This window comes from Pipistrellus hanaki, assembly GCF_964339955.1.
Source record: "Pipistrellus hanaki genome assembly, chromosome: 4".
Classification (NCBI taxonomy): domain Eukaryota; kingdom Metazoa; phylum Chordata; class Mammalia; order Chiroptera; family Vespertilionidae; genus Pipistrellus; species Pipistrellus hanaki.
Window position 1 is genome coordinate 78,512,609 of NC_140506.1, and position 144,179 is coordinate 78,656,787.

General features: G+C 48.0%; 1 protein-coding gene across 10 annotated transcripts; it reads left to right on the forward strand.

Annotated features, from left to right (window-relative positions):
* The first annotated feature begins 10,128 nt into the window (after positions 1-10,128).
* On the forward strand, positions 10,129-80,890 carry SYT17 (synaptotagmin 17). Of its 10 annotated transcripts, none has more exons than XM_084880697.1 (8): positions 10,129-10,503; positions 14,220-14,242; positions 14,899-15,047; positions 22,266-22,414; positions 24,135-24,754; positions 50,184-50,304; positions 52,136-52,291; positions 79,522-80,890. In XM_084880697.1, exons 4-8 carry the CDS (start codon positions 22,267-22,269, stop codon positions 79,716-79,718), a joined length of 1,242 nt encoding a protein of 413 aa, XP_084736823.1. In that variant the 5' UTR covers positions 10,129-10,503; positions 14,220-14,242; positions 14,899-15,047; position 22,266; the 3' UTR covers positions 79,719-80,890. The 10 variants fall into 10 exon arrangements, with proteins under 10 accessions (XP_084736823.1, XP_084736824.1, XP_084736822.1 ...); XM_084880698.1 differs by having other exon boundaries at positions 10,262-10,503; positions 14,225-14,242; XM_084880703.1 differs by having other exon boundaries at positions 10,418-10,503; positions 14,225-14,242; positions 14,937-15,047.
* The last annotated feature ends 63,289 nt before the right edge of the window (positions 80,891-144,179 follow it).

Genomic DNA, 144,179 nt, shown 5'->3' on the forward strand with positions numbered 1-144,179 from the left:
TTCTTCTTTCTCACCACAGTGAGGCAAGCTCTTTCTTGGGAGAACTTTTGTGAACCTTGCTTGAGAATAATGGATAGGGTGCTAACACTCATCTGCCGCTCTTGAGAAGCCACAGTTGTTATAGAGAGTGTCAGAAGGTCTTAGTCCCTAAATAAGGGATTTTCCCATATTTCCCTTAGCAAGGCAGGACTAACACCCAAAATGGGCCAATGAGTCCTTTGATTGATCCGTATATGGATATATGGAAAGATCTCTTTTCTCCTTGGGGTTGCTGTGCTGAGAAAAATGTAAATTTGGTGTTCACTAGTGCCACTTGTTCTCTCTGTGGAAGGAGACTGTCAGCAGAATTTATTCAATAATATAATACTTCTAGGTGTGAGGCACTGTCTGTGTATTATAATAATAGCTGTGCAAGAATTGGGCAAAAATACCTAGAGCTTATCTCTGGTTGGGGAGACCAGGAAAAATCTAAGATGTGTTTGTTACATGGTGATATGTATTATGGAGAAAAATGGAGCAGGGGAGGGAAGCAGGGAGTTCCTGGGACATTGTAGAGGCTGCTATTTTGAAGAGGGGAGAGCTGGGGAAGATCAGATTGAGAAGGTGATGTTTCGGCAAACCCTAGGAAGCTACCTAACAAATTACCACAGATTTAGCTGCTTAAAACAACACACATTTATTGTCTCACAGCTTATGAGGGTTAGGAGTCTGGGTGTGGCTTAGCTGGATACTCTGCTTCAGGGTCTCCCACAGTCAGCTTTAATTAAGTCGGCTTGGGTTGGGGTCCTACCCAAAGGCTCAACTGGGATAGGATCTGCTTCCAAGCTATCCTATCTAATAAAGATGGAGTATGCAAATTGATTGTAACCCCACGACAAAGATGGCAGCGCCCACAGCCAATAAGGAGGGAATATGCAAATTGACATGATAAAGCGAGTGGCGGAAAGGTGGCTCCAGCCGGAGCAAAGGAAGTGCCGGCAGCCAGGGGAAGGAAGGCCTATTCTTGCACAAATCTTCGTGCATCGGGCCTCTAGTACGTTATAAGAGTCTCAGTTCCTCAAGGGCTTTTGGCCTGAGGGTCTCAATTCCTACCTAAGCATCCTCATTTCCTTGCTGCATGTGTCTCTCCACAGTAACTTGTATCATCAAAGCCAGCAAGGGAAAGAGTTTGCCACCAATAAAGAAAGTATTGCTTTGTGTAACATAACCACAAAAGTGACATTCCAACAACAGCTGTGATAGGTCTTGCCTAGACTCAGTGGGAGGAGATTTTTCAGGGATGTCAGTACCAGGAAGCAGGATCATTATGGGCCTTCTTAGAAGCCGCCTGTTAGTGAGTCATGGGGGACCTCGGGAGGGGAGGTGTAAGAGGCAGAAGGAACAAGTGCAGAGACCCTGGGATTGCGGGGGGGGGGGGGGGGAGAGCAAGTGTGGCTGGTGTGCACTGAGCAAGGGGTAAGGGAGTGGAGACAGGGACAGAGGGATAGGTAATAGGGCCCAGGTTATGTGGGACCCTTTTGACTTTTACTTTATTGAGATGGTAATCACTGGAGGGTTTTGAGCAGAGGAATGACATGAGCTGACATTATTCTAGACTAGGGGTGTCGAACTCAATCAGAGAAGGGGCCAAAATCTAAAATCCAGCCTAAATCGCGGGCCGAATGGTTTACTGAACAGTCATAAACTGACAATGTCATAAACTGACAGTGGAGTGCAGTGATGACAGCGCGGTGCGGGCCACATTGCAAGGCCTGGCGGGCTGGATTTGGCCCGCGGGCCTTGTGTTTGACACATGTGTTCTAGATCCTTGATACTCAAACTGGTCTGTGGACCCGCAGCATTGCCATCACTTAAAGCTTGTTAGAAATGCAGCATCTCAGGCCCCACCCCAGACCTACAGAATCCAAATCTGCATTTAATAATATTCCCCAGGTAAGTGACTGCACAGGCAGGTCGGAACCTTAGAGTGGCATCGGAATCACCTGGAGGGGTTGTTGAAACACAGCCTTCCCAAGGCTGGTGTAAGGTAAGGCAGATTAGAAAAATGCATGAGAAGCACTAGTGCATCACAGTTCAGAACCCCGGGTTTCTGAGTCAGCAGGTGCATTTCTAGCAAGGTCCCAGATGAGCCTGATGCTGCTGGTCCAGGGACCATACTTTGAGAACCACTGGTCTACAGTGTGCCCGGTGCCGGGGCTGAGGCCTGAGTAAGACAAAACCCTGTCTTCAAGGTCCTCACCATATTGGGCCTTTCTCCCAGCCTCTGAGGAAGAACAACCTGTCAGAGCCAAAGCTCTTCCCTTGTCATAAATCCTAGGAAGGCAGGTTTCGTATGCTGCCCCTGGGGCCCCATCAGTGCCCTCACGCTCAGGCCCACCCTGGTGTTGCTCTCTTTCTGCAGTCAGTCCCAACTCTGTGTTTCCCAGCCGCGCAGAGAGCGGGAACAGGTGGTCACCAGCTCCCTGCTGTTCACTCTTCATATGTGTGCAGCCCGTTATTAAATCGCCCTCAGATTTTCCTTCTCAAAGACTAAATAATTAGCTACCCTTTTCTGAATCATGGGGTGGAGAGGGATTGGCTGACTGTAGCTACCAGCCTCTGACAGGATCATATGTGGTGGAAATTCGTGAACCAGTGTGGGGGCTGGGGGTAAGATGGGGTGGAGGCTTCCAAGGTTAGACCACTAGACTCCTTCATCTAAGCAAGATCCTTAGAAGAGATGCTGGCAGACAGCATGCAAAACCAGGAGATGTCCGGTGGGACGCAGGAATCAGCTGGAGGTCAGCCATCTCGGGTGAGTCAGACATCTTCAGGGACTACGGGCACCATCAGGCTTACCCCCACCTCAGGGTGGTCTCCCACCCTGACCCATTCTAATCGATGGGACAGCTCTCACGGGGCAGCCCGGCTGGTGGTGATCAGCCTCCTAGATAGGAAGTGTCTGAACATCACAAAGATGATGTCCTGGCATGCCCAAGGTCAAGGTCAAACTTTGGACTACCTGAGTCAGCATCTTCTGGGAGGCTTGTTGGGAAGCAGACCTTCAGACCCTACTCCTAAACCTACTGCATCAGAGTCTTCTGGTGAGGAGTCTGACGATAGGGAGTTTAACAAGGCAGGCCCCGCCCCACTTCCCCTACTCCTACTTAGACGCACAATCAAGTTTGAGAAGGACTGTCCTAGTGTGATATGGCTCTTTCTATTCTCAATCTTGGCCACTAACAAAGAAGGAAAACTGTTCAGAGTAAATAAAGTGCCGAGTACAGCTACTAGTAAAATATGGACTTGTCTGTGTGGTGTGTTTATATTTTGAAAATAAAAAATATTGGGTCGGCAGCTAAGTAATTGCGGGTTTCACACATATATGGCTTCAGTTGAATTTTTATGTTTGCAGACGTAGTACAAATGTAAAACACATTTTGTTATTGATAGTTGGCTATTCAGCTGTTAATCAGTAAAAAAAGTTTTTTGATCTGTTTTGTAGTTTTCGTTTGGCGTTCGTTGAAAAATGGAAAATCAAAAGGAACATTTTCGTCATATTTTGCTTTTTTATTTTCGCAAAGGGAAAACGCATCGCAAGCTCATAAAAAGTTATGTGCTGTTTATGGTGACGAAGCCTTAAAAGAACAGCAGTGTCAAAATTGGTTTGCCAAATTTCGTTCTGGTGATTTTTCACTCAAAGATGAAAAACGCTCTGGTAGTCCAGTTGAAGTTGATGACGCCCTAATCAAAGCAATAATCAATTCAGACTGTCACAGTACAACACGTGAGATTGCAGAGAAGCTTCATGTATCACATACATGCATCGAAAATCACTTAAAACAACTTGGCTATGTTCAAAAACTCGATACATGGGTTCCTCACGAACTGAAAGAATCACAGTTAACGCAACGCATTAGCAGCTGCGATTTACTAAAGAAACGTAATGAAAATGATCCATTTTTAAAACGACTGATAACTGGCGATGAAAAATGGGTTGTTTACAACAATATCAAGCGGAAAAGATCGTGGAGCAGGCCAGGTGAACCAACTCAAACAACATCAAAAGCTGATATTCATCAAAAGAAGGTTTTGTTATCAGTTTGGTGGGATTACAAAGGAATTGTCTACTTTGAACTCTTACCACCCAACCGAACGATCAATTCTGATGTCTACATTGAACAACTAACGAAATTAAACAATGCAGTTGAAGAAAAGCGGCCCGAATTGACAAATCGAAAAGGTGTTGTATTCCATCATGACAATGCAAGGCCACACACATCTTTGGTCACTCGGCAAAAATTAATGGAGCTTGGTTGGGATGTTTTGCCACATCCACCATATAGTCCTGACCTTGCACCATCTGATTACTTTTTGTTTCGATCTTTACAAAACTCCTTGAATGGTAAAAATTTCAATAATGATGATGATGTCAAATCGTACCTGATTCAGTTTTTTGCTAATAAAAACCAGAAGTTTTTTGAACGTGGGATTATGATGCTGCCTGAAAGATGGCAAAAGGTCATTGATCAAAATGGGCAATACATTACAGAATAAAGTTATTTAGTTCCATGAAAAAATTGTCTTTGATTTTCTTTAAAAAATCCGCAATTACTTAGTTGCCGACCCAATAGTAATAGTGAGCATTTCTCGAGTGCCTCCTTGGTGGCAGGCACCATACTAAGGGAAGAATGTAGACTGGGCTGTGGAATCCTCACCTCCATGGAATTTGTAGATGTTAATATCCCACTCACTTGAGGAGGGACTGAGTCGCACAGAGGCATGCCCAAAGTCATACAGTTGGTAAGTGGCAGGCAACACGACTTAGACCCACGCCTGGCTGACACTGGCCAAGATTTTAATCTCCACATTATCCCTTCTCCTCCTTCCCACACATTTCCTTTCCAATTATGAGACAGGATAAGAGGCACCGTGGCCACAGATCAAATATATGCTGGGGAAAGAGGGGGACGGCCACTAATTCTGAACTAGGCACTACTGCTTCACATGCATTTTTCTAACTTGCCTTATCTAACGTCAGCCTTGGGAAGGGATATTATACCCATTCTGCAGGTGAGGAAAACTGAGGCTACCAGGGATTAAGTGGCTTGCCTGAGGCCACACAGCTGTTCTGGAGGTGAAGCTGGCATAGAAGCCAGATCTCTTCCTCTAGAATCACACGGCCCCTGGAGAGGATGGAGATGGAAGGGTCAGTCCGGAGGGTTATTCTTAGCAGGTAGCCGCCCTTCCTACTTAAACCAGCGGTTTGGTTAGCCTGGAGACTTCTTACTTCCTGAACGTTCCGACACACTGCCCAGGTTTACAGCTAAAACGGGCTCTAAATGGCATGCTCGGGAAGCTGTATACTTAAAACGGACCTGCATGGCAGAAATAGTCACTTAACCAAACGTGTGCTGCCCAGATGGATGTCACTGACTGCTTTTGCCAGTCTGGCGCTTTTTAACTATAATGGGTATCCTGGGATCTGTGGTTTGCATTGCCACCTTAAGAGGCCTGCAGAGAAAACCATTATTATGTGCCTGCGTCTGCTTATCCAGAGTGGGGCTTGGAGGGGAGAGGGTGAGAGGCGAGGTTCCGCACAGCCGCTTAGCTGCTGTGGACTGATGAGCCCAGGAGTGCCACCAGGATGTAACTGCATCCTTGTCTCCTGGTCATCAGCGCTGTCATTCTGTGTTAGGGGGGGCTGAACTCCAGAGCCCTCTAATCTGCCCATCAGCATGGATGTGTCATTTTTGTCTGCCAGAATATCTCTCTCTCTCTCTCTCTCTCTCTCTCTCTCTCTCTCTCTCTCTCTCTCTCTCTCTCTCTCTTTTTAGAGAACCTGCACCTCCCCCTCTCTATGTGGTCCTTGCGGGATCATGGCTCATGATGCCCACATATCTGTGGTCACCTGGTCCAGGCCGACCCAAGCAGAGTGCCGAGTCCTCAGAGCTTGGTCCCAGGACCAATGAGAGTTGTTCCTTAAGATTTCATAAAAGGTCTCTTTTATTTTTGGAGCATAACGTGTTCAAATATAAGCTGAAGGCCATTGGTGGCCATTTTTCTAATCTTCACAGAGAAGCTGTGAGAAGGTGAGACACGGAGAGAGAGAGAGCATGGGTCCTCATGACGTCAACAGCACCCCTAATTGGCTGTGCCTATAGGATTTGCCCTGGGACTCCCAGGTAATGAGTCCCACACGTTCTTCTTTGCTTGAGCTGGATTGAATTGGGTTTTTGCAGGAACCCTGCATAATATATACCTGAGATTCACAGTATCCAAACACAAAACCCCGACTCCTCTCCCAGCAAACTGCTTTCTTCTAGCTTCCCCTGCCTTCCACAGCCTCGTCACTGCTCATTCAGTTACAGCCACTATTCACTGCCGTGGCCTTAGTTCAGATGCACATCACTTCTTACCTGGGTTGTGGCAATGGCCTCCTGCCTCCAAGTATGTCTACTCCTAGCCCACAAACAAACCCCCTGCCCCAGCCAAGATCTTTCTTTCTGAGCCTGATCCTTCCTGCTGTTGTGTGGGGTCATTCCCGAGGCTGCTGACTTCGGGCCCCTCCCACCTGTAAACCTCACCTGGCACCAGCCTCTCCTGGCTCCAGCAGAACTGCTTGTAGTTCCCGCACTCACTTCTAACATATATGCTACTTTCAGTGGTTCTCAGTCCTTTCTGTGCCAAGGACCCCTTGCCAGTCCGTGGAAGCCTATAGAGCCTCTCAAAATAATGTTTTTAAAATCGTAGACTAGGATACATAAGGTTATAATGAAATTATAATTATATTGGTATCTAGTTATCAAAATATTCATTAATTTATATGGTAATGTAGGTGCTTTGTCATTAATGCATTGAATAGAAAAGCTAGTGGTGGGCCTAATAACTATTTTACTTTTCAAGCAGTAAAGAGTATAAAAGAAATATCAATGTATTTGCAACAACTATAATGTGATATGAATAAATATGACTTCTATTGGTGACACAGTCCCATATTGCTGCCTGCATTCACAATGAAAGGAAATACTGAATTTCAGGTAGAGGTTAGGGACAAATGGAGATGTAACTTCCATGGACTCTCCAGAATTCTATCCATGGACACCACTGCTGGGGTTTTTGTCCCAATATTACAAAGGGTTCAGCAATCTGGAGGAAGGTTGTGCATAAATGATTAAGTAGGAATCCAAAGATGAAAGATAGTTTGAAAGGCATTGGGGGACACAGGAGCTTCAGCTAAAGGAGCTAAAGACTACCCCTTGACTCAGGACCCAGTGCTTTTTATTAACACAATTTGTCCTAAGTCAAGATGGAGACATACAATTCAAAATGTAGGATTTCAAAGGGTAGGGTTTATAGAAGCATTGTCAGATTGGGGAAAAGCCTACAGCTGTCCAGGTGTTTGGCCAACAGGAGGCAATAACATGTAGATGAAGATGCCCTGAGCTGTCTGGCAGCAAATGAATATCCTATTCAGGTTTGCAGGAGATGTTTTTAGCCATTCCAACAGATGATTACATAGGTGGCTCAGCCCTTGTTGAGCATCCAAGCTTCATCAACCTTTTGATGAAATTCTTGTAATTATGACATGCTTGGAATTGGTTCCTGGCACACCACCACCCTCCCTAGTCAAGCAACACTGGGCTCTAGAGGTGGCAAGTAATCGCCCCATTTTTTGTTCTTTGGGACTCAGCTTAATGTCAACCCCTCCAGAAAGCCTTCTCGACCTTAAATACACTAGGTTGGGTTCCCTCCTATGCATTCCTAATCAAGCCCCCTTTATCATACCACAGGCCCCATGCAATTCCACACATTTGTCAGTCTCCTGGTCTGGGGGCTTCTCCGAGGCCTGTGAAAGTGCCAGCTGCCTTGTCCAGACAGGCACAGCCTTGGTCTGAGTCCAGGTTACAACTCAAAGCCAGACTGCAGGTCCCTGAGAGGGGCAGGGAGAGGATCAACGAGCTGGAGGTGCTGAAATCGTCTTGGAATGACAGCTGACACTTTCGATGAATGGCTTAGGGCTGACATCACTTTCATTCTTACATCTGAGGCAGATGGTGCAGCTGTGAAGAGCTGGTCCTTTAGAGCTAACCCTATCTGCACTTTCACCCTGTCCCTGTCTCTTTCCCCTGATTACAATGGGGGCTCGCTTCCTCTCAGAGCTTCCTCGCCTGTAAAATGGGTTAGACAGTAATTCTGCCCGCCTTGTAGGCTATGGTGAGGCTTTAACAAGAATGCACGTGTAGTGCGCAGTCCTAATAATGACTTGAGTTAGAAGCACCCATAAAGGCTACTATTACCATCCATTTGCTCTTTCAGCAAACATTTATTAAACACCTATTGCATGCCAGGTGCTTTACAGACATGAAAGCATTTGATACCCTCAGAAATAGGTTCTCTTATCCCCATTTTAAATAACCTCCCCATGGGTAGAGAGGAGCTTGGTATTCTCAGACACTTATAAGTCATTAGGGAGTAAGATCCCAAACTAACCCTAAAGGTATCATCCCACCCCTTCCCTCCAAGATTCTGCGCTGTGAGGCAGCCAAGTGCAATAGTTAGGGGAAGGTTCCAGCTTGGGTATCTTTGAACCCCAACTCTTGGATGGTGCTTAACTGAGGAGTGGGATAGTATTAATACCCACCTCATGGTTATCAGAGAATGAAAGATGGAATTTTTGTAAAAGGTTTAAAACAGTCTTTCAGACACGCAGTCTCCACAACGTTAGCTCTCTTCATGGGAACACCTGGCAGATTCCTCCACCTCTGGCCAGTCCCCTTGAGGAGCACCCACCCCAGCAGGCACCCCTCCTGTGTGAGGCCCACTTCCCACAATCAAATCCCCCTTCCCATCGGTGCTGAAGAAACACTGTGGATAAATGCCACACGCTGGGGCGGTGTTTGGACCTTGTGGGTTCAAATGCCAGCGGGGCCAGCTGTCACACCCGGGTAGAGTGGCTTTCCCTCTCTGCACCTCAGTTTCTTCATCTGTAAATTGGGGATAATTGCCGCCCCTCCCTCATAACATTGAGAATAATCAAGTCAACAGCAACAACAAAAACATTGAACGAGTACTCTGGTTAGGGACTGTGCCAGCTGAATAGGAGTGAGCAAGTAGGATGAAATGAAATAATGCTTGTGAAGTGTTGAGCACAGTGCCCGCTGAATTATACACGTTCAACACGTGTTCCAGGCCAGGTGTTCCAAATGATGTAGTATATCACACTCAAAATGTGTACGCATGCTAGATTTTAACACAAAATGTATAAACACGTGTATAAACATCTTTCATTACTTCCACATTCATTTTCTTATTCATTCCCACAAAGCAGCCCTGAAAGATAGGCAGGGTAGAGATTTTATGCCATTTTTTACCATGAAAAAACAGAGGCGCCGGGAGGTGAAAAGGCTGATGAACTGGTGGTGACTGGCAACTGGAGAGAGAAGGCTGGCCATTTAGAAAGAGAGCCGGCGGAGGCCATGTTCCACCTCACATCCCTCCGTGGAGAGCCAGGCCCCAGCTCTGCGGCCTTGGGGTGGGAGGATCAGCTTGGAGGAGGATTCCAGGCCCAGGGCGCCCCGACCACGTGGGGGAGCTGCGGGTGGACACGCCCTGGGGCGCAGGACCAGCGGCGCGGAGCTTCCCGCGGGCAGAGGCGCTCACCACTCCGGGCCCGACGCTGGGTGGCGCTGCCGGGCCGCCCCGCGCCAGACCTGTTGCGCGGAGGGCGCTTCTCCGCCAGGTTAGGGTGAAGGGGTGCTCCCCTCTCTCCCCGAGCCACCCCCCGCGTCCTCGGCCGCATCTCCCTTGGGGGGCCAACGCCCCATCTTAATGTGAGACTCTCCTTCATCTGCCTCTGCACCCCTCACTGCAACAGTGCTAGGCGCGGCGGGAGCGGTGGGAATAAAGTTTGTCCAAGCTGGGCTGAGAGAGGGCTGGGCTGGGGAGGACCCTCCCAGCCACAGGCTCCGTGGCTGGACCGTGCCCTCTGCCACCGCGGCGGCTCCGCTCTGGGCAGGTGCCAGCCCCGGCGCCGACCGCTGGCTGACCCTGCGCGCCCTCTCCCACCCGCTCCCCATCCCCATCCCCGTCCGCATCCCCGTCCCCTCCCTCCCCCGCCTCCCGCGCTCCGGCCGGCGTCTCCGCCCTCCCGCGCCGGGGTCGCCGCAGTCCCCGCTGCCCCCGGCTCCCTCCTCGGGCGCCCCGGCCTCACTCCCGCCTCGGAGCGCTTCGGGGGGGACGCGGGGGGCCGAGGCGGGGGCCCCGGGCATCTCAGCGCTCCGGACCCGCAGGCGGCCCCGACTCGGGAGCCGGAGCGCAGGGGAAGGCGAGGACCGACCGGGCGGCCGGCGGAGGGGCGGGCGCCGCTCATCAGCCACGCCAGGCACGTCTGGGCCGCCCGGCCGCCTTTTCCTCCTCTCCCCCTCTGCTTCCCCCCTCTCCCCTCGGCGAGGGCAGAGTGGCCGCGGCGGCGCCATGCCCGGGCCGGAGTGAGTGGCGCGGGCGAAGATGGCGTACATCCAGGTAGGGCTGAGCTGGGGGCCGGGGCCGCGGGGTGGGTGGGTGGGTGGGGAGGCCGGGCCCCCTCCGGCCGGGAGCGCGCGGGAGGGAGGGCCCGCGGCTGCGCTCCCGCAAACTTGCCCGGGGAAAAGGGGTGCCCGAGCGCAGCAACCTGTGCGCCCCGGGAGCAGAGGCTGGGCACCCCCACACCCCCGAACACAGGGCCCCGTGCGGACTCTGCACGCGCGCCTTCGCCTCCTGGGGAAGGAAGGGGGGCGGTGGTGAGGCAGACTTTTCTTCCCGCGCCCCCATCCCCCTCCCTGGGCACCCCACCCCAGGGAGGGGCCGTGGCGGGCGGCCCAGGGCACCCCGCCACCCGGCCCGCCAGCTGTGGTTGCCGTGGTGACGGCCGGCTAATTGGCAGGCGGAGTGCGCCGGAGGCAGCTGTTCTGGCCGGAGGGACAAGGACGTGGTCTCTCCCGGGCGCTGGGTGCCAGGGGTGGGGGACACACCGGGGGCGAGCTGGTGCTGGTGCTGGTGCTGGTGGTGGAGGTGCTGCTGGTGGGGCAGCCGATTCCTTAGGCCATTGTCTTGGGGCTGGGAGTTGTGGACCCCTATCATTTTGGGGAAACTCCCCTAAGAATCCTCGCCGAAATAATTTCCAAGCGGGATTTTTTTGGAGGGGGATGGAAAGTGGGGGTGAACTGCTTGACTAAGAGACCGTTCTCCTTAATACAAGGCTGGAAGCGGCGACAGGTCAGCGCCAAGGTCATGCAGTCAGACCCTTTGCTTGCTTCTGGGACTGGCTCCTGTGAGCCGGGCAGAGAAGCCTACAGGCTCCCGCATCCAGGGTGCATCTGGGCTCCCTTCTCATCTCCTCCGCCACAGCTGGGGGGCTGCTGGTCCCCGAGTTCCCCCTCTGGCTCACACATGCCCTCAGTTTGTCCTTAGACGTGTCATTTGACCTGGAACTCTGCTCTGTCACCTGGCTAGCCTCTTCCTTTCTCTCCTGGTTTAGGTGAGCTCCATTGGCTCCCCTTTCATGAAATCCCTAGGTCATCTTTTCAAGTTCATTGTAGGTCATGCCTACACCCACTGTGTGCTGGATGTTGTTAGGAGGACTATTCAATAGTTGCTCAACAAACGGTTGGGTGACCACCTATTATGTGTGTGCACTGGGGCACAGCTGTGAACGCAGCATGGTCCCTGCCTCTCAGAATGCAAATCTAGGGAGACACGAAGAACATCTGAACAGGCTTCTACGGTTCTTAGTGACCACCTTCAGCACCGAGGCGACACAGCTGCTTCGGGGGTCATGGTGAGGTCTAAACGTGGGGATGGATCAGTGAGGATGGCCTAGTGACTCTGGCTTAACTTCCAGAAGGAGTTGTTAAACTTTTTCTGTAAAGGGCCACATAGTAAATATTTGTTTCTTCGAAGGCTGCAAGGTCTGTGTCTCAACTATTCTGCTCTGACTATGGTGCTGAATGGCAATAGACAATAGTCCGTGAATGGGCGTGGCTGTGTTCCAATAAAACTTTATTTGTGAACACTGACATTTGAATTTCATATATTTTGCATGAGTCAAGGAGTATTAATCTCCTTCTGACTTTTTTTTTTCTCCAAACATTTGAAAGTGTACAAACCGTTCTTAGCTGAAGTGCCACATGGAAATAGGCTGGCTGCAGGCTGGATTTCTCACCCCTGTTATAGAATGTCTGCCTTTCCTTTCATCCTGTTTCTTTCTGGCTTGCATCAGTTCTCCTTCATTGGATCAAACACGTGAACCCAGGAGGCCCAGGGTGAGGAAAGGCTCACAAAGCATGCTGATCGCATCAGAGCACCTTCTCTTTCCTCTTGCTTCATCTTCCTTGGTTTTGCTTTGCTCCCTGACACTTACCTTGCACCTGGGACTTGAGAAGGCTGGACCCTGGGGTGGCCTTATCTCTGCTCATCACGGTTTTATTATAAACGGCTCTCCGACCACCAGGTACGGAGGAAAGGCTTCCCCCAATGAAGATAATGGGCATGGATTGTGAAAAAGCAGCCCTTTGTCCTTGTACTTCGTCGGAAGCTTTTTAAAGCACTTGCTCTTGTAAGCCCAGCAAGGACATCGCTTTTTGCTGCTTTGCTCACCAAGGTAGTTCTTGGTGCCCGGCTGGTTCCAGCTGGTCTTGAGAAGCCACCCTGTTCTCATGAACCACGGAGAGGGGGCAGGTACATTGCAGCTGGGCCACACACAAGCATTTTCACAGCGGCCTAGGTTAGTCTTCCCACAGAGGAGAGAGGTAACTGAGGCTCAGAGTGGCCCCTTCACTTGCCCAAGTCACATGATTGGCAAGTGGGGAGGACAGGACTAGCACTTGCTCCACTCAGCTCTTTGCGTGCCCACGTTCCCCCCGCTCCGCCCCTCATGCACCCCCTCCCTCAACCCTCCCCGCCCCCCCTCCCCCTGCCGCCGCCACCCAGCAGGTCTTGTTCTGGTTTGAGCTTTGCTTTTGGAAGAGTTTGTGATTAGTGCCCAGACTTTGTTTTCCAAGCTGCAGCCATAGCCTTACCACTTCAAGGATTTTGAATTTTTCACGAGCTATGTACCACCTGTACCGTTATTTACTTAATTTTTTTTTTCTATAAATGGATTCACACTTTCTTTAGTTTAAAAACTCGTATGAAAGGGAAACTTTGTGTCAAAATCATAATAGAAAACCAGGATGACTTAATATAAGCAGAAGGCAATTGGACCAAAGAAACACGATTAGAATAATGCCACGTTCTTAGATGCTGGCTGGCAAGGGCTCCCTGCCAGGCTCTGGGGGTGGAGGGGGGCTTCTATTTGTTTAAAAAGGAAGGGGTGGGGAAGATTTGCACGTGTTAGGAGGATGTTATTGAATCTTTCTCCTCCTTGCAAGAGAAATGAAAAAAATAATAACTTTCTCCCTCTTGGTTCAAAGTTCTGAGTTCGAGTCTTGCCTCCGTTCACCTCTGGGACACGTCCCAGGCAGGCTAGGATGTGGGACTCCTCCTAACCTACCTTCTTCACTTGGCCACATAGTAAATATTGGAAACCCATCAAGAGGGAGGGAGCTTGTGTCTTAGGAACCCGTGAGAAGAAGATGGGATGTGGCGGGGGTGCGGGGGGAGGGAAGGGGGGTTGGGGGGGAGGGCGCGGCATAGAAGAGGGGCAGCCGGTCCCTCCTCCAAGGACCAGATTCTGGCTTCCTTTTTGGCTCCCTCTATTTGTGGGTGGTCTTACGAAGCTTCCCACCATCTCCATTGGAGCAGAATGAGAAGGTAGGGCCTCCAGGAGGGCTGGGGAGCCGAGTCACAGCCACTCAGTGCCTGCCTGCATGTGGGCAAATCATGCCTTTTGGGGTTGGCTTCGCGGTTATTTCTGTATAGGAAGCTTTGCTCTTCTGAAGTGTGGCTGCATTGGCTAGCATGACTATCTATCCGCCCGCACTGATTCACAGCAGCATACGGTGCAAATCAGACCGAAATGCTGAAGTTTCCCACTTATTATTCGGTGTTGGCTAGCCAGGAGGCTACCCGCAGCCCTGAAGATAGCAACACCTAGGTAGGAAGTCAGCTCCCTTCCCAGGATGGTAAGTGGAAAGATCCAGGACTTTTTCTTTCTCTTTTCTGAGTTGCTGAAATATTGCTAAACTGGTCTTGTCTCTCTCTCTCTCTTTTTGTCGCCCCCACCCCCTCCACCCCGTGGCTTCGCCTTGGATCTCTAAAAGGGCAGTTGGAACCTTTGAACGAGGTGGGTTAATTCAATGATTCGTTGGGTCTGGCTTCTCATCAAGAAACGCTTGCTTTTCGTTTTGGAGTCTTCTGTGAGGCTGTGGGGAATGTTGAATATTAAACAGTCACCGGATGTCGATAAGGGCACTGTTTCCATGCCTCTCTGTGGCAGGGAGATCCCGGTGAACAGACACGAGAGAGATGACAAGATAGGTCTCCCTTCCCTCCCCCCTACTTATTCCGTTTGATTATCTCTGTTTGCTTTCATGTCACTGAGATTATCTTTTCTAAAAAGACTATTTTTTGCTCTGCTCTCAAAATGACAGACTAATATTCATTGTGTCTCGGAACATATTGTGTAACCCTCACCACGGTGGGTATGCCGCCCACACATCAAGGAAGACATTCCCATAAACTACAAAAGAAACTACCTGCAAATGTCTCGCCGGCTATTAATGGCTCCAGCGAGGTGGTGTTTGCCATCTTTGTGCCTGCGATTGGTAAACAGAAACGGAAAACATTTTGTTCCAAGTGTTGACAGACCTCCTGCATGTCGTTATGTCTCACCAGGGATGGGCTGCTTGTAATTCGGGTGTTTTTCCTCTTCCTCCTTTCCACCCTTTCCCGGGCCTCCTCTCATCCCCCCTCCCCGCCCACCTCCCCCAATGGCCTCAGGGTTTTCTTTCTAGAATCTCTGATCTGCTGCTGTGCAGATGGACCTGCCGGCACTGCTGTCAGAAGTGTTACGAGTCCAGCTGTTGCCAGTCGAGTGAGGATGAAGTTGAAATTCTGGGACCTTTTCCTGCCCAGACTCCTCCCTGGCTGTAAGTAACACTGCTCCCAACTCCCTTGAAAGAAATCTCAAGACCTCTTTTTATCCTGTGTCTCTGAGAGGGGGTGGGGCCTGGGGAAGGAGGATTTGAGGGGTGAAAGCAGGGAAGGAAGGCAGGGTGCCCACTGACCTCTCCGCTACGGATGGAACGTGATCTGTGCCTCTCTCTCTTTTTATTTTATTTATTTATTTTTTTTGGCAAGCTGGTGAGACCAGCTGGTGGTGGGACTTCTGTTCAGCGAGTTTCACATCTTCTGAGATGTGAACTGTGTAATGCTAAACTCGTGGGCACTTTTAATCACGTTGGGTGTCATTCCAAGCGGAAAAAAGGTCTGTGAGCATCGATAGCCTTCAAGGCATGTCGGTCCTAACGTGTCCATCCAAGTCAGTGCCTGGCAATTGGCCGGGCACCTGACCCAGTGCCTGGCACATGGTAGATGCTCATAAATGTCTGCTGCCTGGCGGGGTAGATGGCATGAACAAACAAGTGTATCTTCACTGATCTGACCGAGAGCTTCAGAAATAGGGAAGCCGAAAAGCACCTCCAGGCTTCATCCTGTCCTCCAACGCTGTTTATGTTCTCCCTGGCGTCTTTCATTTTATTTCCAATTCGTTCTCCTCCCGCGCCTGCATGCAACATCTCCATCTGCCAGTCCCTCAGATATTTTGGGAACGCAGTTTCGAAGCTTCTGAGCCACGTGGCTGGTCCATCTCTCTGTGGCTGGGAGAGGGACGTGGCCAGAGAGTCTGGTTTGAGCCTAGAGGGTCTGGGAATCATCGAGTACAACTTCTTATGATACAGACGGGGAGGCCCAGAGAGGAGAGAGACAGTGCAGGTGCCCACAGCTGGAGCCTCTGTGGGGAGCCAGTGCTGTCTCAGCTAAATCCTTGGGCTGAAGTTACAGAAGCTTCTGGTGCCCCAGCTTTCCCTCCATACTGGGGGGAGGGCAGGGGGCAGGGTGTGGGCTGGGTCATGCCTCAGTTCTTCCTCTCATTTTCTGTTTTTAGAGGCAAGTATTGCATATTTCCATAACCAAGTGGTTCTGTGTCAGGCTCTGTGAGTTGATATCTTTTTTTTTTTTTTTCCTACTTTTTCCTAGTTCTGTGACCTTGAGCAAGTTGCTTGATACCTCTCTCTCTCTCTCTCTCTCTCTCTCTCTCTCTCTGCCTTGATTTTCCCATCTGTAAAATGGGGATGATAAAAATAATAGTATTTATATCATAGGGTTGTTGTGGTGATTGCATGAATTAGTGTATGGAAAAGGACTTAAGAACGCTTGACCCCTGGTTGGCAATCCTAGATGAGAGTCTTTTTTACCCTGTTTTTGTCTCAGTTTTCTCATCTGTAAAGTGGGAACAGTAATATGACTTATTTTATACTAGAGGCCCAATGCACGAATTCATGCATAGGTGGGTCCCTTGGCCTGGCTGGTGATAGAGGCCTATTGGGGGGGACGGGGAGAGGGGAGAGAGACGGAGAGCGATCAAGAGAAGTTGGCCGGATGGAAGGAGGGGCAGTGGGAGTGCACTGACCACCAGAGGGCAGCTCCTGCATTGAGTGTCTGTCCCCTGGTGGTCAGTGTGTGCCATAGGGGCTGGTCATTCTGGTGGTTCAGTTGTAATGGTCGCTTATGCATTTACATATATATCGATGGCTGTTATTCAGAGTAATGAGATATGCACATACTATGCTTATCACGTAGTAAGTATTCATTTTTATTGTTATTTTGATAGGGATTCCTTTAAACTGATTTAAAGGCGATGTTAAGGCACTCTTCCATTATTCATAGGTAGTGACCTGAATCCCGCAGATGTGTGTAGAGTTGGAATGTTTGGTGAAATCAACTCATTGATCAGGAGCTCAGTCCCATTTTCCAGTGCCCCGTGTGACAGAGATTGGCTTAGCCCTATGGACGGCAAACTGTGGCTTTCTAGCCACATGTGGCTCTTTGGCCCCTTGAGTGTGGCTCTTCCACAAAATACCACGGCCTGGGCAAGGCTGTGAAGAAGAGGCATTAGAAGAAGTTTAAGTTTAAAAAAATTTGGCTCTCAAATTTCAGTCGTTGTTCTGTTGATATTTGGCTCTTTTGACTGGCTTAGCCCATCTGGTGTCTTTTCTTTAAAGAATGCCAGCTCTGTGAGGGCAGGGTTTCTATCTGTCTAACTCCAAAAGATAGTTGTTGACCAACTGACTAACGTACAGGCAGAAATTGAATCCTGAAAGCATCAGTCATCCAATTGAGCCCAGCCGATGGCTCAGTGGTTGAATGTTGACCCATGAACCAATAGGTCCCTGGTTCTATTCCTGGTCAGGCATATGCCCCCGTGTGCAGGAGGCAGCCCACCGATGTTTCTGTCCCTCTATTTTCCTCTTTAAAAATCTAAGAAAAGTAATAATAATAATCTGAGTTTCTTTGGTAATTATTTCTTGAATATACCCTGCAGACACTCAATAGGTTCCTATTACTGTACTCAGGGGATGTAAAATCTAGTGTAGGGGCCCCAGTTGGGTAGCTTAGTTGGTTGGAGCGTTGTGCTGTTCACTGAAAAGTTGTAGGTTCAATTCTCAGTCAGGACACATGCCTACGTTTTGGGTTCGTTCCCCTGTTGGTGTGAGTACGGGAGTCAACCAATTGATGTTTCTCTCTATCTCCTTTCCTGTCTCTTGAAAATCAATAAAAAAAATAACATATCCTAGGGTGAAGATTAAAACAAAAACAACTAGTATAGGAGATGAGGCAAGTACATAAGTATGCATTCACACCCTGCCCACCCATATGATAGTCCTGCATAGAGTTGTCAATGGAAAAATCCAGGGAGAATGGCTTCATTCAGGCATAGCTGGATCCAGAGGCTTAAAAAAGGGTGTGCATGCGTGTGCTCTCTTTGTCTTTGTTTCGTTTGTATTGGCCTCATTCTTAAGCTTGCCTCTTCTTTGGCCCATTCTTAACAGCAGCAAAGCACCAGGAAGGGCTGTCTTTGCCCTGGTTTGTTGTGAATGTGCCCAATCACTTTTGCTTGGAGGAGATGGTGCTGGGGTCATCCCTGGGTTCCCATCCTGGACCCAGGGGCATTTCCACTTGAAACACTTGAACTAAGCTAGTAGAGCAGGGTTGGCACACTTTTCCTGTAAAGGGCCCGATAGTAAACATTTCAGCCTCATGGGCTTATTCTGTGTTGTAACTAGTCAACTCTGTCATTGCCGTGCGGAAGCAACCAGACTCAGTACATTAATGAATGGCATGGCTGTGTTCCAGCAACACTTGGTTTACAAAATCAGGCTGTGGATTTGGCCCTGTGGTTAGCTGACCTTTGTCATAGACAGTTTGGATGCTGTGTCTGGAGCCAGGGCAGGCAAACACGAGACATGGACACTACGTCTTGGGAGAGTTGTGAGGATCGTAGAAAATGAGCCTGCAAACTCTGATGGTGCAGGGTCATGAATGCCGGATGAAGGAATTTGGATTTTCTTTTGAACCAGTAGAGAACCTGATAGACATTGAAAATCACAATCTGTTAGCCCCCAGATACCTGGATGGAGCGTTACAGATGCCCAGCCACTGAGTTGGATGACAGTTGCGCTCTGACCAGGCTACTGGCCCTCTGAGCATGCAGAGGATTCTCAGGGCCATTTTGTAGCTATAGCCCTGCCCCTCAAAGAACCCTTGAATGACATGGTTATGGGTGTTTTTATTTATTGAGCATAGTAGGTACATAGTAGGGGGTGGGATCCCTGGGAAGACAGTTCTTTTGGTTTTGCCGCCAGCAGAGAAGTGGGCTGGGAACTTCCCAGCAGAGCCAGCACACCACAGCTTCTGGACGCTCCGCTCACTGGTGGTTATTATGAATGGCACCACATAGAGTCCTGCAGCCTGCAGCCTGGACACTGTACGTGACCTCCAAGCTTCCCGGGATGAACCAGGTCTTCCTGGAGTCCTGGCATCACTGAGTACACTTTTGGCGCTCAACACAGGGCAAAACGTTAAGAGAAATGTGGAAAGGGGAAGCGGGTTCAGTCATTCAGAGGGCGAGTTTACAGCTTGTGCTTTCCCCAGCTTTATTTACCAAGTGGGCCGTTGCATGTTATCAAACAGGCAGGGAATAGAAATGTCAAGTGCACAGGCTTTGCGGTGCTGTTCCTGCGGTGATATTTGAGCCCAGAACCACAGGGCTGGCAGAGGAGCTGGCTCTGTGTGTGGGGGACACATCATTCACTGTCACATGTGCTCCTGTCATGTGGGCCCCCCGCTTTCCTCGACTGGGCTGGCCCAGTGAGGGTCAGGAAACTGTGCCGTCCAGCTGGCCCCTTGGGGCAGTGCCAGAAAGACCCTCCTTGAAGAGTGAATTAAAGTCAGGTTATTTGTTGAGTACCTACTGTGTTGAATACCTACTGTGTATGTGTTGAGTACCTACTCCAGAGGCCTTGCAGGGGGTGCCCAGCTCAGAAGTGTGACCCCGAGCCTGGCATTGCATGACTCAGTTGAGCTTCTACCATTTAACAGTGATGCCAATTACTTATCCATCCCTCTCCCTACCCTACCCTGGGGCCTATATTTCCTCACCTGTAAAAGAGGCACGGTTATTAATAACAACTAACTCCCAGGTAAATCAGATGGTTCATACAGAGCATTTAGCCCAGGGCCCAGCACATGGTGGGCACTCAGCACCTGGTACCTTTGAGCATAGTAGGTACATGTCTCCCCACTAAGCAGTGTGTCCTGTTGCAGGAGGGTTGACAAGACATGGACTCGGATCATTGGGACACAAGACAAATGGGATAAGAACCACAGGAAGGGTGTATTCAGTCACTCGCTGAGAAAATAAATGTGGAACACCCCAGATGCGCCAGGTTGTAAGGCATGGTTGGCAGTGGTGACAGGTTAAGACAGATACTATCACTGCCCATATGGAGCTGAAGCTTGGTGTCAGATGCAGAGGAGAAACAAGCAAGCCACAACCAAAGATAAGTGATGTGCAATGTCAAAGAGACAAAAGCAGGTGCAGGGTAAGGGTTGAAGGGGGTGGGAGGAGGAGACGGGGACAGGACGGGGCCTCTCTGAGGAGATGCTGTTGAAGCTGAGACCTGAATGATGATAAGGAACCAAACAGGTGATGGGGCCTGGAAGAGCATTGGGGGCAGAGGGAACAGTTGGCACTGGGTGTGGGAGGAAGGCAGGGAGGCCTGGCGGTTGCAGAGGAGGCAGGAGTGGATCAGCATACACTGCTACTGTGTCAGAGGACTCAGCTGAGGCCCTGAGAGGCTGAGTCCTGGGAGGCTGGACGGGACTTCACAGGTAGAGTGATCGCCACAGAGGTGTGGCCGCGGGGAGACAGGCTGTGCAGGTGGAGGTGCCCCAGTGACTCCTTCCGTGGGAGATGCTACAGCTTTCAAAGGGAGAGCAAGAAGAATGATGGGTACAGTGTGACCCATCTCTGTGACCTCCCCTGCTCTGCACCCCCCACATTTCATCTGCTATCTTCTCCTAGAGACCAGGAGCCGGGGCAGGCGAGGCCAGTGCATGACCCGGTCTTATCACAGCCCCGGCCTTGTCCTCGCCGTGACCCTTATGTCACTTTGGAAGAACATCAGATCCATCTCATTTCATGCACAGGATGCATCCGAAGACCTAGGAGAATTGGAAACTTGCATCTTTCAGGACTAGTTTCCCTGCAGGCTTAAATATCAAGCTGGGGGATGCGGGCTTAAACATATCAATCCGCAGCTGGGAGCTTGGGGCGTGTTATTAGCAGCATCCATCTCGCAGACACTTTGCCAGCTTTTGTCCCCCCCCCCCATTTCCCTTCCCGCAGCATCCTAACCTCGGAGCCTTGTGAATAGTGGGGGGATCTTAAAGACACCAGTAATACTAGCTAAAATGGATTGAGCACCTACCTGCAGCATGCCAAGCACTGTTCTAGACATTTTGTATGTGTGGACGCGCTCAGTGTTCACAGCAGCCAGGCAAGGTGGGCACCGTTATTCTCGTTTTACGGATAGGGAGATGGAGACACAGAGAGAGGAGGGGACTCGCCCGAAGTCACCCAGCCAGGGTTCAAACCGAGAGGTCCTGCTCTTTAATTACTACTCTGTATCGCCCCACCCTCCGACCCAAGGCTCTTCATCGTTCCATTGGGAGCGCATTGAGTCGCGCCTGCTGATAATTCATAGCTGTTTCTTTACATCAAACTGTTGTTCTTCAGTCATTGATTCTCAGGGCCGTTTTGTAGCTATAGCCCTGCCCCTCAAAGAACCCTTGAGTGACATGGTTATGGGTGTTTTTTTATTTTTTTATTTATTTTTATTTATTTATTAAATATATTTTTATTGATTTTTTACAGAGAGGAAGAGAGAGGGATAGAAAGCTAGAAACATCAGCCGAAACCGGTTTGGCTCAATGGATGGAGCGTCGGCTTGGGGACTGAAGGGTCCCGGGTTCGATTCCCGTTAAGGGCATGTACATTGGTTGCGGGTATATCCCCGGTGGGGGGTGTGCAAGAGGCAGCTGATCGATGACTCTGTCTCTCATCGATGTTTCTAACTCTCTAACTCTCTCCCTTCCTCTCTGTACAAAATCAATAAAATATATTTTAAAAAAAGAAAGCTAGAAACATCGATGAGAGAGAGACATCGATCAGCTGCCTCTTGCACACCCCCTACTGGGGACGTGTCCGCAACCAAGGTACATGCCCTAGACCAGAATCGAACCTGGGACCTTTCAGTCCGCAGACCGAAGCTCTACCACTGAGCCAAATCAGCTTCGGCTGGGTGTTTTTAAAGGATGTTAAACTGTAGGCAGAGGGGCTGTTGGAAAAGCAGAGTGTTTCTCACCAAGAGCCACCTGCAAAAGTTGGGGTGCACACGGACGGCCACACGGTTCCTTCCAGACTGAAGATTGACAGGTCTCGTGACCAGTCACAGTGGTGCCCCACCTCCTAGGCCGCATCTCGAGTAAGTTCTCCTATCTCTCCCTTCGGCCCCAGCTTTGACTGATGGCTCTAAATTAGGAAATATGCATTCATATCATTTCACATTTTGTGCAGAAAGCAAGACGTTACTGAGAGTTTAGGGCCACCACGCTATTTCAAATTTGCATTATCCCCAGCTGCATAAATGGCAGGAGAGCTGACTCCTCGTGGTCTGGTCTCCAAGGGCAGAGATGCCTGTCCTGGGGATTCTCTGACGACCATCGAGACCTCTCCCCTCCCACAGGATGGCCAGCAGGAGCAGTGACAAGGACGGGGACTCTGTCCACACAGCCAATGACGTCCCGCTGACCCCACGCACCAACTCCCCAGATCGAAGATGCTCGTCCTCAGACACGTCCAAGTCTACATACAGCCTGACCCGGAGGATTTCAAGTAAGCATCTGCCGCGGCAGAGCGTCCCGCCCGGCCAGTCTTGTGCCGCTCACCTCCCTTCAGAGTCCATGAACGAATCCCACCAGCTGGGTCCCAGGACCGAGGAGGGGGCTGGCTTTCCCACACACTCAGCAGCAGCCCCAGGGAAAGATGTGCAGGACACCGGGGTCCCTGGGGAGAGGAAGAGTGGGGTGATAGGAGACAGGATGAGGTAGCCATAATGACAACGTGACAGAAGTGCATTGTCGTGATCATTTTGACTGATTTTTGTTTTTGCTGATCGCTTTTCATCGAATTGGCTCCGCTGATTGACATTGTCAACATATGTCATTTCAGCCCCCAAAGGCAAGTGTCGCCATGTTACACTGCAGGGCTTGCAAATTCTAGCGACTCCAGGGTCCAGGTGGGTTGTGTCAGCAACTGAGTGAAGAGGGTTGGATGGAGATAAATACTCTAGCAGTGTTTCCCAACCTTCTCTCATGATGAGAATCACCTGGTGGAGTTGTTAAAACACAGATTCCTGAATCCCAACTAAGAAGTGCTAAACTAGAATTTTTGAGAACATATAGGTAAAATTGCATACCTAACTTAGTGCTCTGTATATAACATCTGTGTTAGAGCACTAGTTAAGTATACAATTTTACCTATATGTTCCCAAAAATTCTAGTTTAGCACTTCTTAGTTGGGATTCAGGAATCTGTGTTTTAACAACTCCACCAGGTGATTCTCATCATGAGAGAAGGTTGGGAAACACTGCAGTCAAATGCAATGACAGATCTCCCGACTCTCAGCCTTGGGAGGTGCGAGGGCAGGCCGGGGACTGTGGCCAGTTGGGAAGCTGATGCCCTGTTGCAAAGGGCAGCTGCTACTCGGCTGTAACCATGGGGGATGGTGGGCCCACTGTTGCCGGATTTTTTAAAAAAAAGAGAAACTGGCAACCTGGGTTTTCATATGAAACATTCTTACTTTTAAACCCAAATAAAATGTGTCTGTGGGTTGAATCTGTCTCGCAGGCCACCAGTTTCCCCCCTCTGATGTATAACGTATGTGTTTGGCCATCTGGCGTGATTTGGGTGGGGAGGAGGAAGGAGGGAAAAGCCTAGGGACTCCCCGAATAGAACCGTTGAAGAAGTATGATATAGTTACTTTGAGGTAAGCGTCATTGGATCCGTTTCACCGATGGGGAAACTGAGTCCCAGAGAGTCTAAAAAAAGTGTGCCGGAGTCACACGGCTCATTCGCCGTGAGTCATACGGCTCACTAAGTAAGCAGTCGAGGTAGAACTTGACCTAGACGTCCACTCTGAAAGTGGAGGGAGGATAGGGTAATGGTTAGACTAGAGCCAAGTCTCTGGGGCCACCCAGGCCAGGCAGGACCCGGCTCCTCCTCTTACTAGTTGTGTGAGCTTTGGTGAGTAGAGTACTTCAGGGTTCCGCTTCCTCGTCTGTGAAATGGCCGGGGGCGGTGGGCATAGTCCTTAGCGAATACCTCGTGGAGGTTGGATGACCCGCTACACGCAGTGCATTTAGAACAGGGCCTGGTGCTTCCTGCGGGGATTATGGCGACGGGGCCCATGCTGCCTCTCAGAATGAAAGAGAGGCTTTCGGGTGTGGAGGGCAGAGGGTGAAGGGCGTTAGGGAGCAGCGTGGACGATGTGAGAAGCTGGGAAACGTTGCCCACCTCAGCGATGGTGTTCGTTGTCATTTCTGGCGGCCGTTTAGGTCTGGAGTCCAGGCGGCCCAGCTCCCCGCTCATCGACATCAAACCCATCGAGTTTGGCGTCTTCAGCGCCAGGAAGGAGCCCGTCCAGCCCTCGGTGCTCCGGCGGACCTACACCCCCGACGACTACTTCAGGAAGTTCGAGCCGCGGCTGTACTCCCTCGACTCCAACAGCGACGACGTGGACTTCCTGACGGACGAGGAGATCCAGTCCAAGTACCAGCTGGGCATGCTGCACTTCAGCACCCAGTACGACCTGCTGCACAACCACCTGACGGTGCGCGTCATCGAGGCGCGGGACCTGCCGCCGCCCGTGGCCCAGGACGGCGCGCGCCAGGACATGGCCCACTCCAACCCCTACGTCAAGGTCTGCCTGCTGCCCGACCAGAAGAACTCCAAGCAGACCGGGGTCAAGCGCAAGACCCAGAGGCCCGTGTTCGAGGAGCGCTACACCTTCGAGATCCCCTTCCTGGAGGCGCAGAGGAGGACCCTGCTGCTCACCGTGCTGGACTTCGACAAGTTCTCCCGCCACTGCGTCATCGGGAAGGTGTCCGTGCCCCTGTGCGAGGTGGACCTGGTCAAGGGCGGGCACTGGTGGAAGGCGCTGATCCCCAGCTCCCAGGTGAGGAGGAGGGCGTGGTGGGGGTGATGGTGGGGTGCCGTGTCTTCTTCTGGGAGTTTGTGGCTCATTTTTTATGAGGACTGTTATTTTAAAAAATTGTTTTGTACCGCAAAACATTCTATTTTGAAATAATTCTCTACTTACAAGAAATTGCAAACACCGAACAGCAATTTCTTGTTAACAGTTCCCATGCACCCTTCCCCCAGCAGCCCCCACGATAAATCTCACACGACCAGAGTAGAGGACGTTAGCACTGGCAAGTAATGGTGGCAGCTAAACTGCAGGCCTTACTCAGTTTGCACCCGTTTTTACATGCACTGCTGTGTGTGTGCGCGTGTGTGTGTGCGTGTGTGTGTGTGTGTGTAGGTCTATGAAATTGTGTCACGTGTGTGTGTGTGTGTGTGTGTGTGTGTAGGTCTATGAAATTGTGTCACGTGTGTGTGTGTGTGTGTGTGTGTGTGTAGGTCTATGAAATTGTGTCACGTGTGTGTGTGTGTGTGTGTGTGTGTGTAGGTCTATGAAATTGTGTCACGTGTGTGTGTGTGTGTGTGTGTGTGTAGGTCTATGAAATTGTGTCACGTGTGTGTGTGTGTGTGTGTGTGTGTGTGTAGGTCTATGAAATTGTGTCACGTGTGTGTGTGCGTGTGTGTGTGTGCGTGTGTGTGTGTGTGTAGGTCTATGAAATTGTGTCACGTGTGTGTGTGTGTGTGTGTGTGTGTGTGTAGGTCTATGAAATTGTGTCACGTGTGTGTGTGTGTGTGTGTGTGTGTAGGTCTATGAAATTGTGTCACGTGTGTGTGTGTGTGTGTGTGTGTGTAGGTCTATGAAATTGTGTCACGTGTGTGTGTGTGTGTGTGTGTGTGTAGGTCTATGAAATTGTGTCACGTGTATAGGTTCATGTAACCACCACCACCCTGGGACTCTCTAGTCATGGAGGTGGGTTATTTAATGAGAGTGATTATCCTGGGTAGGAAGCAATCAGTCATTCTGACTTTCTGAAATTGATTTGGGAAGAATAAAATGAGGGCTGAAGAACAGGATGATAGATGGATGTTTTACAGGCAAATTGTGAGATCCCAGCCCAGGAACGTGCAATTGGCTGCTTCAGAGGCCACCCATGGACCAGGCTCTGGGCCCAGTGGTGGTTAGAGTCCCCCATCCCGCCCCCTTTGGGCACTCTGTGGGCTGAAGGATGACAGTGCACCCGCTGGGAGTGCAGCATGTGGTGGGAGCCCTGGAGGTCGGCCAGCCCACCTGTGCTGTAGAGAGCAGGCCGGTACAACAGGCGGGTTATTTTGTATCAAACACACCAACGCGCTTCTCAAAGCTGAGCTCTCCTGGCCAGGGATTTAATGGTCCAGCACCACGTGTATAGGGCACACATGTTAAACACGAGGACTGGAGGGGCTGCCCCACTGCCAGAGTGTCCCTGTCTGTGCACATCCTCAAAGGTAGTAGCTTTGTTCATCTCTTAGTTTGGATTCCTCAAGAAGAAGACCCTGATTCCTCAAGAAGAAGACCCTGAGGCACTGGAGGGAACACAAGGAAAAACTGGAGAGGTCACATAAGGGTGCATTTGAGGGCTGGTACCACTGTGGGTGACTAGAATGGAAACTTGCTGGGAAAAATGGGAGCCAGCATCGGACGTGCCTGAGGGTCTTTCTACCTGACGGGCAAGGGAGCTAACGATTTTATACACTAACTATTATCAGCTACTGGAGGCCCGGTGCACGAAATTCGTGCACCAGGGTGGTGGTGGTGATGGTGGTCTCCCTTAGCCCAGCCTGTACCCTCTCCAATCTGGGACACCTCGAGGGATGTCCTGTTTGTCTGACATCCCTCTCACAATCCAGGACTGCTGGCTCCCAACTGCTTGCCTACTGCCTTCCTGATTGCCCCTAATCGCTTCTGCCTGCTAGCCTGATCACCCCTTAACCACTCCCATGCCAGCCTGATTGATGTCTAACTGCTGCCTTGCCAGCCTCTTTGTCCCCAACTTCCCTCCTCTGCTAGCCTGGTCACCCCTAACTGCTCTCCCTTGCAGGTCTAGTGCCTCCCAACTGCCCAACCCTACTGGCCATCTTGTAGTGGCCATCTTGTGTCCACATGGGGGCAGGATCTTTGACCACATGGGAGCAGCTATCTTGCTTGGTCTTGTGTGTTGGAGTGATGGTCAATCTGCATATTACTCTTTTATTAGATAGAATAGAGGCCTGGTGCATAGGTCAGGGCCTTCCTGATCAGGGTGAGGGTTCCTTTGGGGCATGGGGTAACCTGGACGAGGGGCCTGTGGTGGTATGCAGGCCAGCCATGCCCCCCCAGAGACCCAAGCGGAGACCCTGGTATCTGGGATTTATTTACCTTCTACAATTGAAACTTTGTAGCCTGGAGCAGAGCCAAGCCTCCTGCTCACTCTGTGGCTGCAGCCATTTCTGTTTGGATTTGTTTACCTCCCATAATTGAAACTTTGTAGCCTTGAGTGGAGGCTTAGGCCCGCCAAGGTAGGTGGAAAGCTTGGCTTCCTCCGTTGCTGGGGGCAACCCTAGCCTATTCTCTCCAGCTCCGTGGCTGCTGCCATTTTTCTTGGGATTTATCTTCTATAATTGAAACTTTGTATCCTTGAGTGGAGGCCTAAGCCGGCCAGGGTGTGTGGAAAGCTTGGCTTCCTCTCTTGCCAGGGAAACCCAAGCCTCTCAACTGCTCTCTGTGGCTGCAGCCATCTTGGTTGGGGTTAATTTGCATACTCGCTCTGATTGGCTGATGGGTGTGGCTGGTGAGCATGTCTTGTGGGATCCCTTATCACGTCCCCCATGGTTCAGGGTTCTTCTTCAGGGTTCCCTGTTCTGGAGAAGGCTGCACATAAATGAAAAGAGACTGGAAAAGAGTTAATTTGGGAAAATGGGGGCCCTGGCAGGAGTCCACCTCCAGGGGGAGGACTACTCTTCTCTGGCCTTTTGCCATCCCTTTTATTGAGGTTCTGATATACATCCATATCCTTTAGGCAGGAAATTCCAACAATCGAAAATCAGCAAGAATTTACATATGTTTAACAGGTGAAAGTGCTTCAACTACCAATGTCTCAACTAAACAATGAGTTAATAGCTTCGACCATTCAGAGCGATTAAGGTTGACCAGCCTTCCGGATTCCCTTTTCACATTTAACTACTAGTGATGGTGTTTGGTTCCCGGCAGTGGCTTGTGGGTGTAGCGGAGTGATGGTTAATTTGCATATTACTCTTTTATTAGGTAGGATTGGATGCGGGCTGTTGGGAGATGAGGAGGTTTATTTCCTGGCATTTCTGAACTGTTACACTGTCAGATGAAGAGACCTTTGGCATCCACAGATGCTGGCCCCTATGCACTGACCTGGTCATAGCCAAGAGATGGTGGGCAAGGTGTTGATAGTGTCTGCTACAATCCTAAATTCTCCGTGTCACGTGATCCGAATATATTGGGTGCTTTCCATGTATCCTCCTCAGTATTTGATGTCCCTGGGTTTTCAACTGTCAAGAAAGTTACTATTGAAAGAGGGAAATCCCCCCTCCACAAAGTAATTTCTTTATGGCCAGGCTCCATTGTTGGCATCCGTGGAAGTCCCCGAGATGCAGAGAATCTTGCCTCCTTTTGGTCTTGGCTGAAATATCACCTTCTCAGCAAAGCCCTCCTGGCATGTCTGCCCTCCTTTGGTTCTGAATGCTGAGGTCGAGGCAACGACCTGGGTACAGGCATATTTAGGAGGTGATCCCAGGAAGAAGGAGTGAGGGGCGAGCAGGACACGGGAAGGAGAGGATGTCAGCAGTCAGCGGCGGTTTTTGAAGTCTCCATCCTGTCTGCTGGCGCGGGGACACTGGCCAGGTGGCCCCCTCAGAAGCGCTGGGCAGAAGAGAGAGGGACCAGGTGTGTCGGTGCCGGTCGGAGCTGAGACCACATGGAGCAGGACTATAGGAGCATCTGTAGTGACACCAGAGGCGTGTCCTCTGCATCACCCTGTTCATGTGGCTGCCTCCACTGTGGGTCCATTACCCTCCCCTTGCTTTATTTTTCTCACGGCACTTAGCATCATCCCACAGAGCATGCGATTTAGGGCCCGTCTTCCATGCTGGTAGGTAAGCCCCATGAGGGCAGAGGTCGTGTCTGTTTTGTTCCCCTGCGCTGAGAGCAGTGCCTGGCGTGTGGTGGTGCTCAGTGGGATTTGTGGGTGAGTGAAGGGTGGAAGGGAGAAAGGATTCCCCAGAGAGAATTTCTTTTCTTTTCTTTAATTTTCTTTTCTTTTTTAAATATATTTTATTGATTTTTAACAGAGAGAAAGGGAGGGAGAGAGAGCTCGAAACGTCAATGAGGGAGAAACATCGACCAGCTGCCTCTTGCACACCCCCTACCGGGGATGTGCCCGCAACCAAGGTACATGCCCTTGACCGGAATCGAACCTGGGACCTTCCAGTCCTCAGACTGACGCTCTACCACTGAGCCAAACCAGCTTCGGCAGAGTGAATTTCTTTTTATTTTTCCTTCTCTCTTTTTCCCTCTCACACCCATTCACCTCCCTCTGACCCTTCCTTCCCTTTTTCCTTTTTTCTTCCTTCTTCCTTTTCTTGTCACACGAAGAAAGGCTCATGGGAACTCGGAGGGAAGAAGGACTCAGTCTTGCTGGGCCTTTATGCTCTTGAGAGCACAGGCCAGTGTCTGTGGCGGGGTTTCCCTGAAGCGGTGCCCGAGACAGGAGTTTGGGTGTGGATTAGCTTCCGAGGGCTGCTGGGACCAAGCTCCACACATTGGGTGGCTGAAAACTCAGAACCGTATCTTCTCACAGAAGATGAAGGTGCTGGCGGGGCTGTGCTCCGGGAAACCTGCAGGGAATCCTTCCTGCCTCTCTCTGGCTTCTGGCAGTGGCTGGCTCTCCGTGTTTGCTGGCTTGAAGCTGCATCAGTCGGATCTCTGCCTCCGTCATCACATGATGTTCTCTGTGCGTGTCTGTCTCTTCTCATAAGGACACCAGTCCTATTGGATTAGAGACCCTCCCTGCTCCGCTATGACCTCATCTTAAATAATAATCACATCTTCAGTGACTCTATTTCCAAATAAGGTCACACTCTGAGGCACTGGGGGGGTGAAGATGTCGATATATCTTTGGGCACGGGGTGGCGGTGGGGGGGGAGCGGGGGGAGTGCGAGGGAGAGGGGGTGGAATTCAACCCTAAATAGGATGCAGGAGAAAACCCTGCAGGGAGGGAGTGAAGCCATCAAGGTGAAGGGTGACAGCGGGGAGGGGAGGGGGGTGAGGGGCGGGGGGTCGCAACAGGGTGGCAGCATAGCATCAAGTGAGGCCTAGCCTACGCCTGATCTGTGCTGCGGAGGGTACTCTGGACTGTGTGCGCTGCAGTGTTGTTCTTCCATCAGACAAGCAAGTGAGCCTGGCTGCGAACCAGACCAGGAAATAGGATTTTCAGCCGGGCAGCCATGAGCCTACCTAAAGCTCCTGCACTGTAAACAGGGGTTCTGAACCAGAGCACCTGGCAGTGCTGGGGGACAGTCTGGATTGGTGGATGGAGGTGCTACTGACACCTGCTGGGTGGAGACCAGGGATGCTGCCACCCATCCTGCAATGCACGGGGCAGCCCCAGGCACAGGCACAGCATGACAGAGCAGAAATGCTCCTAGAGCCGAGACAGGGTGAGGAAGCCTGCTGGGGAAGAACGGGGGACAGAGGTTGGGGGAGCAGCAGCGGGATCTGCCCCGAACGGGCACGCTGAGAGCAGGGCTGGTCCCTGAGGGCGCGGAGGGTTTTTGAGGGAGAGACTGTTGTTGGGGTGAGAGCCAAGGACGGAGGGGTGAGGAGCAGATCTCCAGGCAGCTGCTTTGCTTTTCATTCCATAAGTGGGAAAGGAGATACTGGTTCTCGACAAAACAGGCCTGCACTGGAGACGGCAACCAGGATCCTCGCGCAGGGCGCTGAGGCCATGGCTGGCTGTCATGGGAGGCCAGCATCTGCCTTCGCCAGCACGCTTTGTTGGTCAGTTGAGTGGGAGGGGAGGAGGCAGTTGTGTAGTGGGGTGGAAGCCAAACTCTGCTGTTTCTCATTTCTAATCTGACTTCATGGTGCACAGGGTCAGAGTGCCTCTGAGGGCCTAGTTCTCATTCTCTGCCGTGGAGAGCCCTGGTTGGGTGGCTGCTAGCTCTCACAGAGGCGTCCTCTGGCTCACGGGAGGCTGTCTCGGATGTCTTGTGCCTCTCAACATTGTGTCGTTGATCTTGGCATTCAACAACTTAGCAGCTGCTGAAACCAGTTTGGCTCAGTGGATAGAGTGTGAGCCTGTGGACTGAAAGGTCCTGGGATTGATTCCGGTCAAGGGCATGTACCTGGGTTGCGGGCACATCCCCAGTAGGAGGTGTGCAAGAGGCAGCTGATCGATGACTCTCTCTCATCGATGTTTCTAACTCTCTATCCCTCTCCTTTCCTCTCTGTAAAAAAATCAATAAAATATATATATTTTAAAATAACTTAGCAACTAGTGGAGCTACAGCATATCTTTTTGGCCTCACTGATAAGGTTTGATTAAAGGATAATGAAACAATTATAATAATCTGAACAATAAAGATTTATTAAATTTTAAAAATAATGGAAATAAAGACAAAGAAACAGGAAGTGTGCTGGGTGATTGGCATAGGTGTCAGGTTAGACTGGTCACTGAAAAAAATTCTGCTCATCCAAGTGGCCTGGAGTGAATAGATGCTTTGGCCATTTGGAGGTGGAATCCATGTAGGTGCAACTCTTTAAAAAAAAAAAATAATAATTGTGGTAAAATATACATAAAATTTACTGTTTTACCAATTTTTAAGTGTATAGTTTAGTGGTATTAAGTACATTCACATTGTTGTGCAACCATCACCACCAGAATTGAACCCTATTCCTCTAGCCCCTGGCAAACAACATTCTACTTAGTGTCTCTATGAATTTGAGTCCTTTAGGTACCTCCTATAAATGGAATCATACAATATTTGTCTTTTTGTTCCTGGCTTATTTTCCCTTGGTATGACATCCCCAAGGTTCATCCATACTGTAACCTGTGGCAGGATCGCCTTCCTTTCAGAGGCTGAATAATACCCCATAGTGTGTACGGACCACGTGTTTGATTGTCCATTCATGTCCCCACTGATGGCCTCGTGGGTTGTTGCCACCGTTTTGGTTATTGTGAGTAATGCTGCTCTGAGCATGCGCGTACAGGTATTTCTTCAATCAGTCAACTCTTTTTTTGAACCAGAAAAATATCCAGGAGGAAGGCAGCTCATTTTCTGTTGAGATTGTGGAAGGGGGCAGAGAGAGTAAATGTCCCGTGGCCATGCAGGAACCTCGAGGAGCGTTAGGAAGGACCCCAGTGCTTGTTCCAGCCCGTTCACCGGTTCAGCTGTGACTGGAGTCACACAGCCTTGTGAGCCGTGGTTCACTCATGTCAGGTGGAGGCAGCACCCACTGTCTCCCCTCCCTTGCAGTGCATCTGTGGATATAACACAATCTTCTCTGGAGAAAGTAGCTTCTGGAAGTGAAAGTCCCTCAAATTGGAGATAATAATAAACATATTGTACATAATAAATATACAATAAAAACACGGTATGTGTAAAAATACTGATTTATTTAGTCAATAAGTATTTGTTAGGTGCTTATCCTTAGCAACCCCAAGGCCTGGGGCTACTAATATAGTGTACATTAGTGAGTGTCTTCTGTGAGCCAGGCAGCGTTCTAAAGGATGTTTATGTGCTAACTCATTTATCCTCACGAGGACCCCCTTACAAAGTGGGCAATTGGACAGAGACAAGCTGAGTAACTTGTCCATGCTACTAGTGGTAGAACTGAGGCTCTTTGGCTTAAAAGATGATGTTCCGTAACCAAGACTTTAGATCAGTTCTGTACAGCAAGCAGAACAAAGCTTCCTGCCCTCGGGGAGCTTACGTTTCAGTAGAGGGAGCTCTGCAGCAAACAGATGTGTTAACACATAGTGCCGTGTTGTCATTGTCTATGCCAAGAGGAAAAGAGAGCAGGAGAGATATGTTGGGTGGTGAGAAGGGGGAAACTATTTAGATGGGTGAGGAGATGACATTTTCAGAGAGCTGGATGGAATGAGGGAGTAAGCCTGGAGTATGTTAGGAGAAGACCATTCCAAACAGTGAGTAAAGCCGTGCAAAGGCCCTGAGGCAGGAGCTGGCGTAGTGTGTTGGCAGTGGGAGTAGAGTGAGTCAGGGGGAAAGCAGCAGGAGATGAGGTGGACTTGGTATAAAAGGTCATTTCTCATTCATCTTGTAGGCTGAGATAAAGACTTGAAATTTACTCCTAAGTGTTACAGGAAGCCTTGGAAAGTTTTGAAAAGAGGGGTATGCTGGAGAGAAGTCACTGGGGGACACATTCAGAGACAAAGAATTTATATCTAAAATGTATAAAGAACTCCAACACCACTGAACCACACTGGCCAGGGCCAACAACTCAAAGATAAAACACACACCCCGAATTCAAAAATGGACAACAGTTATGAACTGATGCTTCACAAATGAAGACACATAACAAGTTGTCTATAAGCACATGGAAAGGTGCTCAGCATCATTAGCTATCAGGGAAATGCAGATTAGCTAGTTAACTGCCACAATATTTAGAATTTAATTTAAAAAGGCCCGCCATGCCCTAGTTGGTTTTGCTCAGTGGATAGAGCGTTGGCCTGTGGACTCAAGGGTCCCCGTTCGATTTCGGTCAAGGGCATGTGCCTTGGTGCGGTCACATCCTTGGTGGAAGGTGTGTAGGAAGCAGCTAATCGATGTTTCTCTCTCATCGATGTTTCTAACTCTCTATCCCTTTCCTTTCCTCTCTATAAAAAAATCAATAAAATATATTTTAAAAAAATAAAAATGAATAACAAGGCCCACCTATAGACGCTTAGGGTGTATAAATGATTAAAACCATAGTGATATACCACTTCACAGCCAACCCCCAGAATGTCCAAAATTACACAGATTGAAACACCAAATGCTGGTAAGGATGTGGAGCAACTGGAACTCACATTGCTGTGCGGGTATAATGTGACATAACCACTTGGGAAGAACTTCTAGTAGTTTCTTGTAAAATGAACATTTATCTACCCTATGATCTAGGTATTTGTGTAAGAGAAATAAAAATGGTATCTCTGCACAAAGACTTGCACACAAATTTTCACAGCAACTTTACACATAATGGCCCCAAGCTAGAAATTGCCAGGTGCCCATCAAAAGGATAAAGGCTAACAAACACGGGTTTGTTTGTATAATGGAAATTATTCAGCAATAAGAAGGAACAAAGTACTGATACACACAGCATGGAGGACTGTCACAAACGATAGGATAAAGAGAAGCCAACCACAAGAGAGCACATATATATGATTGCATTTATATGAAGTTCAAAGCTAATCTATAGTGAAAAGAATCAGAACAGTGATTATGATATGGGGAGTGGGAAAGGGGATTGACTGAAAAGGGACAAGAGGGACCTTGCTGTTCTACCTCTCCACGGAGCTCTGGTTTATGCATTAGTCAAACTCTTCTACGATACTTAAGGTTCGTGTATTTCATTGTATATAAATTTTATTGGGGAGGGGAGGAAGAGCCATCCACCAATATTAAACTCTGGTTAAAGATATGCCTGCTGAAGGGGGAAGCATACTATGTTTGCAGATGACTTTAAAATGCATTCTAAAAAGAACATTAGATATGTGATAAAGCAAATAACAGTATATTTAACAAATATTTTAGGATTATTCATATGAATTGTTCATTGCAGAATCTTGGTGGTGTGTACAAAGGGATTCACTGTACAGTTCTTTCAGCTTCCCTGAATTTGACCATGCTCATGATAAAATGTTAGGGAGCAAAAGAGAGAAAGAGGCAGAGCCACCATTTAGGAGCCATTTACTGTGGTCTCCAGGCGGGAGGTGGTAGCCTGGACCCACGTGTCAGGTGCAGGTGCACAGGTGGTCAGCTTGGGAGACATTTTGAAGGCAGAACCTCTGATGCCTTAGACCCGTGGTCTGCAAACTCATTAGTCAACTGAGCCAAATATCAACAGTATGATTGCAATTTCTTTTGAGAGCCAAAATTTTTAAACTTAAACTTTTTCTAACGCCACTTCTTCAAAATAGACTCACCCAGGCCGTGGTATTTTGTGGAAGAGCCACACTCAAGGGGCCAAAGAGCCGCATGTGGCTCGAGAGCCGCAGTTTGCCAACCATTGAATTCAAGCTTCAGGATCATCCAGGAGCTGTGACCATGGGCTTCCCAGACCCTAGTCTCGAAGATTACGATTTCCTAATGTTGACAGAGGGGGTTGAGTTGAAGGATTCACCAGCTCTCAGCAGGCACAGGTGGAGGGATGCTTCCAGAAGCCTTTCATTCCCGGGGCTCCTCCGGCTTGCCTCACGGACACAGGAAGAAAGGACTCTGGTGGCCATAGAGACTCCTCAAGATGAGAGATGCAGGGCTAGCAAAAGGGGGCTTGTGGTCTCCGGCAGAGATGCAGTCAGGCTGGGGCGGGGGCGGGGGCGGGGGCGGGGGCCTCTTCAGCATCCCTACACTTCCTCTTACTGCCTCCGGGCTCCAAGGGCAGGGCCCCACGTGCTCCCCCTTCTCTCTGCTGGCCAGCCCCTCTCCATTTTCCTTTCCTCTGGTCGAAGGTGCTAAGCAGATGAGCAAACCCCTGGCTAAGCATAGAGAAAAGAGTGGCAGTCACCCCTGCCTGTAGAAGCATCTGACCTTTGAGTGACTCGGCAGCCGTTTCTCTCAGCTTTGCTGGATGGTCAGGGACCCTCCCCAGTTCTCCCCGCCCATCCAGCGCCTCCCGTCTGCCTCCCTGTCTGCTTCTAGAGGCAGGGAGGGAATGGGGATGGCGTGAACCCTGCAGGACCCAGTCTCTACCCCTTAAGAAATTGGACAGGGCTGCCCCAGTTGTTGCCGGCTCCTTGGTACCTCTCTCTGGTCCCCAGCTTTGGGGCCAGGCAGCCAGTTCTGGGGTCAGCAAGAAAAGTTCCCCCCTGTGTCCTGTCAATGCACAGATACAGGCTTGACCAGACACTCCATAACTTCAGCTTTTGTCTTTGTTTATTCTCAGTAGCTTTGGCAAGCAACTTGGTAGATGGTTTTGGACTGAATAAACATCATTATATTAAAAATATTCTCTTTAAAGTTACACCGACCTGGTTAAGGTCCCAGCTTCACCATTTACTGGCTGTGGGAATTTGGGTCCAACTCCTCACCTGTAAATTAGGAATAATAATGCATACTGCACGAGGTGTGGGGTAGTATATGAAGATAAAAATAATGATAAGCGACCCTTGCATAACAACTCACTGTGTGCCAGGCACGATGGTTGGATGATGATGTTGTATTAACTATCAGCTTATTTGAATCATCACCTCATTTTAATCATCATCCCATTTTATACATGGGGAAACTGAGGCACACGTTAACTAACATGTACAAGGCCGCAGGACTGGGATTTGAATCCAGGCTGTCCAGCTCTTTTTTTTTTTTTAAATATATTTTATTGATTTTTTACAGAGCGGAGGAGAGAGGGATAGAGAGCTAGAAACGTTGATGAGAGAGAAACACCGACCAGCTGCCTCTTGCACACCCCCCACCGGGGATGTGCCTGCAACCAATGTACATGCCCTTTACCGGAATCGAACCTGGGACCTTTCAGTCCACAGACCGATGCTCTACCACTGAGCCAAACCGGTTTCAGCTAGACATCACCTCTTGATAAACCAAGGTTAGTTAAGCAAGCGAAGCATGTGGCATGTAATCAGACATTGAGTACACGGTGCCTGGGAGCTGAGGCCCTGGGAGGTTGGGGAGGGGACTCAGGAGGGAGGACACCAAAAGAGGAAGGTGAGGTTTGGAGCGATCGAGATGGAGGAATTGGCATTAGAATCCTATTTGCCTTTCAATATAGACGACTTTGGTCTTAACCATGCTCCAGGCAGATGAAGATGGAAGGGATTTTAGGATATATATTTTTAAATATATTTTATTGATTTTTTTACAGAGAGGATGGGAGAGGAATAGAGAGCTAGAAACATCGATCAGCTGCCTCCTGCACACCCCCTACTGGGGATGTGCCCACAACCAAGGTACATGCCCTTGACCGGAATCGAACCTGGGACCTTTGAGTCCCCAGGCGACACTATCCACTGAGCCAAACCGGTTTCGGCTAGGATATTTTTTAAAAGGAAAGATTGTAGATGATTCTAGGTGCCCCATGTCTGGTGCTGATTGGGCCTAGAACCTGGAAACTGCCTGAGTGACTCATGCTCCTGGCCTCGCCTGGCTGCGTTTTGTATTTTGAGGTCATTCACCACCTGCTACCATAGCAGGCAGGGCCCTTGACAAGGCAAACATCAGTGTTTTGTTTTCTGGGGGTTTTGTGCAGTGTTTTGTTTTGTTTTGTTTTGTTTTTGTTTTTAATGAGAATCTCTCTTTAACTTGCCCTGAGCTGCTGCCAGCCTTGACCCTCCTGGCAGAATCCCCATCTCTGTTAAAAGGGTTCCCTGCCCAGGTTGTGATGAATAGCTGTGTTTGGGCCGCACCGTGCAGTCGCCTGGGCTCGGGCCAGAACCTTGCAAGGCAGCGTTAGCTAGAAGTTTTATTTCATGTGCTCCTTCTTGTTTTACTTCTGAAATAGAAACAGAATTTACATTTCAGTCCTCAACGTGAGCTTTTAATTTCTAGTTATACTGTGAAGTAGAAGAGGAACCAGAAATGATTTGGACCAACCCTATTTTATAGATGAGAAAACTACAGCACAGAGAAGTTGAGTGACTTGTCCAACATTACACAGCTTTCAGGGACAGAAATGAGACTCCCAGGCAAGAGGCCTTGTCACTGTGCCACACAGCTTTCCCCCAAAGGAAGGGATCTATTGTGGCTAAGAGCACAAGCTCTGGAGTCAGACAGACCTGGGTTCAAGCCCCAGCTTTGCCCCCTCTAGAGATGGGGGCCCAGGAGAGTTAATTTCCATCTCTAAGCCTCACTTTCTTCCTCTGTAAAATGGGGGTTTTGTGCTGGAGCTAGCTTGGATTGGCTCATAGAGCCCATTTTTATTTTACTTTATTTATTTTATATATTTTTTAGGATGAGTGGCAAATGTGGCACTAAGTCTCTTTATTTTAATATATTTTATTGATTTCAGAGAGTAAGGGAGAGGGAGAGAGAGAGATAGAAACATCAATGATGAGAGTGAATCATTGATCGGCTGAATCCTGCATGCCCCCTACTGGGGATCGATCTGCAACCCAGGTATATGCCCTTTGACTGGAATTAAACCTGGGACCCTTCAGTCCACAGGCCAGAGCTCTCTCCACTGAGCCAAGTCAGCTAGGGGCATAGAGCCCATTTTAAAATTTTCAGGCATTTTCCAAGCTGCTGAGTTCACATTGCTAGCTTGAAATCAGCCATTGTGTATGAAATTGGCAAATGAGAGGCTTTTCCCCTGGAGAGTTAAACACTTACCAGCATATCACTGATCATGGAAGTACTTCCTAGTACTTCAGAACGTTTTCCTGGGCCGCCAGAGGGCTAGTTCACATGAGGCTCAAAGCACACAATCTGTCACGTGCAGACAGTGGTGCCCATGGAGGTCAAGAACAGGGCCCATATCCTCAAGCAACAGTCAGCCCAGCCACTTCATGAGGTGTGACCCAGGGCAGTTATTCAATGTAAGTGAGTACCCAGGGCCCCAGTCTTGGGGGTCATCCTAGAATTTGGCCTCCCTACCCCCCATGGGAGAGGACTCTGATTGGCTGATTTGGTCACATGGCCTTTTCTGAGCCAATCACCTGGCCAGGGAGAAGGAGGGCCATACTCCAGCCCCGCCCAAATCACTCCAAAGAGATCTGATATCAGAAAAAAGAGGCAATGGTTTTGAAGAGACAAAAAGTGTGGTTTTTCCTAACAGGGATGGCTTCTTAGGGCAACAGATATAAGAATGGTAAGTAGCTACAGAGGATGCCCTGTGCTTTTCTTTCTTTCCTTCTAATCATCAGTTGTTATATTAGACTATATACCACATGCCAGTCCCTGGACTAGGTGAGAGAGTGGGCTTTGAAGTCTGACAGACCCTAGTTCGAATCCTTACTTGAACCTCACATTCATTCATTCAACAAATATTTACTGAGCACGTAGGCAGAGCAGTAGTATTGTCACAGGGAACAACGTGTGACCTTAGGAATGTTAGTTGACTTATCCAAGCCTCAGTTTACTGTGGGGGAAAGTGAGGACAAAAGACAAATAGCATAGTTGTCAAGAGTGCACAAAATGGAGTCAGCCTCCAAAAGTTCATACCCCATAAACTGTTTTTACTCATAACACTTCTGACACCAAATGTATGGGGTTTTTTTTCTCCACACTAACAAATTCTCCATTTCTCCAGACACTAACTGGGTGTCCTGCAGTGCAGTTCAGTTCTAACACTAATGGCCTGGAGTTAGCTCACATCAACAGGGAGAGGGCTTAGTCCCAGAAGACTAACCCAGTTCATTTCCCAATTGCAAGTCCCAGGCTGTCACTCATACTTACAATCAAATCAGGGTTTTTTGTGACCTCTTTCTCAGGGTCTGGAACTTGCTAGAATGGCTCACAGAACTCAGAAACGCACTTTATTTACTTCTGTCAGTTTATTATAAGAGCTACAACTCAGGAACAGCCAAATGGAAGGATGCATAGGGCAGAGTATTAGGGGGATGGGAGCAGACCTCCCCCTCTCTAGAAGCTCTCTAAGCCCTGTTTTAAAGGAATTTTCATGGAAGTTTCATTATGTAGGCATGGCTAATTAAATCATTGTTCATTGGTGATGACTTAGCCTTCAGCTTCTCTCTCTTCCAAGAAGATGGGGGTTGGGTCTGTGAGTTCCAACCCTCTATCATACCTTAGTCTTTCTGGTAGCCAGCCACCATCCTGACATTATCCATAAACCTCCAGCCACCAGTAATCTCATTAGCATACAGGAGACACTCGTACCACTCCAGAGATTCCAAGGCTTTTAGGAGCTGTGTACCTGGAATTGAGGACATAGGCCAAATATACATTTATTATTCTATCATCCTCTGACTCTGATACCTGGTTTCTGTGTGATGTCAGGCATATACCTTAAACTTCCAGTGTTTTATTTTACTCATATGTACAATGAGTATAATAATAGTCCCTCTTTCAGTGGGTTGTAATGAAGATTAAATGGAAAAATAAAGGCAAGCACTCAGAACCCTGTGCCTGGCAGAATGCACTCTTAGTGATGTTGGTTGTCATCAACATTATCGTCATCATCATCATCACCATCAGCAACAGCAGCAGCAGCATCACTGTCGTCATAACAGCATCATCATTGGCAGCATCAGCATCATCAACATCATCATCAACATTATCAATGCCATCATCAACCAACATCATCATCAGTATCACCATCATCATCATCATCATCATCAACGTTATCAATGCCATCATCATCATCAATATCACCATCATCATCATCAACATCATCATCAACGTTATCAATACCATCATCAACATCATCATCAATGTCACCATCATCATCATCAACATTATCAGTGCCATCATAATCATTAACACCGTGATCATTGTCATCGACACTATCATCATCACCATCAGCAGCAGCAGCACCATCATAATCATCATTAACATCATCATTAACATAATCAAAATCATTATCATCAACAAAACCATTATAATCACCATCAACATAATCATTAACACCATGATCATCATCACCAGCAGCAGCACCATCTAGTCATCATCAACATTATCATCATCACAATTATCATCAATGCCACCATGATCATCATCGTCAACATAGTCATTAACACCATGATCATCATCAACAGCAGCAGCAGCAACATAATCATCATCAACATCATCACAATCATTATCATCATTACCATCATGATCATCATAATCATCATTATCATCACCATTATAATCATCAACATCTGCAGCATCAGCATCATCAACACTATCATCATCATCAATACCATCATTGACGTCATCGATACCTAATAGTTCTCTTGAGAATTGAATGGGATAATGCATGCCCTATGCTCATCTTCATGTGTGGTACAGAAGCACTCAGTGTTTCTGCTGTGGTTATTCATTTAGTTAGTGAATATGTTAGGGAGTTTCTCATGTATCAGCTCTAGTGTGGGCTCAGTTTAGAAAGAAGGTGACAGTTAGAACCCAAAGTCCTAAGTCATGCCCTATCCTGACACCTCCCTGGAATGGGGTTCCTGAGGATATTATTTACTACTCTACACCCAGTGCTGTGCCAATACCTGGCTCAGAATAGAGCTTCTGTTTGTGGAATTAATGGCCTGTTGGTAGCATTCACTTTAAGAGGTAGGTCTGAAACCTATAGGAGCACAGGGGCGGGGCACCTCTGTCTCTAATTTTGAGTGCGGGACAGGACAGGGAGGGAAGTAGAGTGGTCTGGTATATTCCATTTGCCTGGCACATAATTTGGCCATGCAAGGAATGTCACAGCATGAGATTGAGGGGGACTGGAACTGGGGGTTGAAGAACCTCATAGATAGTGTTTATTGGGGGTGGGGGGGCAGGAACCATTAAAAAACAAAAAGAGGAGAAACCTGGTTAGTTTTGCATTTTAGGTTATTCCTTCTGGGGCAATGCACGAGTTAGATTTAGATGAGGTGAGTCCAAGATAAGTTATATCTCACCCTCTGCACTAGTGACACCTTGGGCCAGGTCACTCCCCTCTGAGGGGCTGTGCTGAGCACTGTAGGATGTTCAACAGCACTGGCCTGTATCCGCTAGATGCCAGTAGTACCCCTCCCCCAGTGTTGACAACAAGAAATGTCTGCAGACTTTGCCAGATGTCCCCTGGTTGAGAACCATTGGGTTAGAGATGTGTAAGAACAGAGGCGATGACATTTGATTGTGGTGGGTGAGGGGCTGAGGCTGTTTAGGAGTTGAAAGTGACAGGAAGGAAGAGGGTGAGGGAGGCCTCCAGAATCTTAGTCAATTTGCCACATTGCTGGGTTTGCCAGCTGGGGGTGCTGGACAGTGAAGTGGCAGGAGCAGGTGAGATTGGGCTGGTGGTGGTGATGAGTAGTTTAGTTTGGGATATGGGGTGTTAAGCATGAACATGGTGCATCCATGTGGATATTTCTGGTGGACTAGATTAAAGATCCCTAAGTGATCTTATCCCATACCTTGAAACACCCACGTTACCAGTATTTCTGGGTGCATATCTTGTGGGGTACTTGTTTAAAATACTATTTTCTAGGTCCTCTACTTGATCTGCGACTCAGTTCTTTTGCTTAATTCCCACTGTATTTCCTGGGTCTGCCAGAACAAATCACCACAGACCAGGTGACTTAGAACAAGGGGAATTTATTCTCTCATAGCTGTAGAGGCTGGAAGTTCAAAATCAAGGTGTCAGCAGGGCTGGTTTTTTTTCTGGAGGCTCTGAGGGAGATTCTGTTCCATGTCCCGCTCCTAACTTTTGGTGGTGTGGCCATTCTCAGCATTCCTTTCCCTATAGATGTATCACCTCAATCTCTGCCTCTGTTGGGATATGCTGTTCCCGCCCCCTCTCTGTGTCTCCTCCCATTAGGACACCAGTCATGTTGGACTTAGCGCCATATATACTCCAATATGGCCTCATCTTAACTTGATTACACCTGCAAAATCCTTATTCCCAAATAAGGTCACATTTGTAGATGCCAGGGGTTAGTACTTCAACATATTTTCTTGAGAGACAAAATTCAACCCGCACCAACCATGCTACTTTCAATTATTAGGGCACAAAGGAGAGATGGGTAGAACACAGAAGATGTGATCCTTCCCCACAGGAATTTGTACATGAAAATAGTACATGAAAAGTAAAGGTGCCTCCTAAAAGAGTTCATTATGAAAGAAACTCATAGAAGTGAATAATTGCAACATAAATGAAAGATGGCTGAAGAAGGAAGTAGGAAGAGGGTGCAGCCAGAGGGATCTTTTAAAAATGCACCTCTAATTAGGTGACTCTGCCTAAAGCCTTCAGTGCCTTCTTATTCCTTAGGATAAGTCTAAACTCTTTTCCTGGCAAGAAGGCCTGAGCAGACCTGTCTTTCCCCAGCCCACCTGCCCTCACCCATCACTTGTCCATATTGTAACTCCTGCTCCTGCTTCTACAGGGGATATCTTAGGAAGGTCAGTTCCCATAGCACCCACCACAGTGCTGAATAAATCACCCCACAATTAGTTATGCATAATAATTAATGTTTACTCTCAGACACTGCATTACCTTGCCTGTTTTATCTGCTGCTTTGCCCTGTATGCCTGGTACAATCACCCAGTCAGTGGATCCTAATTGTGCGTCTATTGTGTGCTAGGTGTGCATGGTATGTGGGAGGTTCTCGGGAAATATCTGCTTGACCAGGTAGTTGGGCTGGATCTGAGTTAAGTGAGTAAGGGTTGATGAAACAGAAACAGATGGGGTCTTTCTATGCAGAAACAGACAAGCAGATGTATAAGGGTCTGGCGGCTGGACTGTCTGGGCTCAAAAGTCCTCCCTTAGCTGGCAGAGCTTCTCCCAGCTGCTGCTGCTGCTGCTGCTGCTGCTGCTTCTTCTTCTTCTTCTTCTTCTTCTTCTTCTTCTTCTTCTTCTTCTTCTTTTTTAATCAATGAGAGAGAGAGAGAGAGAGAGAGAGAGAGAGAGAGAGAGAGAGAGAGAGAGAGATTGATTTGTTGTTCTACTTACCCATACACTCATTGGTTGATTTCCGTATGTGCCCTGACCAGGGATCAAACCTGCAGCCCTGGCATATCAGGATGATGCTCTAACTAACTGAGTTACCCAGCCAGGGCTCCCTCCTGCTTCTCTGTAAGTGCCCTGGTCCATCCTGTATGCTACTGCTATTACTCCGGGGGACTCGCCCTCGTATAATCTGTCCACTTTCCGTCCTTCATTGTAGGTAGCTGGAGGCTAGGCTTCATGCCTGTCATCTAGTTTGGGCTAAAGCATTGCATGTTCTGGAGCAATCTCTGTTAAACAGCTGTCTCGGCCACACTGGGAGCCCAATTTAGGATGGAATCAATATCTCTTTCGAGAAGCTTGAGTGGTTCTGAAGTAGGTTGATCTAATTTGGATGGCCATTGAGCCCTAGACATAAACTCTTAGACATCAAAAGATCAGGCTTCTCTTGAACCTTCCCTGGAAGGTGTAGCTTCTTATGAAGGACATAGACAAATGTTTCTCTTGGCCAGCATTCCCTAGGGGTGTGTTCTGTCCCTGGGGAAGCAATGTAAGATCACCACCTTCAATAAGTTCACAGCCTCCTGGGGCAGAAATACAGAGAAAAGAAGGTCACTATCTCAAAAATGAAAACAGGCCTTATTTCACACCACATGCCAAAATTAAGTCCAGGCAGTCCAGGGACTTGCATTTGGAAGGCCACACTTTAAGTCCTAGAGGGGTAAAAAGGAGCGTATCTTATGACTTTAGTGCAGCAAAGCATTTCTAGGAAGGCCAAAAGGTGTGACCCATGGAAGGAAAGGATGGATGCACTCGGCAATAAAAGTATGCACTCTGCTCACACCCACAAACTGGGAGACCGTGATTGTACACACACATTAGTTTGCTGGTAACAAAGTACCACAGACTGAGGGGCTTAAACTGAATTGCACTGTCTCACGGTTCTGGAGACTTAGCAGTTTGAGATCGAGGTGTGGGCAGGGCCATGCTCCCTCTGAAGGTTCTTGGGAGGATCTGCTCCAGCCTCTCTCTCTGCTTCTGGTAGTTCCTTGGCTTGTGGCAGTGTAACTTCAGTCTTCTCCCTGGGTGTGTCTGTGTCCAAGATTCCCCTTTTATAAGGACACCAGTCATACTGGATTAGAGGCTCACCCTACTCCTGTAGGACCTCATCTAAACTGATTACATCTGCAAAGACCTTATTTTCAAATAAGCTCACATTTTGAGATATTGGAGCTTGGGACTTTAACGCAGGGAATTTGGTCAGACATGTTTCAACCCATAACAACACAAAACTGGTGAATAATTTAGTAATATCCATAATATTTAAAAGCCTATTTATAAATTATCTAGATGCCTGGTGCACAAAATTCATGCATGGTGTTGGGAGGGGTCCCTCAGCCTGGCCTTGCACCCTCTCATAATCCGGGACCCCTTGGGGGATGTCCAACTGCCAGTTTAGGCCCAAACTGGCAGTCGGACATCCCTCTCACAATCTGGGACTGCTGGCTCCTAACCGCTCGCCTGCCTGCCTGTCTGCTTGCCTGGTCACCCCTAACCCCTCTGCCTGCCTGCCTGATCGCCCCTAACCACTTGCCTGGCTGCCTGATGGCCCCTAACTGCCTCTGCCTTGGCCCTGCCGCTGCAGCTTCGTCTGGAAGAACCTCCGGACATTGGCTGTCTGGTCTAATTAGCGTATTACGCTTTAATTATTATAAATAAAAGACAAATACCCAATAGAAAAAATAGGTAATCTGAAACAAGCAGGGTTTTCAAAGAAGAGAAAGCATGAATAGAGCTGATAAGCCTGAAAAGATGCTCAGCCTTTTAAGCAGTCAGGGACATACAAGCTAAATCCACAATAAAATATCCAGTGGGTGGGAGTCATTAGAAAGCCTGACCATAACAGTCCACAATCCAGTGTGAAATGGACCTTGTAGCCACACCATGTACAGGTGAGGAGGGCCATTGAACTCACCAGAAATCAGAAAGTCAACGTTTCCGTGCAAAACAGGAAATGCAATTAATATTTTGAAATATAACTACCTACAAATGCAAACAAAAAATAGTTAGCAACCACCCTGATCAAGGCCATTTGTTAGATGTTACCACCCAGTGCTGGTTCTGTCCCCCCACTGCTGGTGGCCGTGAGGTTAGTTTAGCCCTTTGGCCTGTGCTGTGTCAATCCATATTGAGTGGGAGGAAAAGAGCTGGGTGTTTTTATATATCTTGATATAGTCTTTGACCCAGTGATCTCACCCTGGGTTTTATTAGAATGATGTAATCTAAAAAAAATAAAAGATGTCAAAGTGCCAATTTTAGGTCATTAGAAATAACCTAACTTCCTAACAATAGGAAAAAGCTTAAAGTAAATTACAGTGTTTCAGCCTAATGGAATATTCTGTGTAGATATTAAAAATTATACTTTCCATGTCTGAGTAGTAACATGGAAAATGAGTGTCTATTTAAGTTTAAAGGGGGCAGGGGGAGATCTCAGAACTGCGTTGTCAGTGCAGCTATGCAAATATAGATTGGTTGTATGACAAGGACTGGAACAGAACCTGAAGGGGGGCGGGCTGGAGAAAAGAAAGCATTTGATGAAATGTGTAAAGTTCTGAGATTATGGCTGGGTTTTGCTTTTTATTTATTTTTTTATTTTATTTTTTTATATATTTTATTGATTTTATACAGAGAGGAATGGAGAGAGATAGAGAGTTAGAAACATCGATGAGAGAGAGTCATCGATCAGCTGCCTCTTGCACACCCCCTACTGGGGATATGCCCGCAACCAAGGTACATGCCCTTGACCGGAATCGAACCCAGGACCCTTCAGTCCCCAAGCCGACGCTCTATCCATTGAGCCAAACCGGTCCCGGCATGGGTTTTGCTTTTTAAAAATACATTCCTATTCTAGCCGGTTTGGCTCAGTGGATAGAGCATTGGCCTGAGGACCAAAGGGTCCCAGGTTCGATTCCGGGTCAAGGGCACATACCTTGGTTGCAGGCTCCTCCCCAGCCCAGTCTCTGATTGGGGCTCGGGAAGGAGGCAACCAGTCTATGTGTTTCTTTCACACTGATGTTTCTCTCTGTCTTTCACTCTCTCTAAAAATCAGTGGGAAAATATCCTCAGGTGAGGATTTTAAATAATGATAATAAATAAAAATAAATAAAATAATAAAAAATGCATTCCTGCCCAGCCAGTGTGGGTCAGTGGTTGAGCATTGACCTTTGAACCAGGAGATAATGGTTCAATTCCTGGTCAGGGCACATGCCTGGGTTGCAGGCTCAATCTCCAGTGTGGGGTGTGAAGGAGGCAGCTGATCTATGATTCTCTCTCATCATTGATGTTTCTCTCTCTTTCACTCTTTCTTCCTCTCAGAAATCAAAAATATATTTTTATTTATTTTTAATTTTTATTTTTTTTAATATATTTTATTGATTTTTTTTACAGAGAGGAAGAGAGAGGGATAGAGAGTTAGAAACATCGATGGGAGAGAATCATTGATCAGCTGCCTCCTGCACACCCCCTACTGGGGATGTGCCCACAACCAAGGTACATGTCCTTGACCGGAATTGAACCCGGGACCTTTCAGTCCACAGGCTGACGCTCTATCCACTGAGCCAAACCAGTTTCGGCAAAAAATATATTTTTTAAAAAGAAATGGGTTTTAAGTAAGTAAGTAAATAAATAAAACGCATTCCTATTCTAATGTTATTTGTGAAGCAGAGACAAAGTGTTTCTCCCAGCCCACGGGAACAAAGGCAGGGCGCTCACAGCAGCGGCGTTCATTCGGGCGGCAGTGAAGTGTGTGCAGGGCTCTGAAGCCCTCCGCCAGGTGAGAGAGCAAGGTGGCCCTTCAGAAGTACTTCAAAGGAAGCTCGGCGGGAGAGCCGGGCTGTTGTTTTCCCCAGAAAGTGCCTTTTGTCCCAGATGGTTTTCTTTGATTTCCTTTTTATTGATTAGAGCTTAGCTGCGTTCAGAGGCTGCCGGGAGAGAGAATGTTTGTCTGGGAAGAGAGGGAGCGTCTGCACGAGCCGGCTGCTGGGAGCTCGCAGGGGGCCTTCTGGATCCATTTTAGTAATTTACAGTCTATTTCGGTTCTCCCAAGCTGCCCCACGTGGTCCAACCAAATTAAGCTCATCAGGATCTTAAAAAGGGAAACAACGCCTGTTTATTTGTGACATTGCCTGGAGAAGGGGAAAAGTAGAAGTGGCAGCCGGTTCCTTCTTCCACCTCAGCTCCCATTCTCTTGAGGACGGATCGGGCAGGGGACAGACACCATGCCCACGGCTCCCTTGGAACCGGCATGCGGCAGCAGAGCCGCCAGTCGGCTGCACAGCCCGTCCTCACCGTCATCTGTTGAAGCCGTTCAGGGGCTATGAGTGCAGTGGTGGCCAGTTGGACGCTGTCCTTGCCTTATAGAGAATGAAAAGGTATCCTGAAGGACAAAGTGCCACGGAAGAAGTAAGCCAGGTGATGTGGTGGAGAGCGATGGGGACAGGGGACTGTTTTCCACTGGGTGCTGGTGGAAACCTAGATGAGGTGGTAGCATTTCTATTGAGATGCCCAAGTTGAGGGCACAGCAGGTGCAAACACAGAGCGATGTCTTGTGTTTTCAAGGAATAGGTGAGGTCTGAGATGCAGGCAGGACCAAATTATTTAGATCCTGGTAGACCCGTGGCTCTCAGATGGGCGATTTTCCCCTCAAGGGACGTTTGGTGATGTGTAGAGACATTTTGGATTGTTACAACGGGGGGCAGCAGGCTTTTGGCATCTAGTGGGTAGAGACCAGGGATGGCCACCTCCCCCCCCCCCCCCCAACACGTTTTGGACCAAGATTGACACATCCTATTGCAGACCAGGCTAAGGATTTTGGATTTCATTCTAAGAGTGATGGCGGGTGGTAAGCAGGGAAGTGAGAAAATGGGCTGGTTCTGTTTTCCTCTAGAAGCCTAGAGTATTGGACCAAATTACTTCAGGTCTGACAGCCTTATCTGACTGCATTGGGCTAGGAGAAGGGAGACTTCAGAGGTGTAGATCCTCCCAGAATAAGCAATCCGTTCTCCTCGGGGCAGCTGAGCCTACTTCCTGGGGAAGTTTTGTGTCTGGTGCTTGGGTTTCTGCTCACAGCAGAGGAAGCCCTGAGGAGGAGGCAAAGGATGGAAATTGAAGCTTGGTCTTTGGCTTGCAGCTGGTGCTCTGGCCTCTTCGTTTGGTTGCTGTTAGCACTCGTTCAGGCTAGAACCATGTAAAGAGAAGAGTCTGATCAGCCCAAGGTTCATAGGTTCAGTTAACATTTTTCAGTCTTAGTACTGTTGACATTTTGGGTGAGATCATTCTGTGTGGGGTTCGGGGGGAAGGCAGAGTGTACTTCCACCCACTAAATGACAGTAGCAACCCTCTCCCCAGTTGTGACAAACAAAAATATCTCCGGACATGGCCAAATGTCCCTAAAGGTAGAGGGGCCGGGGTCAAACTGCCCCAAGTTGTTGCAAGTCTCATATGCCAATACTTCATAGCACGAAGTTCGCCATAAATTCCGTGATCCTTCAGGGCAGGGGCCAGGTTGGGGAGCTATTGGGGTAGGTGGTCCGCTTCCTATTCCCACATCCTAAGTTTCTCACCAGCTGGCTGCTGTCAGTTTTTAAATGCAGTGTCTCCTGGGGAAGAGAGACTGAGAAGACACTGGCTTCAGGAACCCTCTAGAACAGTTTTGTCCTCGAGCTGTTTAGAGCTGCAGTGTTTGATGCCACATGGATGCTGTTGCTCAGAGATGTCACACATTCTGGGGCACAGGAAGTGAGGACCCTCACTTCCTCCAGGGCTGGGTTAACTAAGATATGACCTTGGTACTCCAAGCCCTGAAAATCATGGAGCTTCTCGTCTATGTCGATTAGGATAACTGTCAACTACAAGTCATTGCAGTGGCCTACGTTTCCCACAATGAATTATTTCTGAAATACCAAATATCCCGTTCTTGGGAAGAAAATGGAATTTCTCTCTTTTTTTATGTGAAGTGGAGGTGGAGGGATAGACCCTGCTTTTAGGGGGCCCAGAGCACACACCTGTCCTGCCTGACAGGCAAGCCAACGTTGTCTTTCCCACTTAACAAACAAGCACATGATACCAAGAATGCGAATAAAGTCAATGATATTTGTAAGAGGGATCTTCATTACTCTTTTTAGAAATCCAAATTATTAGCCACAGTGGTCATACTATCTGGAATTAGTCTTCCTGTGTCCAAATGCCAGCACTATCACTTTCCAGCTAAGTATTTAATCCCTCTGAGCCTCAGTTTCCTCATCTGTTTTATGGGAGTAACACTCATATCTCACAGACTTATTATGGAGATTAAACCAGTTATTATATGTAAAGGGTTTAGCACAATCCTTGATTGGCCTGTAGCATTTATTTATTATCATTATTGATGCTTTTGGTATCATTATGTTGTTGCTGCTGTGAAGTGTTCTAAGAGCAGAAAAAAACTTTCTGAGATAGAAAAAAATAATTGGGATCAGAGGCTAAAAGAAGTCAAAGAAAACGGTACCACTGTCAACTGATCCACCCACAGGAGCCCAGCTGTGAGCTTCTGGATCGATTTCCTGTGCGATAGGGGCAGAATAAAAGAGAAAAGCAACTTCCCGCCTCTTCCCTCTCTCTGCAGAATGAAGTGGAGCTGGGGGAGCTGCTTCTGTCGCTGAATTATCTCCCAAGTGCTGGGAGGCTAAATGTTGACGTCATTCGAGCCAAGCAACTTCTTCAGACAGATGTGAGCCAAGGTTCAGGTACAGTGCGACTCCCTCCTTCCCCCTTTTCTTCCACAGGGCACTGTGTTGGTTTGACACAAAGGACCCGATTTCTTTTTCTGACAATCTGACAGCCCAACCACCTACCCATCCTTTCATCTATTTTTCCATCAATCCATCCATCTGCCCACCCACCCTTCCTTTCATTTGTTCATTTCTCTATCTATCTATCTATCTATCTATCTATCTATCTGTTTTTCATTCTTCCTTTTTTCCCTTCCTCTCTCCCTCTAGCCATCCAGTATTTATTGAGCTCCTCCCATGTGTCTGGCATTTTATAGGCAAAGAAACTGATGACTCAAGATGAGGAATGATTTGCCTAAGATCTGGCTAGTGGAAAAAGAGCCAGACCCATCCTGGATACTATTAATAAGATAAGATTTTGTGAGGATAGGCAGTATCCAGAACTAGGATGTTAGTTCAAAAGGAAAAATAAATAATCACATCTCTCTTAAAATGAGGCAGGTAAATGATGCCATCTCTTAATCTCTTAATCCCATCTGAATTGGGAATTTGACTGAGAGCAGGTGTGATAACCACTGAAATTTAGATTCTCTTTGTACACGTGCTGCCCTGAGGAAGTGATTTGCCTTTCCCCTTGCTATGCCTGCAATAAAGACACCATCCTCCAGGTGGCGTGAGTGTGCATTGGCCTTGCATCCTAATCCGGGAGAGTGGTGTACACACCCTCAGGTTTTTTCCCCCCAGCTCATTTCAAATGTACCATAAATCTTTATAAATAAAAGCTCTGAATAGACTGTCATATTTAAAGTGTCTATTTTATAGCAAAGCAATTCAAACATGACTTTTAATGAAATGGAACAGATTACATTCCATCTGTATGTCGCCTCTCCAGTGACATCAAGGATATTATCATGAAAGCAGCCATGGTCGCTGGGATCTCTTCAGCTCAGGGGTGGAAATACTGTCTTCTCTAAATGCAATAGCTAAAATAAATTACTTTTGCTGTAAGGTGACAGCTGAATTTAGAAGGCAGTTTGCATTCTCAAAAATCACATTACAAAAGCAGGTTTCGGAGGGGCCAATGGGAGGAATGGTTATTAAGGCTGGAGAGTCAGTATGATAAAATGATTAAGGGTTTCAGAGTCAAACTGCCTGGAACCAAATCCCATTTCTACTGCTTGCTAATAACATAGCCTTGGGGAAGTTATTTGACCTCTAAAAAGCCTCAATTTCTCCACCTGAAAAACTGACATAATAACAGTATTCTTCTCATTTGGGTTGTTTAAACAATATTCAGTTGTATAATGTACATGAATCTCTTTGTACACTGTAAAGTGATCTAAGAATGACAGTTATAATTCTGCCTTCCCTGTTCTGTTTATGGGCTCCCTGACATGATAATGGGTTTCTAGGACAGAAGCCAGGACAGGCTCTGGGTCTGGTTCTTTCTCTACTAGCCAGATCTTAAGCAAATCATTTCTCATCTTGAGTCCTCAGTTTCTTCATCTGTAAAATACCCGACACATAGGAGGAGCTCAATAAATATTGGATGGCTGGAGGAAGAGAGGAAGGGGAAAGGAGGAATGAAAGATAGATAGATAGATAGATAGATAGATAGATAGATAGATGATTGATAGATAGATAGATAGATAGATAGATAGATAGAAAAATGGATGAATGAAAGGAGGGGTAGTAGATGGTTGGGTTCTCAGATAGATGGAAGATGGATGGAAAGAAGGAAGGAGTGAGTAACACAATGAATGGATGGGAAGTTGAGTGGATGAATGAATGGGTGGATTGGATTTCATGATCTCTGACATTCAGTGATGTTGTATCCAATTCTCAGACCCCTTTGTGAAAATCCAACTGGTACATGGACTCAAACTTGTGAAAACAAAGAAGACATCCTTCTTACGAGGCACAATTGATCCTTTCTATAATGAGTCCTTCAGCTTCAAAGTTCCCCAAGAAGAACTGGAAAACGCCAGCCTAGTGTTTACAGGTAGGTAGACCCTGATGACTCCCCAGGTGAGTTGTGTTCAAGTCATTATCCTGGAGGTAGAAGGCACCTAGAAAGGGTAATATTTAAAACCTTCATGTCTGGTGTTCAGCTACCTAGTTTTGAATCTACTTACCCTTTGTGAACTTAAGCAAGACTCTTAGGGCCACATAGCATAATTGTTACAAATATAAATTTTGGAACCATATTTCCTTATACTTCCTCATAGTAACTAACCCCTCTGAGCCTCGGTTTCTTCAGTTATCAGATGTGGGTAAAAATAGTATTTGCTTCTAGGTTTGTTGTAAAGATTAAGTGACTTATAACTTTGGAATATAATAAATGCTCACTATGTAAGTGTTAATGATAGCTTACTGCCTAATAGGGAAACATGAGAAAATAGGGGCCTCAGAAACCTCAGAGAGGAGGATTTTGAAAGGCTTCCCAGAGGACTTCATGTTTAAGTAGAGGCTACTCTGGTTGAATTTAATCTATTGTTTCTAGGGCATACTCATTATCCACTGCTGCATAACAAATCACTCTAAATGTAGTGGCTTAAAACAATGGACATATATTGTCTCATAGTTTCTATGAGTCAGGAATCCGGGAATACCTTTGCTGGATGCTTCTAACTAAAGTTCTCAGATAGGCTGCAGTCAAGGTATTGTCTGAGGCTGCACTGTCATCTGAAGGCTCAACTGAGGGAGGATCTGTTTTCAACTGACATAGTTGTTTGTAGAATTCAGTTTCTTGCAGCTGTTAGACTGGGGGCCTGATCCTTCCTGGGTGTTGGCCAGTTGACCTGCCTCAGTCCCTCACCACATGGGCTTCACCATAGGGCAGCTCACAGCATGGCAGATGCCTTCCGTCAAAGTGAGGGAGCAAGAGAGGGTGAGCAGGATGGAAGCCAGAGCCTTTTTGTAACCTAATCTCAGAAATGACACCCTCGCCCTTTTATTCATTAGAAGCAACTCACTTGGTCCAGCTCACACTCAAGGGGATGGTATTGCACGAGGGCATGATTGCTGGAAAGTAGGGCCTTTGGGGAGTTCTTTTAGAAGCTGCCCACCACAACCTGGTTAGAGTTCATAGTAGTAATTATTATTACATCCTGTGTTCTGTTCATGCAGGGGCTTCACCGATATTACTGTTAAATTCATTAGATTCTACCTTGTCAAGTCAGCATCATCTCATCAATTTATAGGGCTGAGGACTGAGGCTTAAAACCTAAACAACCCACCCAGCATCTCACGCTGGTAGAACTAGGATTCAAGTTCTGGTCTGGTTAACTGTTGTTAGATCGAAGGACCTGCATTTCCTCAAGCACAAGGTAGTGCTGGCATCGGGGATCTGACATCATACTTTGAGGAATCCTGCTCTGGGGCAATTGGCAGCTCTCATCTGTTTACATCTAGTCCAGAGTCCTTGGCTGCAGGTCTCCCAAGGAAGCAGGCCATGGCTGAAACTCCTGTGCATACGTGTTTCTCATCACCAAGATTGCAAGTGTTCTGTGCTCTAAGACCCCTCCAGGCAGGTTGATTCTGAGCTTTCTCAGGGCCCATCACTAGGAGAGTCTGCAGCCAATTAGGGGATGCCTGCCCTAAGCAGATAGTATACCGATTCTATCTGATCCAGCCTCTGTGGCTGCTGTCCAAGGACCCTGCTGTCCCTGAGATTTTAGGTCAAACACAAGACCTTCCATTGAATCTATAAATGTTGGAGGGCAGGCAGTGGGAATTACAGTTAAATCTTACCGCCTTGGCTCAGTGGATAGAACATCGGCCTGTGGACTGAAGGGTCCCAGGTTCGATTCCAGTCAAGGGCACATGCCCGGGTTGTAGGCTCAATCACCAGTGGGGTCGTGCAGGAGGCAGCCAATCAATGACTCTCTCTCATCATTGATGTTTCTATCTCTCCCTTTTCCTCTCTGAAATCAATAAAAATATATTTGGGGGGGCGGGGGGAGAGAAACACCTTACTTATTCAATAACTACTTGTTAATTTCAATAAGTATTTAGTATTTATACTTTATTCAGTAAGTATTTATTGGAAAAGTTGTATGTAAGTGAACCTATGCTGTTCAAACCTGTGTCATTCAGGGGGCAACTGTATTTTCGATACACAGCTAGGAACCCACAGGTGTGAAGGGCTGACTAATTACCCATAGATTTTCGACTGCATGGAGGTAGGCACCTCTAACCCTGGCTTTGTTCAAGGGTCCACTCTGCATTGAACCAAAACCAGATCCAAGCATGGAACATCGATTCCTAAGTCCCCACCGAGAATCAAGGACTTAATGTTGGCTGGTCGCAGGAGTGGGGGCGGAGGTCGTTAAGAGCCCATATGGAAAGCCCTGACACTGTTGTATTTCATGAAGAAGGTATCACGTGGGTATTGTAATGAATGACATAACCCAAAGATGTGTAAGGACAAGGGATCAGAAGAGCAGCGGGGTGAAATGCATGGGCTATATGTGGGGGATGGGGGTGTGGGGGAGGGAGGAGGCATGCCTGGCTCCTGGGTTTGTGGCCTTGGGCAAGATCTGTGTTTTTCTCATCTGTAAAATGGGGATGACTGTACAACAGCATTTCAAAGGATTGTAGCATGAATTAAATGAGGGGGATGCTGACCACTGTGCCTAGAACCTAGCTTTTTAAAAATATATATATATATATTTTTTTATTGATTTTGAGAGGAAGGGAGAGGGGGAGAGATAGAAACATCAATGATGAAAGAAAATCATTGATTGGCTGCCTCTTGTACACCCCCAACTAGGGATCGGGCCCGCAACCCTGGCATGTGCCCTTGACTGAAATCAAACCTAGGACCCTTTAGTCCTCAGACCAACGCTCTATCCACTGAGTAAAACTGGCCGGGGCTGTTAACTCTTATTAAAAGGAAATTTTACTGTCTTCATCATCCCCTTCTACTCCCTTTTCCCTGAAGTCAGCACCTTTAATGTCCATGCATGAATCATTCCATACACTTCTCCTTGTTCACACAAACATCATCCACATATAGAGGATTCAGTTCTTTAAAAAAGGTGATCATTATTCAAGAAGTGTGTATGAAGCACCTTTCCTGAGCTGGACACTGTCTCCAAGTCCTGGAATGGAGCAGTGAACAAAACAGTCCATCTCTGCTCTTGTGGGGCTTCCAGACCATTCTGTGGACATCACTCTGAAACTTGCTTCTGTGTCATTACAGTGAGTGTGTTCAGTCCTTCCAGATTAAGGTAAATGAGAAAGATTTTCGATACCTGCGTCATATCCCACAAGTGGAATACTGTGGTAAAGCGGAGTTTATTCATTCCCGGGTGGTGGCGGGAGGTGTGTGACAGCTTCAGAGAATGTGTTGTGAACTCTGGGTGACCCTCCTTAGAAAAATACAGAGGGGACAGAAAATGTTGCATGTAGTTCAGAGGTTTTTGAAACCCATAAACCCCATAAGACAGAAGCCTCAAACTGTAACAGCACCCCCAACCCCTCACCCCCCATATCTCTCATTCGACCCACCCTACTTGGTGTGGCTGTCATCAGTCCCACCCATCAGACAGGGCCTGTGCTCTCCGTTCATGGGAGACCTGCTTCTCTCTCTTACATCCCGGCTCAGGGTTCCCTCTCCTCAGGTTAAAAGCCCATTGAAAATGTTCTTTATAGACAAGGAAAGATTGCAGGCCTCCCTGTCCCCTTAGGTAAGGATTCTCAACCCTAGCTGCTCTTCAGAATCAGCTGGGAACTTTAAAATGCTATCAGGAGGCACCCCCTACCCCAGAGACTGATTCAGTTAGACTGTGCTGGGGGCCTGGGCTCGATATGTTTCTAAAGCACCCCAGATATTTCTAATGCTCAGCCAGGTTCAGAACCATGGCTCCGAGTGGAAACCCAACTGGGTGACATTTTTCATAAAGGCTGGAATAATGAAAGAATGCAGACTTAGCTGATACATATTCTAGACAAAGCCACTGTTCTCCTGAATCCCAATCCACAAGGTTCTAGCTTGTTTTATTTATAGCGAGAGGAAGGAGCTATTACCTCCAAGCCCATTAACTTGTTTCCAAACACTTCATAAGAAAAGTAAGGTTGATGTGCAACTTGAGCATTTGCCAAGAATCCTGATAAAAGAATCCTGTAATTAACCGGAGGGCTGGGCTTGAGCAGCTCCTTTCCTGTGTGGGAGAGGGTTCTTCTGTAATCTTCAATCAGGTGATTTCTGCAGCTGAAGCTTAAAGAAAAGATGGAGGAAATTGCTTTTCAACTCCTCGGCTAGCAATATGCTATCTAGGAATGTGGTGTACTGTTGGCCACTGAGGTTATTGGGCTGTAATTGGAAGTGGGGGCGGGGAGAGAAAAGAAACAGAAAAAGATATGTAGCTTGCTGATGGGTGCATGTTCGTAGCAGCATGTTTCACAGTAGCTAAAAGAGGGGAGCAACCCAAGTGTCCCTCAATGGGTGGATAAATGGATAAGCAAAATGTGGTTTATAAATATGGTGGGGTGTTACTCCGCCTTAGAAGGAACGAGATTCTGACACCTGCTCCAACATGGATGGGCCTTGCGGACATTAGGCTAAGTGAAATAAGCCAGAAATGAAAGCAGAAACACTGTATGATTCCATTGGTGTGAGGTACCTCATTAGTCAAATTGGTAGAGACAGAAAGTAGAATAGAGGTTACAAGGACTGAGGGAGGGGTGAGAATGGGGAGTTACTGCTCAATAGGCACAGAGTTTTAGTTTGGGAAGATGAGAAGATTCTGGAGGTGGATGGCGGAGGTGATTGCTCAACCAATGTGAATTGTCTTAATACCATTGAATTGTTTATCTAAAAAATGATTAAAATGGTAAATGTTATCTTACCACAATTTGGGGGGAAAAAGAAAGAGAAAAGAAATGTAGCGTAATGTCTATAGAACCCAGACTCCCTCAGAGCAGTTCAGGGTAGTGCCTGATGCAGAGGCTGGCCCCCTGCAGACTTTCTCCCTGAGGCCAGTCACCATTCTTTCACTGCCCCTCTGAGAGGGCAAGCACAGATGCCTGGGGTTCACTATGTGAACTTGGCACTTTTCTTGGCCACTCTGTACTCAGCTTCCTCATCTGTCAAGTGGGGATAATGGTCCTTGCTTCAGTAGATTGTTGTCAGGTCCAAATGGCTTAATATATGTAAAGGCTTAGAATGGTGTGGCTCAGAAAGTGCTCCATAATTATTAGCTACTAGAGGCCCGGTGCACGGATTTGTACACTGATGGGGTCACTCAGCCTGGCCTGCACCCTCTTGCAATCTGGGCCCCCTCAGGAGATGTTGGATTGTCGGTTTGGGCCCAATCCTTGCAGACCAGGCTGAGGGACCCCACCAGTGCTCAAATCTGTGCACTGGGCCTCTAGTATGCATATAAGATCTTTGATTAATCTCTTCCTGCCCTCCTTCCCTCCTTCCCTCTGAGATTCATCAGTCTGTTCCATGTTTCCATGCCTGTGTATTGAGTGTTTGCCCCCTGGTGGTCAGTGCATATCATAGTTGAACGGTCAAATGGTCAAATGTTCTGTCAGTCTCTTAGGCATATAATTATATATATATATAATTATTATTACTCAAAGGACACCAAATATATGCAGTCAGATGCCCCCGCAAGGCTTTTCTGGAACAACATGGGGCATAAATACATAATTAAATCATATGTTCTACCAATTTTGTCAACTTAGTATGAGATTCCACAGGAAATCCCCAAAGGGAAGGAAACACTTATTTCACAGACTTACCTGGGAGGGATATTGTCTTCCTGTCCCCCTGCCTCCCAGCATCAGAGGAAGACCCTCTGTCAGCTTACAGGTGACGTTTGGGGAAATCATGAGGTTAGAAGCAGCTAAATGTCATGTCATGCTCCTCTAGCCTTGAATCTCCCTCGGTTTCCCTTAAGTACCCTGGCTTCCTGGCCTTCTAAAAAGCATCCAAAATCTTACCTATCTGGTGATCTTGGTCAAGAGGCACTTGACTTCAGAAAGGCTCCTGGTGCTGGAGGAAGCAGGAGGGGGGCATGCTGTCAACAGGCAGCCTCTGATGGTGCGCGTGGGAGAGGGGGAGGTAGGCTCCCTGCAGCAAGAAATGACCAGGTCTTGTCAGGCCCCACAGATTCCAGTTTAAAAATGTGTGTGTGTGTGTGTGTGTGTGTGTGTGTGTGTGTGTATTATTTCAGAGAGGCAGATAGAGGGAGAGGGAGATAGAAACATCAGTGATGATAGAGGATCATGAATCAGCTGCCTCTTGCTTGTCTGACATCAGAAATCAAGCCCACAACCTGAGCATGTGCCCTGACCTGGAATTGAGCCATGACCTTCTGGTTCATAGGTGGATGCTCAACTACTGAGCCACTCTGACCGGGCCCCATGGATTGAATTTTTTAAGCACCTACTATGTGCCTGGCACTGTCCACTAGATGCTGCATTTTCAATTGGGAACCAGACATTCATGACACTTGTTATCATCGAGCTTAATTCTAGCAGGGGACAGACTAGTCAAATGGCACTCCAATAATGACTTAATTGTGAATTGGCCTCAGGGTAATGGAGAAGAGAGGCAGGACATATTGCCCAGTGTCCAACCTAGCTGGGGGAGTGAGGTGACGTGAGCTGGGAACTGAAGTTGTAGGGGATGAGGAGAGATCAGGCAGGGCTCCAGCCCAGAAGAGAAACTGAGGTCTGGAGGAGAAATTGAAGCCAACTTCATGCTTCAACCTGGGAGCTAACGGTTGGGCCCTGCTGCCCACGTGTCCCGTTAAATTTCTCGAGGCAGCTGCTGCAGGATTTGATCTTGGCCCAGGCCTAGGAGGGGCCCATCAGTGGTAACCAGTGTCAGGCAGCTGCCGAGCACCCAAGAAGGGGAACCAGGTAGTGACTGACACTCCTTGCTTCTGCCAGCTCTTAGTTTCTCTAGCCAGCACCAGAGGACATGATGCCTGAAATGTTGACATGCATAGGCATCTCCCAGGGGTTTGTTAAAATGCGGCTTCTGGCTCAGTAGTTCTAGGGTGGGGCCTGGGATTCTGTATTTCTAACAGCCGCCAAGTGATGCTGATGCTGCAGGTTATAAACCACACGGTGGAAAGCAAATAGAACCGGGAAGTGCAGCAGGGTGAGTGACAGTCACTTCCCTGTTAGAATCTGACTATTGAGCAGTGATCCCTCCCTCTGCACATCATTATAGACTTCCTACCCTGTCTACATCTGTATTACGTGGGGTCTTTTAAAAATCCTGATGCCCAGGCCCCAGCCCAAAGCAACTGCATCAGCCAGGGCATCTGCACTGGGGGGAAGGGCTGTACTTTTCAAAGCTCCCAGCTGGTTCTCTTGTGCAGCCCTGGTTGGCAAGCATTTGCCTATACTGTCCTGCCTCCACCCCACCCCGCTGTCTGCTTGGAGGCCTCTCAGGCCCCTCTGTGTGAGTGAGTTCCAAGGCACCTGGTCTGTTTTCCATAATTGCTTGGCTTTCTGCAGCTGTAGCATCAAATTGGTTAATTGAATCTGCTGGTGAGATGAGCTGGGCGGGGAGGCATGGTGGAGAATGAGATGCGAGGTCTGGGACATGTGCTGCCACCCTCTTGCCTGGGACGACTCCAGATTGAATGGGCATCAGAGGACACGTTGAACGTGTCAGGGTTTGAGTAGTGGGACAGTGGAGAAGCAGGTTTTCCACCACAGGAAGCCAGTGTGAGAGGGGCACAGCCCCTCTCTGTGAGCCAGAAACTCCCTTGAGACCGAGAGATGCTGTGGGTTTGTTCTGTGGCGCAGATGTTCTCCAGGATCTGGCCTCTGGCCTCAGCCCACCCATGCCACTCCTCCTCTCCGCAGCCTCCTGGCAGCCTATGGCTTCTGCCCTCCCAACCCAACGTACTGGGCACCCGGCCCAGCTCTGCCTCCTAGAGAGACAGTTGAACAGCCATGCAAAGCATAGATTGGAGTGAGATACAAATTAGTTCGAATGTCATACCACTTAGCAAGTGTATGTGACCTTGGGCAAATGATATCCCTTTTCTGAACTTCCGTGTCCTCTGTTATAACCTTCCGATCTTTTTTGTTGTTGTTAATCCTCACCCGAGGATATTTTTCCATTGATTTTTAGGGAAAGTGGAAGAGAGAGGGAAAGACAGAGACATCGATGTGAGAGAAACACATCAGTTGGTTGCCTCCTGCATGAGCCCCAACCAGGGCCTGTGCTGGGGAGGAGCCTGCAACCAAGGTGCATGCCCTTGACCAGAGTCCAACCCGGGATCCTTTGGTCTGCAGGCCTCTGCTCTATCCACTGAGCCAATCTGGCCAGGGCATAACCTTCCTATCTTGATACTTCATATCAAAAGCTTTAGACAGGGCTTTCCTCGTAGTTAGTGCTCAGTAAATACCAGATATAATGATATTGATGATTATGATGATGATATTGATGGACCCTGCCATAGAAGAGCAGACCCGAGAGTTACACGTACTTGGGTTTGCATTTTGGCCCCACTGTTAACTAGCTGTGTGACTTCAAGCAAATGGCTCCACCTCTCTGAGTTCCAACTTTCTCTTGTGTGAAATGTAGCAGATCATTCCTATTATGGGAACTAAAGGCAAATCAGCATGTGGACCCCTCCATCCCAGAAGTCACTTGGAAAACCATATCTGCTGTTTTAATAATCACATGTGCCTGAGAGTTGAAACCCTGGCACTTTTGAGATGAATAGCTCAGCCTGTGGTTATCTCCCCCTCATCTTCCTCACATAATCGCCATCACCCCAAAGCTATCAGCTGGTACAGTCTGGGAGCCAGGGATTGACACTAAGGCTGTGCCAACCAGCCACAGAACCAGACCAATTTGTGCTCCCAGCAGTGCCCTGGGGTTGGCAGTGTGTAAAAGGAGTTGGCAGCAGGCACTCGGCTCCAAGCCCAGCCCAGTCCTTGGAAGTGAGAGGCAGAGTGGGGACACTGAAGCCACTGCTTTCTAGCCAAAGGGGCAGGAAAGTGGGTCCCTAAGAGCTGGAGTGTGGGGAAGATTGCAGAAAGGAGGCAGCTCCTCACGAAGGGGTCCCATAAACGTATGTATAAACTCCTGGGCCCATTCCTGAGCTACATGTGAGTGGATATGACCCTCAATAGTGCACCAGAGACTGTGAGAACTGAACTACAGGGTAGACCACCACCTAGGTCCTAAGCTGAGTCCTGGGGGACCGATACAAATAACCGGCAATGGCTTTGAAAACCAAACTGACATTGGAATAACAGCACACAGAAGGCTGGTGAGAACTTGTGGTCTGAACCTAATCTGGTCAATTGCCAGCTACAACTAAAAAAAATAAAAATTAAAAATCAACATATTAAATAGGATTTAAACAAGACCTAGAGTTTTGTAACATAATATTCAAAATGTCTGGAATACAATCCGAAATTACTTGATTTATGAAGAGCCAGCAAAAGCTGGCAAATTCTTAGAGGAAATATAATCAGTAGACACTAACTATAATATGACCCAGATGTTAGAATTATCAGACAAAGATTTTAAAGCTGTTATAATAACCATGCTTCAAGAAGTAAGGGTGAATCTCTAGAAAAGAACGGTAAGTTGGAGAATATCAGCAGATCAGTAGAGAAATAGAAGATATAAAAAAGATCCAAATGAAAACCCTAGAATAGAAAAGTATAGTAACTGAAACAAAATATTCACTGGATGGGCTCAAAAGCAGAATGGAGATGACAGAAGAAGGAGTTCATGAACCTGAAGACAGATCAAGAGAAAGTATGCAGTCTAAGCAACAGAGTAAAAATACTGGGGAAAGCGGAACAGAAAGGGGGAAAAGAGAACTATGGTGTAATATGAAAAAGTTCAAATTCATGTCCTGTGGATCCCAGAAGCAGAAACACTTGGAAGCATTGGGATGGGGATGAGTGACTCACCCCCCGGAGGATCCCTGAGTTCCTTAGCAGGTTCCTGGGCCCCCAGCTCAGGAGAGCCACTGCTGTCCTTCCCTTCCCAGAAGCGTTAACCTGTCATGAGGAGGCAGTATTGCACTATGGGAAAGTCAGCCAAACCTGGCTTCAGACCCTGTGTGACAATGGGCAAATTGCCCTACCCTTCTGCACCTCAGTTTCCTCATCCGAGCAACAGGGACAGTAGTGCTTACTAGTACATGTGTCATGAACCTCTTATGTGTTCATTGTCTCACTTAATCTTTCAACAAGCATTTAAAGTCTCATGTATTTCATGCCTACTTTTCAGTTGGGGAAACAAGTTCAGAGAAATGGAAGTGCAATGAATTGAGCCAACTTCAAAGCCTGAGAGAACAATCCCCACAAAACTGGCCTCACTTCAGACATTAGCTATAGACTCAGGGCTTCCCAAAAACACCCTCATTTCAGTTCGCTTCAAATTTGGGGTCCATGTGGCCACCCTGGGGAACAACAGTTACTAGGACAAGTGAGGTCAGCACTGCTTATGACGACATTTTTATGACAGCGAAAGGGTACAAATTAAAATCAGCCCAGTAAAGAGACACACAGGACAAGGGTCCAGATGCGGAGGTTCTAATAATGGGCACATTACGTCCCCTGGTCACTAAGTGTGACCTTGTGCACAGAGTAAACGAACCAGGGAAGAGTACTGAGCCTTTGGTGCCCAGAGTTTTTACTGGGGCTCAGTCACTGTCCAGCGGCTGACCTTCAGTCTCCAGGGCCTCATTCTTAGTCATCAGTTTCTCCAGAGGTCCGAGCTGACGGCATGGCCCTAACACTGCCACCATAGATCACATGTTAGATTGTCCAGTGGCCAGTCTAACATCATAGATCACATGTTAGACTGTCCAATGGCCCAAGCCCCAGGCAAACAAAGGCACTTCTGAAGCACATTCCAGAGGCCTGGAGGTCACCTCCCAGGAGCCAGGAGCCAAGACCGGACCTCTGTTCTAGTAAAATCGAGTTCACGCAGCCAAGTCATCCAGCACATGAGTGGCTGAGCTCAGCTTAAACGCAGGCCATTTGCCTTCAAAGCCTTCCTCCCTATTAACCACTGCACCTGGCGTGCCTATGGGTCACCTGGGGATCTTGTTAAAATGCAGATTCTGGCCTGACCAGCGTGGCTCAGTGGTTGAGAGTCAACCTATGAACCAGGAGGTCACGGTTCGATTCCCAGTAAGGGCCCATGCCCAGATTGTGGGCTCGATCCCCTTTGTAGGGCGTGCAGAAGGCAGCCAGTCAGTGATTCTCTCTCATCATTGATATTTCTCTCTCTCAATCCCTCTCTCTTCCTCTCTGAAATCAACAATGTGTATGTGTGTGTGTGTATATGCATATATATATATATATATATATATATATATATATATATATATGATTCTGAGTCTGTCATTCTGGGGTGGGGCCTGAGCATCTGTATTTGTAATAACTCCAGGTGACACTGTTGTAGGTCTGAGGACCACAGAGTTAACAGGGAGCAGACCCTTCCTCTGTTCTTTCTCTTTACCCTAGTGTGTCCAGCCTGTGTGTGCGTTTTCTCAGTACATAGAGAGGTCTTCGGAGGGTTTTGACCAGGGCAGTGATACGTTCTGGATAGTGTTTTAAAATATTCCAGCTGTTAAATGGAGAATGGATTGTAGGAGAGCAAGGGGGGAGCAGTGCCCATCTGGGAAGCCGTAATACTGACCCAGACCGAGGTGATGGTGGCCCGGACGGACCAGGCAGGTGGCAGGAGGGTTTCAGAGAAGCAACTCGGGGCTGTCGCACTGGAGGCAGAGTCAACAGAACATGCTGGTGAATCAGCTGTGAAGGATCGTCCCCGTCTTGACAAGTGACTTAACTCCTCGGAGCCAGGATTCCTTGTCTGAGATGTCAGTTGCCACCTTTCAGAGCATTGTGAGAACAAAGGAAATGATGCGTGTAACGTGCTAGCACAGTGCAGGCGTACAGGGAGGGCTCGGGGGATTGCGGCATTGAACCTGGATGTGGGCAGAGGCAGAACTCCGGCCAACTGGTCGGGGATAGAAGCAGAGACCTGTTCCCCTGGGGTTCTCTGGCAGAGCACAGAGCCCACAGTGGCACCCCCACCGCAGCCTCTCCCCGGGAGAGCTCCCTGAGGCTGCCGAGTCCAGCCGGGCGGTAAACCTTGGCTGGATCTTAAACATTCATCGGGTTCCAGTGACAGCCTTTGAAGACAGGCCAGCTGCCAGGACTTCTGAGGGTTTGTCCCATTTGCATGGCTGTTTAATGATTTGGGTGCCTTTGGATGGAGCCTCATTCCAGGCAAATCCTCATGGGGGGAGGACATTAGGGGGATGGGCACTTACCCAACCCCACGTGTCCCTGCAGAGCCTGAGGTCGGTAGCGTGGGAACCGAGCCAGCCTAGGCCCGGTGCAGCCTTGCCTGGTGCCTCAGCTGGCTCTGCAGCCAGGGCCAGCACCCAGGGGGGTGTTAAATGAAGGCTCATGCTGGACCATCAGAGACCAAGAGCATCCTTTCTGTTCATCACCCCGTCCTGCCCTGCCCTCGCCAGCCCAGAGCTGCCCGTGAGCAGGAGAGGGCTTAGCCTTTAAAATGCCAGGGCCTGCAGGGTAGTGCCACCAGTCTCCATGCATTTCCAGGAAACGTTTTGCTGTAGTGAAGATAGCCGTGGCTTAGGACTCAGAAAACCGGATTCCCAGAGCTTGGTTGCTGTACCAACTTGAGCAGGACCCATTTTCCATCTTTCAAATGCATATAATAAATGAACTGAACTTCATTCAGTTTTTAACAATAAAGTAGCCAACACCTATACAGAGCTTCCTTCACGTCAGGCACTGCTCCAAGCATTTCACAGGAATTAGCTCATTTAATCCCCATAGCAACACTATGTATGATGCAGGAATCATCATTTTATGAAAGAGGAAACTGAGGCAGCAATAGGGTAAGGAGCTTGCCTGAGATCCTGGAGCCAGAATTCAAACTCATGTTGCCTGAACTCGGAATGTGGGCTCTCAATCTCTGGGTTACATAGCCTCAAATATTTATGAAGCCCCTACTCTATTGAGATGCTGGGCTCATTGCTGGAGAAATATTGTAGCAGAAAGACAGGAATAATTCATCCGTTGTTATGCTGGCATTCTAATTGGGGTGAGACAAACAAAAAAATAAACACCTAAATAATAATAGAGTAAGGCAGCAGAGAGGACCTGAGCATTGCTTTAAACTGAGAAAGAGCCAGTTGTGCAGAGATAGAGGCTAGGAGCATTGTGCAAAGGCCCTGGGGCAAGAATTCGGTTATTTTGTTCGAAGAAGAGAAAGAAGGCCAGTGACGCCAGAGCAATAAGTAGGAATCATGGTAAGGAGCTTAGATGATAAGTATTTATTGAGCACCTTCTATGAAGGCTGCTGGGTCCTGGGGAAACAGAAGGGAACAAGACAGATGTGCCTCCTGCCTTCATAAAGGATGCGGACACGTGTGTAAAGATACTCAGCACTTAGCACATGCTCAGTGGGTGTGATCTTCCGTTTTCTCCTGTTTGTAACTTGACATGAAAACTGCTTCCCTGGGTCCCTTCCTAACTCCCACCCCGAGGTTAAAAGAGAACAGGGCATAGCGGATGATGACAGTCTTTTCTAGAGACCGTAGGCAAGAAGGGCATTATTTACCAGGGGAAAAAATAAACCTTGGGGTGAAGGATAAACAGAGTGAGTGAAAAGGGTCAGTCTTCCCTCTGTCTTTTGAAGAAGGTGCCCGCACTGACCAGGGGAGGGAGGGTTTGGGGGGCTTAACTGCTGGCCACTCCCTTTAGGATCTTGAGTTACAGAGTAGACCCAGGAATGGTGTCCACAGGCTTGGCGCCAAAGTCCCCATTATGGGTCTGCTTTCGGATTTTATCCTGCTTGATTTTCCTGGGGCTGGAGAAGCAAAGGAGAATTGGATGGGGTCCCCTTCCATCCTTGTTGAGGGTCACCTTGACCTCTCAGTGGCTTTTTTGGTAAGGAGGGGCCAGGACATTTAAGAGGTGCTTGGCCCTGGCCGGTTTGGCTCAGTGGATAGAGCGTCAGCCTGCGGACTGAAAGGTCCCAGGTTCCATTCCGGGCAGGGGCATGTACCTTGGTTGTGAGCATATCCCCAGTAGGGTGGATGCAGGAGGCAGCTGATAGATGTTTCCCTCATCAATGTTTCTAACTCTCCCTTTCCCTGCCTCTCTGTAAAAAATCAATAAAATATATTTTTTTAAGAGAGAGAGAGAGAGAGAGAGAGAGAGAGAGAGAGATGCTTGAACAGCCATACGATAAAATGAGGTTTCTCTGCTTCAAGAAGAATCCCTAAAATCCAGCGTGTCCCCAAGGATTGACAGTGGGGCAAGTCATTCTTTTCCAAGTTCTCTGCTGTGGGCTGCCCTGTGTGTGGCAGGATGCTGGGCAGAGAATGTCAGTGGTGCGGAGGTGGGGGCCCCTGAGCCAGAGCCTCCGGAGTTTGCAGGGACGGGGCGGTGACCTCGGCAGCTCTGTAAGGCAGGTTGGCTTGGCTCGGAGCCAGTGGCCTTTGTTATGTTCCTGTCTGAGGCTTGTTTATTCTCCTTGTGGCATTTTAACCGCTCATCATCCCCAGGGGTTCCTCTCTAGCTGTCTGAATGTGTGGAGCTTGGAGGCAGAGCCAGGAGTGAATTCCTGCTCATCGGGGAAGATTTTTCAGAAGACTTCCCTGTTTCCACCCAAAAAAATGTGGGCGGACAGAAACATCTGGCTCTGCAAACAGGCCCCGTTTCCCAGGTGCAGTGGCCTGGGCGGGAGACGGTAGCCAGCTCAGCGGGAGATGGGGTGGGAGAACCTCTTGGGAAGAGGATGCAGTATTTTTAAGTCAGATCTCTACTTCTTCCCAACCTTGTGGCCTATGGGTGCATGTGGTGATATGAAGGGGATACCAGGGGACTAGTGGCCTTTAGTATTGTTATTATATGTAATATGTTTGGGTTCTGTATCTAGGTATATATATTGTGTGTGTATGTATGTATATATCTTTATCCTCTGTTGCTAGCATCCAATATATATATATTTTTCCTGCAAGTTGTTCTTTTCACTGACTATATCTTGCCCATTTTTCCATATTAGCATATATATATTTGTTCTCCAATATTCATTGAGTGAACAGATTAGACGGAATCCTGGTTTCATCAGGGTCAATACTTTAATGTAGGAAGATAGACAACAATAAACAAAGCAAATAACTGAGTGATGTTAAATGCTAATGAAAAACAGCAGCAGGGGAAGGGGAGTGTGAGGGGTGGGTAAGGGTTGCCATTTTTTAAAAGGTGGCCGGGAAGGCCTCACAGAGAATGTGACATTTGAACCGAGACGTGAGAGGTCAGGAATGTGCTCTGAGGGTTTCTGTGGGAAGTGTGTGGTAGCCACAGGGAATGGCCCCTCCTTGGGGGAGGCAGGAAGGAGGTCAGTGTGGCCGACGTGGAGTGCAGATCCCCCTAAGTATTTTTTAAAATATGTTTTTATTGATTTCAGAGAGAGGAAAGGAGAGGGAGAGATATAAACATCAGTAATGAGAGAGAATCATTGATCGGCTGCCTCCTGCACACCCCTCCCTGGGGATCAGAGCCCAAAACCTGAGCATGTGCCACGACCGATAATCGAACAATGATCTCCGGATTCATGGGTCAGTGCTCAACCACTGAGCCACGCCAGCCGGGCCCTGTAAGTATTTTTAATGGTGCATGGTATTCCATTAAGCCCATGAGTTGAAGAACAATTTATCTAGTCAGTCTCCTGTTGGTAACATTGGGGTTAATCCCCGTTATTTGCAGTTACAAACACTAATGGACTGAGCATCCACGCTCATGTCTCTCTGCTTATGTGCCCAGGTGCACCATGGGCTAAAATCCTAGCCGTGGAACTGTTTGGTTAAAGCAGCTATGTTTGTCGATTTGGATAGCTAGCATCAATATTTGCAATTCCAAAAAGTGACACAGTTGTTTACTATTTTGTGTCTTCTTGAAGCATGCAATTGAAACCAACGACTTAGGCAAATGTTTTGGGCCTCTTGTGGCCCAGAGAGGCCCAACTCCTGTCCCTGTAGGATTCTTGTCAGGGTGAATTAAGCAAGCTTTGAAAATCAAGTGCTCAGCAACTACGAGGTGATTTTTTAATCATTCTTTTACCTTGAAATTTTTCTGAGTTTTAATTATGTATTATGTAATCATTCAAACATATGGAAATGTACCGAAAAACAATAGATAGATAAGGGTATTTGTAAGTAATAAAGAAAAACAATCACAGTCAGCCATGGACCCTCTCTCTCCCTCTAATCTATCTCTCTCCTTTCCTCTCTCTGTCCCCCACCCCCCAGATCTACTTCAGATTTTATTACAGTTTGTATTTCTTAGTTGGCATGGGCAAAGCAGTTCCACATTGGTTGCTGGCTTCCAAAACCTGGGTGTGAAATTTTTTTTAACTAAAATGAGTGGAAAAGTAATAAGATGAGTGGGAATGCAAGATGCTGTAACCATTTTGGAAAATAGTATGTCATTGTCTTACAAAGTGAAACACACATTTACCTTACAAACCAGCAACTCCAATCCAAGGTAAATACTCAAGAGGAATGAAAACATGTTTACAAAAAATCACGTACACATATGTTTCAAGAAGCGTCATTTGTAATAGCCAAAAAGTGGAAACAACACAAATGTTTGCCAACTTGCGAATGGGTGAACAAATTGTGAGAGAGCCATTCCTTAGAATGCCACCCAGCAGTAAAAAAGAAGAAAATATTAATACACATCCACATGGATAATCTAAAAAAGAATATCAAGGAATTGACTATACTCTGTATGATTCTGTTTTTATGAAGTTCTAGAAAAGGCAAAGAAGTATAGGACAGAAAGCAGATCTGTGACTGCCTGGGGGAGGGCCTGCTTGGATGGGAGGGGTGGAGGAGTGAGGGGCAGGAGGAATTTTTTAGGGGGATAACTATATCTTGAGTGTGGTGGTGGTTACACATGTGTATAAAATGATTATAACTCATCCAGTTGTATACTTCGAGTGGATGGGTTTTATTCTATGCAAATAATAATCTAGATAACAAAATCGAGGGGAAATTTTACAAAAATGAAACGCGTGGTTGTGATTTTCATTGGCAGTTCTCTGATGACTCGTGGCGCGGGGCATCTTTTATGGGAAAGAGGCAGGGGCACGTGTGCTCCTTGGTCCAAAGGAGAGGCTTTGTTTCGTGTTGTGACAGATCAGACATCAGGGTGCCGGACCCTTCCGTTCTGGCCAGGACAGCGGCTCTGGCCACGCATGGTTTGGTTGTCGTGGGATAAACCTAGCAGAACCCACTGGGAGCTCCTTGCTGTCTCTTCAGATAGCTGTCATGTTCGCTCCCTGTGTTCAGTGGTTCACCAAGTGCCCTTCCTGCTCTAGGACCCAGCAGCCTGGGGCCAGCCTGTGGACTGCGTGGCCACACAGAGCCGGACGTTTATGTTTCTGTGGCACAAAGAAGCAAAGGAAGGCTGTAGAAGTAGGAAATTGAGTCTATTGTGTGCTTGGGTTTTTTAAATCCCAACATTTTAAAAAGAAACTTTAAAAAAAAAAAACCTGAAAGAATTGTTCAGTCGACACCTATGTTCCTACCACCTAGATTTTGCAATAAAATGTTGCCGTTTTCGTATTACACATCTCTCTATCTATCCCTCTGCTTACCTCTCAATTCATTTTTTTCATGCATTTCAAGGTCAGTTGCAGATATAAGTCCCATTTGTTTGTTTTTTAAAGTTGACTTTTTTGTTGAAGTATAACATACATATGTACAGAAAATCATCCCACAGGCATGATGGATAAAGGCATTGACCACTAGTGTTTAAGTCAGTCTCCTGCCCTCTTCTTTTTCTCAAGGTTGGGGGTTGGAGCTGAAAGTGCCAACCGACTCATCACCTTTTGGTCTTTCTGGCAACCAGTCTCCATCCTGAAACTACCTGGAGACCACAGCCACCAGCATCTCATTAGGATACAGAAGATAGTTGTATCCCTCCTAAGATTCCCTGGGTCCTGGAAGCTCTCGTGTCATGAACAAGGGACTAAGACCAAATATAACAGAAGATGCTCCTCTCACCCCTATCACTCAGGAAATTACAAGGCTTTTAGGAGCTCTGTTGTCAGGAAGTGGGGGTAAATACCAGATATTTATATTTTTACTAGAAGCCCAGTGCACGAATTCGTGCACAGGTGGTGGTGGTCCCTCAGCCTGGCTGGCAATCAAGGCCTATTGGGAAGCCAGCTGGCTAGGGGGAGGGACTACAGGAGGTTGGGCAAGGGGGGGAGGGGCCGCAGGAGGTTGACTGTGGGAGTGCACTGACCACTAGGGGGCAGCCCCTGCATTGAGCATCTGCCCCTAGTGGTCAGTGCACATCATAGCAACTGGTCGACCAGTTGTTCTAGTCATTCAAGTCAAAACGGTCATTTAGGTTTTTATATACAATATATAGATTATGTCACATAGCCATGCCCACTCATTTACATATTACCTGTGGCTGTTTTCTGTTACTCTGGCAGAGTAGTTGTGACTGAGACTATAGCCTATATTTACTATTTGACCCTTTATGGAAAAAGGCTGCCTACCCATGCCCTAAAGTAACACCTCTGGGCTCTCTCTTATTATTTAATTGATTCTCTTCCAAACTGACTTATCTGATTGGGCACCTGGTGAGTTTGTATGTACAGGACCGTGGACCTCTGCTGGATGAGATTAAGGTGTTAAAGGTCTCCCGGGATCCTCCTCTCTCTGGGACGGACCTGCACACTATAAGCAGCATTCTCTGTCACTCCTTTAGTGAGCCTGCTGGTCAGCTTAACCCTGCAGGTCAGAGAAGTTTAATTCAAGGAGAGCACATAGTGGGGTCAGGCCCCTTTCTACAATCCAACAAAACCAGCAAAATCCAACTGGGTTTTTTTTTTTTCATTGATTTTTTTGAGAGAGGGAGGGAGGGAAGGAAAAAGGGAGGGAGGGAGAGAGGGAGGGAGAGAGAGAGAAAGAGAGAGAGAGAAAAACATTGATGGATTGCCCCTACGCACGCCAACAGGATCAAACCTGCATCCTAGATAAGTGCCCTGACCGGGAATTGAACGTATGACCTTTTGGTGCACAGAATGGAGCTCAAACCAAACTGTGCCACACCAGGCAGGGCCCAAATGATATTTTGATTTGTATCTAACATAGTGTATCTAACCTGACTGCACCTGAGAATCACCGAGGGAATATTTGAAAAACATCCAGTCCCTCACCCCTAAACCAAACAACAGAATCTCCTGGGGTAAGATCCCAGCACTGGTATTTTTAAAAAGTCTTCTAAGTCTCAACCAAAAAAATCTAGGAAGTAAAAATCGAACAAAAAGCATTTGTTTGGGATCAAAGGAATTGCAATTCTTGGGACACCAATTCAGACAGAGCCCAAATAGTCTTCCCTCCTGCAGGAGAGGGGCTCAGGGTTTTTATGAGAGAAAAAGAGGAGAAAATGAGGTAAGTTGTAAAGAAGAGTTCATTGGTACAAGATAAGGTAAAGTCAGATTCCTTCTTCACAGGTTGGCTTGAGATTCAGTCATCAGGAAAAGGGCTAGATTTATACTTCATTGATTGTTGGCGATTTGGTCATCACAAGGTCTGATTTCACCAGTCCTTAAAAACAGGGTATTTTTTTCCCTAGCTGGTCTGGCTCAGTAGACAGAGCATTGGCCAGTGGACTGAAGGGTTGTGGGTTTGATTCCAGCCAAGGGCACCTGCCTTGGTTGCAGGCTCTATCCCTGACCCAGGTCAGGGTGTATAGTGGAGGCATCCAGTCGATGTGACTCTCTTGCATTGACGTTTCTTTCTATCTCCCTCCCTTCCCCTCTCCCTAAAAATGGGTGGGAAAATATCCTTGGGTGAGGATTAACAAACAAACAAACAAAACAAAAAACAGGATGTTTCCATTCTAACTGACTTCTTGGAATGAGCGGTTTAGTCAAGCTCAGAAGATAAAGAAAATAAGATGAAGGGCAGTTTCTCTGAACTGGCTACTCTGGCTCTGTTTTAATATGACTTCACTCAGCGTCTCCTTTCACACAGTGATTTTCACGTTCATGATATTTTTACTTTATATTCTCAGTTATTTTGCAGTTATTTTAGAAGGTGGAAGGGGAAGATTTGGCTATCCCTGGGCGTAAAGCTTTAATAGGTATCTTGTAACCAGTTCTGGAGAGAACATCTCCCCCAAGCAACACCGGCATCTCTAAAACAAATGTACAAAGATGATCCTCACCCAGATGTATCCATTCTGGCTGTTCTTGTAACAACAAGCACATTACTTTACAGCCACACTTTAAATGCATCCTCCAGGACAGCGTGATTCACACACAGATCTGGAGTGATTCTTCAAACCATATGTCTGCTTCCTCCGCGCAGGTTCTGCCTGGCTCAGTTCCCACACACGGGCGTGCAGCAGCGGTTCAGCCGTGGTCCAAAGGAGCCTTCAAAGAAGTCTCAACCTTGACTTCTGTGTCTTGAGGAAGGAGACAGATTTAATTCCTTTCTCAGAGACTCCTTCCCTCCACTTCCCAGTTTTCTCTTACCCTGAATTTGTTTTGGAATTTTATCTCCCCATTTTGGCCCAAGGAGATAATGGCACTTTATTCTTTTAATAAATACCATCACTGTGTAGGTTAAACACATAAGTGCCATCCAAGTGTTAGGTGCTGTTACTATTTTGTTTGTATCGATAGTCCCTAAACATAAGACAGCTTCCTTGTCTGCTGCTTGCTTGAAAAAAGCAGTCATCTATTTAGACACGGGAGGCAAACTGACCATCCCCGGCCCTAGAGAGATGGTGTGACGGTGTCCATGGCACCTGCGTGAGGGATTCCTGAGGGCCTCTGACTGTTGGCACCTCTCGTCAAACATGATGGCTTGAGGATCAAACTCCCTCTCAGTGCACATGACACAATACATATCTACTCCTAACCTCGTCCTGATCACGTGGCAGGGACCAGGGAAGAGGGCCGTGGGTAAGACTTCTTTCCGAGGTGGGAGAAGGAGAAATGATGCTGACCTTTGAGTTTCTTTCCTGCAGTGCCACACGTTGACCTGGAGCCCTTAATATCTGAACCCTTTAAGCCTCTAAACTGGGGATGTAAATACTACCTCCCCTAGCAGGATGGTAGTTTGGATTATGTAAAAAAATATACTTAAAGTACTTTGCTCAGTGCCTCGTTTACAGAACTCAGGATTCACTATGGCTGCTCTTTCATGATTATAATACTGTTATCTAGATTGTCATTTTTACTCTAGGAAGGAAAAACATAAGAGAAAAAAGTTCTGTTCAAGCAGCTGCTATGAATCACAGAATGAGCCAAAATAGCTTTAAAAAAAATACATGACCCTGAAGTCATGGATGAGATTTCTTAGAGCCAAAGAAATGTCATAGTTAAAAGGGGCCTTCAAACCTACAGGCACTCACCCGTGTTACAGATGGGAAATCGGAGGCTCTGTGAGGGATCTGACCTACCTTGTTTTGAAGAAAAACCTGACATAGCTTCTAGGTTTCAGAGAAGAAGGAAAAAGAGGGAGTGCTGTTGTCAGGGGAAGTTTGGTAGAAGTGGGAGAAGAATAGGTACCACCTTTGTTGGGGTGTGTCCGAGGTGGGCTGTGGGGAGGGGAGGACAGGAAACGGGGATGTGCAGACTGCTTGGGGCTCCTCCAAGGGGTGAGATAACCAGTGAACATCCTGATGAGTGTGGGGATCCCTCCGCGGTGAGGAGTCAGGGAGACTGTGAACCAGCCCAGGATGGGTTTTGCTGGCTTAGAGCATCCATCGCCCAAGAGGTGGATTATTATGGGGGACAGCCATGACCTGGGGGCGCCCTGCACTGTGCTGTCAGGCTCAGAGCTGCAAATGGGACCTCACCTTGTGAACCAAACATGCAAAACAGGGAGCTGTCACATGGGCTACCATGGGTAAAGTTTTTTTCCCCCTTTTAATTTGCAGTGTTTATCACACCCACACGCTAAGTCATCCAGCTTCCCTTCCAGAATCATCTTGGCAAACTAAATTAGCAAGCCGAAGAGTTTAGCTCTGAGAGGGAAGAACAAATTCATTTTTTGCGGCAAATATTAACATGTGAAAGACTCAACTTGCCTCTGACTCACTCGGGGCAACTGGATCTCGCCTGGAGCAGTGGATGCTCTCCCTGCATCCGCTGTCCTGTGCTCCCGCCTGATAGCAGCCCCTTAGAGCAGTGTCTCTCATTGGCGGGGGGGGGGGGGGAGCCAGGGGTAATAACTCCCCGGGGACACTGGGCAGAGTCTGGAGATACATTTGGTTGTTGCAGCTGGGAAGGCTGTTAATGGCATCTGGTGGGCAGAGGCCAGATGTGCCGCTAAACTTCCCGCGATGCTCAGAACAGCCCCTCACGCCCAGCACGGTCTGGCCCAGAATGTCAGTAGTGCTGAGGATGGGAAGGTCCATGCTAGAGGGTGGACGTGAAGATTAAGTTAATCCACGTGGCCTGCTTAGCCCTGGGCTGGGCCCATCGTAGGTGCTTAACAAAGCAGTGTCCCTCTCCATGCCTCCTCAGAGCCCGGTCACACGGTGACTCTCCCTGGGCTCTGTGAGGGAGTAAAGCATGTTTGCCCTTCACCACATGGCTCCGTCCTGCCGTCCTCTCTGAAGTTCTTGTGTCTGTCAGGGAGCCACAGTCCACTGGGTTCATGTCAATGACCGCGGGTGGGGAAACCAGGTGGCCACATTCAGTCGAAGGACGTCTAAATCCACGGATAGGGTGTAGGTTCTTAGAGAACCTGTGAGGAGCCCCCTTCCTGGGATGTGTGCCTGACTCTGTGACATCTGTTCTGACTGCTTAGACACCTGTTGCCACTCTCTGGTTGTACACACTGCTGGGAAGGCGCTTCCAGATGACTAAGGTACATTGGAGCAGATACATTGTCATATACTCAGTGACTACAGTAAGAGGAGTCCCCTGTCACAGCCAGTGGGGACATTTGGGGGCCTTAGAACAAAATGTCTGGGTGTGATTGCTTCTGAAGAGGATTGTAGGGACCTAGGTGTGAGGAACGTGCTTCCTTTGCAGGTTACTTGCTACAAATACTGCGAGGTTTAGTACCAGCCAGCTCGGTGGCTTGGTTTCCTTACGGACAAAGTGGAGGGGGCAGGGTGTCTGGCCCACGGCTGCTGGGCCCCTTTCTGTCTTCTACAAGCAGCCAAGTCCCCCGAATATTCGGTGACGGCAAGCCTTGATATTCTCCCCGTTAGCTTTTATCATAGACGTCATTGGTTTTATTCAGCTTCACGTATTATAATTTGAATTTTGAATGTTTGCTTTCTCCAAGACTTTCAAAGTCACCAACTGATTTGCCGTGACTTGACCGAGGGATTGGCGAGTGCGGAGCCTGCGGGTTAACTGGGACCGGACCGGGGCGGCCACCGCTGCTTCCCGGCAGAGAGGCTGACTCACCAGCTCCCCACTCTTCCCGCCAAGTGACTCGCCACGCACTTTGCAAACGGGGACGCGGAGCGTAGGCTGCGACTTCCTTTTAGTCTTCTTCCCCCTCTGGCGACGTAGATGTGGATTCTCTAACAGCCGCTTACCGTATTTGTTTCCTGTTTCCTTCCCATCACAACGTGCACTTGTGAGAAGTTTAAACTAAGACAAAAGCGGAAGTTCTAACCTAAGACAAAAGCAGAAGTTCTCTCTGTTTTTCCGCCCTAGAGAGAGCCACTCGGAGGAGTCTGGTGAACATCCCTCCAGACACTGCTTTCTATATATTAGTATGTTTTAGCAAAACGAGATTGTGTTGACATACATTGCTTTGCAACTTGCTTTTGTCTCCTAGCAATAGGTCTTGGAAGATTTTGCCATTGGTATATATAGGTCTGTGTCATTTTTAACTGTGACATTGGTTTCCATGGTATTGTTACATCAGAAATTACCTAATTAGACCCCGGCAGGCCTAGTCTGGGTGCCTTCCAAATCTAATCCTGAAACAATGACTCGGGTGCAGGCAAGCCACGAGGAAGGGGATCCCAGAAGCACCGGCAGGCTAGTGGGCAGGGGAGGCAGGGAACGGAGGCAGTTCTTTTGAGCGAGTCACTGCAGCTCAGGGGGCCCCGAGGCCACCCTCAGGCTAGAAGATGGAAGGACTCACGAAACTAAGAAGAGTTGTTATACTTGTGGTCACCATTTATTGCAGCAAAAGGGTCCAGACCAATGTCAGTGAGGGCAGAGGCTGGAGGGCCCAGGCAGGAGCTTCCAGTGGCAGCACACTCGGAGTCCCTTCCACCAGGAAGCTCACTCAGGCCCTGGTGTCCACATAGGCATGGCTGCCCTCCCAAGAGGCTTCCTCCAGTCTCCCACACCTTCCAAGGTCAAGTTGATATGGAGTGGCCCAAGCACACCCCTCCTCCCATAAATCACCTGTTAGCACAGACTGGGGGCCAGGCAGAGAGCCATGGCGGCTTGTGGTAGGGCACCATCCACAGAAGCTGCAGGTGGCCTGCAGGGCGGGCTGAGAGGTGGGTTAGGGCACCAACAGCCCGGCCACGCTTCCTCATGGACATTTTTTTTTTTTCAGCATTTCTTGTCATTAATGTTTAATATACATATGTTAACAGTTTTTATAAGGTAAATTGCACATACATTTTATTTTTATTTTTTTTTTTTACATATTTTATTGATTTTTTTTTCCCTCATGGACATTTTTGTTATTTCCGTTTTTCATTCTTCTAAACAATATTCTGGAGCAAGGATCAGCAAAGGTTTCGTGAAAGGCCAGGCAGTAACTGTTTTCAGCTTTGGGCCACATGGTCTCTGTTGAAGCTGCTCAGCTGTGGGGCTGCTGTGCGGTGGCAGCCGGCGGACGGCTGTGAACAAGCGGGTTTGAGGGGGTCCCAACGAAGCTCACAGAAATCCGGTGGCAGCCAGATTTGCCTTGGAGGCTCTGGTTCGCCAGCCCCTGCCACAGACACGTGGTTGTGTATCTTCCTCCATTTGGGCAGATCGTTCTGTGGGGTGAATCCCTAGAAGTAGAATTACTGGATCACAGGTTATGACATTTTTATTTTACACAGATACTGTGAACTTCCCTCCAAAGTTGAACCAGCTTCCTCTCTCACCAACAATGCGTGGTTAGTGTTAGAGGTTTCTTTTCTTAAAACCCTTCCCCCAGGGAAGCAGAAGTCGTGCTGATCTGCTAAGATGCTTCTGCATTTTCATGTGAACGTTGGGGAGGCAGAGGAAGAGGGAACATTTTGCCCCAAAGGGAGAAAACCAAAAGGAGCCTGGAATGGTCTCCTGTATCTTGCTAAAACGATAATAATATCTTGCTTTAGATTTGAGGTCCACAGAGAAGGGGACTCTGATAACTTCTTCTTATTTGGTGAAATCAAACCTTGCACTGCCCACCAGGTGTGGTTCAAGACGGTCCTGAGTGTTACCTATTCAAAAACAATTTTTTTCTAATGCATCCCAAAAAGCTCCTTAGCAAAAGATTCCATTCCTAACTTTTATGAAAATGAAGTCCGCCGATGCATACTGAGCATTTTACCTAAAGTACAGAAAGTATGCATGGTTTAATTTTTGTCTGTGGAGCGGACAGGTACCGGACACTCTTGACTGAGGTGTGTATGTAGCGTTTCACTTAGCCTCTTTCACTCAGCTTACTTCACTCTAGGTCTTTTGGCTTTTAGACAATGGATGAGGTTTTTGTTCTTGTTTCCCCTTCTCTTCCCACCCCTCCACCCCTCTTTTTTTTATCATTTGGAATTTCTGATGTGAACCCCACAGGGGAGAACAGAGGCTCGTTAGCATTCAACCTCTGTTTGGGGCTGCATATTTGAGCCGGCTTATTTGATAATGGCTTCCCTCCTGGGATGCAGCCTGCCTTTGCTGGGCTCACGCTGGGTGAATCTGTGATATTTCCCGTTCTGGAGTCCCTCATTTATAACAGACGCGGCCTGCTTTCCCGGGAGCAAGATGGCACGCCTGGACTACCCACATGCGGATAAAGAATTAGGCGGAACTTGGCTGGGAAGATAAATCAAGCTAACTATCTCATTAGGCTTGAAAGACACAAATTAAGCTTGCTTCGGAATTAACGGGAGAGCTTTCCAAAGAGACATCCAGTACAGCCAGGGATGGAGGCGCTGCCACAGCCGTTCCTCTCAGGAAACGGGCCTCTGCCGCCTGGAACAGAGCGAACGCCAAGTCTCTTTCCACAAAGGTCCAGAGGCGGAGACGGATGCAGAATTGTGCATGGAAACCTGTGTAATTTCCGTTAACCAGTGTCACCCCAATAAACCCAATAAAAAGGGAGGGGAATAAATAATAAATACTAAAAAGGATCAACAGAAAATGTGGACGTGAAATAGCAGTGCACTAGATGAGTGCTTACTGTGTGCCAGGAAGGCACTGCATGCTGAGAGTTTTACATGCGTTATCTCATCGAAACCTCGGAAGGTAAGGCACTAGGAAGGTTGCGATTGAACCAACAGGAAACTGAGTTTCAGAGCGGTTCCCTCGCTTGCCTCGGGGTCCCAGAGCTGGCCAGATGATGGCCAGGATTCCTGTGGGCTGCCTGGCCCTTGGCCCACAGCTAAGCCTGGTGGTTCTCATCTGGAATGGCCTGACCCCCGCCCCCAGGGGCTGTTGGCCACGTCTGGAGTCATTTTGGGCTGTGGGAGGGATACTGGCATCTAGCAGGTAGAGGCCTGAGGTGCCGCTACCCCTCCCATGCACAGGTCAGTCCCACAGCCAAGAGTCACCAGCCCCCAATGCCATCAGTGCTGTGGCTGAGAAACCCAGTGTCACGGCTCAGCTGGACTCGGTGACCGTCCACCAGGACTGTCCGGTACTCCAGCTCTGCAGGCAGCGTGACAACAGGACAGAGTTCCAAGCTGCGTATGGCAGGGGCAGCTGTTCAGCAGCCAGTGCGAGGTTGGGGGGGTAGGGGGGAGGGAAGGGGGAAGGAGGACATGCCTGGCCTGGCGGGGAGAAGCAGGAAGCCCTTGCCAAGCCCAGTCCCCTGCAGCAGAGCCCGTGGGAGAAGAGCTGAGGGAATCGGGAGTTCTCACCATTCAAAGACACAGACAGTGTCCTGGAGGCCAGGACGCCGGGTCTGCCTTTGAGGAATGTGTGGACTAATGGCCTGTCTTGTTCCTGCCTCCTGTTCTGCGCCCTCCTCCTCTTGTCTCCCCCTCCCCCACCCCATCCCTGTGGCTCTCTAGTGTTCGGGCACAACATGAAGAGCAGCAACGACTTCATCGGGAGGATTGTCATCGGCCAGTACTCATCCGGCCCCTCGGAATCCAACCACTGGCGGCGGATGCTCAACACGCACCGCACGGCCGTGGAGCAGTGGCACAGCCTGCGGTCCCGGGCCGAGTGTGACCGCGTGTCCCCGGCCTCGCTGGAGGTGACCTGAGGCCGCAGGGAAGGCACCGGTCAGATGTAAAAAGGAAAAAAAAAGAAAAAAGAAAAAAAATTTAAGGCAAAAAATGTGTCATCGTGTCATCTTCCTATTACATACACACACACACACACACACACACACACACCAAACCCTCTCAGACCTGAGAGGATGCTGACTATTCATCACGAAATGGCCATCCTCGGTGAGCGAGGCCCGAGAACTTTCCGGAAGCCCCATCCGTGTGCGGTGAGTGAGTGTGCGCTGCTGTGAGGCGCACTGGCAGTGTTTGCTCTTGCTGACACCCCTCTCCCCCCTGAAAAATTCACTTTCAACTGTCAAGCTGGAGCAAGAGCTCCCAAAGGGAGCAGCCCCAAGAGGAACTCCAAGGAGAGTGGGCCAGTGTGGGCAAGGCCCGACCCCCACGCCCAAAAAACCCGCACCCCCCGCTGCCTGGAGCCGCTGCTGTGCCCGGGGTGCTCGGCTGCTGTGCCCCGGGTGCTCCGAACCCGGCACCTTCTCCCCAGAGCGGAAGCCCTTTGTCTTCTATTTCTGGGGCATGATGGATAGATTAGACCCTTTGGAGACCCAGTCGGCAGCAAACAGCAAACAGACTGCAGCGAGAGGAGCCTCTCCCACTTCACTGAACGGCTCCTGTGTCCGCTGACCCCGCCCGGGCACTCCCTGTGGGTGTGCCCCCCCCCAGTGACCCTGTGTGCCCGTGTGTCCTCTCGGCGAGCAAGGGAGTGGCCGGGACCTCCGCCCTGAGCCTCCCCACTCTGCCTCTCCCCTCAGTGCAATTTCACCCCGTGTCCTGTCGGTCAAGACCCCGCCTTCACTAATAGTAGCGTGTATGTTTGTCAGGAAAATAGAACACGGTAGAGCAAAAGCAGCATTTTTTTTTTTTTTTTTTTTTTTTGACGAAATCCTGGTGGCGTAGACCCGCAGAGGACAGCGACCTGGGTTAGAACGGCCCCCGCCCCGCACCCTCATCCAGGATCGCTCCTTCCTGTCCTAGCTGAGGATCTCCCGTATCTGTGTGAACCAAAGTTCTTTCTCTCGTGCTGAGGAGCTAGCCTAGTTAGAGTAGGAATCTCTGTTGGATGCTTCTGTATCTTTTCCCACAGCATATCGTCCGGTATGCTGGGGAGCTGTTGAAATTAAAGATTATTTATTTGTGCCATGCATTCGCGTTACCTTTTTCTTCAGGGACATGGTGCATAGCGGGGTGGTTGGGGGGGGGGGGGTGGTTACCATCCTGATGACTCAAAGCACTTGTATTTATTATCTTCGTGGATTTTGTGAGTCAAGAACTGAGACCAGACACATCAGGGTACCTGGGTCCCCAGCTGGGAGATTCAAGGGGCAGAATAGACAGCCAGCCGTGCGAGGCATTGTTGGTAATATTAGTGTGGTCTTAAAAGGAGGAACAGTTGAAACATTAGAGTATATTAATCTGATGACTGATAGGAGAAACCTTGCACAGAGAAGACAAGGATTTAACACCAACTAGTTTGGGACGAAAGAAGTTGCACCTTCAGGCAGAGCTGGATCCAGGTGCTCCATGAAGCAATCAGGCCTTGTTTACCCCTCTGTCTCCTGGACAGCAGGCGAGGCTGCATCAGCGTCCAGTGCGGGCAGCTGGGCTCAGGCACGCTGGGCCCCCTGTGAGACCCACTAAGGAATGATCCTTCTGGGGAGCCAGAGTGTTTCACTGCTGACCCTGTCCCTCCGGGCTTAGGGTTGCCACTCGGGACTCTAAGTGTTTGTTTCTTTACGACTCGACTGTCCGGTTCGGGCTGAGCGAGCCGCGGAAACACCGAGAAATCCCCGGCAGAGAACGAGGCGCCCGTGCTGAGTCAGGTAGGCGATCTGTGCGCGGCCGGTCCCCGCAGCCACAGGGGCGCTCAGGTGGGCTGGGTGCTCTGCAGGGGGCATGCCCAGCACCTACCGCCCTCGGCAACAGGAGGGCTGGCCAGCCCCAGAGGAAGTGCCAGGTATCTCATTTAGCCCTCACGCAGCAACCCCCGAGGAAGGCAGTGTTCCCCTTTAGCAAAGGAGGAAACCAGGGTTTAGTGGGGGAGAGTGGCTGGTCAGGGATGGAGCCAGACTGCCTGTTACAGGCTGCATGGTGTCCCCCTCACAAAAGAGATATAGGTGTCCTCACCAGCATACTTAAATCGGTGCTCTTATTTGACGACAGGATCTTTTTGTTTTGTTTTATTCATCCTCAACCAAGAATATTTTTTCCACTGTTTTTAGAACGGAAAGGGGAGAGGGAAGAGAGAGAGAGAGAGAGAGAGAGAGAGAGAGAGAGAGAGAGAGAGAGAGAGAGAGAGAGGCATCTATGAGAGAGACACACCAATTGCGGGGACCGAACCTGCAATCCAGGTACGTGCCCTGGACCGGGGATCAAACCCGTGATCCTACAGTGCGTGGGCTGGCGCTTTAACCACTGAACCACACAGGCCAGGGCTGGAGACAGGGTCTATCCAGAGGCAATCACGTTAAAGTCAGGTCATTAGGGTGGGCCCTAATCCAACATGGCTGGCGTCCTTATAAAGGGGGGACGTTAGGACACGGACACTGACAGACACACAGGAAGAAGGTGGGAAGAGGCACGGGGGAAGGCGGCCGTCTGCAAGCCCAGCAGAGAAGCCTGTGACAGCTCCTTCCCCACGGCCCTCCGCCAACATCCTGATTTCGGACATCTGCCCCCCAGAACGGTGAGAATGAAGTCCCGCTATTTAAGCTGCCTCGCCTGCGGCACTCTGTAGGGGAGCCCTCAGTCACTAATCCAGAGCTGATGTGGCTGTCTCAGCTGAAAATAGGGTGACAGTGCTTACCCTCTAAGCTTTACGTGAGGATTAGCCGCGGTAGTGCCTGCACAGTCTCAGCACACCGTCCCCATGGCTGCTCCTGCTCAGCACCCATCAGGCATGCCTGCCGTGGACTGATGGGAAGGGGAGTAGATGCCAGAGCCGTCCAGGTCTCCAGGAGAGTTTGTCAGGAGACGGGGAAATGTGCTGAGAGGTGAAGGGGTGACTTGGTTTCTATAGAAACCGGGGCCCAAGGTGCCCTGTGGTGGGCCACCCACTCGTTTTAATGAGCATCCTCGGGCAGGAGATGGGAACGGAGAGGCACAGGCCATCTGCGTACCATCTTTGGGTGCAGGACCCCAGTTCAAAGGAGGAGGTGGGGGAGCAGTTTTAAAGCCCAGTATGTATTCCCAGGGCCGTTTAAAGCAGGTCGGGAATGATCACTGCTGTGTCAAAACTAAAACCATCTGCCTAGAAAAAACGTCTGGAAGGCATTGTCCCAAAGGCCGGCAGGGTTATCCTTCGGGACGCTGTTTTGCTCCTCAATTCTCTACCTTCCTGTGCAGTGATTCCCGGGTCGCAGAGTGACCTAAAAGTTGCTAACATACACTGAGTGCTTGTCGTGTATCAGGCAAGTATTGATTTGTTCCCATTTTGCAGATGAGGGAACTGAGGTTTAATGGGATTAAATGATCAGCGTGTGGTCACACAGAAACAGGTCTGGAATTTGAGCACGGATCTGCTGGAGTTGAAACCCATGAAGGAACTAGCCTTTGTTGTCCTTTTTCTAATGGTGGTGAGGGGCCAGGAGAGTTTTTTGTGTTTTTTTTTTTTATTGGTAAATAAACAACATTTTTAAAAACCTAGAACATTAAAGGAGATGATAGATAGATAGATAGATAGATAGATAGATAGATAGATGATGGATAGATGATAGATAGGTAGATGATAGATAGATGGATGGGTAGATAGATAGATCTTCACTGAACCCCCAGGCCACCATGAGCACAGTGCATGTATGACTCTGTGTGTGTGTGTGTGTGTGTGTGTGTGTGTGTGTGTGTGTGTTGGTAGAGGGGGGAGGACTGTAAATGCCATCACATGATAAAGACAACTTTGGGAAGCCAGAGAATATATACCGAGGGAATTGCCTACTTAATGGCCAGTAAACTTGAGGTCAGAAGCAGGGGTTGGCAAACTATGGCCCGTGGGCCAAATCCTGCCCTCTGCTTGTTTTTGTAAGTAAAGTTTAATTGGACCCCAACCAAGCCACTCCTATAGTCTCTGGCCACGTTGAATAGTTGTGACTGAGACCGTATGGCCCACAAAGCCTAGAATATTTACTGTCTGGCTTTTTACAGAAGGCTAGTTTCAGTTGTGTAGGATGAGTACGTTCTACAGAGCGAAGGCACAGCCGGTGACTGCAGTTAATCGCACTGCACTGAAGACTGGAAATTTGCTAAGAATAGACTTCAGGTGCTCTCATCACAAAAGAGAGGTAGCCACAGGAGGAGATGATAATTAATTGGTTTGACTGTCGTATCATTTCACCATGTGTATGTATATCAAATCCTGTCATACACCTTAAATATATTCAATTTTATTTAAAAATATAATAATAGCCCAGCTGGTAAAGCTCAGTGGTTGAGCATTGACCTATGAACCAGGAGGTCAAGGTTCAATTCCTGGTCAGGGCATATGCCTGGGTTGCAAGTTCAATCCCCAGCGTAGGGAATGTGGGAGGCAGCTGATCAATGATTCTCTCTCATGGATATTTCTCTCTCCCTTTCTCTCTTCCTCCTTCCCTCCCTCCCTCCCCTTTCCTCTCTGAAATCAGTAAAATTATTGTTAATATATAATTTTTTAAAAGCTTGCCTACCCCATCTAGAGCAATGCTTCATAAACATTAATGTACATATGACACACACACACACACACACACACATTCCACCTCCACCCTGGGAGCTAGTGACAAAGCAGGTTTGATTGGGCTGGGCTGGTTTGGGGCCGGGGCATCTGCATTTTGAACATGCTCTCAGGTGAAGCTGAGAGTCCAGAGACACTCAGGATTGAGCCTGTAACAAACACTTTGTGTTTCCATCCAGAGACAGGCATGCACCCGTCTACCAACACCTTCAGCCATCACACACCTACACACTGTCAACAGATCATTAGGAGGTTTATTTGCCAAATCAAAGGATCCTTCGCTTCTCAGTGGCCTGCGTCTGACTCCCCCCTTCTCCCTGCCTGCTAGGTTCTCGCTCGGAGAGTGATTTCCATGGCAGCGGGGCCCCCACAGGAGAGGGCACCAGGTGATGGGGAGTGAGGAGAAACTATCCAAACCTTCTTCTAGATTTACATTTTGTGCCAACTTTTTAAAATGTCAATTTGGGGGAAAGATGTGTTATAACAGACACAGTGTACTCGTACAGTAGGCAGCACATGCACATCACTTATAGAAGAAATGCTTATCATCTATACTACTAAAAGGGTAATATGCTAATTAGAGCGGATGTCTTCTGGACGTCATCCAGACAAAGCCACAGCGGCTGCGGGGCCTGGGGCTCAGGCAGCCATGAGCCCTGGCAGCTGTGAGGCCCCGGGCTCAGGCCTCGCAGCTGCAGCGGCAGCAGCAGCAGCAGCGGGGTGATGGGGGTGGTGCTGCCCCCTGATTGGCCTGGTCACCTCCAGCAGAGGGAGGCCAGAGGCAGCAGCAGTGACGGGGTGATGGGGGTGGCACCTTCCCCTGACCAGCCCAGTCGCCTCCCGCAGAGGAGCGGGCATAGGCCATCAGTAGGACATCCCCCGAGGGCTCCCAGACGGTGAAAGGGGGCAGGCCAGGCTGAGGGACCCCCCTCCCAGTGCACAAATTTGTGTGCACCAGGCCTCTAGAGGCAACTGGTGACGTGAGGCATACTGCCCGCTGAAACGGGGCCTGGGCCGCGCTGTGAGCCTGAGTCAGGCCTTGGCACAAGCTGTTTCTCGCAGGCACACCGCTGAGTGTTCCAGGGAGAAAGGGAGTGGATGCCAGTTGCACCGAGTGTCAGGGCACCCGGCCGAGGTTTGGGGAAGGAAAGGGGGCTGTGCAATGCCAGAACAAGGCTTGCACAAGGTCGGTGATAATCACAGCGAAGGTTGCTATCGCTCATTGAACACCTACTACTCGCCAGCATCTATTCTAAGTTTTATAAGCAGATTGTTTCACTTAATCTTAGTGAGGTTGGTACAGTTACTAACTTCTCCTCTATAAAGGAGGAAAGTGAGGCTCAGAGAGGCAAAGTGGCTTGCCCGAGGGGACACGGAGTGCGGGAAGACTGGATTTTAGCAATAATAATTCTCCGTGACTGCTATGAAATCCCCATGAAGCACCAGCAAATTTAAAAACATGTCCGTCTGAGCACACCACGCACTGGAACTGTTTATTAACAATGACATTCGCTTCTCTTTGTTGAGCCAAGAACCTTTCACCCAAGCCTCCTTTAACCTCCGAGAGACTCTGAAGGAAGCCTGCACGCTTCCCCTTCCTCTGAGCCTCCTGCTCCCCCAGATCTCCGGTGCTTTGGGGACCAGGTGGGCAGGGTGGCGACCAGCCGAGCGGAAGTCCATAGGCCCCACCTGAAGGGGGCGCCCGTCCCCAGCTCTGACCAATGGTTCCCGTGGCTCAGTGTAACTGAGGGCTCTCGGACCAGATCTTCAGATTTTCAACAGAAAGCAGAAATCTGGACTTATACCTGAAATTTCCTAATAGGATACCCTGACCACAATTTAAAATTTTTTTAAAAAACACAGCATGGACCAAACAACTCACTGCCCTGGGAGAGCTGGCTTTGGCCGAGAGACCGCTGCACTCAGTGGTAACTTGCATTTTCACCTTCTGGCTCCTATTTCCTCCGAGGGGCCGAAATGCTGCATCTCCTGAAACAGCTGGGCCATGAGCTCTGTTATTACCCCGTCTGACGTGGGAGAAACTGAGTCTCAGCAGTAAGTGCACACCCAGGGCCACAGGGGCTCCGAAGCAGGGCTGCTGCTTCTCTCAGCGCCCCTGAGGGGCCGGCCCAGGGCAGTGTTCACACTGTCACTGTGAGCCATCTCCTGCGGAGAGAGGAGGAGGAGGAGAGAAGGGCGGGGAGGAGGAGGAGACAGGGTCTGCCCTGTTCCTTCCCGCTCTGGCCGTCCCCACCTGTGCCGGGGAGAGCAATCGGACCCAAGCTCCCCGGGAGGGCCTCCCTCCTCCACCGGGGCTTCTTGGGGCCCAGGATGCAGAGGTGGGAGCTGTGGTCCTCGGCCGCCCTGGCCTCCTCTCTGCACAGGCCTCTCTAAGGCTGGCATCAGGATCAGCCCAGTGAGCACACGCGCCAGGGCCAGGGGCAGGTGGAGAGGAGGGTGCTCCGTGGACCCTGAGGTGCTGGCGGTGAGGCCCAGCTGCCCGGGTGAAAGATGAAATAGAGCAGGCACCGGAGACCGGGATGCCAGGACACAGGCTTTATTGAAGAGAAGAGTACCACTGCCGGCTGCTTCCAGAGAGAGAGCGGAAGAGGGCCGGGGTACAAGCACCTTTAAGGGGAGGATAGGGGACGGGGCTTAGGGCACTCAGCACACGCTGATTGGTGGTTCCATGTAAGGCCTATGATTAGGGACCTAGGGGCTTAGGAATCAGGACCTTAGGGTATTTGGCAGGTGCTGGTTGGCGGTTCAGTGCTCAGGAATGTCCGGCTGCAGGTGGAGTTTATGTCTGTCCATCAGTTGGAGGAAGGGAGGATCTATCACTGGGCTGCAGGCCGCCTGACCTGGGGAATGCTGGGGCCAGGCTGAGCCTCCTGACAGCCCTCCAGCTCCCCTCCCCCCTGCATGGGTGCTGTTCTCTGTATCGTGTGGCCACTAACACAGCCCAGAGGAGGGAGAGCAGAGGTCCGGCATGCGCAGTGCGGGGACCCAGTTCTGTTCCCCGGAGCCAGGACTCGCCGGGAAGGAGGACGGGCTGGCAGTGGGACGCATGGGCCAGAGGGGCAGCAGGAAGCGAAGGTGATGAGAGTGACTGAGCCCTCCTACGGGCCACCTTCCTGGACACTGAGAGGCACTTCCTCCCGGCCCTCTGGGGCACCTGGGGTCCGGCAGTGTGGGTGAATGGGGGGGCAGGGGGCTCACAAAGGTGGCCCCCAAGCCTCCCCCTCCCCGTCCCGGGCTGGCTCCCGCGCTGATCCGGGCAGGAGGCAGCAGGGTGGTGAGTTTGTGGGTGGCTGGATTGGGGCCAGCGGAGCGAGCAGCCAGCTTGAGTGGGAAGGTGACAATTTATTCTTTTAGAACGAGAATGTGGGGATGAAAACGAGCCCGGAGCTCCACTGGTGTGTTCTTTCCTTAATGAGCTCAGGGGTCCCACAGGCGCCGACTCCCTGCCCTGCCGGAGGGCCTCGGGGGCCTTTGGTGCTGCTGATGGAAGCAGAAGGCCTTGCCGTTTGGCAGCTTGGTTTCCAGAGCAACAAACTCCTTGGTGCATCCTTTTCCCACCCTCCCCCTGTCACCTCCTGGGCCTCTTCTCTTAACCCCTCTTTCCCCGCTTACCCCAAATGCTTCTTTCTCTTTCATACCTTTGCACACACTGTTCCACTACCTGGGACACTCTTTCTCTGGTTCTTTTTTTTTTTTTTTTTTTTTTAATTGATTTTTTACAGAGAGGAAGAGAGAGATAGAGAGTTAGAAACATCCATGAGAGAGAAACATCAATCAGCTGCCTCCTGCACGCCCCACACTGGGGATGTGCCCCCACACCCTTGACTGGAATCGAACCCAGGACCCTTCAGTCCGCAGGCCGACGCTCAATCCACTGAGCCAAACCAGTTTCGGCTCTTTCTCTGGTTTTTGTTCAACTCCCAGGGAGCCTCCTTGTCGGCCACATGGAGGTGATGGGTCCCTTTTAGGTGCCCCCGTGACAATGTCCTGTATTTCCTCCGTCTGGGAAGGGGACTCTGGTGCCTGTTACAGTCGCCTCCTTGAAGACAGGGGCCAGGCAGCCACCTGTCCACTCGTCTGAAGAGAAAAAGAGGCAAACAGATGATCAGCTGCCACAATCCCCTGGGGGCTGCTCCCTCACGTTTCTGCCTGCACAGAAACGTCCACAACACATGACCTGTTAGTGACCTCTTGATGTGGGTGCTTGTTTTTCTTTATATCGGCGGCCACAGGCACGCAGGCAGAGCCTCCGCTGTGCGGTTTGCCTCACAGTAAGTCCCTCCAGCGGGCAACCGGCCGCCTGAGACCAAGGACTTCCTCGCATGGGACGTGCTGAATGAATAAGGGAGTGGACGAAGGTCCAGCCGGTCACACCTGAGACCAAAGGAAGAGGGTAGGAACGTAGCTGAAACCTCTAAATTAGACCTGGAGCCAGGCAGCCCGGCTTCCTCACTTAGCTCCGCCCCTTCGGAGCTGTGTGCTCTGGGGCAAGTGACTCAGCCTCTCTGTGACTTTGGTTCCTCCGTCTGCGGGCTGGGGGTGACCTACGTCATCGGCTGTGTGGAGTCTCCTGGCTCCGATGGAAACTCTGTTGGCCTAGTGATCCTGTTGCCATTACTGCTATAAAACTGTAGAAATCCCTTCACGAGAGACAGACCTTAACAAAGGCTGCTTTGGGTTTTATGAAAGATGTCCCTGGGATCCTTCTATTCCAAGTTTCTGAAACCCCAGAGGAAAAGTGAGTTTGGGAGGGTGGAGGGAGGAGGTGGGTACCAGGCAGAGTGGAGTTCATTACCATCCCCCTGCAAGCACCAGGCTCCTGTTGCCTCCCGGTCCTCCCAGTTAAAGGCCTCGGCCTGCTCATGTGGAAAGAGCAGTCATTGAGCGCTGACCCGTCACAGCCTCATTTTCTGGTATGTTTCACCCCAGGAATCCATCGCCATCATTTTCTTGGGGGAGAAAATCAAAAGGATCAGGAGTGAGGAGTGGGGAGGGGATGTTGATAGCTCTGTGGGGCCACACCTGGGGAGGGAGTTTTCCACAGGAGGACTGGCTCTTGAAACAGTCTTCAGGCAGCTGGAGAAGTCTCTGAGCTGCCTTGGAGCTGGGATCTTCCCCTCCCCTCCCGGCTGCCCCCAGAGCATTCAACCATCCAGTCCTCCTGGCCACGCTTGACTCAGCGAGTGAGTGAATGAGTGAGTGATTCTACAGGCTCTGACCTTTGGCCTGGCACATGGTAGACCTACCATGCATGCGAACACTGGGAGTCTTGTTAAAATGCAGATTCAGACTTGGTGAGGCTGGGGCAGGGGTGCTGAGATACTACTGTTCTGTTTTCTTTTTCTTTTCTTTTTTAACCCTCAATCGAGGATATTTTCCCATTGAATTTAGGGAGAGCAGAAGAGAGAGGGAAAGACAGAAACATCGATGTGAGAGAAAAACATGAAATGATTGCCTCCTGCACGTGTCCTGACCAGGGACCGGGCCTGGGAAGAGCCTGCAACTAAGGTACGTGCCCCTGACCGGAAATTGTACCCGGGACTCTTCGATCCGCAGGCTGATGCTCTATTCACTGAGCCAAACTGACCAGGGCAGTGGTCGGCAGTGGTCGACAAACTGCAGTTCTTGAGCCACATGGGGCTCTTTGGCCCCTTGAGTGTGACTCTTCCACAAAATACCACGTGCGGGCGTGCATGTACGGTGCAATTGAAACTTCGTGGCCCATGCGCAGAAGCAGGTATTCAGCTCTCAAAAGGAATTTCAATCGTTGCTCTGTTGACTAATGAGTTTGCCAACCACTGGGCTAGGGCAAGGTTCTGCCTCTCTAACAAGCTCCCTGATGGTGCTGATGCTGCCCTTCCCAGCTGTTGTGCTAAATAATCTGGAAAATCAAGCGTCAGCCTGCCTTCAGTGTTCAGTGAGAAAAGCCATCCCAGAGTCAGGACAAATGGATGGGGCACACGCCCTTCCTTCCACTGTTCCCCCCAGGGGCAGTGTCCCAAAAGAAACAGCGTGTGATTCCCTGACACGTATTTAGTCATTGAGAATTCGTTATGCTGTGCCTGTATGTGCCAGGCACCGGGAGAGCGATGACTCCGTAGTCGCTGACCTGAGCGGGGCAGCGGGACCAGCTCTGGACGTGTGAAAGGAGCCGGGAATGAGACGGGGCCTCACAGAGCAGAGCCCCTGACGGTCCACCTTCTGGGAAAGAGACTCAAGGAGGGAAACCCAACACAGAGAACTCCTCCCACCGTCAGAGAGAGATGACAAACGTCCGTTTCATCCCAAACTCAGGGAGGAAAGAAAGCCCTCCTTTCCCCAGCATCCTTTGGTGAGGTCTGTACCATTAGATGGAAACACAGTGTTCTAGCAACATCCCCAGTGCTTTTAAGCCTGTAGTGTATCATAATAATATGTTTTAACTCTGAAATCAGAGAAATAACCCAAACTCTACTTTTAATCAGTTGTGTGGCCTGTGGCTTAATTTTTGTTAAAATAAGATAAGCTGAGAGATGTGGATATCTGCTGTGACGTTTTGTGTTGCTGCGTGGCGGGGTTGTTTTACATTTTTGGAGTTCTGCCTTCCATCAGGGCTGGGTTTCTGCTGACATTCGGGATTGGAAAGTTCTTTGTGATGGGGTTGAGGGCGGTCCTGTTCATTGTAGGATATTCAGCTGTATCCCTCCTGGCCTCTGCCAATTGGATACCTGTAGCTCCCCATTTTTAAAAACATATATTATTGATTTTAGAGGGAAATCAGAGAGAGAAATATCCATCAGCTGCCTCCTGCATGCTCTCTACTGGGGATTGAGTCGAAACTGGGGCATGTGCCTTGACCGGGAATTGGACCGGTGACCCCTTGGTGCATGGGATTACATGCAACCATATGAGTTACACCAGCTGCGCACTCCCCCAGTTTTTAACAACCAAAAATGTCTCTAGACATTGTTCCATGTCCCTGGGGTTGAAAATTGCCCCTAAACCATCGCTCCACGGTGAGCCACGAGTTAGGCCTGGGATGTGGAACTTCCACTTTCAAGCCTGGGACTGGCCCAGCGAACTGGGAAGATCTGGCTGCCCTCCGTCCACCTCTAACGGGAACAGGTCCGGCGGGCGGTGGGCCAGCACCAGACATGCCATCCTCTCTGCCCATCAGTCCAGCCAACTGCTGGACAAACCGATGTGGTTACGGCGATGGGTGGGAGGGAGACGGAATGGGTTTGTTGCTTCCATCCACGTGAGGGGGAACTGCTCCCAAGCAGCCGAGCCTCCCTGAGTAGACGGCAGCGCCTGCGAGTCCCCACGAAGAGCTCATAATTCACCGCGTCCCGAGGGGCCCTCCAGCCTCCTGGCCAGCCCTGTGCAAAGGCAGTGCAGCCATGGCCTTCTGCACCCTCGCCCTCCGCTGAGAAAGTGGGAGACCAAGCCCTGAGGGGCTGAGGCCTGAGCACACCGAGCCCTCTGGACTCTCACGCACAGTTCTCTCCTGTGCCACGTGGAGGAGAATCAAGGGGGCAAAGTGTGCATCCGCTTAGAGAACAGCACTCACGGAAAGGCAGTTGGCAAGGACCAACCAGCGGGTGGGACACACCAGGGCTGGCCCTGGTCAGATGGACAGGCCCAGTGGCTCTGACAGGAAGCACGGCTCGGAACCTGCCAGCTTAGCGTAGCTCCATTGATTCATGCAACAGTCCCCTTCTTCACACACACACACACACACACACACACACACACACTGTCAATTTCCCATTTAATTTCCGGGGATTCCCTCGACTCCTGAAGCGGCACCAGCCCGATTATGAAACCCTAAGCTAGTCATTAATAATCATAACTATTACAGAGTGATCCATATATGCCAAGTGTTCCACAAATTCATTTGGCCCAGCTAGCAACTTTGATGAGGTCTGCACATTGAATTTAAATACAGTGTTTTAGCAATGTCCCCAGTGAAGTGGGTGCTAAAAGCCCATTAACCATTCTCAGCCCTGCTGATTTCCCCCTGAGGAAGCATCATGGGTGTGGGCTTTAAGATCAAAGACTTTGGTGTCAGGAGGCCCCGGTTCAAGTCCCTACTCTGCCACTTGCTAGCAGGATAATCTTGGGCAGGTCAACTTGTCTAAGCCACAGTTTCCCTAATATGAGCTTGGCACATCATAAATGCTCAATAACTGTCTACTACCTTTTTTATTCCGCTATTCTAGTATCTTAAAAGGCAGAGACTCTACACCCCTGAGCACTGCAAAAGGAACCCCAAAGATCAGCCAATTTGAACGCTGAGCAGGGAAGGAGTGTGGGCATCACACAGCTCCTCAGGTGGAGCGCTGGTGGCTGGGACCCGGGCATCAACTGTCACCTCTGGCCACTGCCTGGCCTCACAGATTAGCCACTCAACCTGGTTCGAAGATGGTTCTCAGCATGCCTTCTTCCCACCAGCCATGGCTCAAAAACCACCAACACGCATTACCCAAGGGGCTGCCAGAGGGGCTGGAGTTCGGGAGAACTTTATTGTCTCAAATGTCGGTTTTCCTCTAAGCCTCTTCAGAATTTTGGCTCAGTGGATAGAGAGCATCGGCCTGCGGACTCAAGGGTCCCAGGTTCGATTCCTGTCAAGGGCATGTACCGTGGTTGTGGGCACATCCCCAGTGGGGGATGTGCAGGAGGCAGCTGATCAATGTTTCTAACTCTCTATCCCTCTCCCTTCCTCTCTGTAAAAAAAATCAATAAAATATATATATAGTTTTAAAAATGAACAAATTCCAGCAGTTGGATGAGCTAACACTATACTGTTGGCTGTAGTTCGTCAATAAGCGCGTGGAAGAGATCTCCACCCTTACAAGAGAGCCCAGACCTGTGGAAGGAAACAAGATACCAGGCTTCCCTTATGCAACGGGCGAAGATTGCCGGGAAAGTGGTAGCTCTGAGATGGGCACTCAGACATGAACGCGGGAGCGCAAATTGCTTTCAGGAGGCAATTTAGCAAATTGTATCAAACCTTCAAAATCTCTCCTCAGAAAATCATGAGAAATGCTGAAAAGGCTTTATGCCCACGGCTGTTCATCTCCTGTATAATGGGTAATTGTTGTTTAAAAGGGGAAACAATCTAATTACCCTCAAATAGGGGAATGATTGCATAAACTCTAGAGGGGCCACTCAGCGAGTCCTCAAGAGCTATTTAAAACAATGTTTACTACCACTTACCACGTGTGGGGGATGCTCAGACTCTAATTTTTAGAAATCAGAATATTAACTGGGGTGTATAATACAATAGAATCACCATTGTATTTTTTAAAAATCATCACCTGAGGATATTTAGGGAGGAGGGGAGAGAGAGAAACATTGATGTGAGAGAGACACATCGATGGTTGACTCCTACACAAGCCCTGACCCCGGACGGGGACGGAAGCTACCTCTGAGGTACATGCCCTTGACCAGAATCAAACCCAAGACCCTTCAGTCCATAGGCTAACTCTCTAACCACTGAACAAACTGGCCAGAGCCACCATTGTATTTTTTAAAATATATTTTTATTGACTCAGAGAGGAAGGAAGCGGGAGAGAGAGATAGAAACATCAATGATGGGAGAGAATCATTGATCAGCTGCCTCCTGCGAGCCCTGGGATCCTTCAGTCCATAGGCTGAAGCTCTATCCACTGACTGAGCAAAACCGGCTAGGGCCACAATTATATTTTTAAAAAATCACTTCATTCAAGCATGGCATGAAGAAAAATGGACCAAAGCAGTGACATTTTCCTGGTGTTCTATAATGAGTGTATATTACTTTGATTAATTTGTAAATGCTGGTAAATGCCTGTGTTCTTTGGACCTCAGGGGGAGAGTTGCATTAATCATAACGGACATGTTTTACTTTCATTCTTGAAAATATGTCGGGCACTGTAGAAAAAGCATTGGCAGTGCCTGCCTTCCTCTCTGCCCCCAGCCGTGCCAGCGCTGCCCCAGGCTTCCCTGGGCCCACTTTCTGTGTGGAGTTCGGAGGCCACGGCTATGGCTTTCTCCCTCTCAGGCAGGCCTGGCGAGGCTGACTTGTGCTGTTCTGAGTTCTCCGCCAGCAGGACGTCCACCAAACTGGCCTCCATCCAAGGTGAGTAGACTCCTTGGTCCTCCACAGCCCAACCAGGCACCCCCTTTGGAAAGGGGAGTGGAATGGCATTTGCCACTGGCACTTCTCTTTAGTAATTGAAACTGACTTTTTAAAGGTATTTTTTTTAATTTATTTATTATTTTCAGAGAGGAAGGGAGAGAAATGTAAGTGATGAGAGAGATCATTGATTGGCTGTCTCCTGAATGCTCCCTACTGGGGATGGAGTCTACAACCTGGGCATGTGCCCTGACTGCGAATTGAACTGTGACCTCCTGGTTCATAGGTCAACAACCACTGAGCCATGGCTGCTAGGCGAAACTGAACTTTATCCAGCTCAGTTGCTTATCAAAACTGCTGTTGGCTATCGAAGGCAAAGCATTTAGTAAGAGGAACAAAGGGTGTGCTGGATGATCCATCTTTGTAAGTGTCGATCTTACGCTGTGGCCTGCTATTTGTTGAATTTCAACGCCACGCTGTGAGCAGAGGCAACAAGTGACACAAGGCTGCTGTTTCTTACCTTCACAGCTGGGATCGTGTTCCTGGGATCCCAGCTGACCCCGGACGGGCCTTCACGGCCATAGACAGGTGAGGAAGCGATGGCCAGAGCTCTGGCCAAGAGTCCGTTCCCATTTAACCAGCCTTTCGTGTGGAACGTGTGTACCAGGTCATGCTAGGTGCCCAGCAGACAGAGAGAGGTCAGACACCAAGGTGCCTCAGTCAGAATTCAACAAACACTGCGGCAGAGGGTATGGTGGGAACATATAGCATGGTCAGGGAAGGCCTGTTTGGCGTGGGTGCTCCAAAAAGCAGGCATAGGGAGTGTCTTCAGATGGTGATGTGGGTCTGAGACCCGTGAAAGGAGAGGGGAGGGAGGCCTGGGCAGGAAGAGTCTCAGACCACAGCACATGGTGAGAAGGTCTTGGCTAGGCCCTGGGGAGTCCCCCAGCAAAGGATGCCCATGACGGAACTGGGCCAGTGCTCGTACCTCTGACATACTGAGTGAGCGACAGGTTATGGCACAGCCTGGAGGAAGCCAGGTCTGGCTGTGAATGCCATGGTGGACCCAAAGGGGCTGGGAGCTGAGGCTGTCAGTCAACCAAGCTCCCTGCAGCTGGTTCTCCAGCTCTCAGCAGGGCCGGCCGTGGCTGCCACAGCCTCCCTGCATAAGAGACATGTAAGCCAAAGTCTAATGGACAAACAGGAGTCAGCCGGAGGACTAGCATTCCAGTCAGAGGGAACAGCGTGGGCGGAGGTCCTGAGGTGAGAGAGATCATGGTGCTTTCAAGGACACTGAAGACCAGTGTGCCTGGGACACACAATGGGGCAGGGGTGGGTGGGAAAATGGTGGAGAATAAGGTTGCAGAAGATGGCTGGGGCTGGATCTCAGACCTGGCAAGACCACAGCAGACTCCACCCAGAGATCTGGTCCCCAGACTTTCCCTGGGCAAGCTGCAAACCGTCTCTATTTTGCATGCATGCTCCTGGCTCTGCCTCAGAGCACTGCAGGGGACAGGGTTCCAGTTCCAGCTCCTAATCTGCCACTTAGTGGCGGCCAGGTGACTTTGAGCAATGTTTGTTTGTTTGTTTGTTTGTTTGTTTATTTATTTTTACCTCTCTGAGCTCCAGTTCCCTCAGCTATAAAATCAGGGTGATAATAATGGTGGTGCCTTATTGTAAAAACGTTAAAAAGCTGATGTATGTAAAGGGCTTAGCCTGGCATCGTATAAGAGCTCGTGGGGGGGTACAAATTGCTTGCAAAGTAGCAGAAGTAACAGTAGTGGCCAAACTCAGTAGAGATAGGTGTTTTTAATCAAAGGATTCATGTGGCAAGAACCCATATGAAAGTTGTAATTTAAAAATTTCCATTTATAATAGTAACTTTAAAATTGGATTAAGCTTTTTTAGAGTTTAAGGAACTTGTATTACAAGATCTAAAAATAATAATTTTTAGATCTTATAATATGGCCCAGTGACTATTTAATTAGCATCTCCCCTTACAGAACCAACCAGGCACCCAGCAAACTCCCCCTCTGCAGGAGCCTGTGCTTCTCCCACGCCCTCTGCGTTACTGCTCTTTGCCTCACAATAGGAAGACTTCAACAGTAGCACCGGCCTGTATAGCCAAGTCTTGCAGGGAGCACTGGTGCGTGTTGATGACGCCGTATATCCACAGGGGCAAGGCCCCAGCTGTGCGGCCGGCACAGGTGCAGGGGAGAGGCCCCTCCTGCCGGCTCTCCTCCAAGTGGGCCCTGACAGCCTGGCATTCACTGGTACCTCCTTGCCAAGCCCCACAGTGCATTCGCTCCCACCAGTGTCATTAACTCATTGCCTTTCAGCCACGCGGGCCAGCCCATTGCCAGCCCCAGCCACGGGCTTTACGGAGAAGAGTGTTGTTGCAAAAGGGGCCTCCTAGTACTAACAGAGCGGTAGAGGTAAAATTGCAGGCATCAAAATTTCAATTAGGGACAGACTTGCCTTTATTAGGACAACTTCTTCTTCTTCCTCTTCTTCTTCTTCTTCTTCTTCTTCTTCTTCTTCTTCTTCTTCTTCTTCTTCTTCCTCCTCCTCCTCCTCCTCCTCCTCCTCCTCCTCCTCCTCCTCCTCCTCCTCGTCCTCCTCTTCTTCTTCTTCTTCTTCTTCTTCTTCTTCTTCTTCTTCTTCAATGAAAGCACACCGTTTTTGGCATGCATTGTGTAGTACCTCAGACACCGCCAGCACTCCATCTTCCGCTGTCTGCCCCTGGTGGCCTGTGAGTCTGGGTGCAAGGCTCAGGCAAGACAGCAAGGCCCTCTACTTCCAGATCTTTGGTGGCAAACCTCCCCTTGTTCCTCAGGGCCTCATCTCCTGGAGGCAGCAGATGAGGAAAAGTTGGAGGGTTCCTTTTCAGAGCTACTACAATAGAATGGACTCTGAGGATGAGTGAGCAGAGAGCAAGCACAGAGCCCACCGCTCCCTGCTCCCGCTCCGAGGTCGGGCAGCTGCGAGAGGACCACACCACAGGCGGGCTTCAGCAGCTGATGCGAGCTGTTGGCAGTTGGTACTAAACTACATAAGAACAAAGTTTTTCGAAGGCAAGTGGGAAGGTTTCATGGAGCACATGATGCTTCTCAGGCAGACAGGCCAGAGTTAGATCTTCATCAGCACTTCCGCAGAGGGTTGGGATAGGGGAGCCGTGAGGACTGACTCTGTACCCTCCCCAGTCTTACGCTGGTGATGACAACATCTCAATCCAACACTTGGTGGGGAGGGGAGCCAAAGTAACGAAAGAGATAGTCAAACTGCTCCCGATTCAAAATGAATTGGAAATCTATGGCTATCAGGTGTCAGAGATTTATTTAATTCATCCATGAACGAACCAGCAGGATGGGAAGAAACTGGGTCAAAGGATAGGATAAACGAATATACACACACACACCATCATATATACATTTAGGGGGGAAGAATACTAGAGAAAATTTCCAAACTAAATACAAAACAAGTTAATGATCAACAGCACAATAAAACCTATAGGCCAGTGTTTGGCAAACTGCGGCTCAAGAGCCACATGCGACTTTTGAGCTGCCATTTGCAGCTCTGTTGACTGAGTTTGCCGACCACTGACCTAGACTCTCGATTCCAATAATTACAGGTTGTAGTTGTTCCTTGTGATTAAGCCCCTATCCCAGCGGTCAGCAAACTCATTAGTCAACGGAGTCGCCGTTTGCCGACCACTGCTATAGGCCAAGAATTAGCAAATGATGACCTGCTCATCGAATCAGACGCACCCCCCATTTTTGTATGCCCATGAGCTAAAAGAATGGTTTGGGGTTTTTTTGTTTTTTGGGGGTTTTTTTTACATTTTTAAACAGTTGGAAAAAGAAAGGATAATATTTCATAACATGTGAAAATGATATGAAATTCAGATTTTATTGGAGCTCAGCCATGCATATTCGTCGCAGTCTGGCTGCTTCCACAATGCGACGACAGTTGAAGGCTTGCAACGGAGGCTGTATGGCCCGCAAAGCCTACATTATCCATCATCCAGCCCCTCGCCTGCTGCAGGGGGTTGACATGCCAATACTCTCTGAGATGAGGTTCTCTCCTGGACAAAAATCATTTGCAACTTAATTTTCTACAAGATCACATCTAACTTTATAGCATCTGGACCTAATCAATAACCAAGTCAAACTTACATCCCCTGGAAAATCAGATAACCTTTAAGCAGACAGGGTTCCAATCTGATTTCGAAAGATTATACAGCCATCTTTTTACTTTATTTTCAACTTTCAGATAATTGTTCTTAACACTTGGAACCAAAAGGTTATTAAGTATATGGACTCAGCGATCTATTATGATGTACGATTCATAGTCAAGCAGGTCACTGCTGCCTCAGTAGGTAAAAGAGTCAGAACAAGTCTATGAATCGGGCCAGTGGCTCTCAGATTCTAAGGTGCATGAGAAGAAGGGGATCCTCTTACCACGCACATCCTGCTTCGGTAGGCCTGGTGCGGGGCCTGTGATTCTGTGTTTCTAACAAGATCCCAGGGGCCACACTCTGAGCGGCAGGAGGTCATTGAGGTTCACACTGCTTATTGAGTTCTCCCTACACCTCATGCACCATGCTCAGCACTCAGCCTGTGTGACAGGGAAGCCACTGCTCAAATGCAGAGCTCTCTGATCCCAGACTCCTCTCTCAGAGTGAGAGTTCTGAAATGACCCACAATGAGCCTTGTCATTTTATAATCTCTTCCCCTTAAGTTGGTGGACTCTGTGATTATGATAAACTATCACACCCATGATTTTGATATGTTATCTAGCAGAATGGACTTAGCCGATGTAATTAAGGTTACTAATCAGTTGACATAAAAAGGGAGATCATCCAAGTGGGTCTCATATGGTCACATGAGCCCTTTACAAGCAGAACGTTTTCTCTAGCTGGTAGCAGAAGAGGGGATCAAAGAGACACCAAGTGTGAGAACTATTTGATAGCTCTGAAGAAGGAGATGCTAGGAAGTGAGAGTAGCCCCCACCTGACAGCCAATAGGAGACTGAGATGGCAGTCCTACAACCACAAAGAACTGAATTATGCCAATAATTGGAGCTTGGAAATAGATTCTTCCCCAGGGCTTCCAGAAAAAAACTCAGCTCAGCTGGCATCTTGATTTCAACTTGGGAGACCCCAAGCAATGAGCCCAGCTAAACCTGCCCACACTTCTTTGACCTGCAGAATTGTGAGATAATAAATAGGTGTTTTGTTATTTTTGCTATCTTTGATATTATTTTATTTTTAAAATATATTTTATTGATTTCTTACAGAGAGTAAGAGAGAGAGGGATAGAGAGTTAGAAACATTGATGAGAGAGAATAATCGATCATCTGCCTCTTGCACACCCCCCACTGGGGATGTGCCCGCAACCAAGGTACATGCCCTTGACTGGAATCGAACCTGGGACCTTTCAGTTTGCAGGCCAATGCTCTATCCACTGAGCCAAACCAGTTTTGGCTTTAACATTATTTTAAATTTCATATTATTATCACACTAGAGGCCCGATGCACGAAATTCTTGCAAGGGGCTCAGCCCTCGAAGCCTGGCTGCCCCACAGCCCCACCCACTGGTCGTTCCAGAAGGTCATTCTGCCATCCAGTCTAATTAGCATATTAGCTCTTTATTATATAGGATATTTATTACAGTATTTATGAGCACAATTTGAAAAACCAGAGTAACTGTTTTCTATGCTGCATGACAAATTACCACAAACATATCATAGTTGCTTACACCAACACAAATTTAGTAGTATCTCAGTTATTGTGGGTCAGAAGTCCTGGTATGGCCCTGGGTTCACCTGTCTGAAATCAAAGTGTAAGATGGGGCTGGGTCTCACCTAAAGCTGGGTCCTCTCCCAAGATTTATTGGTTGAGCTCAGCTACTTCTAAAAAAAAAAAAAAAGTACTTTTTATTTCAGAGAGGTAGGGAGAGAGAGAGAAACATCAATGATGAGAAATGATGGGAGAGAATAATTGATCGGCTGCCTCCTGCACACCCCCTATTGGGGATTGATCCTAAAACCCTGGCATGTGCCCTGACCAGGAATTGAAATGTGACCTCCTGGTTCATAGGTCGATGCTCAACCACTGAGCCACGCTGGCTGAACTTTCAGAGTGTAGTTTTAAGGTTCTGAGGGGATTTGAGCTTGTAAATCACAATGTTATTAATTGCTCATGACTACTAAGCACTTAGCATGTGCTGTGCTAGGCTGAGCACTTGGTATCCCTCATCCCACATCCTCACAGCAACCCCAGTGGCCATTAGTATACCCAGTTGAATGACCAGGAGTTGGGGGCTCAGAGAAATTAAGCTACTTGCCCAAGATCACACAGCAAGTGGCCGGTAAGGGATAACCACTCACGTTAGTGCAACCAACGGCTAGCTTTCTCCTGGACCCCAAGGCCTCTCCTCAGACCCCCTGGCTCCTCTGCCATCGTGGTGAGCAGCTGAGGCAGCCCTGCCTCCCGAAACCCTCAGCTCGCCTAGAACGGGAGCAGGCAACGGGCGGCAGGCCCCAGCGCTCCCTGCCTCCCAGCCCTCAGCTCTCTCCTCTGCTTTGCATGCACGACAACATCAATCTCGTTCAAACCCCGGAGCCCGTGAGCCCTGCTGGGCTGGCAGCCTGTGAGTCACCGCTCCCTGTCAGACGGTGCTAAACTAATTTCCCTGCGTCTTGGGAAGGATTTGGTTGCTGTCTCCCTGGCTCGGAGCCACGCAGATGGTGACAGGAGGACAGCAGGACCCAGGGGCACCGGCCTGGCCCGGGAGAGCCCAGACTGAGACGTGATAAGATCCTGATTAGCAAAGTGGCTGCAGCTTGGCGAGGGTCCAGGCTGCAGCCGGAACTGGATTAAGGGGTGGGACAGCAGGTGCCCCGCCAGAGGACTGGGGCTAACACATCCCTGGAAATGTCACCATTGTTAACCAGGACGTACAGGGCTCTTACTGCGCACACAGGTGATTTGATCCTCACCACCACCCTACCAGGGAGAAGCTGTCTGCTAATGCCGTTTGCAGACGAGGAAACGGAGGCACAGAGATCCAGAAACTCGCTCAGCGTCACAAACCCGGTAGGGGGTGGAGCCAGGTTTCTAACCCCGACCACCTGACCCACAGGACACTGTGCCATTTGCCTGTCCAGGGGCCCACATGTCGTGATCCAACCCCGAGGACAGCACCCACAGAAGGAAGCACAGTCCATGGTCATCTTTCTCTCCCTGGAACTGGTTCTGCATTGGTCCCAGGTGGCAGTGATGTGTATTTCCAACCAGGCCCAGCCCTCTTCTCGGTGCCCTTCTTCCTGCTTCCCTTACAGAGCTGCCGATGCCTCTTTCCGCTCGCCAATCCCGTCCACAGAGGCGGCCTGGGGTGCTGGGAGGAGCCGGGGCAGAGGAGCCAAGTCCAGATCCTGAGTCGGCCACTGCCTGTGGCCTGGGCACCCACCTCTCTGGGCTGCGGTGTCCACGCCTGGAAAAAGGCACTGACGATGCTGCCTTGCTGAGCCGTCAGAGTGAGCAGACCCCTGTGGCTCTCCGTGGCAGCGGCAGAGGTGACCCCGGCATTGTAGCAGGTTAGCCTATTGGTTAGCACAGACTCCACAGCCCACAGCTGCGAGTCCTCAGGGCTCTCGTCCGTGCAGTGAGGTACGAACAACACCCACTTTTAATTAGTTAAAATGTGTGAAGTCCTAGCACCCCAGTGCACACTAAGCACTCAGAATGATTTTCAAAAGCATGATAGCAGAGAGGCAGCATGTCCCATGTCCACCTCTGCCTTGGCTTTGGCAGATGGATATTAAGATTCTGCTAAGTGGCCTGACCGGTGGGCTCAGTGGCTGAGTATTGACCTATGAACCAGGAGGTCGAAGTTCAAATCCCGGTCACATACCCAGGTTTCAGGTTTGATCCCCGGTTGGGCCATGCACAATGCATCAATGTCTCTCTCTTTCTCTCTCACTCTCTCTCTTTCTCTCTCTCACATACACACACAAACACACACACACACACACACACTCTCTCTTTTTCTATCTCTTCCCCTCTCTCTAAAAATCAATGAACATATCCTCTGACGATGATATCATATTTTTTTTAAAGTATTCTACCCACTCATTTTTCATCCTAGAGGTGTCACAAAGTCTGAACTATTCTGGACAGAGGTTGAGTGATTGATCTGTGGTTTCACATTTATTATTTTATATGGAGGATATTGCTGGCCTGTCAGTGGTATTTGAACAAGCAAACTGCTCCCCTGCTTTGAGAGCAGTCTTCCCAGGCTGCGGTCTTCTGTGCACGCTGTTGGCTAAGAGCGGAACCATCAGCCCGCAACGCCAGGCAGAGCCCAGCTCTGCTCAGACCCAGGCCCAGGGAGAGGGTGTGACCGTGCACAGCCCCACGGTGACCCGCGTCAGCAGCCGGGGGAGTGGCCTTTGGAGGCCTCCGGAGTCCATTTTTTAAATCATTTCTCTGCGGCCCACAATGCACCCTGAGTTTGTAAAGTGAGGCACGGCTCCTCCAAAATACCAGGCTGGGGAAGATGTGACAGGCTCCCCATTTTAAAACCCCGTTATCCAAAGCGACCGAAACGAGGGCTTCGGAGGCCTGCCACTTCCCTCCGGTTCCCAGCTGCCGTGTGGCTGTGAGAGCCGAAAACCCGAAGCCTCGGGGGTTAGGGAGGTGGCGGCTGCAGGTAGAAGCCAAATGTCTTCTTCTCATAGGATTGGCCTCCACCACGTCTGGCAAGGCTTCTGGGCGGCTGCCCAGAGGGGCCCTGTGGTCTGTGTCTCCTTGGCGTTCGTGTGGTAGCAGGTGGGCATCCAGGGTGCCCGCCAGCACCACCTGACGTCCCCCGAGCCTTTGCAGGAGCACATATGGCTCGCAGGTGTTTTGAATGTGACGCTGGGTTTCAGTGTGAAAGCTGGAGTCTGAGATCCATACGGGAAAATCTTAACATTTGTTTTTTTATTTAAAACAAAAAAAATTTTTTAAGCTTAGAGATAACAAAAAACGGTGTCTGTAAATTGCCTGACTGTGTTTAGCATTTAGCTTCAGAGCCGATTGAAGATATTCTTCCTTCCGCTTGGAAAAGGCCAAATCCCAGCTGAGTCCCGCTGATCCTTATCTTGCTTCCCGATCACATCCCTTTGGGTAATTGGCATCCGTGAGCTCAGCAAATTCCAGCCTTCCCCTGGGAGACAGGGGGGCGAGGAGGGGAGGGAGTCCGTCTCAGAAAAACGTGGCGGTGAACGTACTTTCCTGATTCTGTGGCAGATGCGACCAGGCTCCTGTGTCTCCAGGAGACACGGGTCAGGCCAGCCCACGTCAAACCTCCGTCCGCAGCATCACTGAGAACAGCCGTGTCTGCGGAGCAGCGAAGCTGTGTTCTCACACGGAGCCCACAGACTGCCGTTAGGAGCGCCTGCAGGTGTTACTGTTTTATCGGTTATAACAAGACACTCCTCTGCTCTTTGTCTGGTCCCGCACTCTGGGGCCCGGGCTGCGAAGCCCACCCCTCAGCCGGTAAGACCTCCCTCCCTGTCCGGGTGGAGACCTCGTGTGCCTTCTAGCCCATCTGTCACATGCCGCACTTAAACTAAACCGTGAGCCTGGACTTCAGCACATCTGGCATCTCTTTCTTTCTTTCTTCCTTTCTTTCTTCCTTTCTTTCTTTCTTTTTTAATATATTTTATTGATTTTTTTACAGAGAGGAAGGAAAGACATAGAGAGTCATCGATCAGCTGCCTCTTGCACGTTCCCTATTGGGGATGTGCCCACAACCAAGGTACATGCCCTTGACCGGAATCGAACCTGAGACCCTTCAGTCCGCAGGCCAACGCTCTATCCACTGAGCCAAACTGGTTTCGGCACATCTGGCATTTCTATGAAAGGTGGGGGTGAGGCAGAGGGCAGGTTGGGGTGAGCAAAGGGGTGGGGGTGGAAAAAACGTCTCTCCCTCTCTCCATTGGAAATTCACTGCCCCCTTCCCCGCCCCCTCCTTAACTGCTCTCCCACCCCTGACTCTCTGGTTAGCCAGTCACACATGGCCGGCCCCAACAGACCAGAGGCCAGGCCGCGGTGGCACCACTTTTTAAAGAACACTTCCTATCCTCAATTTCATTAAAAGGGATAATAGGAAAACATTACCCCACCTGTACAGTCTCCTATCTCTGCAGCACAATTTGAATTGAATTTTGCTAGGAGACAATGAAGAACTCTCACTACCCCTCTCCCAGCCTCCGATTCCATTATAAATTGTGAGGATTAAAGTGGCATAATTATATCATTTAGGGGAGGTTTTTAGGAAATGGACATTAAAAGGGAACTGAAGGGAAAAGGAACCCTGTCCATTTTTTCATCTGTTCCGTGAACTTCAGGGAGAATAATCCTTTGTATCCAGACTTGCCTGTTACCTCCCGTAGATTCTTTTCAACGCCATGGCGAGAACAAAGGCCTCCATGTGACCGCGGAAACGTGTACCACAGAAACGTCCTCGCTGTTCCCGTCAAAAGGAAGAGAGTTCAGCAAGAGGTTTTGGCCGCGAAGGCAAATGGATGGCTTCAGGCTGGGTGTGGTCCGGAGACACAGTCTGTTCGATGGAACTTTTAAAAAGCCGGTTGCTGCTGAAACCGGTTTGGCTCAGTGTATATAGAGCATTGGTCTATGGACTGAAAGGTCCCGGGTTCGATTCCAGTCAAGGGCATGTACCTTGGTTGTGGGTACATCCCCAGTAGTGGGTGGGCAAGAGGCAGCTGATCGATGGTTCTCTCTTATCGATGTTTCTAACTCTCTATTTCTCTCTCTTCCTCTCTGTAAAAAAATCAATAATATATATATATATATTTTTTAATAAATAAATAATAAGCCAGTTGCTGTGGCCGGTTACCCTGCTGGCCATTCCCAGCTCCCTTCTCTCTTGCCCACAGTACAGAGATTGGTCCACTATAGAGATTGAAACACACACACACACACACACACACACACACACACACACACACGTACTGATGTGTCATGATTATTCTACCATGGTTATATGGAAGAATAAACTAGTGCTTGGGCAATACACTTTGAAATGTGTACAGGTAAAGAGCATTCTGTTTGCAATTTTTAAAAATGCTTTTTGTTGTTTTTTTCCCCCCACAAAAATCTTTATTGTTTCATTTGGTGCAATGCATGGGAGAGGGCTTCAGGGTGGCTAAAAGGATGGCTAGTCATTTGGGGAGAGGCTTAGGCAAAAGCAGACACCAGGGGGATGCAGAGGGGCCCCTCACAGGCCTCTGGGCTCCAGAGGCTCCTGGCCGTGCTTGAGGGTGAGCCTTTTGGAGAGATACTCGCCCACCAGCCGGCAGCAGCCTGCGGGGTGAGTCAGGTGTCGCCCATCTTCTCCATGAGTCTCACCTGCTCCCAGAAGTGGTTCCCAGGAAGTCAGGGGGCTGAGGGTCTGCACCGGCTGAGCCAGGGCCAGCAGCTCCACCAGGGCCTGGCTCAGGTTCCTCTCCAGGCCAGGGAGTCCTCCATGGTCCTGAGTTCCCCCCTCTCCTTGGGGGCTTCAGCACGTCCTGGTCCTGGAGGAGAATGCGGCCTCCCCTCGGGCTTTGCAACTTTAAGAGACGCCCAGCGCCCGCACTCCTTCTCCCAGGCCCTGGAGAGCCACGTGGATGCGGGAACAGAAGCCCAGAGAGAGGTAGGTGTGGGTGTGGGAGGCCCGAGGATTACCGCAGCCTCCACCTCAGAGGGGTAATTCTGACCAATTTGGGAGCCCATGGTTGTTGGCAATGAGGAGCCCATGGTTGTTGGCAATGAGGAGTTAAGGTGGAAAAGACAAACGGTGTTGGCTGGTCTCAGAGGTGGTTTGAAGATGGAGACTGGATGAGAGGTAGGAGAGAGGCCGGAGGCTGGAAGAAGGGGGTCCCTGGGTCTGTTCATCCCAACACTGTTGAAGCAAGAGACAGATCCTGGACTGTCCAGGGCACTGCCTACAATTTATTTTTAATTTAGAAAAAATAAAGAATTATTAAGCAAATATGGCAAAAAGTTAATTGGGGAACACGGGTGAAGGATGTGTGAAAGTGCTTTGTATTATTCCTGCCTCTTTGTTATAAGTCTGAAATTATTTCAAAATAAACTTACTAAGAAATAATGGGAGGAAAATTTTTTTTAAAAAAATATATTTTTATTGACTTCAAAAAGGAGAGAAGGACAGAGAGTTAGAAACATCAATGATGTGAGAGACGCATTGATTGGTTGTCTCCTGCACACCCCCCAACTGGGGATTGAGCCCACAACCCAGGCATGAGCCCTGACCAGGATCGAACCATGACCTCCTGGTTCATTGACCAACGCTCAACCATTGAGCCACGCTGGCTGGGCTTTTTTCTTCCTCTTTAAAGAATTTCCCTCTGTCCATCTGTGGTGGCTCAGTGGTTTGCCATGACTTGCAGCTGAAAGCATTGTTGTACTCAACTTTTTTAAAACCTCCCAGCTTGTCAAGACACAAAATAGGAATTCCAAAATAGCTTCTCTTCTCATTTTAATGTCAAAAGGGACACCTATATCCTTTCTCAGTTTCCTGAAAGCCAGGTGCGGGGCCATGTGACCCAGGTGGTTCCAGCTGAAGTGCACACTCAGCATTTTGGCGGGGTGGGGAGGGGCAGTGTCTTAAGTATATTTTTATTGATTTCAGAGAGGAAGGGAGAGGGAGAAATAGAAATATCAATGATGAGAGAGAATCCTTGATTGGCTACTCCCTACACACCCCACCCCCTACTGGGGATCGAGCCCACAACCCAAGCATGTCTCCTTGACCAGAACTGAACCCAAGACCCTTCAGTCCACAGGCTGACGCTCTATCCGTTGAGCCAACCCAGCGAGGGCCACACCCAGCATTTTGAACACAGCGGGTCGTTGGAAGATGTCAAAGGCGGTGCGATTGATGAGCTGGGGGGGTGGGGTGGCACTATTCCATGTCCTGTGCAGCACTGCCATGTTAGCTTTTTACCAGCCTGTTCCTTTGGCAAGATCCAGCTGTGTTCCCAGCTGCTGGGCCTTGCGTGGTTCTTGCCTGCTTCCTGAGTCCATTTCTGCACTGTTCATGCTACCTGACATACTTTTCCCATAAACCTTTTTTCTGCTTAAGCCAACCACAGAGGGTCTGTTAGCAGTTGATACCCCTGACTGGGATAATTGCACATATCTGAAAATTGGAAAATTCACATTAAAGTCTACATTTCTGACACATCTTGAAAAATGAGAATATTGTGCAATAGTGGAGCTTACTCTCCATATGGGGACCATAGACTGGGCTGAACAGCAGCCACCACGCCCCTTTAAATGGTATATTTTGGTTACCTGGCACGTGGGCTTGTGTCTTTCAGTCCGAGCTAGCCAGGTTAAACCTTCATTTATGTCTGATCAAAAGTACTTAGAATTAGCCTGGCCAGTGTGGCTCAGTGGGTGAGCGTTTACCTATGAACCAGGAAGTCATGGTTTGATTCCCAGACGGGGCACATGCCCAGGTTACGGGCTCAGTCCCCAGTGTGGGGTGTGCTGGAGGCAGCCAATCGGTGATTCTCTCTCATCATTGATGTTTCTATTTCCCTTCCTCTCTAGGAAATAAATAAAAACATATGGGGGGGAAAACGTGCTCAGACCTCAATTCCTGTATGGCTGCTCCTGGAAGGTGCAGTCACGTGGCACCTCTTAGCCTCAGCGTTCTGAGCTCCAGGAGGGAGAGTTGCGGGTCAGATAGAATTATACACATACTAGAGGCCCGATGCATGAAATTTGTGCAAGAGGAGGCCTTCCTAACCAATGGACACAAGGCACTGGGGGGTGGGGGGGGGGGGGGGGGGAGGGCATGTGCCAGGGAGTAAGGGAGGCCAGGAGGTCAATGGGGGGAAAAAAGGAGACATGTGTATTACTATTTGTAATACTTTAAACAATAAAATAAATTTTTTTAAAAAATTACAACTAAAAAAAATGGTAGGCCTTCCTTCCCCCGGCTGCTGGCACCTGCTTCCCTCTGGCACCCAGGACCCCGGCTTCCCTCACAGCCCGGGTTCTGTCCAGAAGGTTGTCTGGAAGGACGTCCAGTCTAATTAGCATATTACACTTCTATTATTATAGATTGTTTCTTTGAAACCTTCCTCACACAACATCCAGTTGCCTCCAGGTCCCAGCATCATGCATAATTGAGCTCAGTCCTCATTTCACTGCTTTCGGAGCTGCCTGTTGCTGAAGCAGCAGCCAGAGGTGCAGCCGCTCTCTTGTCGGGCGTGGTTCTTAGCATCACACACATCCGGAGGCACAGGCACGGAGAGAAATGGAGAGGAGTGACTTGAAGGGCCTCCTGAATCAAACCTTGCCCTGAAAATATTTGTGCTATTGAGGTTAAAACTGAGCTTTGGTGTCTTCACTGATCCCAAGAAATAGTAAATAGGGCTATCCTACATTCCTCATTTCCCCATAAGTGAGAATAAATTGATATATGTTGAATGGGGGGGAAAAAAATCTTTTTTTAATAACAAATAATGCCCTGAAAAATGCACTCTGGCCCTAGCTGGTTTGGTTCAGTGGATAGAGCTTGGCCTGTGGACTGAAAGATCTCAGGTTCAATTGGTTACAGGCTCCTCCCCAGCCCAGGTCCTGGTTGGAGCGCATGCAGGAGGCAACCAATCGATGTGTTTCTCTCACATCAATATTTCTCTCTGTCTTGTCTTCTCTCTTCCACTCTCTCTAAAAATCAATGGAAAAATATTCTTAGGTGAGGATTAAAAAATAGTAATGTAATAAAATATTTTTAAATGCACTATGTAATTTTTATTTGCTGGTTAGAAAAAGGATCGGAGAAGTAAGATGGTTGAAACTTGCATAAAAATATCTAATAGTCTCAACATTCTTGGATATGAAATTGGGAGAAGGAAACTCTTGCCCAGAGTCTGAGGAAGTCACCTCTGTTCAGCTCTGGTCACTGCCTCCTGCATCGTTCAGGAGTCTTTTCTCCATCTTTTTATTAGATTTTTGTTTTATCTTCTGAGTTAATATTGTACTTAGATATTAGATATCAAGTACAGTCAGTCAAGACTTAAAACTCTCATATCTTTTGAGGGTAAAGGTTAAAAATGTATTCAGTGTATCTAACATTGAAAAGGAGAACAGATTTAATGTAAAAAGTACTTTGTTTTGACATTAAAAGAGAGAAGAGATTTAATGTTTTTAAAAAAGCTGTTATGTTAGCTGAGTAAAACCCCCAGTGGTGTTATATTAAATATAAACCCATTATATCGTAAAAAATAAATACAATGGTAATGTCCAGTTAGCCCATTTTAACTGTCAACATGTTTCTAAATAGGTCAAGTTCAGTGACTGGATATAGTCAGTACCAATAAATATATACTAAGTGGGTGAATAAATGAATATTAAGGATGACTATAGCATCTGGAGGTATTCAGCCTGGAGATAAGGGCACTAAGTCTGTAAATAACCAGAGATATTAGCTGAAAGAAGAATGTGTGTGCTTTGGATTGGCCCAAGGTCAGAACTAGACCCGGAGTGTGGAATTTATGCAAAAGCAAATTTCCACTGAGACTAAGAAAAAACAAACAATTTGCATTGCTCATCATGAAGGGGCTGGCTGCTGAAGCACGAGACAGGTCCCCAGGACTGAGGTGTTCATGCAAAGACCAAATGGGGGTTGGGCCAGGATACAGGATTTGCTGTACTCTGCGGAGGGCAAGGGAAGACTTCTCAGAGTGACCTGGGATCCTGTGAGTGGGCAGAGTGCGATCAGTAGGTCTGGGGTGGGGCCTGAGGTTCTGCATTTCTGACAGGTTCTCAAGGGATGCTGGTGACCCTGTCCCACAGACCACACTTTGAGTAACTATGGTTAGATGATCTCTGGGCCCCCTAGGACTCTGACATTCTGTGAATCTATGGTGGATGTCTTCAAGCTCTAAACCAATAAGAACCATATCTGCCCTGTCTTTTGTTGCATCTTCAGTACCTAGCACAATGCCTGACGCATAGTAGGTGCTCAAAAAATGTTATTGAGGAATAGTAATCAGCAATAAAAAACAAACAAACTGAGTAATATATGATCACATCTGTATGACATTCTAGAGAAGATAAAGCTATAGTACACAGATCCTACCAGTGTTTGCCAGGAGTTAGGGGTGGGGGGAGAATCCTACCTAATAAAAGAGTAATATGCAAATTAACCATCACTCCACTATACCCTCAAGCCATGCCCACCAGCCACGCCCACCAGCCAGTCAGAGCAAGTATGCAAATTAACCCCAACTAAGATGGCTGCAACCAAAGAGAGCAGTTGAGAGGCTTGGGTTTCCCCGGCAATAGAGGAAGCCAAGCTTTCTACCTTCCCTGGCCGGCCTAAGCCTCCACTCAAGGATACAAAATTTCAATTATAGAGGTAAACAAATCCAAACAGAAATGGCTGCAGCCATGGAGCAAGCAGGAAACTTGGCTCCCCTCCAGGCTACAAAGTTTCAATTGTAGAAGGTAAATAAATTCCAGATACCAGGGGGCGTGGCCAGCCTGCAAACCACCACAGTCCCCTAGCCCAGGCCACCCCACACCCCAAGGGAATCCCCAACCCTGATCTGGGGCACCCTTCACGGCAAACCAGCTGGCCCCCACCCATGCACCAGGCCTCTATCCTATCTAATAAAAGAGTAATATGCATATTGACTATCACTCCAACACACAAGATGGCTGCCTTCGTGTGGTAAAAGATCCTGCTCCTATGTGGACACAAGATGGCCACCACAAGATGGCCAGCAGGGGAGGGCAGTTGGGAGGCACCAGGCCTGCAAGAGAGGGCAGTTGAGAGGGACCAGGTCTGCAAGGGAGGGCAGGAGGCGATCAACCCTGTAGAGGAGGGGTCACCCCACATTGGCAGTTAGGGGTGACCAGGCCGGCAGAGGAGGGAAGTTGGGGGCAAACAGAAAGGCAGGGGAGCAGTTAGACATCAATCAGGCTGGCATGGGTGTGTTTAGGGGGTGATCAGGCTGGCAGTCAGAAGTGGTTAGGGGCAATCAGGGAGGCAGGCAGGCGAGCAGTTGGAAGCCAGCAGTCCTGGATTGTGAGAGGGATGTCTGACTGCCCATTTAGACCCGATCCCACCGGGTTTAGGTGTAAACGGGCAGTTGGACATCCCTCGAGGGGTCCCAGATTGGAGAGGGTGCAGGCTGGGCTGAGGGACAACCCCCCCATGCACGAATTTCGTGCACCAGGCCTCTAGTGTAATTATAAAGGGAAAGTGCAATGCCATTTCTTGGAGGTGATGCAACTGTTCTCCATTCTGATTATGGTGGTGGTTATAGAATCTATACATGTGCTAGAATTCATAGATCTGCACACACACACACACACACACACACACACACATAAAAAAAAAAAAAAAAAAAAAAAAAAAAAAGAGGCCAGTTTTACTGTAGGATCATTTTAAAAGTAAAATAAATATTTTTATTTTTTGTTAATCCTCACCCAAGGATATTTTTCTATTGATTTTTAGAGTGAGTAGAAAAGAAGGGGAGAGAAACATCAGTGTGAGAGAAACACATTGGTTGGTTGCCTCCTGCATGCACCCTGACCAGGGCTGGGATCAAGCCTACAATTGAGCTCCATGCCCTTGACCAAAATTGAACCTGGGACCCTTTAGTCCTCAGGCCAGTGCTCTATCCACTGAGCCAAACCAGCTAGGGCAAAATATCTTTAAAGTAATCATTATTACTGAAAACAGACCTTTTCTGAATCACATTATTTGAATATGTACCCTAGGCCAAGGCAGAAGCAGGTACTGAGGATTCAAAGATGAGTCAGACAGGCCCCCCGCTCCCAGCCAGTTTCCGCACTGGCTGGTGTTGAAGCTGCTCTGTGGAAATAGTGGTCCTGGAGTCATCGTGACAAATGGAGGCGCAGAGACCGCCTCAGTCTTCATCAGTTTGTAATCATCGTTGTTTACGCTGGGAATTGAGATGACTGCTAATTATATTCTGCGCTTTTGTGGGCTTGGAAAAAAAACAACACAGGAATGCTGCTTAAATTGCCTTATTTATTAGCCTGTCCCCACTTAACAAATCCACGAGTTCGCCTCCAGACTTAACCTTGTCAGTTGTTAAAGCCATCCAAGGGAAAAGCCAATTTGCATAACCGAGTCTAGCTGCCAGCTGACAGATGAAACAGACCCACCAGACCAAAGGGAATCTTGACTCAGATTTTGTGAAAATGGAAACAGCACAGAAATCTGATGGAGAGCTTGCTGCTGCCGCCAGTGCTGTGTCTTCCTCTAGTGGGCCTTTTCCCATGCACATGCTAACATGTACATAAATTCTTTTGTTTTACAATAATGAATAAACGGTTCTACCGCTTGCTGTTTTATGTTGATCATAATGAATAAACTGTTCTACCGCTTGCTTTTTTAAAAATATGTTTTTATTTCTTTTTAGAGAGAGAGAAAGGAAGAGGGAGAGAGAGGGGAAGAGGGAGAGGGAGAGGGAGGATGGAAGGAGGGAGAGAGAGAGAGAAACATCGATGTGAGATTGGCTGCCTCCAGCATGGCCCCCCACTGAGGATCAAGCAGGTTTGTGCCCTGACTGCTGACCAGGAATTGAACCAGTGACCTTTAGGTGAATGTGACAAAGTTCAACCAACTGAGCCACACTGTCCAATGCCACAGCTTGCTCTTTTTTTTTTTTTTTTCTTAACAATATGGACAGTTTTCTATCTCAGTAATAGAGGTGGACAGCTGGGGGGTGGCTTGCGCTAATAGACTGTTGAAATGTACTATAATGTATTAGCTTAGTCCCCTATGGTAGATTTACTTTCCAGTTTTCACTGTTACAAACTCCATCCGTCTGCATGGGCGAGGTTAGGCTGCTGTCATGAATATTTTAAGTCTTAGGTGAAAACAAGAAAGGTTTATTTATTTTTGCTTATTTTATTTCCTCTGCCGGTCACCTGGGCTCTACCCTATGTCCTCCTCACTCCAGGAACCAGGCTGATGGAGCAGCCATTCTCTGCAATTAGCAGGACAGGGTGACATAGAGAAAAGAGAGGGTGACAAAGCTCACACCGGCTTACAGCCCCAGCTGACCCAAGTCACCTGCTCACATTTTCTTTCCCTGACACAAGTCACATGACCTTGCCTGAGTTGAGATGGCAAAAAAAAAAAAAAAAAAAAAGTATGCTCCAACCACAGGAAGGGGGAGAGCCAAATATCAGCAGAGTCAGTCTAGGGATGGACATCTTGCCACATGTATCCTTACAATCCTAGAGGAGTTAGGATAGACTCCTGCCAGACTCCCCTCGTGTCCCATGGGCCAGGTCAGGACCAAATCCCCATTGCCAAGCCTGGCGCCACCCAGAGGGGCTGGAACCAATCAGGGTAATTCCGGAGTCCCACAGGGAGGAGGACACGGGACAAAAACCAGGACTCAGGCTGCAGGAGGGCAAACCAGGTCTTCCCCAGTGTGATCTTTTGAATGAAGCAAGGGTTGAAAGAACCCTTCCTTTCATGTGCAATTAGAAAAGCAAGCTAATAATCATTATCTCAGCCCTATTACTCACACCCCCAAAGCTAGGGTTTTCTCTGTAAACTGTGTTATGTAAGGTCCTACCGAATGCGGAGAGATGGGAAAGATTGCGATTACAAGACACCTCCAGTCTACGGAAGACTAAGAGCCTAAGGCCCCATCTGGCTACATGACCTCGGACAAGTCACTGCCTTCCCTCTGAGCTCCAATGTCTTTGGTCATAAAATAAATATGGTCTTATGTCTAACTCCCCACTCTGCTGCACTCACTGCTTACCAAGAGTTCTTTTAAATATACAAATGTGATGATCTTTTAATTAATATTTTGTCATCAGTATTATTACATTTATTTAAGAGGTATTATAGCCAATTGATTACACAGACTGTCTGAACATACATCTCAAATTTATTAACCCACTATTAATGCCAGTGTGGCATTAAGCAGGTTAATAAACCAGTGTGGGCTTCAGTTTCCTGGCTGTAAAACAGCATTTACCCCCCAGAAGAACTATATGAGATGAGGCTTGTGATGTACTTCAAATCCATCTGGCACACAAACACTCCATAAATCTGAACTCTTATATTCATATTAGAATCAATACTGCTCTCATATCATCATCTTCTCTTCTGCTATCGTGTGGGGATACATTAGAATGGCCAGGAGAGGGCCTCAGGGGGCCTGTGGTGGGTGGAATAATAGACTCCCCATAGATGCCCGTGCCTTAATTCCCCAGGACTTACTTGGGAAGGTGTCACTTTATGTGGCGAATTTAACCCCTTGTACCCTGTAAGCACCTCTAGATGCTTTAAAATAATTTTTTTCGTAAGAATTTTCAAACTGAAAATATTCAAGAACACCCGATTGTAATACATTTACTTTTATAATATGCATTGCAAATTGATTTTTTTATATTAAATTCAAAATATTGTGGCATGAGGTGATGGTTTCTGTCTTGGATGTGTGGCAGTTAGCTGGTTAAGTTATAGATCTTGAAATGGACTAACCAGGCGGGCCCAATCTAATCACACAAGTCCTAAAAATGGAAGAGGGAGGGACAAGAAGGGGTCGGAGAGATTCAACAGGAGAAAGATTCCACTCATCATTGCTGGCTTCGAAGGGAGAGCGAGGGGACCAAGGAACATGGCAGCACCCAGAAGCAAAAACAGCTGACAGCCAGCCAGAAAACTGGGGCTGCGGCCCCAGAATCACAAGAGCTAAGTTCTGCCGACAACGCAAATGTTCAGAGACTGACTCTCCCTTGGAACTTCCAGAAAGGAATGCAGCCCGGCCAACACTTTGGTTTTAGCCCAGGGAAATCCATTTGGGACTTCTGACCTAAAGATCCAGAAGATAAGTTGGGGGAGGGGAGTTATTGCGGTAAAAAAAAAAAAAAAAAAAAAAAAAAAAAGGTAACATAAAATGTACCATCTTAACCATCTTTAATCATACAGTATAATAGTGTTAACTGCATGCACATTGTTGTGCAACGAATCTCTAGTACTTTTTCACTTTGCAAAACTAAAACTTTATACCATTGCAAACCACCTCTCCATTTTCCCCTCCCCCTCAACTCCAGGCAACCGCCATTCTACTCTGTTTCTAAGAGTTTGACTACTTTAGATTAGTCATGTGAGTGGAAGCATGCAGTGTTTGGCCGTATATGATTGGCTCATTCACCCAGCATAATGTCCCAGGTTCATCCATGTCGAGGCATGTGACAGGATTCCCTTCCTTTATATTCCTTTGCATGTAGGTACCACATTTTATTTACTCATTCATTGGTTGATAAATATTTAGGTTGCTTCCATCTCTTGGCATTTGTGAGCAATGCTGCAGTGGAACACCAGTGTGCAAATATGTCTTGGAGATCTTGTTTTGCATTATTTTGGATACATACCCAGTAGTGGGATTGCGGGATCACAGGGTACTTCTATTTACTTTTGTGAGGAATCTACACAATGCTTTACATAGCAACTGCACCATAAATGTCTGTTGTCTTTAAGCCACTAGATGTGTGGCCGTTTGTAACGGCAGCAGTAGGAAACTATTATTGGGCCTTTATTGATTTTTTTTTTTTTTTTGTATAACATTTTGAAGTATAACATACACACAGAAAAAATGCACCTATTGTAAGTATACAGCTTTATACATTTTCATAATCTGAGCACAGCTGCATAACCAGCCCTCAGATTGAGAAAGATAATTTTTCTACTCCAACCCCACGCCCCCCAGAACCCCCGGCGTGCCTGGACGGGGGGACCTTGAAAACCATCTTTTCTGACTCCGTTTTGCAGAGAGAAGAATCAAAGCCCGGGAAAGTGCAAGCAGTGCCCCCTTTTCCCCAACGTATTTTTAAACGATGCACATTTCAAATACCAGACACTCTGAAAATACCTTATAGATGAAATGGTTGGAGGGAAGAAAATCAGTCCTCTTCTAGAGAAATTCATTTGGCATTTCCTTTTTAAAATGGGTTTCAAAAGGATCCCCCAAAGAGCTTTCAATATGCCATAAATAGAAACCATTCCCTAAATTTGTGGGCTTGTTCGTAAGAAACATTTTTAAAACCGTAAACCCACTTCTTAGGAAGAATGGGACCAGTTTGTGTTTAGTTCTCAACTGTGGCCTGGCCTCTTGTGCCACCTGCTGGCGGGTTGTGGGAACCTCATCACCGCATCCTGTTGTAGGCATTCGTTCATTTTAGCACACACATACTGAACGCATTATATGTGCCGGACACACACCGTCTTGCGTCTGTGAGCTTCAGGATCTTGCATAGGAGGCAGACATTCACCCACATATAATCAACGAAAAATTGCAAATGTGATTAATTCAACAGTGAGATGTTGATTCCCTAACCTGGCTGTGAATCAGATCCTGTGTGAGAATCTTATTAGAATAACCTTTACCAAACATTCCTCTCCCAGAGGCTTGAGTCCATCTGCCTGGGTTGGGGCCAAGGAACATGCACAGATCGGTGTGGACAGGGTAGATTGGTTTTGGAAGAGTTATTACAAAGGGAACTTGGAAAGTTGGGTTTTATTTTAAAGGCACTATGAATAGAAATCTGAGTAAAGCAAATATGTCAGGAGGAAATCATCAGGGTAAGAGGGCAGTTTAAAGGGAGAAAGTTGAGTATTTTGAGAGAGACAGAAGTAAGCAGAGAGACAGAGCACAAGGCAGAGAATCAAGTTTGACGTGGGGAAAAGGAAGGAGAGAAAAAACAATGGGGGAGAGGGAGGAATCGGGTCTTTAAAAAAACATCGCACCGTGTATATTTTAAAGGCCCAAGAGGATCGAAGCAGTAGCTGTGACTTCAGCACCTCCTGCCACAGGGCCATAATACAAAGTGAATCTAGGATTACATATTTTGTCACGCCACAAAACTATAAGAATAAATCCATTTGTAATTTCTTTTTTCAAATTGATTTTGGAGAGATAGAAATACCGATTTGTTGTTCCACTTATTCATTCATTCATTGGTTGATAGTTGTATGTGCCCTGACTGGGGATCAAGCCTGCAACCTTGGCTTATTGGAACGACACTCACCAATCGAGCTTTAACCAACTGAGGTACCCAGCTAGGGCTCCATACTTAATTCTACCATTTTAGGACAATTGTTAAGTAATTATATGCTAAGCAATATGCTACATGCATTATCTCTTAACAACCTTACAAGATAGATCTTTTTTCTTTTTTTTTTACTTCATTTTTTCAAATGAAGAAACCAAGATTTGCCAAAACCGGTTTGGCTCAGTGGATAGAGCGTCAGCCTGCGGACTGAAAGGTCCCGGGTTTGATTCCGGTCAAGGGCATGTACCTTGGTTGCAGGCACATCCCCAGTAGGGGGTGTGCAAGAGGCAGCTGATCGATGATTCTCTCTCATCAATGTTTCTAACTCTCTATCCCTCTCTCTTCCTCTCTGTAAAAACTCAACAAAATATATTTTTTTAAAAAGAAAAGAAACCAAGATTTACCAGAAATTAAGCAATTTTCCCAAGGTCAAACAGCTAGGAAGCTTGGAATCAAGCATTGATTTCTTTGACTTCAGAATTCAAGCTCTTATTAATGTCTAAATGATTCTCATCCACATGATTATGCACTAAACACATCCCCAGTGCAAAACAATTTCTTAAAAAAAAAACACAAAAAACCCCCCACACATTTCTAGTGGCTATATTATTCCATCTTGTGGATGTAATACAGTTTAAATAATTTCCAATTATTAATAGAATATTTTCAACATATGCCATTATGAATGACATTTTGTCCTAAATATAAATGGCCCACAGTTTTGTGGGCCCAAACGGGCCCTCAGCCTGTGTTTATAAATAAAGTTTTACTGGAACACAGACAGCCACACACATTCCTTTATATATAACCTATGGCTTCTCTCACTGCCAAGTTGAGTTGTTGTAAAAAGAGACCATATGTCCCACAAAGCCTCAACTCCTTATGATCTGGCTCTTTAGAGAAAGGTCTGCTGACCCCTGTTCTAAATATTTGTCAACATCACTGATGACATCCTTAGGATAAGCATGGAAAAGAGAGTCAAGCCAAATTGGTTTTCCAGAAAGTTGATTCTGGACAACATTGCCACCAGCAGTTTGTTTGAAGGATCCATTTCCCTTACCTTCCAGCTTTGCTGCACCGGCCCTTATGCAAACGGATGGCAAGGTGTCCCATGACTCAAGGCACTGGGGACACAGCAGAGACCAGAACACACAAGTTGCTGCCCTCATGATCGCACCATCTACCGAAGGGGTGAGGGCATATAATAACCTACTTGGCAATTAAATCTATCACTTGTCGGCTAGTGATAGGTGCTATAAAGTCAACTAAAGCAGCAAAGGGGACGGTGGCGAGGAGCGTAGAGTGGGGTGCTAGCTTACCCAGGGCAGTCACCCCTGTCGCTGATAAGGTGAAATCTGAGCAGAGACCTGAAGAAAGAGTACCCCAGATGGAGGAAAAAGCAAACATAATGAGCGTGGTATTGTCTGAGTTCAGGGGGGTGAGATATCATTTTTAACCCCACAGTAGGGTTGTGCTATGGCGTAGATAACCCCAGAGAGCCGATAAGTCAGAACCCGTTTCTATTTGGCTCTGAAGTCCCCCTGGTACTTGTGTGATGGCGGCAGCAGCTGATTTGCTCCGAGACTGGGTCTTGCTAAAGCTAACTCTAAAATTAGTTTTTACTTCCTAAGTAAACAGCAGCTGGCAGTACACTTGGGGGTGGAGAGCAGCCAGAATGAGCTGGGTACAAGAGAAGACTCATTGGGAGGGTTAGTGTTTTCTGGGGAGGGAGAGGCACATGTCTCCGTAAGGACATGCTCAGGACCGGGGACAAGGTGTCTTCTACACCATAAGTTAGAAAGCTCACTGTCATCTGAAGATCCCTTCCCCCCCCAAACCCCCCATTCGTCCAGTCACCAAATCCTGTAATATCTCCCTCAGCAAAAGCACTTGATTCGGTTTCATAGATCATAAGGGGAAGGCCCTGTGTTGAGCTTGCAAAACGGGAAGATGGGAAGAGCCTGTGTCCCCAACCCCATCATCTCACAATTATTTACCACTTGGCCCTTTATGGAAACGGTTTGCTGATCCATAAGAGAGCCTTTACTAATTAGCCTGTTTGACTGGCTAGTTGACAAGTTGGGAAAATCCAGCTTTTTGTAATGGGATTTTGATCAAATGCAGTCCTTTCACTGTCCTGTAAGATTGTGATATGTTATAACTTTACAGCCCAGAAACAAAGTTAACTCCAAACATGATTTTTGAGTTTTGACTTGTAGAAAATTAACCAGTCTTACCTAACTTAATCTAAGTTGTTTCATTCTTTTTCTGACTGATAGGTAAACCTTGCCTCTCAAAATACTCTTCAAAACAGTTTTTGTTTTTGTTTTGTTTGTTTCACTTCTGGCTGTTTCTCTCATTGGTAAGAAACAACCAAGTAAGAATTTTTATGAGTTCATTTGAGCCAAACGGATGACAATGCCAGTAGGTGAAATCTCAGAGGGTTGAGAAAATGCTCCAGAGAAAGGCTGTTTTGCAGTTTATTGTATACATTAGAATCAAAAGAGATGGCATAAGGGGGGTTACATGAAATTCATTGGTGATTGTTAGGGTTTGCCGTGGGTGGTGAAAGAATTCACAATTAAGAGATGCAGCAAGGAAGTTTATTTTGCTTCCCAAGAGAGGAAAGGGCCAAGTACTGCTAGTCAAGGGCAAGGCAGGAAGGGTAGCCTTCTTTTCTAACGCAGTGGCTGTTGCTAAGCAAAAAGGACGGGAGGAGGATTTTGTTGAAGTTGAACAGATACCGGCAGTTGTCTTGAAAAGTTAGTTTGTTTGCTTTTCCAGGAGACAGTCTGGCAGATGTCCTAGGAAGGTGTCTTTATCAGTATACTTTTCCCAGCCCTGTAAAGCATGCTTAGAGTAGAAGTTATGAAGAATTTGAAAGAGGCTTATTTGAAGGGAAGGGAGAAAGGAGTTATCCCTGAGTTGTGAAAACAGAAGGGAGGAGGGGGTTGCAAGAATGTAGCCTTGAGAGTAGCTTATCTTGTCCTGCGGCTTGAACGGAGGAGCTGTTTCAATCAGAGGAGCCAACAATCTTGGGGCTTACTTACCATGTGTGTCTCATAAATTGTGGAAGACCTCAGCAAAGAAAAGGAAAGCCCTTTTCCCTGTCCTTGCAGTGGTAGATTAGGGAGGCAGGAGAGAAAGCAAAGCAGGGAAATCTATGGGATTAGATAAAGAGTAAATGGAGGACACATGCTTCTTTTACACCGGTGGGTACAGGATAGTTAACAGTTAACATGCTCAGCACATGGAGATGGTATGCAGAAGAACAAGACAACAATGACAGTTTAGGGTCCTGTGGTCTTGTGCCCTGAAGGGTCTGGAAAAAGGGGTTTGCTCTGTTGTTACAAAGGTGTGTTATCATCGATGCAGAAAGACCAGGGGCAGGCTCGGATCAGGTAAAGAAAGGTATCAGCCTAGGATGTGACTACCATACCATGACTCACTTTTAGTTGGGAATTTTTATGTTCACACCATCCTAAGTGGTTACTGTTGGTCTCTGGGTTTGTAAGGCTCGCCATGCAGTCCTCCCCTGAGCTTGTGGGGTTTAGCATGTGGCCCCCTTTTCATCCACGTAGCCTAAGTCAACAATGACGCCTGGTAATGAGCAATTACACATTTACAGTTGCCAACAGTAGGGTCCTCAGGCTTTAGTGAACCTAAAAATAGCCAAAGGCACTTGATTTTAAAAATATAGAATCCAAAGCTCCGACTCCAGAGAGTATGCTTTGGTAGATCTGGGTGAGTCCTTGTGTTGTAGATGGTGGGAACAGCACCAGGTGTTAGGCCTGTGGAGTCAGACCGGACCTGGGTTCAGCAACTCAGGGCTCAAATTCTGGCCAGGAAAGAATTCAGAGCCAAGATTAAGTATAAGAGAATATCTATACAACAATAGCCCAGTGCACAAAATTCATGCAGCAGGGGCAAGGTTGTCCCTTAGCCTGGCCTGCACCCTCTCCAATCTCAGACCCCTCAGGGTATGTCCAACTGCTGGCAGTTGGACATCCCTCTCACAATTCGGGATTGCTGGCTCCTAACTGCTCACCTGCCTGCCTGCCTGATTCCCCCTAAACACTCTGCCTGTTGTCCTGCTTGCCCCCAATAGCCACCCCTCGCCAGCCTGCTCGCCCCCAACTGCCCCCACGCCAGCCTGATCACCCGCAACCGCTCCCCCAGTCGGCCTGCTTGCCCTCAACTGACCCCTCACGAGCATGATCGCCCCCAACTTACCCATACTGATGGCCTGCTCGCCCCCAACTGGCCCCCCACTCCTGGCATGATCACCCCCAACTGACCCCCACTGATGGCCTGCTCACCCCCAACTGGCCCCCCCTGCCAACCTGCTCACACCCAACTACCCCCTCCCCTGCTGACCTGATCACCCACAACTGCCCTCCCCTCTTGGCTCCTAACTGCCTCTACCTCGGCCCCACCACCATGGCTTTGTCCAGAAGAACATCTGGAAGGTCTCCTGGAAGGTCTCCCAGTCTAATTAGCATATTACCCTTTTATTTTAGTATAGATAGAGGCCTGGCACATGGGTGGGGGCTGGCTGGTTTGCCCTGAAAGGTGTTCCAGATCAGGGTGGGGGTTGCCTTGGGGGGGTAGGGCCGCCTGGGCGAGGGGCCTGCGGTGGTTTGAAGGCTGGACACACCCCCATGGGATGGGGGTCCCTGTTGCGGGGCGGTGGCTAGCCTGGGTGAGGGGCTGATGGCTGTTTGCAGGCTGACCATGTCCCTCAGCGAAGACCCTCACCCCATGGGGGCATGGCCAGCCTGGGTAAGGGGCTGAGGGCCATTTTCAGGCTGGCCATGCCCTCCAGCAGGGATCCTCACCCCAATGTTGGCATGGCCAGCCTGGGTGAGGGACTGAGGGCCGTTTGAGGCCCCTGCCTCTGCAGCCGTCCCAAGTGACCTAAGCTTCCTGCTTGTTTCAGACTGCCAATGGCTGCTGCCCACAGGCCTCTTCCTTCAGCAGCCAGCCCAGGCAGGCAGAAAGCTTGGCTTTCTCCATTGCCAGAGGCAACTCAAACCTCCTGCTCACTCCAGCTGGTGCCATGGCCACTGTTAGCTTTGGTCTGCTAATTTACATATTCCCTCCTGATAGGCTGTGAGTGTCACGGAGTGATGGTCAATTACCATATTTCTCTCTTATTATTATAGCTATAAGACCCTAAAATGCAAATAGACTGAACGGCAGAACTGAACAACTGAACAACCAGTCACTATGATGTGTGCTGGCCAACAGGAGGCGCATGTGGAACATGGAGGGCATTAGCAGCAGCAGGATGGTGGAGCAGGTGAGTAGGGGTGCCAGACCAAGGCAGGGCGCTAGTCACTGTCATCAGGGCGAGCCTCTGGAGGTTACTGAAAATTCTTTGATCCCACATGCTGTGGTGCCACGGGGTGCTAGCGCTTGGCACCAGTCCTGATCACGGGTGTGAGCAGCAGCTGCCAGCCCCAATTGCCCCTGAGGGCTTTTCCACCAGCCCAAATCACCCCTGAGGGGTCATTGGGGCAGCAGCCTCTGCTCACACCTGCTGCTGGCACCGGCCCCAATCACTCCTCACCGTCAGCGGGTGCAAGCCAGTCCAATGCATCAGCGCCTGGAAGCAGCGGTGGTTGGAGCAGGGTTGCAGCAGAGGGACCAGGGGCACGGCAGGAGGGGCCAGGCCAGGGCACGGAGGATGGGCCGAGACCTGCCCCTGTGCCCACTGCAGCCTCACGGCCCACAGTTCCTTTCGAGGTGCATGGATCCGTGCACTGGGCCCCTAGTTAATTTATAAAGTCACAGAGAAAGAGTAAGTAATTCCTGGAAGAAATGAGCTTAGGAAACAAGTTATAGAGGTAAAGGAGGGGCCCTTGAAGCTTGGCAGTGAGGAAGGTGATGGTAAGTGGCTGGGGAGTTGGGGTGGGGGGAGGTGAAGAAGGGAAAGGCGGAGGAAGCACTCTGGATCCTCTGGCCAAAGGGTTTTAAAGGAGGAGATTTTCGGGGAGGTCGCAGGGGAAGATCTCAGAATATTCAGCAGCTTCCCAGGTGTGTCCTCTCAGGGTCCAGGTCTCCACTGACTGATTGGTCCACATCAGGGCAAGGGTTATTATTCCAAAGCAGCTGGTCCTGAGGTCAGCCCAGGCTGGTTTTGTTGCTTTTCTGGGCCTGGAGCTGAAATACAACTGAGACCTAGACGTTAACTCCAGGGAGGAAAGGCCAGGGAGTCCAAACCATTTGGTCAGCAATATGCGAGGGGAGGAAAGGTCACCCTGGAGGCAAGGTAACACCTACATTTGTCCTTTGCTCGCCACTCCAGGCTTTCCAGCCTGGTGACCTTCTGTACCCGGCCCGTCGTCCCTGATCTCGTGTCTGTCTAACTGCCTACCACAGTTGGACTCTCCATTTTAAAATAAAGACATCCTTCTTCCCTAGGGAACTCTGAAGAGATGGTCTCCAGAGGATCACAAGATGAGGCCCACGCTCCCTGGAATGATTGACAAGGCCCCTGGTTATATGGCCCCGTCCTATCTTGCCTCATCCCTCCCATCCCTCATGCCACATTGAATTATGGCTCCACCAGGGGGGGCATGGGCAAAGGATGTTACCCCTCCCATCTCAGAGTGTTCTTCGAACATCTAAAATGTGTTGCTTCCTCCGAGATGCCTTCCTGATTCACCCAGGTCCTCACAGTGCATTCTATTCTGCCTCGTACGTAGACCAGGTTGCACTGCAGGTGTTGGTTTGCTGAAGGGTCCATCTGCCCACATACACTGGGCACCTTAGGGTGGGGGCCTCAGCTTACGGACCTCCCTGTCCTCAGTCCCCAACCTGACAACCAGGAGGTTCTCAGTGATTGCCGCGACAAGAAGTGGGGGAGGGGAGAGGCACTCACAGTGTCACCAGTGGCCTCTTGGCTTTATCATTTCCGCGGTAATGTGCCTGTCCCACTGCCAGGAATATGAGCAAAGATAGAAGGGTAGCTATGGCGCTGTTGTCACTGAGAAGACGGGAAAGGAGGAAAAGGACAAGGGGGGAGCCGGAGGGGGGATGAAGGCGGAGGAAGAGGAAGAAGAAAAAGGAGGATATGCATAGGAAAACTGGAATTTTCTGACGAGATCGGGCGCGTTCAGGGTGGTATGGCTGAAGACAAAACTGGAATTTTTCTGAAATAAACAATTGATCAGTCCCATTTGGAATGGGAGAAAGCTGGACCAGGAACCTAACTTTTCCTTTTATGATCTTCAAAACTACTTGAAATTGAATCATAATTAACTTTATAATTACAATTTTTAAAGCCTGTTGACCTAGATAGCCGTTCCTGCGCCCCGAGGGGCACATGGTGAGACGTATTTAAGTTCGAATTGATTTGTGGTTGCCTGTGACGGGGAACCAAAAGCAATGGACGTATCTTCCACCTGTGGCCACGAGAGGGCGCGCCGAAGCAGCCAAACCCGCTAAGGACCAGGGCGGTCCCCAGGGAACCATTCGGAACAAAGAGCCTTCTTATTTTCAAAAGGCTGATAGGGGTCCCCACAGGGTGTTCACACTCCTTCTCCTCATAAGTAAACGAACATAATTGCAATTTAATTTCTTCCAAATTGCATCCACAATTAAAGAGAAATTACTCCCTCGCCCTTTCTATTTTTTTCTGCACTAGGCTCCTTGGTAATTTCAGCAATGTGATGAAGTCCTCTGTGGGGAAGCAATTGGATTGCAGTGGCCTGCTCCCTGGAGCTCGCCCACAGGTAGGCTCTGCCTTCTCCGCCTCCTTTTGATGTATTGTGACGCTCCCAACATCTTAATGCATCGTGTTGCCTTTGCTGTCTGATGATAGATGACCTCCTTCCTCAGAACTGGGTCTATAAATATGTCTGTCTGTTCCCATCATGATTCACTTTTTCAGGTTCAAAAGGGAGAAAATAGAAAGCTTTTCTCCCGATCCCCCACCTCCTTCCTTCCCCTGAAGTGGCTTCTGCTGTTATTGCGTCTCTGATCACTTATTCTTTGGGTCTCAGATCTACAAGTCTTTTTTTTTTTTAAATATATTTTTTATTGATTTTTTTTACAAAGAGGAAGGGAGAGGGATGAAGAGTGAGAAACATGGATGAGAGAGAAACATCAATCAGTTGCTTTCTGCACATCCCGTACTGGGGATGTTCCCCCAACCAAGGGACATACCCTTGTTCTGAATTGAACCTGGGACCCTTCAGCCCGCAGGCTGATGCTCTATCCACCGAGTCAAACCGGTGAGGGCAGATCTACAAGCCTTTTGATAGTGCTGGTGATGTATCAGAAATGAGTAATGCCTGGCCTGGCCTTCATTCCTCAGTCTAGGCGCTGGGGTAAGCAAGTGGACAAAAATAAATAAATAAAAATCCTACCCTGTTCACAGTCACCAAAAGACAGAAACACCCAAATGCCCGTAATAAATGACTAGATAAATAGAGGGTTGTTTATGTAATAAATAAGCAATGGAATACTATTCAGCCTTAAAAAGGAATAACATACTGATGATACATACTATTGATACATCATAAGTAAATCTCAAAAACAGAATGCTCAGTGAAAGAAGCCAGACATCTACTGTATGACTTCATTTCTGTGAAATGCCCAGGAGAGGCAGGTGCATAGACAGAGGAAGTAGATGATGGCTGCCAGGGCTGGAGGGAAGGGGGGGATGGAGAGGGACTGCTTCATTGGTCCTGAGTCTCCTTTAGGGCGATGGAAATGTTTGGAACCAGATCGAGGTGATGGCCGCACAGCGTTGTGAATGTACTTAGTGCCACTGAATTAATGTACACTTTACAATGGCTAAGTGTATGTTATGTGGGTTTTCACATCAACTGAAAGGGGAAAAGCCCTGCCTTTATAGAGTGTGCATCCTAATGGGAGTAGATTGAAAGTAACCCATAGGTAATAGCTAATGTGTCACATGAGCTCGGAGCCACATGGGGAAGACAGACAAGTGACAAGTCATTTCATTCTAGTGTGGGCAGTGCCCTGGCAGACACATGCTCACAGAAGAAGGAAATTCCAGATGACTATACTATACTTGAGGTGTTTCCAGCAGCCGTGGCTGCAGCCCTGGGGTTGAGCTCCAGCCCTGGCTAACTGGCTTTGTGACCTTCAGCAAGTTATGTGTCTTTATTCATTTACTAGAGGCCTGTTGTATAAAGATTCATGCAATAGGCTTTCTTTCCTCTGACTGTCGGCACCTGTTTTCTTCCAGCACCCAGGACCCGGGCTGCAGCAGAGCCAAATCTTCAGCCTTCAGGCTTGGCTCTGGCCATAGCAGAGCCTTCAGCCTTCACTCCAAGCTTATGTATGCAGATTAACCTGCCATGTTGTTGGGTTAATTTATATACTCACTCCTGATGGCTGGTGGGCATCACAGAGGTATGGTCAATTTGCATCTTTCTCTTTTATTAGTGTAGATTCACAGGAGATAACCTTGAATCTGCAGAAATGGTGGGTGTTCCCAAGTCCTGCTTTTTCTGGATGCATCTGTCTTTTCTGTCTTCCCATTTTCAAAGTCTTAAATCTTGGTGGTGTGTGTGTGTGTGTGTGTGTGTGTGTGTGTGTGTGTGTTTTAAAAATATTTTTATTTATTTCAGAGAGAAATAGAGAGGGAGAGAGAGAGATAGAAACATAAATGATGAGAGAGAATCACTGATTGGCTGCCTCCTGCCCATCCCCCACTGGGGACCGAGCCTGCAATCTGGGCATGTGCCCTTGATCAGAATCAAACCCGGGGCACTTGAGTCCACAGGCCAGCGCTCTATCCACTGAGCCAAACTGGCTAGGGCTTAAATCCTGTTTTAACTACTCTCAATTTGACAACTCTGTCATGTGATGCTACACTGGGGTTTTCAAGAAGCAGTAGGGCCTTTTTACCTTCAGGGTGCAGAGAGGGAGAAAACAGGGGGAGCTCCCGGGATTTCCCTAAGAATTCCTGCCTTCCTGGGTGCTGCTTCTTAGGGGACTCGGGGGAGTTTGGGTGACCTGAGCATGAATCTCAAGTAGCTGTTCCAAAGCCAATGAAGGCCTTCGGGCAGGACGCACTGGAGAGCAATCTCCCAGTTGGTAGACACTGAAGATGGGCAAGGCTGACCCTCCCTGTGATGCTCATCCCTGGTTCATTCCAGGGGATTCGGGTGACAAAGGGAACAGTGGCTGCTCCTGTGGAAACTGTGTGGCTATTGGAGGCACAGCAGTAGTTTCTATTTATGTGAATATATATCACATATAGATTGAATCAGGGCCTAGCCTCATGACCTCACTGTACCCTGATTACCTCTTTAAATGCCCTCTCTTTAAACACTGATACTGGGGGATAGGACTTTGATACGTGAGTTTTGAGGAGACACAATGCAGCCTATAACACTCCCTACCATCCATAAGCATCTGGTGTTACTGAGTCCCCCAAAACCAGCCCAGGAAGATTTCTGACTCCCTCTTTAGCCTCCCCCTGGTCCAGCCTCCTGAGTCAGGTGTTTGGCCACTGAGCGCAGTTATCCCCAGAAGGGGTCATCTCCTTTTTGCTGCTTCCTGAGTAACGATCAGAATGAAAGGCGTGGATGTGACTTACTTTGAAAATTCAGAATTCCATCTTGACCATTTCTGTGCTAATAACTAACCCAGGTTGTCCCCTCCAGAATGTATTAGTCTGGATGCCCCAGAGGAACAGAAACATTAGGATACAGTAAGGATTAAGGAGGCTGAGAAGTCTAAGATTTGCAGTGGGCAAGCCAGAGACCCCGGAGAGCCGACGGGGAAAGTCCCAGTCCCTGTCAGAGTTTTGGAGGCAGGAGAAGACCGGTGTCCCAACTTGAGGACAGTCAAGTAGAGAGAGAGGATTATTCCTTACTTAGGCTTTTTTTAAAGTATGGTGAGTTTTTGTCGGTTTTTGTTTTTTTGTTTGTTTGTTTGTTTTTTAGAGAGAAGAAGGGTGAGGGAGAGAGAAACATCAATGATTGAGAGAGAATCGTTGATTGGCTGCTTTCTACACACCTCCCATTGGGGAATCAAGCCCACAACCTGGGCATGTGCCCTGGCAGGGAATCAAACCAGTGACCTCCTGGTTCATGGGTTTATGCTCAACCACTGAGCAACACTGGCCAAACCCTTACTTAGGCTTTTATTCTATCCCTATCTTCAGTGAATGGGTTGAGGTCCACCCACGTTCAGGAGGGCAATCTGCTTTGCTCAGTCTACTGATTCCAGTGTTCATCTCAACCAGAAACACACTCACCGACACACCCAGAACAATGTTTGACCAAATATCTGCATTCCTCGTGGCCCAGTCAGGTTGACACAAATAACTAACCATCACGGGTAGATAACCTGAGCCTAGGAGATTTAATCTTGATTCTGCTTCAGCCACCTGAACTCTCCTGTTGGATTAACATGGTCCTAGATCATAAAGACAGTGAGCCCTGCTCACTGAGTCCCCCTAAAGCAGAGCCATAATGGTTCTCTGTAAGTTTTATTGCAATGCCCCTGTCCTTGCACCAACCTTTCAGACAGGAGGGCAGGGCATGCACAGGGGATGAAGGGAAAAGGTAAGGTTATAGCTACTGGAATGGACACACTGAGGCAGTGAAGGCAGAAAGAACCAAGCACCTAGGGAGGGAGCACCCTGGCCTGCAGGCTCCAGGAGGTATGGAGAAGGAAAGGACATTAACAATCCTGTCTTTCCAGAGCCACCTCTAGAGCTTTCTTTTCAAAAGAAAATGCCTTGGTTCCCAAGATGCTTCAAGTGCCTTAAAGTCTGTCTCCTGGTCTGCTATCTCCCTGCCCCGATTAGACAACTTAGATCATGGTTTGATCACTATCTACGGAGCCTTAGGGAGAAGTGTGTTGAGAACAGCTGGGGCTGGCTCCAGCTCTTTTACCTTCCTTCCACCAAAACCTCTTGTCCATCAACCTCTCGTCCATCCTCATTCCCATAGGCACTGCTCCGTCCTGTAGAATGGACAAAGGCCCCAGCTGATGGCATAGACAAACAGGACAGGCTGGATTGACTGCCCTCAGGCAATTTCTCAATTGTTCAAAGTCTCCTGGAGTCTTTAGGCTGACCAGCTAGCCAGGAGGACATGTTTGAGATATTATCACCTTATCCCCTCTGGATACGGTGATATAGGTTCCACATGGGAGACCCCAACAATTGTAAGCAACACCCCCTTTCCAGGAGCATCATGTGCACCCCTGGGGCTCTGCTTCCTGTGTGCAAGCCAGGCATGAGCTTATCTCCCTCCTAAAACCGGTGACTTGCACCTATCCTGTGGGGGTGGTCATAAAAGATCTCCAGGTGTTTAAGAGAAAGTCACAAATAGATCCTATAGCCTGCAGATGACCTAGAGTTCATGGCTCCAAAATGAGGCTACCCTAATGTTCCCACAATGGTACCTAACTTAATTTTTTGCACCTTGTGGGCAGTTATCCCTATTTCAGAAGTCGTCCAGTTGGAATAGGTGGTGTGAAACTTGTCCCTGACTTCAGCTAAAGCGATCAGTGATACCACTTGGTCCCTAGAAGATGCTTAGCTCAGCCTCAGCTTGTTAACCTCCAAGTAGAGTAAGATCTCAGACCCTTCAAAGTGCTTGGCAAACCCAACCTAGCATATGTTTGTTGAGAACCTACTGTTTTCTAAGTACTATTATAAATATTGGGTCTATAGAAATAGACAAAACAAAGTCTCTGTCTTCGTGAAGTTCAAATCTGACAAAACGTGAGAGAGTTCATTGGGGCATCCTTCATGCAACGCAGCTTGGCAGGTAATATTTAAAACCTTAGAAATGCGGCTACCTCTCAAGCAATTATAAGAATTCATCCCAAGGATAACATCGAATGAGTACATAAATATATGTGCCTAAGAATATTTTTCATAGCATTGTTTATGGAATGTTTTCTAAAATTCTCCATTCAGGCACTAAGTTCATGGTCTTTGTTATATCCACCTGCCACCATACTGTTTTCTTAGTCTTTCCCCAAAGACCTTGACTTTGGTCTTGGTCATGTGACTTGCCTTGGCTATGGAATATTGGCTGATGAAATGTAAGCAGAGCCTTAAAATAAAATTGCTCGTGCAGCTGAGCTTGCCCTCTGTGCCTCTGCCATCTCCATGAGAAGAACGTACCTTAAGAAACTTGCTGGTCTCAGAAAGGATGTGGGAAGCAGGACTTAACCAGACTCAAGCCCTGGTGCTAAGCCCAACCTAAAACAGTCAACTCCTGTCAATCCACAGTTATGTGAGCAAGAAAAAAAAATGTTTGCTGTCAATGCTACTGAGATTGATACATTGTTCATTACCCAGCAATAGCTGATGAAGACATCCACGATAGTCAAGTATTCTGTTACTTGTACCCAGCAGCATTCTTAATAAACATAAACAAGGAATACAGGAAGAGTTTCTAAAACCTATTAGATGTTCAATAAATATCAACTGCTTGTTTTGTTGTTGTTATTCATTCTCACCTGAGGATATTTTTCCCATTGATTTTTAAGGGAGAGAGGGAGAGGGAGAGAGAGAGAAGAAAAAGCAAACAAACATGGATGGGAGAGAGACACATGGATTGGTTGCCTCCAACAAACACCCCAACTAGGGTTTGGGATCCAACCTGCAACCAGGTACGTGCCCTTGACCAGGAATCAAACCCACGACCCTTCAGTGTGTGGGCCGAAGCGCTAACCACTGAAACACACCAGCCAGGGCTCAACCACTCTCTTTTCATTCTCCCATGCATTATCATTTCAGGAAAAGGAAGACATTTATTTGAATGTTAGTTGGCCCCTGAGTCTGGTCTGTGGTCCTTTCAATGGGTTTTCACCTGGAGTTTCAATCATTCCCATTGTGTCTATTTTTCTAATATCACATTAATCCAGACTCCAAGAAAGAAAACAAGCCCTCAGCAACACAGGTTATGGACTTCAAACGCCACGAGCTGGGATTTCTGGCATGGAATTAGTAACTATAGCCAAGAGTGTTACAGAAAGCGTCAACATACTGACTTTTTGCCCAGCACTAATAAATAGTAAATTAAATCCGTTTGTGAACTTTCCCTTGATTTGTTTTATTTGTACCTTTCGTGTGTGTGTACTGAGGCTGTGATACAAGGCGACGCTGTGTACTGGTCGTCTGCTGTGGTAAACACCCAGGCCAGACCACAGAGATTGTTTTCATAACAGACACCCGGGTCTCATGACACTGTCCCACTACAGTGACTGTTTTCCACTCAGTGACAGGGGGCTAAAGTGCACTTGGCTTCAGGGTCCTGTTCTTGGGCAGCCGCCCTTCCGGGAGCTCAGGGGGCAGAGCTGCCGTGTTGTGTAAGCTGCCCGGCTCAGTCATGAGCAGGCTGCAGCCTAGACTTGCCGCCTAGGATGGCCCAGCTCTGTCAGCATGAGCTGGGAGCCGGTTAGAAATGCACATTCTCGGGCTTCTACTCTAGACCTACGGACTCAGAACCTGCATTTTATCAAGATCTCCAGGTGAGTCTTTTTGTGGTTTCAAAAATTGACATATAGCCAAAACTGGTTTGGCTCAGTGGATAGAGCGTCGGCCTGCGGACTGAAGGGTCCCAGGTTCGATTCCAGTCAGGGGCAGGTACCCGGGTTGCAGGCACATCCCCAGTAGGGGGTGTGCAGGAGGCAGCTGATCGATGTTTCTCTCTCATCGATGTTTCTAACTCTCTATCCCTCTCCCTTCCTCTCTGTGAAAAATCAATAAAATATATTTTTTTAAATCAATACAAAAATTTTTTTTAATTGATATATAATTCACATGCTTAAGTTCACCATTTTTAAATGCATAGTTCTCTGGTTTTTAGTGTAGTCACAAAGATGTGCCTCCATCACCACTGTCTAATTCAGAATGTTTTCATGACACCCAAACAAACATCGCCCCCATTGGTGGTCATTCCCCACAGCCCCCTTCGCCAGCGCCTGGCAACCACTTAACCTACTTTGTGTCTCTGTAGGTTTGGCTCCTCTGGACGTATCATACATATCACATACATGGAATCAAATATTCTGTGACTTCTTTGTGTCTGGCTTCTACCACTTAGCATGATATTTTCAAAATGCATCTGTGTTGTAGTGTAAATAGCACCTCATTCTTTCTTGTGGGTAAAGGGTATGCCGTTGTATGGATCCATCACATTTTGTTTATTCATCAGTTGAAGGACATTCCTGTTGCGTCCCTTTTTTGACTATTACAAATAATGCTGTTATAAACAATTGTGTCCAAGTTTTTAGGTGGACATATGTTTGCGTTTCTCTTGGGCATGTACCTCGAAGTGGATTTTCTGGGGCAAATGTAACTCCATGTTTAACCACTGGAAGAACTGCCAGACTGGTCCTAACTGGCTGCACCATTTCACAGCCTCGCCAGCGGCGTCCGAAGGTTTCAGCTTCTCCACAGCCTCCCCAACACTTGTTATTGTCTTTTTCTAATTATGGGAAAATATTTATAACATAAAAATGTATCACTTTGCCGAAACTGATTTGGCTCAGTGGATGGAGCATCGGTCTGCGGACTGAAAGGTCCCGGGTTCGATTCCGGTCAAGGGCATGTACATTGGTTGCGGGCACATCCCCGATAGGGGGTGTGCAGGAGGCAGCTGGTCGATGTTTCTCTTTCATTAATGTTTCTAGCTCTCTATCCCTATCCCTTCCTCTCTGTAAAAAAATCAATAAAATATATATTTTTAAAAATGTATCGCTTTGCTAAAACCGGTTTGGCTCAATGGATAGAGCGTCGGCTTGGGGACTGGGGGGACCCGGGTTCGATTCTGGTCAAGGGCATGTACCTTGGTTGCGGGCATATCCCCAGTAAGGGGTGTGCAAGAGGCAACTGATCGATGACTCTTTCTCATCGATGTTTCTAACTCTCTGTCTCTCTCCCTTCCTCTCTGTACAAAATCAATAAAATATATATTTTTTAAAAATGTATCACTTTAACCACTTTTAAATATGTAGGTCAGTACATCAGTGCATTCATATTATTGTACAACCATCACCACCATCTAACTCTAGATGTTTCATCTTGCAAAACTGAAAGCCCATCCCCATTAAATAAATCTCCATTTCACTTCCCCTGGCAGCCACCATCTTTCTGTCCCTATGACTTTGACTACAATAAGTTGTCATATTAGTGAACTTATACAGCATTTGTTTTTTTGTTGTGTGTGTGTCTGACATTTCACTTAACATACCGAGTTAAAGGCCCATTTATCTTGTCACATGAGTCAGAATTTACTTCCTTTTTTCTGCTGAATAATATTATCTTGTATGTATCATGCTACATTATGTTCATCCATTCATCCATGGATAGAAACTTGGGCTGCATCCATGTTTTCACTGTTGTGAATCATACTGCTATGGGTGTGCAAAACATGTTAGAGACCCTGCTTTCAATTCTTTTGAAATTTTTGAAATTCAGAATTTCAGAAGTAGCCCTAACTGGTTTGGCTCAGTGGATAGAGAGTCGGCCTGTGGACTGAAGGGTCCTAGGTTCAATTCCGGTCAAGGGCATGTACCTTGGTTGCGGGCATATCCCCAGTAGGGAGTGTGCAGGAAGCAGCTGATTGATGTTTCTCTTTATTTAAAAAAAATCATTAAAATATATATTTTAAAAAAGAATTTCAGAAGTAGAATTTCTGCATCATATGGTAATTTTGTCTTTAATTTTTGAGAAACCACTGTATATAGCTGCTCCATTTCACCTGCCATCTTCCATGAACAAGTGTAACAATTTCTCCTCAGTCCCACCAACACTTGCTGTTTTCTGGTCTGGGGTTGGGTTTTATTTTATAACAGGCATTCTAATGAGTGTGAGGTCATATCTCATTATGGTTATGATTTGCATTTCCCTAGTGATTAGTAATGTTGAGCATTAGCATCTTTTCATGTGCTTATCATCAAGAGTATATCGTCTTTGGAGAAATCTCTATCCAAGTCCTTTGTCCATTATGTTTTTATTGATTTTTAGAGATAGAAGAAAGGAGAGGAATTTGGAGATAGAAACATCAGTAATGAGAGAAAATCAATGATTGGCTGCCTCCTGCACGCCCTCTACTGGAGACCAAGCCAGCAACCTGGATGCATGCCTTGACCCAAAATTGAACCTTGATTCTTTGGTTCCTGGGTCATCAGTCAACCACTGAATCACACCAGCAGGCCTTTGTCCATTTTTTAATTGGGTTGTTTTGTTGTTGAGTTTTAGGAGTTCTCCATATATTCTACATATTAATCCCTTATTAGATATTTGCTTCATAAACATATTCTCCCATTCTGTGAATTGCCTTTTCACTGTGTTGATAGTTAGTTGTTTTTTTAAAAATATACTTTTATTTATTTCAGAGAGGAAGGGAGAAAAGAGAGAGAGAGAAAAACATTAATGAAGAAAGAAAATCATTGATCAGCTGCCTCCTACACTCCTCTCACTGAGGATCAAGCCTGCAACCCATGCATGTGCCCTGACCGGGAATCGAACCATGACTTCCTGATTCATAGGTTGATGCTCAACCACTGAGCCACATCAGCCAGGTGATCCTTTTAATGTGTTACTGAATTTGGTTTGCTTGTATTTTGAGGGCTTTTACACCTATATTCATTGATATTGGCTTATAGTTGACTTATCTTATAGTGTCTTTGTCCAGAGTGATGGTGTCAGAGTGATGCCAGGCTCATAAAATGAGTTTAGGAAATGTTCCCTCTTCTTCTACTTTATGGAAGAGTTTTAAAAGGATTGATATTAAGTCTACAACACATATGAACTTGGAGAACATTGTGTCAAGTGAAGCAAGCCAGACAAGAAGAACAAATACTACATGGTCTCACTTATATCAGGAAGCTAAGACACTCAGACTCATAGAAGCAGAGGGTGGAATGGTGGTTTCCAGGGGCTGGATGAAGGGGGAACCCAGAGGGGTTAGTTAAAGGGTATATAGTTTCAGTTATGCAAGATTAGTAAGTCCTGGAGATCTGCTGTATAGTGCATGTAGTGACTAGTTAATGGTACTGTATTGTATTCTTAAAATTTTGTTCAGAGGGTGGATCTTAGGTTAAATATTCTTGTCACATACAAACAAAGAGGGAGGGAAGAAACTTTTAAGGTGATGGTTATGTTTACAGCACTATTTATGGTGACAATTTCACAGGAGTATATTTACCTTCAAACTCATCAAGATGTATACAATAAATATGTACATCTTTTTACATGTTCTTTTTTTTTAAGTCCATGTCAGCTCTAGCCAGTTTTGCTCAGTGAGTAGAGCATCAGACTGCGGACTGAAAGGGTCCTGGGTTTGATTTCTGGACAGGGCACATGTCTCCATCTCTCATCATTGATGTTTCTATCTCTCTTTCCCTCTTCCTTCCTCTCTGAAATCAATAAAAAATATATTTTTAAAAAGTCTATGTCATTCAGAAAGTATATGACATGGACTTTTTAACATATAAAAAACTACATATTTAATGTATACATCTCGATGAGTTTGAAGGTGGTGGTTGCCAGGGGCTGGGCAGAAAAGAAATAGGGAATTATTATTGTATAATGGATAAGGGGTTTCAGTTGTGTAAGATGAAAAAGTTCTGGAGATGAGTGGTACTGATGATTGAACAACAATGTGATACCAATGAACTGAATGAACACTTAGAGATGTTAGGTATATTTTACATAATTAAAAAAAAGTTAATGTCCCAACCCCCCAATAAAAAGATAGAAAAAGATGAGGGTCCTGTTCTGAATAAAAAGAGACAACTATACATGCCAAACATGAGTTTTTGTTTTTTGGATTTTTATATTTTATTGATTTTTTCCAGAGAGGAAGGGTGAGGGATAGAGAGTTAGAAACATCAATGAGAGAGAAACATCGATCAGCTGCCTCCTGCACACCCACTACTGGGGATGTGCCCACAACCAATGTACATGCCCTTTACCGGAATCGAACCTGGGACCTTTCAGTCCTCAGACCAATGCTCTACCACTGAGCCAAACCGGTTTCGGCCCTGGTGTAGCTTTTTTCTTTAGCAAATATTTATTTGCTCAACAGATATTGACATTTTTATTTCTGCCAAGTGCCAGACATTACGTTTGGGTCTGAGATGACAATGGTTAAAAAGTAAAACTCCTGTCCTCCAGGGATTTACATGATGGCGGGGAGGAAGGGCGCTAACCAACAAATCTCATCCTGATGTAATGAGCCCACAGCATCAACGGCCCAACACTCTCTCTTCAGCAGACACCCAGGTCCCAGTCTTTTCCTGTACCATCAACTAGGTCGGCAAACTGAGGCTCGCAAGCCACATGCGGCTCTTTGGCCCCTTGAGTGTGGCTCTTCCACAAAATATAACGGCCTGGGTGAGTCTGTTTTGAAGAAGTGGCGTTAGACGAAGTTTAAAAAATTTGGCTCTCAAAAGGAATTTCAATCATTGTACTGTTGACATTTGGCTCTGTTGACTAATGAGTTTGCCTACCACTGGACTAGTTCATGTTTTTCAGGAGGGTATGTGGCAGCAGCCAGGAGGCTCCACCACCTAGGCAGTGTCTCCGGAGGCTTGAAGAAGAGAAGCCACCTTCCAAGTAGAGGAGGGGAGGGAGGGAAGAAGGGAGGTGTGCCTGGCAGAGAGACGGCAGGGAGGGACCAGGAGGAAGGCAGGGAGTGCCACTGAGTGCTCAAGGTTAGGATGTAGGCTGCACTAGAGTTAAAGCTGGAGAGGTGGGCCGGGACCAGGTCTGGGATATTGTAGAAAGCTTCTTAAATTTGGGCTCTATCCTGACCGTAACCGAAAGAGGCTATTAGGCAGGGAGGCCTCCCAGACAGAAATGGGGTGTTTAGGGATATGTCCCCTAGCTGCTTCAGTGGCCAGACTGAAGGCAGTTAGACCAGTTCTGGGTTGTTGCTACAATGAAGGCCTGACCTAGGAATGGAGCAGAATGAGAGGGTGGATTCACCGAGCATTCTGGAATGGAACCAGAAGGACTGACTGATGGATTACAGGTTGGGGCAGATGAGGGGGAGTGTTGTAGGTGGTACCCGGTATCTGACGAGTAGGGTCAGACCAAACTTGGGTTCAGCAGCCTTGGTACTTGGGTTCTGGCTAGGAAAGAATTCAGAGCGAGACCCAAACTATAAGAGAACATTTATTTGGTAAATTACAGAGGTACTAGTAGAAGTAATTCCTGGAAGAAATGGGCTTAGGAAACAAGTTATGGAGGTAAAGGAAGGGCCCTGGAGCTTGGGAAGCTAATGGTAACGTGTGGAGGTGGGCACTGGGGGAGAGGAAAAAGGGAAAGGCAGAAGGCAGGGGATGGGGGGCGGGGGCGTTCCGGGGAGGGAGAGCACACCGGGTCCTCCAACCTAAGGATTTTAAGGACGGGAATTTTAGGGGAGGTCCCGGGGGGTAAGATCTCAATAGAATATTCAGCAGTTTCCCAGGTGTTTCCTTTCACTGGTTGATTGGCTGTGGCCAGGGCAGGAGGTCATTATTCAATGTCGCTGGTCCTTACTTCAGCCATGGCTGGTTGCTCATCTGGGCCTGGAGCTGAAATGCTCCTGAGGCCCAGATGTTATCTCTTAGGGAGGAAAGGCCCGGGGCCCAAACCACAGGACAAGCCACGTGCTAGGGGAGGAAAGTCACCCTGGAGGCGAGGTCCCACCCTACAGTTGATTGTCTATTCAATATTCTAGACCAGTGTTTCCCAAACTTCTCTCATGATGAGAATCACCTGGTGGAGTTGTTAAAACACAGATTCCTGAATCCCAACTAAGAAGTGCTAAACTAGAATTTTTGGGAACATATAGGTAAAATTGTATACTTAACTAGTGCTCTAAGACAGATTTTATATACAGAGCACTAAGTTAGGTATGCAATTTTACCTATATGTTCTCAAAAATTCTAGTTTAGCACTTCTTAGTTGGGATTCAGGAATCTGTGTTTTAACAACTCCACCAGGTGATTCTCATCATGAGAGAAGTTTGGGAAACACTGTTCTAGACTCTATTGCTAGGCACCTGGGGCTTTCCGCCCTGATTGCCTTCTGTACCTGGCCCATGGTCCTTGCTCTGCTCATTCTGTCTATTGTGGGAGAAAATCACTGACAGTTGCATTGCAAATGCACTGTGAGCAGGCTACCTTGACAAGAAGTACTCATTTAAAGACAGTGCTATTGCTAAACATGAGAGATTTGGTCCACTGATTCTGAAAGAAATGGAGTCACAAGAAATTCACCAGGAAATTCAGAAATTGGATTGTTATGATGATGTTCCAGAAGATGGTGACATGATTGTCATTGAATAAATGAGTAAATTCTTGATACTGTAGGATTCACAGTTTGTCTGGTTTGTGTTGACAACTACCGTACTACCGTACCGTATACTGATAATAAATTTTCTTTATTTTCATTTAACAATAAATGTGTACCGTATTCTTCTTCATGGAAATATAAGACATCCCCTAAAAATAAGATCTAGCGCATAGAAAGATAAGACATCCCCTGAAAATAAGACCTAGTGCATCTTTGGGAGCAAAAATTAATATAAGACACTGTCTTATTTTCGGGGAAACAGGGTAACTGCCTACCACAGGGGGGGAGGTAGGCTGACTCCCACATTCCAGCTGGGGCACTCGGTGGGGATCCTGGGGGAGGAAACCAGGCAGAGAGCTGCAAGAGGAAGGGAGGAGGTGACCAGTAGGTCTGGGACAGGTTGAGTTCCAGGTGTTGCCAAAACTAATAGGATTCTTCCACAGCATCACAGGAAATGCATTTTGGGGATACACCAGATGAGGATTTGAGGTCTGGTGGCAAGATATTGGAGCAAAGACAAGGAAAGGGCTTAGTCGATGTCTCATCCATGTCCAGGTGGCTCAGCTATCTCACTGCAGAAGAAGTCCAGTCTCGCCGAAACAGGTTTGGCTCAGTGGATAGAGCATCAGCCTGCGGACTCAAAGGTCCCAGGTTCAATTCCGTCAAGGGCATGTACCTTGGTTGCGGGCACATCCCCAGTGGTGGGGGGGCAGAGGGGGGTGCAAGAGGCAGCTGATCGATGATTCTCTCTCATCGATGTTTCTAACTCTCTATCCCTCTCCCTTCCTCTCTGTGAAAAATCAATAAAATATATTTTTGAAGAAGAAGGAGGAGGAAGAGGAGGAGGAGGAGGAAGAGGAGGAGGAGGAGGAGGAGGAAGAGGAGGAAGAGGAGAAGAAGAGGAAGGAGGAGAAAAGAAGAAGAAGAAGAAGAAGAAGAAGAAGAAGAAGAAGAAGAAGAAGAAGAAGAAGAAGAAGAAGAAGAAGAAGAAGAAGAAGAAGAAGAAGGAGAAGGAGAAGAAGAAGAAGTAGTTGTTCAGCCTCTGGGGCCACAGGCCCACACTTGTCCCCACCAAGCCCAGGGGGAGGGCCAGGATCCAGCGCTACTGTGCCATCAGCCCAGCATCCAAGGCTCCAGTAGTCCACCATCTCTGTTCCCATGCAGCCTGCAATAGGCATTGAGCTTCAGCCTGATTTGCTGCTGAAGAGAGAGAGTTGGGCCTTTGTTAAGCTTTGATTCTATTTCCTTGGGTTTGGGCGAACTTTCAGGCTATCCAATCTCTTTCCTGGATCTTCCTGGGGCTAGGCTGGTGCCTCCCCCTATCCAATCCCTTTTCTAGGTTTACTCCTCCTTTTTATGGCCACCATTTTTGCTCCCAGGCCATGCACTGATAGTAAAAGGACCTCCCCTGAGCCATCAAGGCTTCTACTGCGCATACCTCAGCAGAGAAATTTCCCCCTAGCTGTTTACCCTTCCCTCTCCTTCTCGGTAATCTGGGAGAACTGGCCAGTTGTTCCCTGGGGTGATTGGAAAGCCGGTCTTTCCTGCCACTTGGACGTTAATCCATTTGGCGGGTTGGTTGTGGCTATTCCCTGGAGTTTCTATGAAACGGTAGTTTCCTGACTTCATCAGGCTAGTTTCCTGACTTAATCAGGCTTAGCCAGTTTTCTCCTTTCTCTTCTGTTAATACCTAACTATCTACCTACCCACCGTAGCACAGGGACCCGCGGCTGTCCAGGTAGAGACGGTGAGCTGGCCGCCGTGTGGCAGGTGTGGAGTTAGAGAGAGAATGGGGCTGTGATAAGACCCAAGAGTGTGCTGTGGGCTTGCATGTCCTGGCAGGGGACTGGAGAGAGTGCACTGGCCCCTCCTCAGCAATGAGTGCTCACATCATCAACGGTGACTGTGCAGACTCCTCTGTGTGCCAGAGGATGGAGGTTGTAGAGACAGACAAAGGCTATCGCAAAGCAGAACAAATAGAAGCCATTGATTCAGAGGTTGCTATAGCAAGGACTCAGCCACCATCATTTGTGTTTTGGCAGCAGCTCAGAAGCCGGCAGAGGAGTGGGAAAGTCTCATAATGGAAGAAAGGAAGGCTCCGCCTGTGCCCTGATTGGGGCTGTCGGCATGGGGTTCCTGCAGGCGCCGGACTAGAAGTGGGGCGTCCTCGGTGACTCGTTAGCAGCGAGCATTTGGCTTTCTCTGGCTGGCGCTGAGTTTCTGGCCATTTGGAGCTGATTGTCACAGGGGTTATTGTTTGGCATCCCAGGCTGGTTATTAGAGACAGTGGTCTGACTTCCTCTAAGTCTGGCGTAGAGAGAGCAGCATGGCTCCCTGGGTTGGTTCCTGTGGACAATGGGATGGTTTCCTGGGCTGGTTGACGTGGATAGTGGGTCAGAATTCTGTTTTTATGTGAGGTCAGGCCATTGCCTAGCTGTGCATTCAGGCTCTCAAGGTGCAGCAGTGACCATACCAGATACAGCCCTGGTCCTCATGGTGCTTGCATTCAAGGAGGTAAGGCACTAAGCAAGCAAGCAAGTGCGTTATCAAGAAAAAAAGAAAAGAAAAGAAAGAAAGAAAGAAAGAAAGAAAGAAAGAAAGAAAGAAAGAAAGAAAGACACTTCCATCCAGGTCTCAGTCTTTACTATCAACTGGTTCATGTTTTTCAAAGAGACTTAGCACTGTCTGAAAGGCTTTTGATATTAGAGCTCTGACAGGTTTTCAAACAAAGTCATTACCTGAATGTTCATCGCAGCACTATTCACAATAGCCCCAAATGTCTGTCAACAGGTGAATGAAAAAAACAAAGCAAAACAAAAAAATGGCCTATCCATACAATTAAATATTATTCAGCCACAACACAACATAGATGAACCTTAAAAATGTGGTGCTTAGCCGAAACCAGTTTGGCTCAGTGGATAGAGCGTCAGCCTGCGGACTGAAAGGTCCCGGGTTCTATTCTGGTCAAGGGCATGTACCTTGGTTGCAGGCACATCCCCAGTAGGGGGTGTGCAAGAGGCAGCTGATCAATGATTCTTTCTCATCGATGTTTCTAACTCTCTATCCCTCTCTCTTCCTCTAAAAAATCAATAAAATATATATATTTAAAAATAATAAAGTCCTGCTTTAAAAAAACAAATGTGATGCGTAGTGAAAGAAGCCAGGCATGCAAGGCCCCATGTTGTATGATTCCACTGAAATGAAATAGTCAGAATAGGCAAACGCATAGAAAGAGAAAGCATATTAGCGGTGGCAGGGACGCAAGAAAAAGGAAATGGAGAGTACTGCTTAGTGGGTACCAGCTCTCTTTTTGGGGTGATGAAAAAAGTCTGGAACTAGATGGTGATTATGGCTGTTCAATGTTGTGGATATACTTAGTGCCACACAATTGGACACTTTAAAATGGTCCATTATATGTTATGTGTATTTTAAGTGCATGATAAGTTCTGATGTTTTAATCAGATTAAAATATTTCTAGCCAAGTCTCTTGTTTGGCCAACTTTGATTTATCAGAGGAAATGAAAAAAAAAATTTTTTTTAATTGATTTCAGAGAGAGGAAGGGAGCAAGAGATAGAAACATCAATGATAAAAGAGAATCATCAATCAGCTACCAACTGCACACCCTCTACTGGGGACCAAGCCTGCAACCCCAGCATGTGCCCTGACTGGGAATTGAACTGTGACCTCCTGGCTCATGAGCTAACGCTCAACTACTGAGCCACACTGGCTGGGCAAAAATTTATTTTTTAATGAGAATATCAGCTCCTGGATAATGAATAAACTTCAAATATATAACATAAAGTGATATCATAGGAAGGACAGCTTTCACTCAATTTGGACAGTTCACTCTCTAAATATTATTGATGCTAAAGACGATAATTAATGATTTTGTATTTGATAAGGTGATTTTGTATTTGATAAGTATTACAGTTTTCACATTTAGAAGATATCTAATGTAGAATAATAATTCAACCTGAATTATTACAAAGAGATAGTTAAAGAGTCCTAGTTCTTTTTATATTATTCACTGAAAACCACTATCAATTTCAAAAAGATTGATTTTTGGTCTCACTCTGCCATCAGGTACAATGTATTCGGCACTATCTAGGCACTAGGCTGTGGGCCATACATAGTCACTTAATTTGCATCATCACAGTCCCTTGCGTTTTATAGAGAGGTGACATAATTTGCCCTAATGCTCTCCAGTGGTTGATAATGGATCTGGGGTTCAAACCCTTCTTCAGCTCTAAATCCTATTGTCTTAGTTGATAAACTTGTTTTGTAAAGGTCCAGTTAGCAAATATTTGGGGCTTTGCTGGCCATGCAGTCTCTGTTGCAACTACTCAACTTTGCCCTTGTAGTACGAAAGCACCACAGACAATTCATAAACAAGCAAGCATGGTCATGACCCCTGTTTCAATATGGGCACTGAAATCTACCTAATTTTTCAAGTGTCACAAAACATCATTCTTTCACTTTTTCTTCCAGCAATTTCAAAATGTAAAAGCGATTCCTAGCTTGCAAGGCATACAAAAACAGGCAGCGGGCTATCGTTTGATGACCCCTGCCTTGGACCCTGGGAGGCCCCCAAATCCGATGTCTTCCATGGATAGGCAGATAATAAAATGAGTGCAACAGGCTGGGCAAACATTAGGGGTTAGTGGAGACTGTGGCTAATAGAAGAGCCCAGGGCTCCCTCAGGGAAGCGACTGCTCAGCTCTTGACTGTTGTTGCCACATAAGAATGTGGGCCCGGGATTGCCAATCCTGCCGGGTTGTCAGGAAAGAGAAACTAGAAGTTCAGGTTTCCATTTACAATCTCCCTGGTTCAATATTAGCTTTGGATTCAAATTGCTGGAAGAAATATACCATCCATCAAAACAGTATCAGGTATGGCCCATGAGCCCCCTGCTCTATGGTTGTACGGGTTCTCAACCCTGGCTACTTTGGGGAATCATTTTTGATGCTAAAAAAAAAAAAAAAAAAAACACGGATAGAAATCGGATTGAAATGGCCTGCAGTGGAGCGACAGTACATTTGTAAAGCCCTTGCCGATTCTGAATCATAGCCACAACTGCCTCCTTCAGCTGGAGCTGTGCACATACACCCTGAAGGAAGGCAGATTTCCAGCTGCTCTGGGTCCAGAAGTCAACTCATTTAACCTG

Excerpts from the sequence above, each read along its gene's own strand:
- SYT17 (XM_084880695.1), top strand. The coding sequence starts at position 14,782 with ATGTCTCACCAGGGATGGGCTGCTTGTAATTCGGGTGTTTTTCCTCTT. Across the intron at positions 22,415-24,134 it reads CCTGACCCGGAGGATTTCAA|GTCTGGAGTCCAGGCGGCCC; the intron begins GTAAGCATCTGC and ends GCGGCCGTTTAG. Across the intron at positions 50,305-52,135 it reads AGATGTGAGCCAAGGTTCAG|ACCCCTTTGTGAAAATCCAA; the intron begins GTACAGTGCGAC and ends TCCAATTCTCAG.